This window comes from Sarcophilus harrisii, chromosome 1 (assembly GCF_902635505.1).
Source record: "Sarcophilus harrisii chromosome 1, mSarHar1.11, whole genome shotgun sequence".
Taxonomy (NCBI): domain Eukaryota; kingdom Metazoa; phylum Chordata; class Mammalia; order Dasyuromorphia; family Dasyuridae; genus Sarcophilus; species Sarcophilus harrisii.
The window spans coordinates 89,486,428-89,598,929 of record NC_045426.1 but is presented as its reverse complement, the minus strand read 5'-3'; the positions used below and the strand labels follow the sequence as shown (position 1 = coordinate 89,598,929).

General features: G+C 43.3%; 4 protein-coding genes across 4 annotated transcripts; 2 read left to right on the top strand and 2 right to left on the bottom strand.

Annotated features, from left to right (window-relative positions):
• Positions 1–25,109: 25,109 nt before the first annotated feature.
• Positions 25,110–35,854, top strand: LOC105749566 (putative serine protease 45). Its single transcript, XM_031960502.1, has 6 exons — positions 25,110–25,419; positions 28,168–28,191; positions 30,167–30,326; positions 31,332–31,615; positions 32,994–33,157; positions 34,921–35,854. The coding sequence occupies exons 1-6, from the start codon at positions 25,368–25,370 to the stop codon at positions 35,143–35,145; spliced, it is 909 nt and encodes a 302-aa protein (XP_031816362.1). The 5' UTR covers positions 25,110–25,367; the 3' UTR covers positions 35,146–35,854.
• A 10,533-nt stretch (positions 35,855–46,387) lies between these two features.
• On the top strand, positions 46,388–58,034 carry LOC100933984 (putative serine protease 45). The gene is made up of 6 exons (XM_012543438.3): positions 46,388–46,574; positions 46,688–46,729; positions 48,504–48,666; positions 50,905–51,200; positions 51,956–52,116; positions 57,196–58,034. The coding sequence occupies exons 1-6, from the start codon at positions 46,442–46,444 to the stop codon at positions 57,439–57,441; spliced, it is 1,041 nt and encodes a 346-aa protein (XP_012398892.1). The 5' UTR covers positions 46,388–46,441; the 3' UTR covers positions 57,442–58,034.
• Positions 58,035–68,978: 10,944 nt separating this feature from the next.
• Positions 68,979–72,050, bottom strand: LOC116423346 (basic proline-rich protein-like). Its single transcript, XM_031966758.1, has 2 exons — positions 71,889–72,050; positions 68,979–71,045 (listed from the first exon to the last, which is right to left on the bottom strand). Exons 1-2 carry the CDS (start codon positions 72,048–72,050, stop codon positions 68,979–68,981), a joined length of 2,229 nt encoding a protein of 742 aa, XP_031822618.1.
• A 1,236-nt stretch (positions 72,051–73,286) lies between these two features.
• TMIE (transmembrane inner ear) lies at positions 73,287–109,288 on the bottom strand. Its single transcript, XM_031960473.1, has 4 exons — positions 105,540–109,288; positions 87,837–87,954; positions 77,427–77,576; positions 73,287–74,368 (listed from the first exon to the last, which is right to left on the bottom strand). The coding sequence occupies exons 1-4, from the start codon at positions 105,654–105,656 to the stop codon at positions 74,283–74,285; spliced, it is 471 nt and encodes a 156-aa protein (XP_031816333.1). The 5' UTR covers positions 105,657–109,288; the 3' UTR covers positions 73,287–74,282.
• Between the last annotated feature and the right edge of the window lie 3,214 nt (positions 109,289–112,502).

Here is a 112,502-nt window from a genome sequence, read left to right as displayed (position 1 = left end):
TTATGTAATAGTCTGGTACCTTTAATGGAGACCTGTTGTAAAATTTGGGAGCATGGCTAATAAAATTTCCACTCTGATGGTCTACACACATTAATTTGTGTATTAGTATAAAAGGTGTGCATCTTGTCAGGACTTGTCCCAGATAATTGTACTGCTCGCTTAATGGCCTTTAATATAATTCTAGCCACAAGCACTGGGTAAGGAGTAAGGCTTTGTTCTGGTTGTGCTGCGAGGTTCACCCACTCTATCACACTGTCTCCTTGATGAAGGACTGCTGTGGGTGCCTCTTGTGTAGCAAAACCTGATATTTCCAAGGGTTTTTGAGTGACTCTTTCAACTACATTGGACAAAGCCAGTTCAACTTCTCTCAAAGCCTTTTGAGCTTCTTTTGTAAGCTGACGTGGTGAATTTAAAGCACTGTCTCCCCTTAAAATGTCATATAATGGTTGCAATTGATAAGTAGTCAAGCCTAACACTGGTCGCATCCATTAGATATCTCCTATCAATTTCTGAAAATCATTTAATGTGTTTAGCTTCTTTGTTCTTAAGGACAGCTTTTGTACTGTAAGCACCTTAGGGTATACTTCATATCCTAAATATGGAAAAGGAGCATGTCTTTGAATTTTTTCTGGAGCTATGTGAAATTTGTAGTACCTTAGGGTTTCCATGGTCTTTTGTAGACATGCTTCTAACACTTGTTCCTCAGGTGCACATCCCAATATATCATCCATATAATGTAATAACATTAGTTTTGGAAATGCTTTCTTACTAGATTAAGAGCAGCAGCAACATACATTTGACACATAGTAGGGCTATTTTTCATTCCCTGTGGCAAAACTGTCCATTCATATCTTTTATAAGGCTCAACTAAATTAACGCTGAGCACTGAAAAGGCAAATCTTTTTGTATCCTCCTTATCCAGAGGGATAGAATAGAAACAATCCTTAATGTTTATAACCCAAAGAGGCCATTCTCTATGCAACTGAGTAGGAGATGGAAGTCCAGACTAAAGAGTTCCCATCATTTCCATCTGTTCATTTACCTTTCTTAAATCAGTCAACATCTTCCATTTTCCAGATTTTTTTTTTACAACAAATACTGGGGAATTCCAAGGACTGGTTGTAAGTGAGAAAGGTGTAAGTGTCCTTGGTCAAGTTGCTCCTGTATTATATCTAATGAGGCCTGAATTTTATCACTACCTAAGGGCCACTGTTCTATCCACACTGGTGTACCAGTTTTCCATTAGATAGGAACAGGTGAGAGTGTTGGCAGGCCTTCAACAGCAGTCCTGCCTAAAAAACCAAAGTACTCATTTTTAACCCTAATTGTTGTAAAATGTCTCTTCCCCACAGATTGATGGGGATTTTTTCAACTATAAAAGGAGTAAAAACTCCTATTTTACCTTCAAAAGTTCATCTCATAGGGGCAGCACTAACTTCAGCTGCTATTGATCCTCCTACACCAGACATGTAGGTGTCTGGTTTAATCTTTGGCCAGTGACTGGGCCAGTTGGCACCTCTAATCACTGTACGATCTGTACCAATGTCTACCAATCCTTCCAATGGTATGCCATTTATATAGATAATGAGCATAGGTAGGTCACCTGTCACAGCTGCTGTCCAGTATATTCCTGTATTTTGTTGCTCAGAGTCAGAATCTGGGCGACTATCACCAGATTTCTTATTAGGAGTCTGTATCAGTAATCCTGATGCTACTACTTCTCCTGGGTGATAAGTCACATATTGTCTACCTGTGTTAGTGACTAGGATATTATCTACACATTCCCCAGTTTCCCACATCAGTGTGTGGATGGACACTGTTTTGTATGTACTCTCAGGAAGTGAAATGGTCAAGCCTACTGTGCCTGGAGGCAAGGAATCCATAGGCTGGAAGAGGAACAGATTTCACTTCTTCAGGGGGTATCTCAGTTGTCCCAGCTGCATATAACTCTATTCTCCCCATTTATAAAACCTTTTGCTTCCTGGATGATTGATTGTGTATTTCCTTTCTCCCATCAGATGGCTTCCTGGCTGATTGATCATGTCTGCACTCTCTGGGTGCATAATCGGCTGCCATCACGTCCCAAGTGTTTTTTGCCTGGGGTCCTGGAGCTCAGCTCCTCATCCCGTTTCCCTGAATCAGTCTATATTCTGAGGCCCAATGGAAGCCTCTGTTGCATTTTGGACATGGGGTATTGGGTGTTGTTCTCCCACCCTATTTTTTGATTCTGTCTCTATACCAACATTGAGCTTTCAGATGCCCTACTTTTAACACACTGAAAGCATTGATGAGTATCCCTGGAAATCCCTTGCCAAAAGGGACCCTGTCTTCCCATGTTGGTATCTTGGGAAGTCTGCATCATAGCCTGGCATTTGTGCCCACTGAGCACAGCATCTTATGATCTCCTCTAAAGGAGCATCCTTGTGCAGTCCTATTATAATTCTTCTACAAACCTCATTAGCATTTTCCTTAGCAAGTTGCCTTATCAAAATGTCTGTTACTGCATTTTCACCATTAGTTCTTGTGATAGCAGTCTGCAAACATCCCACAAAATCAGCAAAGGGTTCATTTGGCCCATGTGCTAGTTTTGTGAAGGCTTCACCCTTGTCGTTTTTATTGGAGAGGAAGGCCCACGCTTTGATAGCAGCAGCAGCAATTTGCTCATATGCTGCTATGGAATAATTAATCTGTACTGCAGTGTCTGCATAAGAACCTATACCTGTTAGTAGGTCACAGGTGATGGTAGTATGAACTCCACTTTGACTATTTTGTTGGGCTTGTATCCTGCAGAGCTCACTATATTCAGAAAGCCACAACAAATTTTGTCCGAGTTCTAAGCATACCCTTGCTATAGCTTTCCAGTCATTAGGGGTTAAGATTTCATAAGCCAAATTCTGTAATAACATCTTAACATAAGCCAATGTAGCCCCATAAAGAGTGCAAGCCTTTTTCAGGTCTTTGAGGATTTCTTTATCAAAAGGAGCGTATTTCCTACTTTCTTGACCTGAAGAGTTAAACTGTTGAATCACAGGAAAAATTTGTAGTCTTAACTCATTTACATCTTTCACTTCCTCCATGGCTTTAAGTACTGCCTTTTGCAATCTACTCATAGGAGTGGTTGGATGCTGGGGGGAAGGGTGCTGGTGGTGTCACTAACCCTGCCACTACTCCTCCTGCCTCCATCCTGGAAGGTGGAGTTGATGGAGGAGAGTCAATTTTCTGCTCCATAGGCTGTATTGAAGCTGCCTTCTGGAATGGAAAGTCACCACACCCTTGAGCCTCACTTAAATCTCCATGCCCTGTAGGGATATGGTCATTAATCTGTTCATTGTCTCCCTCATTTTCCTCACACTTCCTAATCTGCTATTCCTAGAACTTTTTTTTTCTATAACTTGCAGGATTCTTTAAGGCCAATTGTATTACGTTGTATACATAGAATGCTTTGATGGAAATTGAAAGAGGACCTTTTTCATTGTAATATTCACAGAGTTGTTGTCCTATTAATCTTCAATTGTCTGGAGAGATTTGTTCTTCCTCTAAGAACCAAGGGGAGATGTGTTTTAATGTACCTAGAAGTCTAGCTATCTGTTCCCAAGTTATAATTAAGCCTTGTCCCTCAATCAACTTAAGCATGCTTTCAATAGTGCCCCTTCGGGGCAGGGGTGGGGGTGGGGATGGAAGAGAATCTTTTCCTAACATCTGCCCCATTTCAGCCAGAAGGGTTACTATTTTAACCTTTAACAAAGTAAGTTCCCTGTTTGTCTTTTAAAATACTCACCTAATTTCCTGGTCACCAGAGACTTCTTCAGTGAAAGTAGGGTCTTTGGTTCCATGATGGGCACCAAATATGATGACCAAGTATTTTAAAATCAGCCGGAGTCAAGAAGTTGGTATAAGGGAAAATACTTGATCTTTATTCTTTGCCAGGGTGAAGGGGAATGGCTATACCAAGTGAGAGCAATCACAATACCAATGCAGCCAGCAGTGCCTCTGGCTCTCACACTCCACCCACCAAATCCTCTATGCAATCTCCTATACAACACATCAAACTTGCACAGGGAGTGGGGGGGGGGCATTCTTTCTCCAAGCACATATTAATACAGTATTGTCCAATTGCTAATTAGCCTCAAGTGCTCCAGACCTCAGTGCTAGGACTCAAGAGCTTCAGCCCATTACACAGAGGCAAGAGGATAAACCATGAAAAGGTCAGAAGTTGAGAGGATCTGTATTAACAAAAATGACTTCTATCCCTACCCTTTATGAATGGGTCTCATTCACTGATCAATAGAGCTTGAGTTCCTCGAATGCCAAACCCTCTAAGGGCAGGTGCTGGTAGACTTATAGCCTTTTAACATTTTTTGGACCTTAGATTGGCTCAGTGATAGGGGGCTCTCAGACAACTCAACATTCCTGAGCCATTTGAAACTATTCTTCTCTTGGGCCCAGCACCTTCTACTACAGACTCAAACACATATTCACCAGCCAGTCCTTGCCCCTGTGTCTTATACTGTTCCCAAAGTTCCCTGTTGTAATGGGCTCTCAATATCTGCAAGGTTCCTGATGTTTCTAGGAGACCTCCTTCATTTTGAATCATTTTATTCAGCCCTACATGTGGCAGCCTTTCTGTGCCCCATAATTATACCATCGCCATGGCAGACTTCTGCCCTTGATGATGATTCCTGATCCAGGTCACAAGCCATCCAAAAAATTCCATGGGACATTCACTCCTATCACCTCATGAGGCATCCATGCTTTTCTAGAGAAACACAACTATACCATCATCCTAGACCCTTCCGCCCCCGATGGGGACCCCTGAAACTGATGCCAGACCTTATGCATCAGTTGAAACAGGTTCTGGCTTTCACTAGGCTGCATTTGGAAGAATAATGCAATCAAATATGAATTAGGCAAGAGAAAAAATAGGGGAAATGCATTTCAGATGTGGTCCGGGAAATGTGACTGCCTTGTGATGCCATTTGGATTTTGGATTGCAGCTGCCTTCTTTCAGTGATTCACAAATGCCTTTATTGAAACCTAACAGATGATGGTCTAATTGTGTCCCTAACACCCTGATAACCTGTTCTCCCATTAATGGTCACCTATTAACACAGGAAAGTTGTTGTGACTCATCCTGGCACAAATCTGTTAATGTTTCTTGGTTATGAAATTTGAAATGTGAGCACTTAGCTATGAAGAGATTAAATTATTGGGGGCACATTGCAGGTAGCTAAGTGGCATACTAGAGAAAATGCCAGATCTGGGGTCAGAGAAACACATCTTCCTCTGTTTCCCCTTTTTAATAAGATATCTTCTTCTAGAGTTACAGTGCAGTCATGTCTCCCATTCTACCAAGAATATCCACAAGATCAGCTTTTCCTGTTTGTATTAGTACCTCTAATCTTCTTAACCACATTTTATATATTTTTGTAGAGACATAGGAGACAGTAGCTTTAATTGATGACTCTTTTCTTAGATTTTGTACTTTTTAAGACATTGCTACTATGAATTTTTATATTATAGCTACTTTCTATGCCATATTTAGTTACTATATATATGTGTGTATGTGTGTGTGTGTATATATATATATATATATATATATATATATATATATATATAGAGAGAGAGAGAGAGAGAGAGAGAGAGAGAGAGGGAGGGAGGGGCAGTTTTTTCTCTTGTTCCCTTTTCAATTTAAAGGTTTTTATTAAAAAATCAGAATAAGATTCCAAACAAATAAATTTGGAGATTTAGTCTTCCAAAACCTACTCTTCAAGTATGTGTCACTGTTTTGTGGTTCTTTTTCAATTACCTGCTCAAATTTTTCATTTTTTCAGTTATAATTAAAATTATTTTTAAATTTTAAAATTTAAAATTAAAATTATAAATATTTAAAATGTTTAGAAAGCTTCTTATGTAACCATACTTATCCTGTTAGACACATCTCCTTTCCTTTTTTCATTAGAATTAATTATGCTTGTTGTCTTCCAAATTCCAAAAAGAATCTCCCTTTTAGCTCCCCTTTTAGAGTTTTAGGTAATGACATTCTCCCTATATTTTTTATTGAACTAAAAAAAAACCCAAACAAAAAACCCCAAAAACTGTTCTCCTGTTCTAAAGTCTAGGATAAATTTCTCACCATATCAATGACTCTCCTTAACAATCAGTAGGTCTAAGATCACATGTTCACTTCTTTATACGTTCCTGTCGCTTCTACTTTCCCAGAACAGACACTCCTTGTTGATTTGAAGGAAGTGCTTCATATTTGGGATGTTTGATATGGAAACAGACAAGGAGATAAATGATGGTGTCAGTGAACCACTAGGGCAAGCCAAACATGGGGATGTGAGGAAATTTGCAAGGGTAAAGGAAATTGTCCCTGGGGAGTTAATTAGTTAATCAACAATCATTTATTACATGTTTACACAGTGCCAGGCATTGTGTTAATTACTAGGATACAAATAAAATAGAGGAAAACACCCCCTTCTCCACTCCCTGGTCTCAAAGAGCTCATGGTCTAATGGAAGAGTGTAAATGTTTCTCTTGACACATAAAGGTATGTCTGGCAAGAATATGATGGAGGGTTGGACAGTAAATGTTCATTTCCTTCCCAGCTGAAATCATAAAAAATTTCTTCCAGATCCTATCCACCTTCTGAGAGTTGTTCACTGAGGTTTGCTATGTCTTAACTGGTCACCCACCATAGTTCCCACTTACAATTCTTCTCTCTTTCTCCAGAAAGATTCTGGGAGTTCCCTTGTCGGGAATTTCAAGAGACACGAAATCCAGGTAGACATGGTGACCATTTAAAGAGACTCTGGAAGGAACAAGCATTCACCATTTTTGCTTGAGGTGCTCAGTTCCGTGACTGGATCAGTTAGGGCCTTCAGTTTCTACCACATCACCACCTCTGGAAGGCCCATACTCTTCTCTGTGCTGCTGCTCCTGTTTCACCTGATCAACATAAAGTCTTCTTACCTCCCTCATTTTCTGCTCAGCCTCTACTATCTCTAGAAACCTTTAGCCCTTTGCAAGCTCTCCCTTAACTTCTGCAGTTTCTCCAAGGCCTTGGCTTCCTCCTTAGATCTCATAACATCTCAGGTAGCTAAACTCTGGAAGATGAGCATCTGGGGGCAGGGAGTAGGCAATAGGTGCTGAGTGCTAAGGTACTGAATAAGGGAACAGACTCTGGGGTCTATACAAAAATATAGGGCTGCAAGATCATTTGTTCTCTGTGGGGCAAGGTGGAATGGGGCAAGGGGCATAACCTATGGCCATGAGATCAGAGGTTTATGGGGCCATTTCTGGGTTTTTTTTAATAGCTTTTTATTTTCAAAATATATGCATGGATAATTTTTGACATTCACCCCTACAAAATCCTGGGTTCTAATTTTTTCCCTCCCTTTCCCCTCCTCTTCCAGTCAGCAAGTGATCCAATATATGTTAAACAAGTGATCCAATAAAGGTTGGACATTTCTCTATACACATTTCCACAAATATCATGCTGCACAAAAAAATCAGATCATAAGGGAAAAGATGCATATCTGGGTTTTATGGATTATCATTCTACCCTTTCAGGAAAGGGAAAAGACCCTAGTAACCCTGGTTGTAATAGGAAAGCTTTGGAAAAAAGAATTAGACATGAGGCTCTGAGCATTGGAATCAAAATGGCAGCAATTAGATTTGGCCAGTCAGTTTGCCCCGGCTCCCCTTAGGATTGAGTTGGCAATCTCCAATCCATTGGCCATTTATTAAGTATCTGTCATGTGCCAAACACTGGGCTAAGTACGTGTTGCTGATACAAAAAAGGCAAAAACAGTCCCAGCTCCCCAAGAATTCAGAACCTAATGGAGGAGGCATTGTGCAGACAATTCTGTACACAGATACTGACGGGTTAAATTCTAAGTAATCAATCCTGGAAAGTACCAATATCCAGGGGGATTGTAAGAAGGCAGGACTTTGAGACTTAAAAAAAGATAAGAAAGTCCACCAGAGATGAGGAGGGAGGGCATTCTGGACACGGAAGAGAGGCAGTAAAAACACTATCAGGAGATAATGGTTATGTTTGGGGACCATTGTATCTCAAAATACACAGATAGGGCAAAATGCAAGAAAACTGGGAATACAGGATGGAGGAGGTTAGGAAGGTTTGAGAAGTTCAGCAGAGCTTATATTTGATCTTGGAGCAACAGGAATCCCTGGAGGCCAAATGAATGGGGTGGGGAGGGGATCAGATCTGGTCTTTAGGAAAATAATTTTGAGAGCTGAGAAGAGAATGCACTGAAGTGGGGAGAGACTTACTTCAAATGTCCCCTCAGGATAAACCTCCCTGTCAAGGGCTTAACTCTAAAGTGTGATGTTCAACCCCACAAGCTAATGCAAACCAAGGCAGATAGGCAGGGATGAACTGGGGTGTGGGGACAAGGGGAGAAGGAGAGGACTTTAGTCTTCCCAGATCCCTTAGGAATATCTCTCATTCTTGGCTCAGGTCTTCTTTTCTAGAAAAACTTAAGATCCTTGCTTCTCTCCTCTTCCCTAGGTAGCCTCCTGCTCTGCTTTTCAATGCACCTTTTGCCACCTTTAGTGACATGTAGAATATAGTATATATTTGTCAATAAGATATACATATATATAACTTTATAACATTCTTCAGTCATTAATGCTATGGGTGAACAAAAATTGAGAAAAGCATCCAGCAGACAAAGAAAAAAAAGGAATTTCAATGGAAGTCTATTGGACTCTCTCCTTGCAGCGCTGGGCAATTCCATTCTTCCAGTCTGAGCTACCATGCAAGTTTCTGGTTGAGATCCAGACCTGCCCTATGACTGGTGTACAGTGGTAGGCAATTGTGTGCTTTAGATTGAGCTATGGTGGTCTCTAAGGTAGTTTGCAAGTCCCTCCGGGTAATATTCAACTCCTCTTGCCTGCCAGACCTTGAGAAATGGGCAGAACCAAGGGTGAAGCTTCTTTGGGGCTGGAAAAAAAAATAACCCATCCATCCAGTGTGTTCTGAGCATAACTGCAACTGTTAAAGTAGAGTTTAGCAGAAGCAAGTAACTCAAGCCAATTACTCTGGTGCTAATTAATGAAGCACATGCAGAGTTGCTCTGATGAAGGTCTAGAACACTTTGAGAGTAGCAGCACTTGCATTTTTCTTCAGCCAGGAGGCCCACACATATGGCAGCCTATGTGTAGTAGGAGTCCAACACTGATGGATTCCTCATCCATAAATTGGGTTGCGTCCTGCCACCAGGGTGGTCAGTTCAGTCTGGGTGAAATCAACAACAAGCATACAACTAGAGAAATATAAACTGCAAACAAATTAAATACAAAGTAATTTTGAGCCAAAAGCCTTGACAATTAGTATAATTAGGAAATAACTTAATGGGGTATGCTGGAGTCACATCTAATCTTCAGGCACCCATTGTTAAAATTTCAAAGTGAATGTTTACACCTCAGAATCAGCAATCCACAAATCAGGGCTTGATTGATTTGTTCATTGTCTGGATATAAGAAAATATTAGGAATGCACATTATCTTTAAAGTTTATATACATTATATACATTTTCCCTTCTAGAAAACCTGAATTTGTTAACCATTCACTAGTAGATATTACTACATGTAAAAAGCAACACATGAGTTGTGACTATGAAGAGTTTTTTTTTTCTTTTGGAAAAATATTTAGATTTTTATTAATATCTTTTGTCCTTGTATCACTTAATTTCTAAATATATCCTCTTCGGTGAATATATTCCTCTACTTAGTGAGCTAACCTTTGTAACCAAAACACAAAAACAAATTTTTTTGATGATGAAATTGGGGTTAAGTACTTGCCCTGTGCCATACAGCTAGGCAGTGTTAAATATCTGAGGCTGAATTTGAACTCAGGTCCTCCTGACTTTAGGGTCGATGCTTTATTTGCTGTGCCATCTAGATGCCCCACAAACAAAATTTTAATGGAAAGAAAGGAGAAAAACAGTTCACCAAAGCTAATAAAGAGATCAAATCTGATAGTGTCCTGCCTCTACAAATAATGGAGTAAGATAAATTGTTTCATTTTTTTTCTTGTGACAAGTTTGGTCATTATATTTGCACGCATTCAAAATGGTGGTTACTGTTTTTTCCATTTCCATTGGGAATATATTGTTGGGTATATCATTTAATTGGTTCTGCCTACTTCACTCTACATCAGTATATAGATAGATAGATAGATATAGATATAGATATAGATATGTCTTTTCATATAAGATTCTCTGTATTCTTTCTACTTATTTCTTAGGATGCAGTAATATTCCATTACCTTCATGTACCATAATTTGTCTAACTATTCCTTAGCTGATGGAAATCTACTTTATTTCCAGTTCTTTGCTGCCATAAAAAGTATTATGAATATTTTGATGTATATGGGACTCTCTTGGATCTCTGGGCCAAAAAGTGTCACTTTCTTAGGAACAAAACTCTAAATTGCCTCACAGAATGGTTGTACCAATTCGCAGGAAAAACTAACTTTTTGAGAAGTGGAAATGATAGAAGGAAACATTTTAGGCATGAGAAACAGACTTTGGCAGGATACTGACACTGAAAATGGAATGTGGGGGGGGGGCAGAAGAAGAAAATAAGAGAAGTCTGGGCAGAGACTTGGGAGACATCCACAGGGAGTAGGTTTGATCTAAATGACAATCCGACTAAAGAGACTGAGAAAGAATTTGTCAGACAGGAAGAGAACAAGGAGAGAGCAGAGTTAAGAAAATCTAGAAAGGAGAAAGAAAGAAGGACAGGGCTATAAGTAGTATCTAATACTGCTCAAAGAGGAAAGATCAAACAAATTGTGGTTTAATGTGATGGGATATTATTATGATACAAGAAATAACAAGCAAGATGCTTTCAGAAAAACCTGGGAAGATTTACATGAAGTAATACAAAATGAAATGAGCAGAATCAGAAAAACATTGTATACAGGAACAGTAATATTGTAAGGATGACCCACTGTGAATGATTTAGCTATTTTTAGCAATATAATGATTCAAGTAAATTCTGAAGGACAAATGGTAAAAAATATTATTCACCTCCAGAGAAAGTATATAGAAAAAGAGAGAAAAGTCAAGTAGATAGAATACATAGGCCAGGAGTCAGAAAAACTCTTCTTCCTGAGTTCAAATATGGTCTCAGACACTTACTAGTTGTGTGACTCTGGTCAAGTCACTTAAACCTGTTTACTTCAGTTCTTCATTAATGATAAGAGGAAAAGGGATTAAAATATAGAGGATAGTATAGAGTCAAAGTGATTTACCAACGGATTAAAAAAGAAGGAGGGAAGATAATGTACAGAGTAATGAAATGATGTGGTCTGGGGAAAATAGAAGGGTTAGAAGTCATGGCAAAAATAAAGAAAAAGAACAAGATTAGGGGATGTGTTCCGGGGAAAAAATGAGGTGAAGGGTTAGAAGTCATGGCAAAAATAAAGAAAAAGAACAAGATGTAAGGGGATGTAAGGACATCGGAAAGATTAAACGATGAAATATTTTGATCAAACAAAGGAATTAGGGAGATTCATAAACCAAGTGGGGCCGATGGGTGAAGACATCAGAAGTATGATTATGTCTGCATGCTGCTAAGGTGGCATGGGATGGTAAGTCATAGGAAGATAAAAATGCTTGAGGAACTATCATGAAGTTTTTAATATGGGGTTAAGTGGGGGAGAAAATGACTGAATCAGCATTAAGGAAGTAAGCAGAATGTCCTAAGGGTCCACAGATGATATCCACCAAGATCTAGATTGAACAATAAATATATTTATATAGCATGGATCTCAAAGGAAGAGATGTAGAATGATAGAATTTGAAAGCAGCAATGAGGAGAAGGAAGTATTCCAGCTCCTTCATCAGGACCATTCAGGGGCTATGATGGACGGGCCACCAGGTCTGGAATAAGTGGCCAGGGATGCATTGCCATTAGCAGAAAACCAGATCTTAGTAATGGAGTGAGACTGATCAAGATCCTCCCTCAAAAGCCAACCTTTCATTTTACAAATGAGGAAGATGAAGCTCACAGTGATAAAGGCACTTATGGAAGGAACTATGGCATAATAGAAAGAGTGGTGGCTTTAAGAAGAGCTGGGTTTTAAAAATCTGATATTTTGCCTTAATAGCTGCATTATGTGGAAAAATAATTTTATTTCTTGGAGAATCCATTTCTTCGTCTGTAAATGAGAATATCATCAAAAAGGATGCAAATACTAATCAAATATCAGCTATTACTATTGCTATTGTTATTGCTCAAGGTATCACATGGATAGAAAGGAAAAGAAACAGGATTTCAGCCTAAAGCCTCTGATGCCATATTCAAGTGCCTTTAAAGTCTACAGTTCTAGGGGGCTCTAGAGGTAGCTCCTATTTCCTCCCTCTTCCTCCCTCTCTGTCCTCACTTCTCTCTCCTTTCCTCTCTCTCTTCCTTTCTTTCTCTCTCTTCTTCCTCCCTCTCTCCTTGCCTCTCTTTCTCTTTCTCCTCCTCCTCCTCCTCTCTCTCTCTCTTCTTTTCTTCCTTCCTTACAGATGAGAAAACTGAGGCTGACAGAGATTAAATTATTTGCCCTAGTAAGTGTGGAGTCAGACTTCCAACTCAGATAGGGCTTCTTGCCTCCTGGTGATCCCCCTTCACAAACACCCAGGTATAGAACCAGAGAGCCCCTCTCCCCAAAAAGGCAGGATGGGATCATAAGTCCCCAGAGCACCAGATCTAGCCCAAGTTCCTTTGAAGTGAAACAACCCTGCAATAACAAAGCAGGAAGAGAACCAGTTGGACTTTTCAGCTCAAAGAAATTCCATGTGCTAGATTCTGTGGCTTCAGTTTTATGACTGTGGGATAGCAGTTAATTTGCAGAAAGCACTAGCATTCTGTGTTATGGTAGATTGCTTCCAGCCTTCTGATAACTGGGTCCTGGAGCCTCAGGGCATCCCTGAGCTAAAACCAGTCCTAAGGATAGGATCTTTGGAGGTTACTCTGAGGGAGCCACCCAAGGGAAACTTTTGGTATATTCCCAGCCTAAAAGATCAATCATCAATCATCAGCAAGCACTATTGGAGCAACTCGCATCTTGGGGAAAGGCCAGACTGGGAATTGGATTTCAGAAAAGATATTGTCTCACCGCACTCTTCTACCTTTAGCAGAGAACTAAGCAATGAAGGCAGGGAGAGAACAGGAGAGCCATATTCTGTCTTCATGAAAGTCTTTATCTAAAAGCACAGTACAGAATCTTGCCCTATAAGAGTACCTTAGAGGGTAAGGATTATTTCATTTTTGTTTTTGTATTCCCAGAGCCTAGCAGGATGAGGCACACTGTAAGGACTTAATAAATGCAGGTTGATTAATGGTGTCATTTTGAACAAGATAAAGAGCCTCTAGAAGTTTACATCTTTTGGGGGAGACCTACACATACATTACATACATACATGTGTGAGACAGTGACCCTTATCCAAATTAAGATCAGAGACTCTCAAGGCTAAAAAAAGAGAAAAAAAGGATTTATTACAATTTCAGAAAAAAAAGTTGACTCCCAACAGACAAGATGTCAGTAGAGGAATACAAAGCACAAACTGCAAAAGCAAGATTAGATAAAAGCCCCCCACCACACACACACACCTTTTCTCCCATTGTCTGGGGGAGTCCAGACTTACATTCTAAATACTAAATCTATCCCAGAAAAAAAGAATATTAATACAAAACAAACTCTTAATTTAAATTTCTCTAGCAAACAGCGACACACGCAGATATTCTTGGATGAGAGAACTGTTACCTGAATTCCCAAAGTAAAGGCATTGCCTTTAAAAGAAGTACTTAGGGGTAGCTAAGTGGTACAGTGGATAGAGCACCAGCTCTAAAGTCAGGAGGACCTGAGTTCAAATCTGTCCTCAGACACTTAACACTTCCTGGCTGTGTGACCTTGGGCAAGTCACTTAAACCCCAATTTCCTGAGCAAGAAGAAAAAGAAAAGAAAAAATGTGTTTAAATGCTAATTAAGAGGTGATGGGAAACAGGAGGGGAAATGTTCATTCAAGACAATAGAACATCTGCAGCTTTTTAGCTACAATTCAACTTGTAACTTCAAATCCTCCAGTCACGATTAGAGCATAGTTCAACGACATGTTCCCATGACAAGTATTCACTCAGTTTATCCCATTTATAAGTAATGTTTCAGAAAATATAAGATAATTGGCGGGAATTGGGGGCTAAGGGGCTACTAGAATCTAGGGTGGTATGGAATCAGAAAGGCCTATATAGGAGATAATGCGTTCCATGTGATGTAATATAGATTCTAGGGAAGACAGCAATGATTTTGAGGTCTCTTCAGGGGGCTTCTGTTCTAACAATAAGTCAGTGATTTTAAGTCCTCTGGCTTTGGAATCTGGCCCTGGGAAATCCCACACCTGTGAAGACTGAGTTAGCACCCTGGATACCAGCTGGAGTCAGGATAAGCAAAAGTCCTTGGTCTGTATTCTTGGTCTTTAGGGGTAGAAGTGAAGGGGATGGACACAGGACCTTGCTTCTCTTCCTCTACCGCCAAAGTGACCCTGGCTTGTCTTACTCCACCCCCTAATCCTTCCTACAATTATCTGTATACAACAAAAGATTGAGCCAGCACAGAATAGTGGGAAGGGCCACTTTCCAAGCATATGCTAATAGAGAATTGTCCAATCGGTAGTTAGCCTTAAGTGCTTGGCTGTCCAACCTCAGTGCATCAACTCAGAGTTTCAGCCCTTTACACACACCCAATCTATTCAAAAGTCTTCTGGCCTCAGGATAGTCCCACAAATCAAACTCCTGAGACAATAGTGAATAGAACACTCCTCATTTCATTGCTGAGTGTCACATGGATAATCTGTGGATCAGTGATAGCCAAATTCCAGAAACCACTCCTTGGTTCTACCTCTGGGCCATAAAATTAGCACATCTATAACACGGAAAACTAGATAAATGTGTTTCCTTGCTTTGTTCCTTTACTAAATTCTCTTGGAATTAAGACCGCTTATAACGACATTAAAATTACAATAAACTTTGCCACTTGACCAGGAAATGGATCAAGCCTGCAAATTCTTTTGAGACACCTCGAGATGCTGGTCTGTGAACCCCAACCTTTTGGGGTTCCTTTCCCAACCTCAATATTTGGTGGCCCATACAGGGAGAGTCGGGCCTTCCCTGACTTGATTCCTTCCTTGTTAAGGTAGGTTCCCCATTTTTTTCTCCCACAATCCTATAATGGGACACCCCAAGCCACTGAAAAAAGGCTTGTCTGGATCCTCTTGAGGTCCACACTCAGCAAGTTTTCTTTGACTGGGCACATCCAGATTGGGAAATTCCTTCAATTTTTGGCAAAGTTAACCCTTGTACTCTTTTTCTCTGGGATGCCAGAGAAGACAAAGTGCTATAGGATGGCTTTTGGCAAAGATGGGACAGTCCCCTTTAATGTCACTTTGTCTGCATCTCTGTGCAGACAGTCTGTGTCATGTTTGTTCTATAAGCTAGATTTTGTTACCTGGAAAGATTTAAAATGCAACCAGAAAGGAAAAAAACCCTGTATGCTATAGTTGAAATGCTAGAAAAATTTCTTTAAAAACCAAACTTTTTCTTGTGGACTTCAGCTTTGACCAAGCTGGGGGGTACACAAAAAAGTTAACTAAAATTAGAATTACAGCAGATTCTAAACATTTTGAAAGCAATGATTAGAAAGTTTGGCAATTAGTCATTTTAAGATTGTAAGAAAAATTCCTGAAACACTGGGGATAATTCCAGGAATTTACCCTATTGTGAAAGAAAAGGAAAAGGAAGAGCAAACCAGGTAAGTAGTAACATTTTGCTAATCCTTCCTTGACTCCTATCTTGTCCAGAGTCTCTTTTGATCTTTTGGGAAAGCACCTCGGAAAGTATTAATGGACCCTCTTCACTCCACTCCTTGGAGTGGTCCTGAGTGTATCTCAGTTGTAGGGATTACTAACAAGATCGATATAGCCCAAGTCCCTCTGTTTGCTAACTCTCTCTTCTCAGATCAAATTAAAACTCCAATTTTGCCTCAGCTGTACAAAGCGGGGAAGCAGCCATGGGGACCCACACAACCTTTCCCCAAATACAGTTTTGGGGAGTGGGTAAGGCTCAATGGTCAGATTTCCTGAGCCCTGGAACCTAACACTACCACTGATGGCTATCCTGGCCCACATCACCCCAGCTTTCAGCAGGTTCTGTCCAGGAAGAATTCTGTCACAGCATGGTAGTGTGAGATGAGAAAGTCAGTCAGTCTCTGTATTTTGTAAGACCACCATTCTCTGTTTTAATTGTGGATATGTATTAGCTATGTAATTTATGGAAATTTGTTTTCTCTCCACCTAGTTTTCTGATTTAAAGAGAAATAATAATTGTGTGGAAACCGTAATTGTAAAAGAGCTCAGCATAAAACATACTATATGAATGTTAACCACTTTATTGATATAATTCCTTCATATTTGATAACTTTGTGGTTTTCTAGAGTGACCAACAGATAAATGATTTCTATTTGTGTGTAAAGTAATTTGGAAATTTGTCTGGAAAATGATAGTAAAAGCAATTTTAAAGGAACTCTAATTAAAGCCCACTAAAGAGATATGTAACCTATTTTTACTGATAGTGATAACAGAAGAGTTTGGGAAATTTAGGAAAACAGAAAAGCAGATTGCCACCACTTAAAAAAAAACCTTTAGTTATCCTGAGTCAGACTTCTGAGGGCCCTGTCAGTAAAACTGGCACCTTAAGCCTTTTCCTGGCTCACAAATGAGAAATGATTTGCATGGATTGGAAAATAACCAAATTGCATTCAGAATCTAGGGAATCTCATTAAATAAAGGTAAGTCCATTTTAAAATCTGTTCTATCTCAATTTTAATGATTGTCTTGTTTTCTCCCTAAAACAAAAGGAAACTTATTTAAGGAAATAGAAACTACAACTAAGATTGTTTGGTTATTAGGAAAATTCTAAAATTGTTAAGTATTTGCAGCTATTGTCATCATGGTAAAACTAAAATTGATAATTACTGTGTGGGGGACAAGAGGTTTGAAGTGAAAGCCTCATCTCCATATATGAGATGTGCAACACCATTTCCCCCCTTGGTATCAAATAGCACTGCCACAAAAACACTAAGAATTGTTGGGTGGCAACAGCAAGCTCAGCCCTTCCTTGGGATCTCTGTCAATTCCTTTAATTTATAAACTTGCCTGTTTTATTGAAACCATCAGGGCAAGCAAGGTCATCAGTCCTGAGAAATGAGCCTGTTTAGGATTTATAGTTTATAAGAATATTAAGGCTGTATAATGATTGATTCTTTGCACAGAATAAGTTTAAACATAAAGAACATGTTAAACAAAAATCTCATGTGTGTAAATCCTGGTAAACTTTTAAAATAATGTATCTAAACCTAAGATGCAATTAGTAGAATTTGCAATTAGAGATAAAATCTCTTGGGACTGTAGTTGAATTCTTTTGAGTTTTGAATTTGATTGCCTGATCATTAAATCAGTAACCCATCATTCTAGAGGAATGCCTTCCTGAACTGTCACAGGTAGATTTCTTATCTGGGCAAGAGTTGGGAGGACAACCTCAGCCTCTGCTTATGTGGGGATCCTTCTGATTCAGTTTTCCAGTTCTGGTTTCTTGTTTCCCACCTGATTATTCCTGAGTCTGACTATAAGATGGAATTATTACTGCATGACTGCCTGTCAAAGAGATCTAAGGATGCTCTGTCTTGTCATGTATGTGCTCTCTGGCTGAAACCTGAAGGACTGTTTTGATGCTCTTATAATCATGTCCCTGCTTTTTCCTCTTGTACTAAATGTCTATAATCAGAGCAAATGGTCAGTGGAAGCCATGAGCCCAATACAAGTATCCCAGGGGACAAAATGTTTTTCTACCTTGGATCTTAAAAATGCTTTCCTTTGCATACCATTGCCTAAAGATTCACAATTTCCTTTTGCCCTTGAAGAGGCAAATCCAGGGGAATGTATTACCAACTAACATAAGCACTCACGTCCATAACATGGAGGTAGCTCAGGGCTTCCATGACAACCCCCACATATTTGGACAGGCCCTGGCTGTCCAGTATGGAGATGATATCTTAATCTGCAGCCCACCAGAGAGAGTTCTCTGACTGCAGTCATAAAAACCCTTTACTTCCAGACACCACCACCCGCCAGGGCTATGAAGTTTTTGTCTAAAGACCCACATTATCTATCAGTCTATTAAGTTCTTGGTCCATGAATTAACTCCCATCTCTCTTTTGCTCACAGTAGAGAGGAAGCAGTCTCATCACCCCCTATTCTAAAGTCTTCTGGTCTTAGGACAGTCCCACAAATCAAACTTCTGAGGCAACAGTGAATAGAACAAGCTTCAGTGCATTGCTGACTGTCAGATGGATAATCTGTGGGTCAGTGATAGCCAAATTCCAGAGACCACTCCTTGGTCCTACCTCTGGGCCATAAAATTAGCACATCTATAACACAAAGAACTAGATAAATATGTCTCTTTCCTTCTGTTGCTTTGCTAAATTCTCTTCTAATCACCATTACCATTACAACAAATTTTCCCCTTGACTAGGAAATGGGTTCAAGCCTGCAAATTCTTTAGGGATACCTCAAGGTGCTGGTCTGTGAACCCCAACCTATTAAGGATTTCTTTCCCAACCTCAACACATGGATGGAGATAGAAGATTTGTCTTGTTGAAGAAAATCAGGAAAGCTAGTCTTCAGTGAGCTTGTGTTCTCTCAGGTAGGATGTGATTAGCCCAAAGATAGATATGCTACAAGAGAAAGTGGGACAGGAGTCAAGGTTAGAGCTTGCACTTAGAAGGCTTTCAAATGCACCAAGAATTTCCACAAGGTTTTGCAAGGGTCAATGTTGAAAAATTACCCATACATATGTTTTGTAAACAAAAAGCAATAATTAAAAAAAAAAGACTTTCCCCCACAATCGTCCCAAGAGATGGGTACCCCAAGCACTATACCCCTTTATAGATGAATAAACTGAGGCTTAGGGACTCACTTGTATTTGTATGGCTAGTATCAGGGTCATAGTGTGTAGGCAGCTCTCTTGACTCCCTATGTAGCCTCTTTCCCTTTTTCTGAACCCCAGCAATCTAGGGCCATTGTCAGCTACAGCACAGGATCTTTTGAAACAGAAGCACCAGAGGGAAAAAATTGGCCATGGCACTTGTTTTTGTTGTTCAGCCATTTCAGTAAGGTCTAACTCTTTGGGAGCTCTTTTGGGTTTTCTTGGCAAAGATAGGGTAGTGGCTTGCCATCTCCTTCTCCAGTTTATTTTATGCACGAGGAAACTGAAGTAAATAGGACTAAGCAATTTGCCCAGTGATGTGCTGAGTCTGGGGATAGATTCAAACTCAGGAAGAGGAGTCTTCCAGATTCCAGGCCAGTACACTAGTCACTGCCCTACCTAGGTGCTGGCAGCATGGGATTCCAGGTTAAAAACCAGCTCTTGTGAGGCTCTCTCACCGCCGCCTCCTGCCATCCTGGGGTGAGTTGGCCCATTCCTGGCTACACTAATGAGTGGGAGAAGACGAGTGGGGAATCCATCATCACTCAATACTACAGAATGAGTATCCTTGGAGATGGGTCCTGCACTAGGGACGCCAGAGAAATGAAAATGCCATATCCTTGTGTGCACCTGGAAGGAAGCTGCCCAGCAACGCCCCCACACATGCATTCATGTAAGTTTTTGTTGGTCTTCTTCTTGAGGCAATTGGGGTTAAGTGACTTGCCCAGGATAACATAGCTGGGAAGTGTTGTGTCCGAGACCAGATTTGAACTTGGGTTCTCCTGACTTCAAGGCTGATGTTCTATCCACTGAGCCACCTAATTGCCCATACATACTCATTTCATAAATACTTTGGGCTCACTTTCCATAGGCAGGATGCTATGGGAGAATCCTATTTTCAGAGAGCTTGGAGCAAAAATGGGGAGTTAGGACACACAGAGATACATGGGAGGCTATAAAACAAGTATTCAAGATGGAGGACAGATAGTTTGGGTTATAAGACTAGGGATAGAAAGCAAACGATGGAGCTGGAATGGTCTGCAAAGTGTTTTGGAAGAGGAAGCAGAGAAAAGAAAGGGAAGATATTGCCATCACCAGGGGTAGGGAAAGGAAGAGGTGGATGGAAAGTAGGAATGGAAGGAAAGATACAATGTGTGGCATCTATACATTTGAGGATGATAATCATAATCATTTATATGACACCTTAAGGTTTTCAAATATAATTTCATATGATAACAACAAACCTTATGGGCCAGATGGTATTATTTTAACAGAGGAGAAAACCGAGTCAGAGAAAGGCTGAGTGACTTTCTCAGTCAAACAAGCACTAAGTATCTAAGACAGGAAGCAAGTTCAGGTGTTCCTGACTCCAAGAAGGGTGTTCTTGTCATGCTGTGAGGAATATTTGGCAGTATGGCAAAGAGTTAGGTGCCAGGTGGCCTCGAATGCCTAGGAGAAGAATTTAGACTCAGTGTTTTGATCTATTTGGAAGGAATAGTGTGATGTTGCTGCTGTTGGATTTTTGGGGGTAGAGTGTATGAGTATGTATACATATCTTATATATATATATATATATATATATATATATATATACACATATGTGGGTATATATACATACATGTAAAATGTACAAATATATACATATATTGCTACACAGAGGGATTTTCAAATTGCAGAATTACCACCCCCCCAGCATTAAAATGCTTCTTTTCACTTGTGATACATTTTATAGTATTCAGAATCAAGAACAAAATTCCACATTCAATATTCAGCAAGTTTTTACAGTTCAGGTAACAGTCTGATTTGTTAAAATGAGAAATCAATAGTAATTTCATTTTTGTCATACCCTAGAGAATCATTTTCCTAAAACCAATGAATTTCCTTTTCAGCTTGCCTCCAAGGAATTTGATTTTCACCTAGTCAAAGGTGATCTCTTTACTCAAGGAGGAATTTTGCCTGAGCTGATTAGTCTCTTTCCCTTTAGATACTGGTTAGGTCATCAATGAGAATGATTTTGTTGAGGTCTACATTTGGGGTACCTAAATGAAATTAGGGTTTAGTTAAGGTCTAGTGGCAGGTTTGGGGTACAGAGAGTCAAACAGAGCTCTCCTGCAACCCCCTTGGATTCGGCACAAGGATATGGCGATAAATGAGGTCTAGTAGCAGCACGAAATTCCCAATAAAAGCATTTATTGGCCCGGAGAGCTAGATTGATAAAAGAGGTTTATTATTGAGTTTGGAAGTAGGAGATAGGTGAAGGTAGAGATAAGGAGGGCACTGGACAGAGGGTCCAGTGGACAGAGGGTCCTCACATGGCTACCATGTTTGGAATCTCTGCAAAGAGGGATTCCCAGTGTGGTCCTTTTAAGTCGAAGACTTAGCTCGAGGGGTTTTGGGGTGTAGCCCCAAAGTTGGCTCAGATCCAGGTGGGGCTGGGACAGGTCCAGATCTTCTATTGGAATTCAAAGGGACCAGGATTTGTGAGTCAAAGGGTAATTTACATTAACTAGGGGGGGTTGGGAATCAAAGATTGGAATCTTTCGAGCATCAATTTTAAAAATCCAGCAGAAAGAGAAAGAAAAAGAAACCCCATTCAAAATAACTTTAAAATATGTAAATTATCTGGGAATCACCTACCAAATGACTGATGTTTACTGCTTTGTGATGCAATTTGAGATCTAATATTGCAATGCCCCTTTTATTTATAATTTTTTTATTTCTCTTTAGATTTTAAACCTATTCCTCCTGTTATTGTACTGTATACTTGTATTAAAGTATCCCCTAATTAGCTGGTAACTACAGCACTAAGTCAATAATTGAATTTAAATGATTTTAAACGACCTCAGCACAGGACATTATTTTAGAATGGATCATTAAAGATAAAAGTTTCCCATTCCGATTAGATTACACCACATTAATTTACTTTCTTAGTGACAGTTTGTAATATTAGCCTAAAAACATAAAGGATGGCAGCCACTATCCCTCCATGAGAAATCAGGGCATATCTTGAAGAGAACAACCAAAGGGAGAGGGACTAGAAAATTACAAGAATTGGTGGAAGGATTTAGCCAGCAAATACAAAAGAAACCTAAAAGAATTATAATTAACTGTCTTTGAATATTGATTTAAAGGGCTGTCAGTTGGCTCCCAGACTTAATGAGAACAATGGACAAGATAGACAGTTGGTTTTGTTCAAGAAAAACTTTCTAATAAAGATAAAACAGTCAACCTTGGTAGGTAGTGAGTATGACTAGAGGCCTTTCAGTTGAGGCTGGATGACTACTTGCCATGATCAAATCTAATTAAATTATATTCCCAAAACAATTTGAAAATAACCTAAATTATATACTTCATATCAAGTTACTTTACAAAAGTGAAAAGAAAATCTTTTAAGGCTTAGGAATCATGACAAAAATTATGAGAGGAATGTGAAGCTGATTGAGGGTTATCAATGTTATAAAACATAATAGACATTTCTATGGAAAATATACCATAGCTTCTTCCTACTTCAAAAATACTCATCACAAATTCAAGAAAATCCTTGTGGAGATATAGGGTTGGATTGCATGATGGGTGAGGTTCTTTCTGACTCTGTGATTATGTGGGTTTAGTACCACTGACATGTTGGATCCCAGATGAAGTCAGGCAGAAGCCTGATCTATCTCTCTCCATTCCCTGAGGAGTAAAAGTCCCCATAGAAAGAATAAAATTAGGTAGCTGATTTCCTTACTAGTACTACTTAACCATAGCTTTGATGGTGCAGAAACAGTGGGATAATGGGCAAAGATTTTATCCCTTTTCTCTTGGAAAAACAGGATTCTTTTCTATCTGGGTTCTTGCTCTCCACCTATAATAATGAAAAGAGCCCAGAATTTGGAAGAACAAATGAATGAACCAGGGTTCATTCTACACGCGTGATTTAGGCAGAATTTAGAATAGAATTTGAACTACTGGAAGGCTTTCTATACACAGAATCTAGAATGGTGAGTGGTACATAGTGTGGGTGCTTTTTAAATGTTTGTTCAATAACACTGAATAAATATTGTTGAATAAATGAATAATATCGTGTTCCTTCTCTGGACCTCATTTTCCTCCTCTCTGTTGAAACATTTTGGAAAGTACTTTGAAATATACCTCACAAAGTCACCAAGCTGATTGAGTAAACCTTCACAAACTAACATATATCCCAAGGAAGGCAAAGGCAAAGGAAAAGAGTTCACATCACAAAAAATATTTATAGTTGTCCTTTCTGTAGTAGCATAAAACTAGGAATAAAGGAAACCATCAATTGGGAAATAATTGAACAAATTTTGGTATATCATTGTATCCCAGAAACGATGAATATGCTGTATTCAGGAAACCTGGGACTGACTTGTTTGAACTTATGCAGAGTGAAATGAGTAGAACCAGCAGAACAATCTGCATAATGACTCCAATATTGTAAAGGATAAGGGCTTTGGAAGACATCACAATTCTAATAATAACTAATCATGACATTCAAAAATAGTGGATTCTTCCTGCTTCTTGGTGGAGAAGTGGTGGATTAGGTGTATCTTACAGAATGAGATATGTACCTTTTCATACATAAGCAAGTTATTGATTTGTTTTGCTTGATTCTACACATTTATTACAAAAGAGGGCTTCTTTTGGGAGAAAAAAGTATGCAGTTAGGAGCTGGTGATAGAGATGCAAAAGAAAATTTCAAAAAGAAAGGGGCTTTAATATAAAACATTTAAAATATACAGAAGAAAAAAGTTCAGAATGGGAAATAAGGGCAATTTTGTTTTGTTTTTCTTGAGTCATTTCAGTCATGTCCGACTCCTCATGGTGCCATTTGGGTTTTTCTTGGCAAAAATACTAAAGGGGTTTGCCATCTCCTTCTCCAACTCATTTTACAGACGAGGAACGTAGGCAAATTTGCTTAAAATCACCTGGATTTGAATTCATGAAGCTGAGTCCCCCAATCCCAAGCACAGTGCTCTACCCACTGTTACCTTGTTAAATTTAATATACACTTTAAAAAACTAAACTGAATTTAATAGAAGCTCACAACTCCATATATAATGCTCGTTTTGAGCTCTTCTTTAATAACAACAACTGGCATTGCTACCTGACTTTTAAGATTTGTCATGCAGTTTCCATATTATTTTATGAGATCCTCCACAATAACCCTGTGAAAAATTATTCCTCTTTTACAGACAGAGCTGAAAAAGGAGAAGGGGGCAGGCAGGCTGCTTGTTTAGGGTCACCCATCCCAGTAAGGGTCTGAGGAAAGATCAGAATTCAAGTTTCCCTGAGTTTGAGAAGGGCTCACTTTCCTGAGTGGGAGTCACCCATATTAGAGACGTACCTAATATTAAAAAATGCTCACGCAGACTGTTTATAATGTTAAAAACTTAACTACGCCTGGAATCAAGGATCACTCCGGACCCGCCGAGATCAGAATCTGAGAATGGTGCGAGCTGCCTAGAGAATGGCACCGCTCGCCTCCTCCGCCATCCTCGCAGGACCCAGGTAAGACAAACCTGCCTCCGTTCTAAGCGACTTTCCCCCATCCCTGCGAGGAGGCCCGGGATCAGCAGCCGGAGACAACGAGAGCATGCAGTAGCTGCTCAGGGGCCTTGGGACCTCCGCTCAGGTTCCCTGCTGCTCTGACTGTGAGGCGCTTGCTGCGCTATTTCAAAAGCTCCCCCCTTTCATCCGGGTCTCCGCCCCTTCCTGTCGGCCAAAATAACCCCGGGGAGGCAGAGTTCTCCAGGCGCCAGGGGCTTGCCCCAGGGGCAGACGTTCGCGGCAGCTTCCGGGGGAGCCAGGGCCGGGGAAGGGCAGCCGAGGACTGAAGGCGAGGGAGCAGGGCTGCTCTGTGAGGAATGAGGAACGGCCGTGGGCAGAAAACCCCGGCAAGATTTACTCGAACAGATGCTGAGAGAAACCGGCAGAACCGGAATCCACTGGGCGCCCGGGAAGAGCAAGAACCTATCAGCATTAAGTAAACTAATCGGAAGGATGATAGCGCGGCGGTCCGCAGCGGCGCCCGCCTTCCGAGCCCGGCGCGCCGCCTGGCGCCTTGTGCCTACAAAGGGCAACGTCCGGTCAGCGGGGGGTTATTTTTCCCAACAGGACCGCCCCCGCCTTGCCTGGCGCCCCCTATCGGCTCCCCCAGTCCCACAGCGAGGAGGCGGAAGTGCGGAGGCTTGCGGCCTCACGGGCAGGGAGAGCCCGGGCAGGAGCTCCCGGAAGGCGGGGGCTCAGGAGCTCGGCTGAGCCCCGGGAGCCCGCCCGGCCCAGGGCTTGCTGTCCCGCCAGGCGCAATGCTGTGCCTCCTGCTGCTGCTGCTGCCGCCGCCGCCGCCGCCGGCTGGGGGTGCGCTCCCTGCCTGGCTCCCTCGCCTCTCCCCGCGGCCTCACCCTTCTGTACCTCCCCTCCTCCTGGTCACCCCCTGGCGTCTGCGGCCCCGGCCCCCCCTCCGCCGGCCTGCATCTCCCCGCTGCTCTTTCCCTTCCTCCTCCTCCCCCCCAGCCCTCTCTTGCAGTTTTTCCCTCCTCCCTTCCCCTCATCTCGCCTTCCTGTTGCCGCCCTTGTGTCAGTGCCCGCAATCCCTCCTTCCGGTTATCCCGCAATCCCTCCTTCCGGTTATCCCGCTTTCCCTCCTTCCGGTTATCCCGCAATCCCTCCTTCCGGTTATCCCGCAATCCCTCCTTCCGGTTATCCCGCAATCCCTCCTTCCGGTTATCCCGCAATCCCTCCTTCCGCTTATCCCGCAATCCCTCCGTCCGGTTATCCCGCAATCCCTCCGTCCGGTTATCCCGCAATCCCTCCGTCCGGTTATCCCGCAATCCCTCCGTCCGGTTATCCCGCTTTCCCTCCTTCCGGTTATCCCGCAATCCCTCCGTCCGGTTATCCCGCAATCCCTCCTTCCGGTTATCCCGCAATCCCTCCTTCCGGTTATCCCGCTTTCCCTCCTTCCGGTTATCCCGCAATCCCTCCTTCTGGTTATCCCGCAATCCCTCCTTCCGGTTATCCCGCTTTCCCTCCTTCCGGTTATCCCGCAATCCCCTCCTGGTTATCCCGCAATCCCTCCTTCCGCTTATCCCGCAATCCCTCCTTCCGGTTATCCCGCTTTCCCTCCTTCCAGTTATCCCGCAATCCCTCCTTCCGGTTATCCCGCAATCCCTCATTCCGGTTATCCCGCTTTCCCTCCTTCCGGTTATCCCGCAATCCCCTCCTTCTGGTTATCCCGCTTTCCCTCCTTCCGGTTATCCCGCTTTCCCTCCTTCCGGTTATCCCGCTTTCCCTCCTTCCGGTTATCCCGCAATCCCCTCCTTCCGGTTATCCCGCAATCCCTCTGTCCGGTTATCCCGCTTTCCCTCCTTCCGGTTATCCCGCTTTCCCTCCTTCCGGTTATCCCGCAATCCCTCCTTCCGGTTATCCCGCAATCCCTCCTTCCGGTTATCCCGCTTTCCCTCCGCTCCTGTCCCTCCCGCCCTGTTCTCTCGGCACCTCCGGGCCCTTCATCTCTCCTTTTTCTGTACCGTGCACTTATCCAACCTCTCTCTGATGTCACTCACCGCCTCTCTTCCCTTACCCTTTCCCTGACCTAGCTCACCTTTCCCAACGAACCCATGCTGGTTTGTAAGGCGTCATACTTGTTATCTCCACTTTACTGTCATCCCTCCTTCTGTTATTCTCTGCTGCTTTTCTGTTATTTCCCTATTATGTGAACTAGAATTTTCTTATCGTGTAATACATGTTACATGATATATGTATCCATAAAATCAGGGTTTATAGACTAAATTTCCTTCTTAATATTATGTAATACACACAGTATATTATTATTTTATATATAGTATATAATTCATGTATATATTATATTTTATGTACTATTATATAATATACAAGTATTTTTTGTATGTACTAGTATATAATATACGCAAGTATGTTATATATTTGTATTTATATGTATATAAACATATAATATATATATGTATGAAATATGTACCCAAGTATATATTATATATGGGTTATATCTCACCCTTCCTATAATCTTACCCTTTCTGTTATTTCTTTCCTTGGACATCTCATTCTCCAGTGAGGTCTCACCTGGCTAGCTTCCCTCTCTGCTCCATATTATTTCAAATTCTATGTGATCTCCCTTCCTCTTGTCTCCTTCTGAGTTATTTCACCTGCTCATTATCTCTGCTCTTCATTCCTCCCTTTTATTGGATCCTTTCTTAATTTCTATTCCCTCCTTTTAACTTCCTTTCTGTTATTCCTGAAATATTATCTTATGCCTTCCCAGTAATTTCACATCCATTCAGTGGTAGCCTTCCTTTCTTATTTTCTCTTGGTTTCTTATTATCTTACACTTTCTTATCTCCTTCATTTCCACATAGCATATCATATTCTTACTGCAGGAATTCTGCCCAAAAGAATATAAAAATCTTTTTTCTTGATGATGAAACTTTGCAAGATATATCTAGATTTATAGCATAAATTTCCTTAAGGATCATGTGTTAAATCCCAGACACTCTGGCTCTCACTGATTAAGAGCTGGGATCAGGCCAAGCTCCACTTGGTTGTTTGGACCTATTGGCTCAGGTGAATGTAAATAGCACTTGTTCCATTTGCCCAGAAACCCTGAGGTCTATCCACTCCAGAATGGAGGGTTTTGACTAGGTATAACAGGCCACTTCTGCCTCATTTCTTACCTACCATTAATCACTGATTGAGCAGTTCCCTCTGTCTCACTGAGACCTGTTGAAGACCTTAGCTTAACAAGCCCGAGGTCTCCCACTGCATCCAGGGCCATCTCCAGTTGTCCTGTGGCTTCTGGCTCCTGATGGTTCTGGAGGGAAAAGTGAAATAGGTGACCTTGCCCAGCTCCTCCTCAAGTTACTTAACTGCAAGTTACTTGCATATCATGGTGTAACCTCCCTGATGTCATGGTCAAATCCATGGTCAAATGGATGAAGGACAGAACAAATCCCTTTGGTTGCTCTATTTTCTTTCTTTTTATCTCAACCCTACTTCTATCTCACCCCATGCTGGTCATTTCACTTCTTCCAGTTGCCTCACCTCTCATCTTTGTTTTTCTTTGTCCCTACCCTGCAGGTTCCTTGGCTATTCAAAGACCAGGTAAGTAGGAAATTACCTGTCTGGAATTGCAATTCAGATGTCCAGGCTCAAGAATATGTGTTTCTATTTCTGGGAGGGGTCTGGGATTTGGGAGAGCCAAGTTGTCCTATTGGGGTGGTAGGGCAGGGACTCCATTGGGGCTGCACTTAGAAAATACAAGGAAAATGTGAGTCTGGGGGTAATGGATCTCAGAGACGCTCAAACTGTGAAATCTGCCTTAACTATGGAGGATATAGAAGTCTAGCATTTGTGTAGCCCAAATAGGAGAAGATTGAGGACAAGAAATCTAGCACCTAGAACAATAATAACAAAAGTAGATTACCAGCCAAATGTTAAAAGCATGCTCTCAGAACCCCATTATACAGCGTCAAAGGCTAAGACGGCGGAAAGGAGAAGAGAGAAGAAGGAAGGAAAGGAAGAGAAAAAGGAAGGGAGGGAGGAAGAAAAGAGGAGAAGAAAGAAGAAAGAAGGAGGAAGGAAGGAAGAAAAAAAACTATTTTGGTTAAATCATAAAAATGAAGTAAAAAGGAGTAATATACAATAAGGATGGAAAGGTAGCTTAGAGGCAGGTAATGGAGGACTTCAAAAACAAGATAGGAGTCTATATTTGGTCCTAGAAATAATAGGTAGCCACTAGAGTTTATTGAATAATGGAATAACATAGTCAGACCTGCCCTTGATGGAGATAGCTTTGGTAGCTGTACAGATTGGAGAAAAGAAAGATTTGAGGTAGAGAGACCAATTAGGAAACTATTACAATAGTCCAAGGGAGAAGGAAATGAGGGAAGAGGCATTTATTAAGTGTCATCCGTGTGCTAAGCACTGTGCTGAGCACTTTACAAATATTTCATTTGATAGGGAAAATAGTAAGGAACCAAGAAAAGGACAGCTAAAAGAGCTGTTGTAGGATTTGACAATGGATATATGAGCGGAGCTGGAGGGGGGGGGGGGGGGAGTCAAGGATTCAAGCCTGGGCAACTCGTTAGCGGCAGTCCCCTTGTATCCCACTGGCCCCCCCTTCCTGGACTGAATTAGGAAAGCTCAGGCCATTCTTAATTCAGCCAAAGCGGGCTCTTCTTGCTGGTGGTCTCTATGACGGGCTAAGGGTGGGGTGGGGGACACCAGGACACAGATTCCCTCACATGGCCCAAGGTGCGGCAGGGGCCTGCTGAGCTCACCCTTGCCCAAGGTTCCCTGTCTCCCAAGTGCGTCCAGAGCCCTTCCTTCCACTCTGTTCCTCCACACACACTTCTTGAGCTCCTCATAGACTCATCCACACCAGGTCACAAACTGCCCTGGCACAGTTTGGCACTCTTGCTCCACAACTGATTCAGCCCTTTGATCACAACTGCCAGCCCCTCAGACAATGGTCCTTCTTTTACTGCATTTGAAGATTGACACTTCCCAAAGTCCCTTCTGGTACCCTGAAAGTAACCTAGAAATAACAAGTAGCCCCTTTAGCCTTAAGGACTATATTCTGGGGTCCTCAAACTCTGACATTTTCTCTCTGATGCTGTCTCTCTTCCTCTCTCTTTTTTTTCTCTCTTCCTCTCTCACTAATTCTTTTTTTGTCTCTTTCATCTTTTTCTCATCTTTTTACCCCTCCTTTTTTTCTCTTTCTTCCTCTCACTAATTTTCTTCCCTTCTTTATCTCCTTTCATCTCTTTTCCACTTTTTCCTTTCCTTCCTCTCTTCTCTCTTCCTTCCTTCTGCCCTTCTCTCTTTTCTTCCCCTTCCTCTTCCTCTTTGCTTTTCCCTTCCCCTTTCTCTTCTCCTTTTTCTTTTTCTTTCCCTCCCCCTTTTCCTTCCACTCCTCCTCCCCTCCCCCTTCCCTTTCCTCTTTGCCTTCTCCTTCCCTTTCCTCTTTGCCTTCTCCTTCCCTTTCCTCTTTTCCTTCTCCTCCTTCCCTTTCCTCTTTTCCTTTCCCTTTCCCTTTCCTTTTCCTTTTTCCCTTCCCTTTCCCCTTCTCCCTTAGATTGTGACCGTCCTGACCGGTTGAACACTACAAATATGCAAGATTCTATGGAGTATAAATGGCCATGGCAAGTAAGCCTGCAACAGAATCAACACCATGTGTGTGGAGGGGTCCTCCTGGCCAAAGAATGGGTAGTGACAGCTGCCAGCTGCATTAATAGGTGAGTCACCTGATGAGCATTGTAATTGATATCAGGCAATCAGGGCTTTGCTCCAGGGCACAATCCTTCAAAGGGGTAGAAATAATAAAATTGAATATGAACTTTGCTAGAATAATGTGTTAAAACTGGAAGCTACCCGAAAATTATCAATTCTCTTATTCTGTCTCTGTCTCTCTATCTCTATCTGTGTCTCTCTCTGTGTGTCTTTCTTTGTCTCTGTCTCTATCTTTTTCTCTTTGTCCCTTTCTCTGTCTCTTCCCCCCCCCCCTTTGTTTGTTTCTGTCTCTCTCTCTGTCTCCTTTTCTCTCTGTCTCTCTCTGTCCCTGTCTCTCTCCCTTCTTTCCCAGTGGCAGCCCTGTGCTGTTGCCCAAACACTCTCATTACCCCCATCCCCACCTGCTTTGCTCAGCTGAGAGTAAGTTATCCTAGATGCAAAAATTCCTAGTTAAAGCTCTGTGCCGGATCCTCAGGCTGGGAAAATACCTAAGTTGTTGATGGAAGACCTTAGACATGCAGTCATTCACACAATAGATGGGACTTCCATAAATCCTGAATCGTGCCTGTTCTTTGGGAGAAAAAGATCTGGTCCTGACTTATAGGGGGATTTCATTCCAATTGTGGCTAAGCAAAATGCATGTAATAACTGAGCACTGACCTTGCTGAGTAGAAAAGGACCGGGTATCATGGGAGAAGATACTTTATCCCTTATTGCTATGAGACAATGTAAGGAGTAACTCGATTACCTCTGGGAAAGCGTCCTGCCAGAACTGAGGCTGCAATATGGGGACTGCAAGGAGAGGGGGAAGCTGAGAGCACCCACAAGACGCGGGGTGGGGGGGGGAGGAGGCATTTTAGTCAGCCCGGCCCCTCTTGTCCATTCTCACTGCTACCTCCGTCTCCCTCCTGCAGTTTGTTTCCTACTCCCACCTGGCACAGTGAGTGGGCACCCCACATATTTGGCCAGTCCCAGGGTCAGGGTACGTTTCCCTGTCTTTTTTCTTACAGCAATTTGGAATACTCCGTTATGATGGGGGACATGAATCTCTATCCTAATAACTCCAACACTTCCCAAGTAATCCCTGTCCTGGACATCCTCCTTCATCCAAAGTACAGGAGCTGGATCTTGATAATCAGTGACATTGCCCTCCTCCGGCTGAGTTTCCCTGTGACCTTCACCAGATCCATCCAGCCTGTCTGTCTACTTCCCCCTCTGTATGACTTGAAGATTGGGACCCAGTGCTGGGTGACTGGATGGGGTAAAATGAGAAATACAGTGAAAGGTGATGAAGGTGGGTAGAGATCTATGAATTGGGGAATTAGGGATACCTGGGTTTGAGTTCTGCCTCAGACACTTATTTGTGTAGTCTTGAGCAAGTCAATGAAATTTTTTTTTGGGGGGGGGGGGTCTATTTATTTATTTATTTGTTTATCTATTTGTTTTTATTTACCTTTTATAAAGAGAGAGGGTTATCCATTGGATGAGAGCCTTTAGGCTCTGTTGCCATCCACATAGTTTCAAGAGAACTAGAGAAAACCTTCCTCCATCCCTCCCCCAACATCGTGAGTAGACTATTCCTTCCTGCTGCCCCCTTGGAGGATTTAGGAGAGGATATTGCCCAGAATGAAAGGACATTCTAGGTTAGGATCTGTAGCCATTGGAGGGAGTTCCATCATCAGTGAGATTATGGATACCTCCAAGCATTGAAGACTTGTTCTTACATTATCCACCTTAGGGGATGGAGGCAGAAAAAGCATTTTGTAAACAGTGATAAATAGAAGAAATGTGAACTTTTATTTTTAACTCCTATACTTTTAAAAGAAGGAATTTCATCTCAGGCTGGGGCAGGGTCCTAGTCATTCATAGGAGCCCCCTTTCCCTCTTCTACTTCACATCTGAGCCATCAGTCTAGAATGTTTGATTTGTAGAAAGATCTTTGCCTACCTCCCCTTCAGCCCTTTTTGGGTGGGAGACCTGACAGCTCCTTCCCTAGACACTAACTTGCTTTGTGTGTTTTAGAATGAAATTAGGCCAAAGCTTCAGCCACTTTTCATCTGTCCCCATATATCACTTTAGTTTCATTATCTTTTTATTTTCCTTTTTAAAAAAATTAAATTTCATTTTAAATAATTCCCATACCATCTCCCTTGGGATAGTAGGGAAGAAAAGAAAAAGCCTTGTAACAATTATACATAATCAAACAAAATGAATTTTTCCAATGTCATTTTTTTCCAAGAGAAAACCTTCCTCAAAGTACAAAAGTTAGAGGAATTCTCAATCACCCCCTCTCACATCATCAGTCCCTGCTTAGTTTCCCATTTGCCTGTCAGTTCAGCACAAAATCATAGAAGACAGATGCTAGAAAATGGAACTACCGTAGAGATCACCCAATCAATTAATTTTCTCATTTTACGTGTAGGGAAACTGAAGCCCAGAGAGGAGTCAGTCATATAGTTAATTGGTGCTGTATTGGGTCTTAAATTCAAATTGCCTGAACTCCTGAGGGATCAGGAAATGGGAAAGATGCAGTCAAAAAATTTATCAAATATCAGTGGCTGCTCTGCAAATATTTACTTAATGAAAGAATGAATGCAAAGGAATCCCTAAAGGCTGATAGGGGGCAGGAAGAGGAAAGCGTTAACCTTCTCACCATTACACTGTCTTCCCAGGTCAGCCGTTACCATCCCCTTTGCAGGAGACAAAGGTCTTCATTGTTGACCTCCACAAGTGTGACCGGTTTTACCACATTACTCCCCCTTTTCTCCGATACTTGACTTTTGCCAAGGGATCTGTGGTATGTGCTACAGGCCAAAAAAATGAAACTCTGTGTCAGGTGAGTTCCCTGTAGGTTCTGAAGTCAAAGGTCAGAGTCCCTGCCCTCAGGGCTCCCTTAGACAGTATATTGATAATCCCATTGCCCCCCAGACAGATTATGGAAGTCATTATTAAATGGATGAACACTGAAGGAGAAATCTTAATCCCTAGGACCTAGTGTGGTTAAGAAAAATTATGCTAGACTAACTTCATTCAGCTTCATCAGCACCTTGCATTTGATTATGCTGTTAGAATATAGTTGGATTGCAGGGAAGCATTCTCCAACAACTCTTGAGAATTTTTTTCTGTCTGGGTATATAAAATGGAGAGAAGAGGGCTAGATGAATTTTTAGTTAAATGGATTTAGAATCATTTGAATGGAAGGATCCAAAGAGAAGCAATTAATGGATTGATGTCAAACAAGAGGGAAGCCAGAGCTCTATCCTAGGCACTATTTTCTTGAATAATTTTATCAAAGACTTGATTAGTGTGATAAAATAAAACTCATCAACCTTGCAGGTTACACAAAGCTGGGAGAAATAACTAACATGTAGGATAACAGTCAAAAGGTCCTGTATTAGGGTTCAACAAATTAATAGCACAAATAGTTGTGACCAGGAAAATAGATCTTGGAAGTCCTTGTGGTTTACAGACTGGAACAGATCAGTGGTGGGGTATGGAAGCCAAAAATGCTAGTGTGATCTTAGGGTGCATTAATAGGAACCCAGGGTCCAAAACAAGGGCAGAGTCCCACTATCCTTTGCTCTGTTCAGAACATGTTTAAAATGGAGGCTGATTAGCTAGACAAAATGCAGAAAGAACGGGGCCAGGCTATTGAGAGGGAAAGTGAAGATATGTGATATTAAGAACTAGTGAGGGAACTAGGGATATTTATTTAACTTCAAGAAGAGAAGACCTGGAGAGGACCATCATTATTGTCTTAAAATATGTGAAGACCTCACATATGAAAGAGATCTTAGATTCATTTTGTGGACTTCCAGAAGGCAGGATTAAGACCTGTGGATAGACATATAAGGAAGAATATCATAGACTTATTCAGAAATAGGATGACATATCTTTGGAGATACTAAGTTCTTTGTCAATTAGTAATGTACTAGGTGACCACTCAGGACTTTTCATCCCTCAGAATCTATGATTCTACCTTCCTGTTCATATCTCATTGCTCCAGATAGAGTGTTTCTATGATACAAGGTCCAACTCAGTTGAAGTACAATGGAAAGTGTTGATTTTGGAGTAAGGAGACTTGGGTTCCAATATTGGCTCTGTCATTGATTTTCTGTGTTGGCCACTTTGGATCTTGACTTCCTCATCTGCAATATGGAAGAATGGAATTAGAACACTTCCAAGGTCCCTCCCAGTTTTAAATCCATGATGTTAACGTTTAAATCTCATCTCTGCCATTTGCTTGGGTCCAATGGCAGAGTTTTCTCAACTATAATATAATTTAACATTATAATATAACGTAATGTAATATAATGTAACATAACATATCTAATGTAACATAACATAATATAATAAAAAGATTGTACTAGAGGACTTCCAAGGTCTTTAGTTCCTTCAGCAGTTATATACTGCCTTGAACGGATAACTGACAAATGAGAGTAGTTACCCAAGCCAAGTCCCCTAAGCATCTCTCCTTGTGGAGGCCCTATCTTCTTGTTACCCTGGCCCTAATGGTGATGTTGTGATCCCATTGTTCTGGATGTAGGGTCCAGCTATCTCTGGAATATCCCCCTGCTTAATTCTTCTCTCTTTCCCAAGGGTGATCCCGGGGCACCCCTTGTCTGTAAAGCTGAGAAGACCTGGATGCTGGCAGGGGTGATGACCTGGGTGAAAACCTGTACCCAACCCAAGATGCCAAGTGTCTATGTCAGCATCAGCAAGTTCTCTAAGTGGATTACAAGCCACATGAAGTCCTCAGCCTCCCCTCTCCTGGACTTCTCCTGGATCACTCTCCATTTGGGACTGTTGCCCTATCTTTTCTGAAAGACCCTCTCCTCATTTTTCTCTCGACCTTCTCTCAGTCTCATGCTAAATTGGGAAGTACTCCTTTCTCCAACTTCTTGTCCCATCTTGACTCCTGCTGCTTCTGAGAGGACTTTCCTCCTTCTCCACAGACTTCATAGCTAGGGCCCAAGAAGGGAAGTAGTTACTAGAGATAGAAGGAAGTGAATGCTCTGGGGAGTGGGCAAGCCAGGGGTTCGCATTAGAAGACATTCATCCAGGGTCTGTGGAACAGGAGGCAAGGCTCCAAGAAGGGCGCTGGAGGAGGGATCAGGGGTCAGAGTACCATCTTATCAAGAGAGAGAAGGTCCCCTGGATCTATTGGTTACCTTGGGGAAACTTCTAAAGAAGAGGCGAATGGAAAGTGTGGCTCTAGAGTGGAGAGGAAGACAGCCATGATTAAACTTGGAGAGAATAACAGAGTCTTCTGCCTCTTCATTTCCTGAAATGGGGAGGATGGGGTAAGGAAGCAAAGAACTGGGAGAAAAGACCTCAGGTTTAATCCAGAAGGAAGGAATGATCTGGAGTCCCTCTGTGTGACTGGCTTTCGGATAGGTAAAAAGGCTGGAGACCATTAAATTTGGGATGAAAAGAGGTAGCTGGAACAAAGGTTAAGTCTTACAATTTTCTTTCTTTTTTTAATGTTAAACATGTGCAATTCCATATGTATTTCTACAATCATCGTGCTAAATGAGAAAAATCAAATCAAAAAGGAAAAAATGAGAAAAAAAAAAGTAAGCAAATAACAAAAAGAGTGAAAATGCTATGTTGTGATCCACACTCAGTTCACACAGTTCTCTCTCTGGGTGCAGATGGCTCTCTTAATCACAAGACCATTGGAACTGGCCTGAATCATCTCATTGCTGATTGTCCATCAGAATCAGTCATCATATAATCTTGTTGTTGCCATGCAAAATGACCTGGTTTTGCTCATTTCACTTAGCATCACTTCATGTAAGTCCCTCCAGGCCTCTCTGAAATCATCCTGCAGATAGTTTCTTATAGAACAATAATATTACATAGCATTCATATACCAAAACGTATTCAGCCATTCAGCCATTCTCCAACTGATGGGCATCCACTCAGTTTTCAGTTTTTGCCACTACAAAGAGGGCTCGCCACAAGCATTTTTGCACATGTGGATCCTTTTCCCTCCTTTAAGTAATCTCTTTGGGAAATAGGCCCAGTAGAAATACTGCTGGGTCAAAGGGTATGTACAGTTTGATAACTTTGGGCATAGTTCTTTTTTTAAAATAACTTTTATTAACAGTACATATGCATGGGTAATTTTTTACATTATCCCCTGCACTCACTTCTGTTCCAATTTTTTCTTTCCCTCCCTCCACTCCCTCCCCTAGATGGCAGGCAGTCTTATACATGTTAAATATGTAATAGTATATCCTAGATACAATATATATGTGCAGATGTAGAGGGCTGAAACTATTGAGTCGATGCACTGAGATCAGGATTGCCAAGCACTTGAGGCTAACTACTGATTGGACAATACTCTATGGGTATATGTTTGGAAAATGGTCCTTTCCACTATCTGTGCTAGCTCAATGATTGGTGTATACCTAGGATTGTTGGAGGGACTAGGGGGTGGAGTAAGACTAGCTAGGGTCACACTTTGGCAGTAGATGAGGGAGAAGGCAAAGATTCTATCCTGTTCAATTCTGCGTCTAAGACCAACAATAAAGACTGAGGACTTTTGCTTATCCTGACTCCGGCTGATTCTGGGTTGTCCTGGGCATGGTTGTCACATTCAGAACCGAACAGTTCTCTTGTTGTACAGGAAGAATTGGATTCAGAGGGTAAAAATAACCTGAGAAGAAAATCCAAAATGCATCTAGTTCACACTCATTTCCCAGTGTTCCTTCTCTGGGTGTAGCTGGTTCTGTCCATCATTGATCAATTGGAACTGAATTAGATCTTCTCTTTCTTAAAGATATCCACTTCCATCAGAATACATTCTCATACAGTATTGTTGTCGAAGTGTATAATGATCTCCTGGTTCTGATCATTTCACTCGGCATCAGTTCATGTAAGTCTTTCCAAGTCTCTCTTTATTCATCCTGCTGGTCATTTCTTACGGAACAATAATATTCCATAACATTCATATGCCACAATTTACCCAACCATTGTCCAACTGATGGGCATCCATTCATTTTCCAGTTTCTAGCCACCACAAAAAGGGCTGCCACAAACATTTTGGCACATGCAGGTCCCTTTCCCTTCTTTAGTATCTCTTTGGGATATAAGCCCAGTAGTAACACTGCTGGATCAAAGGGTATGCACAGATTGATAACTTTTTGGGCATAATTCCAGATTGCTCTCCAGAATGGTTGGATTCAGTCACAACTCCACCAACTCCATCAGTGTCCCAGTTTTCCCACATCCCCTCCAACATTCATCATTATTTTTTCCTGTCATCTTAGCCAATCTGACAGGTATGTAGTGGTATCTCAGGGTTTTAATTTGCATTTCTCTGATTAATAATGATTTGGAACACTTTCATATGAGTGGAAAGTTTCAATGTCATCATCTGAAAATTGTCTGTTCATATCCTTTGACCATTTATCAATTGGAGAATGGCTTGATTTCTTATAAATTAGAGTCAATTCTCTATATATTTTGGAAATGAGGCCTTTATCAGAATCTTTAACTGTAAAAATGTTTTTCCAATTTGTTGCTTTCCTTCTAATCTTGTTTGCATTAGTTTTGTTTGTACAAAGGCTTTTTAATTTAATATAATCAAAAATTTCTGTTTTGTGATCAATAATGATCTCTAGTTCATCTTTGGTCACAAATTCCTTCCTCCTCCATAGGTCTGAGAGGTAAACTATCCTATGTTCCTCTAATTTATTTATAATCTCGTTCTTTATGCCTAAACCATGGATCCATTTTGATCTCATTTTGGTGTACAGTGTTAAGTGTGAGTCCATGCCTAATTTCTGCCATACTAATTTCCAGTTTTTCCAGCAGTTTATGTCAAATAATGAATTCTTATCCCAAAAGTTGGGAGCTTTGGGTTTGTCAAACACTAGATTGCTATATAGAGTTGTTGACTATTTTGTCTTGTGAACCTAACCTATTCCATCTGATCAACTAATCTATTTCTTAGCCAATGCCAAATGGTTTTGGTGACTGCTGCTTTATAATATAGTTTTAGATCCAGGTCAGCAAAACCTTCATTTGATTTTTTTTTTCATTAATTCCCCGGATTCTCAACCTTTTTTATTCCATATGAATTTTTTTTTATTTTTCTAGATCATTAAAATTTTTCTTGGAAGTCGTTGGTATATTAAATAAATAAATTAGTTTAAATATTTATCTTTATTATATTCCTTGACCTATCAAAACCTTAATATTTTGCAATTTTTAATTCTGACTTTTATTTGTGTCAAAGTTTTTTTAATATTCTCATTAATTCCCTATTTCCTTTGGTAGATGATTCCCAAATATTTTATGTGTCGACAGTTATTTTGAATGGAATTTCTCTTTGTATTCTTCTTTGGATTTTGTTGGTGATGTATAAAAATGCTGAGGTTTATAGATTTTTTTACACCCTAACTTTGCTAAAGTTTGAATTTTTCTAATAGCTTTTAGTAGAATCTCTGGGTTTCTCTAAATACCATCTATTATCTGCAAAAGTGGTATTTGATTTCCTCATTACCCTCTAATTCCTTTTTCTCTTTCTCAACTCTTATTGGAATCTGCGTTTCTAATACAATATTGAATAATAATGGTGATAGTGGGCAACCTTGTTTCACTTCTGATCTTACTGGGAATGGTTCCTGTTTATCTCCCATATACTTATGACAGTTTTGAATATATATGCTCCTGACATTTTGGAAAGATCCATTTATTCCTATTCTCAAGTGTTTTTTTGGAATGGTGTTGGATTTTATCAAATGCTTTTTTCATCTATTGAGATGATCTTATTTTTTTTGGTTTGGTTATTGATTAGTCAATTATCTAATAGTTTTCTAATATTAACCAGCCCTGCATTTCTGGTAAATCCTACTTGGTCATAAATTATATTATCCTGGGTTATTTATTGTAATCTTTTTACTAACATTTTATTTAAAATTTTAGCATCAAATTCATTAGGGAGATTGGTCTATAATTTTCTTTCTCTTTTTCAATCTACCTGGTTTAGTTATCAGTGTCTGTGTCATAAAAGAATTTGGTGAACTCCTTCAATGCCTATTTTTTCAAATACTTTATATAGCATTGGAGTTAATTGTTCTTTAAATGTTTGGTAGAATTCCAATGAAATCCATCTGGTGCTGGTTTTTTCTTAGGGAGTTGATTAATAGCTTGTTCTATTTCTTTTCCAAGATGGACTTTTAAAACAATTTACTTCTTCTTTTTTGTTAATCTGGGCAAGCTATATTTTGAAGGTATTCTTCCATTTCTTTTAAGTTATCAAATTTATTGGCATAAAGCTGGCAAAGTAACTCCTAATTATTGCTTTAATTTCCTCTTCATTAGTGGGAATTCTCCCTTTTCATTTTAAGACTAACAATTTGATTTTCCTCTTTCCTTTTTAAAATCAATTTATTAAGGGTTTATCTATTTTGTTGGTTTTCATGAACCAACTCTCAGTTTATTAATTAATTAATGGTTTTTTTACTTTCAATTTTATTAATCTCTCCTTTTATTTTAAATTTCAAGTTTAGTGTTTGGGGGTTTTAATTTGTTCCTTTTCTAGTATTTTTAGTTGCAAGCCAATTCCTGACCTTCTTTTTATCTATTTTATGCAAGTAGGACTCTAGAATGGAAATTTCCCTTTATTACTGCTTTGGGATTGGTATGGCATCTCTTGTCCATTTCTTTAATTATTAATTATGTCTATGATTTTTATTTCACCCAATCATTCTTTAATGAAGTTATTTGGTTTCAATTATTTTTTTGGTCTATTTTCCCTTTTTTTTAGTGTAATTTTCATTGAATCATGGTCTGAAAGGATGCTTTATTTTCTCCTTATTGCATTTGAGTTTGAGGGTTTTTATGTCCTAATATATGGTCAATTTTGTATAGGTTCCAAACTGCTGAGAAGAAAGTGTACTCCTTTCTGTCTCCATTTAGTTTTCTCCAAAGATCTATCATATATAACTTTTCTAGTATTCTATTTATCTCTTTGACTTCTTTCTTATTTATTTTGTGGTTTTATTTATGTAATTCTGAGGGTGCAAGGTTGAGCTCTCCCACTATTATAGTTTTGCTATCTATTTCTTCTTGCAGCTCTCATTTTCTCTTTTAAGAATTTAGATGCTACCCCACTTGGTGCATATATGTTTAATATTGATATTGCTTCATTATCTATGCTACCCTTTAGAAAGATATAGTTATCTCTTTTAATTAGAACAATTTTTACTTTTGCTTGATCTGAGATCAGGATGGCTTTTTTTTTTTTACTGCTTTTTTGACTGGCATAGTTCTAAATTGTTCTCCAGTATGATTGGATCAGTTTGCAACTCCACCAAAAATGTGTTAGTGTCCCAGTTTTCTCACATCCCCTCCAACCATTTATCATTTTCCTGTCATTTTGGCCAATCTGAGAAGTATGTAGTGGTACCTCAGAGTTGTCTTAACTTGCATTTCTCTAATCAATAGTGATTTAGACTATTTTTTCATATGACTAGAAATGGTTTAATTTCTTCATCTGAAAATTGTTCATATCCTTTGACCATTTATCAAATGGAGAATAGATTATATTCTTAAAAATTTGAGTCAGTTCTCTATATTTTAGAAATGAGGCCTTTATCAGAATCCCTGGATGTAAATTTTTTCCCTAGTTTTCTGCTTTCCTTCTAATCTTGACTATATTTACTTTGTTCAAAAACTTAATTTAAAATAATTATTTAATTTAATTATATATATTTAATTTTGCATTTCATAATGTTCTCTAGTTCTTCTTTGACCATAAATTTCTTCCTTCTCCACAGATCTGAGAGGTAGTCTATCCCTTGTTCTCCTAATTTGCTTATATCACCCTTCATGTCTAAATCATGAACCCATTTTGATTTTATCTTGATATAGGGTGTTAGGTATTGGTCATTGCCTAGTTTTTCCCATACTATTTTCCAATTTTCCCAGCAATTTTTGTCCTGGAGACTTTGGGTTTATCAGTCACTAGATTGTTACAGTCATTGACTATTATAATGATTTTGTGAATCTAACCTATTGCATTTATCCATTACTCTTATTTCTTAGCCAATACCAAATGGTTTTGATGACTGCTGCTTTATAATATAGTTTTATTAGATCTAATGCAACTAGGCCACCTTTATTTGCATTTTTTTCATTAGTTCCCTTGAAATTCTTGACCTTTCGTTCTTCCAGATGAAATTTGTTATTGTTTAAGCTTTAATACTTTTCAAAACTCAACTTCACAATACAAGATGGAGGAGGCATAGTTAGATGGCTGGTCATCTGGAAAAGATGTAGGAACTTTAAGGGGTGTGAACTCCACAAGAACCAACAGTGTGATCTGACAGCCAAGACAACTAAGATGATGTTAGTCTGTATAGGGAAATGGCTTCCCAGACCATGATGGTGATGCTTTGTCCCGGTCAGACCATATTGGGAGGAGCATATTCAGTTCTGGGTGCCAGACTCAGTAATGAGCATCCAGAGTGTCTGGGGTGGGATTAGGGATCATGTCATTCTAATTTCAAGTCCTACACTTGGTATACTGTACTACCTACCTGCTTAAAATCCTGTTTCTAATTACACAGGTCCTGAGGTATACTCCTAAATATTTAATAATCAGTTCTCCAAAAAGCACATACAACTTTTGAGTTTTAAAATTAATACATTATATAGAACCGCTTGCCATCTTGGGGAGGGGATGGAGGGAGGGAGGGAGGGGAAAAATCGGAACAGAAGTGAGTGCAAGGGATAATTTTGTAAACAGTTACCCTGGCATGGGTTCTGTCAATAAAAAGTTATTTTTAAAAATAAATAAATATTGCACACAGTAGAATTGGGATAGGGGAGCCTCAAAAATATCTAGTAGTTTTCCACTATTTCTAGGATAAAATATAAATACATAACCCAGCAGTTAAAAAGCTCTTCCATAATCTGAATCCCACCTACCTTGACAGCTTGATTTCACTGCATAGAAGTAGAATTTAAATCTGATTTAACTCTGTGATTTCAGGCATGTCATTTAACTGCTATCTGCTCAGTTTCCTCATCTATAAAATGGGTATAATACTGGTAAAATGGGTATAATACTAGAATATATATATATATATAGAATATATATATATATAATATATATATAAATATATAAAATGGGTATAATACTAGAAATAGACTAGTTGATCAATGGAATAGGTTAGGTTCAAAGGACAAAACAGCCAATAACTTTAATTATCTAGTGTTTGACAAACCCAAAGACCCCAGTTTTGGGGATAAGAATGCATTATTTGACAAAAATTGCTGGGAAAATTGGAAATTAGTATGGCAGAAACTAGGCATTGACCCACACTTAACACCATACACCAAGATAAGGTCAAAATGGGTTCATGATCTAGGCATAAAGAATGAGATCATAAATAAATTGGAAGAGCATAGGATAGTTTACCTCTCAGACCTGTGGAAGAGGAAGGAATTTATGACCAAAGAAGAACTAGAGATCACTATTGACTACAAAATAGAAAATTTTGATTATATCAAATTGAAAAGTTTTTGTACAAACAAAACTAATGCAGGCAAGATTAGAAGGGAAACAATAAACTGGGAAAACATTTTTACAGTCAAAGGTTCTGATAAAGGACTCATTTCCAAAATATATAGAGAATTGACTCTAATTTATAAGAAATCAAGCCATTCCCCAATTGATAAATGGTCAAAGGATATGAACAGACAATTTTCAGATGATGAAATTGAAACTATTACCACTCATGTGAAAGAGTATTCCAAATCACTATTGATCAGAGAAATGCAAATTAAGACAACTCTGAGATACCACTACACACCTGTCAGATTGGCCAGAATGACAGGGAAAGATAACACAGAATGTTGGAGGGGATATGGGAAAACAGGGACATTGATACATTGTTGGTGGAGTTGTGACCGAATCCAACCATTCTGGAGAGCAATCTGGAATTATGCCCAAAAAGTTATCAAACTATGCATACCCTTTGATCCAGAAGTGTTACTACTGGGCTTATATCCCAAAGAGATACTAAAGAAGGGAAAGGGACCTGCATGTGCCAAAATGTTTGTGGTAGCCCTGTTTGTAGTGGCCAGAAGCTGGAAAATGAATGGATGCCCATCAGTTGGAGAATGGTTGAGTAAATTGTGGTTATATGGATGTTATGGAATATTATTGTTCTGTAAGAAATGACCAGCAGGACGAATACAGAGAGGATTGGCGAGACTTACATGAACTGATGCTGAGTGAAATGAGCAGAACCGGGAGATCATTATATACGTCAACAACGATACTGTATGAGGATGTATTCTGATGGAAGTGGATTTCTTCAACAAAGAGAAGATCTAACTTAGTTTCAATTGATCAAGGATGGACAGAAGCAGCTACACCCAAAGAAAGAACACTAGGAAATGAATGTAAACCGCTTGCATTTTTGTTCTTCTTCCCAAGTTATTTATACCTTCTAAATCCTATTCTCCCTGAGCAACAAGAGAACTGTTCGGTTCTGCACACATATATTGTATCCAAGATCTACTGTAACCTATTTAACATGTATAGAACTGCTTGCCATCTGGGGGAGAAGGTGGAGGGAGGGAGGGGAAAAATCGGAACAGAAGTGAGTGCAAGGGATAATGTTGTAAAAAATTACCCTGGCATGGGTTCTGTCAATAAAAAGTTATTTTTTAAAAAATGGGTATAATAATACCTGCCTCCCAGATGAGAATCAAATATCATGAGGGTCCAATGTGCTTACTTACCTGTTTCCCAGGTTTTTTGGAATGATCAAATCAGATATTTGTAAAGTGCTTAGCACAGTATTTGAACACAAATAGGCATTTAATAAAATGTTTCCTCCCTTCAATGAACTAATGCAGATCATCCCTCATGCCTGAAAGAACCCTTTCCATATCTCTACTTCTACTACTACTATTACTACTACCACTATTATTATTATTGCTACTCTTACTACCACTCCTACTACCACTATTACTACTACCATTACTGCTACTATTTTTTTTCTGAGGCAATTGGAGTTAAGTGACTTGCCCAGGATCACACAGCTAGGAAGTATTAAGTGTCTGAGATCAGATTTTTTTTCTGGCTGAGGTAATTGGGGTTAAGTGACTTGCCCAGGGTCACACAGCTAGGAAGTGTTGTGTCTGAGATCAAATTTGAACTCAGGTCCTCCTGACTTCAGGGCTGGTGCTCTCTCCACTGCACCCACTACTATCACTATTAGTACCACTTCTACCAGTATTACTTCTATGACTGTCACTATTATTACTACCATTCTACTCCCACTACTATTACTATCGCTATTACTACTACTTCTACCACTATTACTACTACTACTATCACTATTACCATTATTACTACCACTCCTACTACCAGTATTATTACTACCACTCCTACTACTATCATTATTACTCCTACTACTAGTGTACTACCCCTATACTACTACTACCACTACTATCATTATTACTACCACTACCACATATCCTACCACTACTACTATGGTGGCATATGTGTGTGTATGTGTAGTAGGCACTATATAAATGTGCCTACTACATGCCAGAATCTATACTAAGCATCTTCCAAATATATTTGATTCTCCTTTTGGATGTAAGTGCTATTACTGAGTGAAGTTAAAAGCCTTGTCCAGCATCACACAGCCAGTAAATATCTAAGGCTATATATTTGAATTCCTTTTCCTTCGAAATTCAAACCACTTCCTCCATGAAGCCTTTCAACTAAAAGTAATTCTCTTTTCCAGTTTTCCTTGAGTACTTTTGCTCCCTCATGAGCACTTTTTGCAGTCTCTTTTCAATCAATCAATCAGAATCAATCAAGTGCATTTATTAAGCACCATCTATATATTGGCCACTATTCTCCAAAGTACTGGATGTAAATACAATGAATGAAACATGTCTGACTGATTAGGAGTCCTGAGAGAAAATAAGTCCATATACATATAGAATAAATACAAAGAGAAATACAAGGTGATGGAAGAGGCAGGATACCATGATCTAATGCCATGATTTCTGCTTTTCTAGCTCATTGGATGCCCCCTTCAACTTGGATTGCCAGTTTCAAATTTGATGTCACTTAACTCTCTCCCTTGGTGCCTTTGCCCACCTACTTCCTCTTAACTGGAACTATTGGGAGGTGTGGGACTGTATTGTGCTACCGGGAGCTGTTGGAATACATGGGAGCCACCTGACAGTGACTGCTGGAGATCCAACCTGCAGAATGGATCTCCTCTTGTGAGAGGATGATAGGAGGAGAGTGGGATGCAGTTGAGTTGTCTGACTTCTCTCCTCTTCCCTCTGCCTCCAGTTTATCTCATTCCCAGTCCACAACACCTGTGTCAGCAACGGCTGCCCTGCAACTCCTTCAGATGCTGTGATCCACAGCTGTGGAGGCTCTAGGAGAATTGACTTGTAGCTTAACAGGGGGGAATAAAGAGCCAGCAATTGAGGGGGTGGGTGTCAGAGGAAGGTAGATACAACTCACTTAATCCAGGGAACAGAAAGATTTTATGAGAACCTGGGAAGGACAGTGCCCCTGAGAATCCAGGAAAAGGCTTATGGGAACCAAAGGTATAGATTTTTATGGGGACTCCCCCCAAAAGTCAGAGCTTGCCAGAGCCAGAGAGGGAGAGGATGTCGCTTAAGGAAGAGCCCCCACATTCTATTTCATCTCTTCTGGATCATTCAGATCCTTGAGGGTCCAGGTCCTAAGGAAGAGCCTGTCTGCAGCCTTCCTGGGAGAAGGACAGGTAGGGAATTTAGGGTTGGACGAGGGAAGCAAAGAAGGGGAAGTCTTCAGCCACAGGGTCAAAAAGAGCCAGACACCCTGGGTCACAGCTCTCCATGGGCAAGCCTCTCAGCCGAAGCAGGAGGAGGGATAACGAGGGAATCCTGAGAACTTCAGCACCCCTGGCGTTCTGTATAGAGGGGCCAGCGAGGGTACCCTGCCGGGTACTCCCACCAGGGGGCTCTGCAGGGAGGGCGCTGCCGGGTACTCCCAGCAGGGGGCTCTGCAGGGAGCGCACTCCCGGATGCCCCCAGTAGGAGGCTCTGCAGAGTCGCAGCTCTGGAGGGTTCAATGATGAGGATGGCTCCAGAGCCGCAGCCGTGGGGCAGCTGCTGGGCGATAAGGGCTGTTGGGGTCCTGTGGGGACCCTCCTCAGGGGGCAGAGCTGGGAGGATGTTGGGCGCGCTGCTGATGCTGCTCGTGGGTGAGGGCACTGCCGGGAGGGGGCTGGGGAGGGAACGGAGTGGGGGACGGGAGAGGGCGTGCCCCTGCGCCCCTAACTAGGGGTCCCCACCCCCTCCTCTCCTCTCCTCACAGGCTACACTGTTCAAGATCCGCCCACCCCGGAGGATGCATCAGGTGAATTATTTCTGGGCGGCCGGGAGAAGGGGTGCCCGTGGCGCATTCCCCCACCCCCTCCTGCCTTCCCCGCCCTCCGGGACAGCCCCAACCGCCACCGCCCCGCCCCCACCCTCCCTGCCCGCCCGCCCCTAACCCACTGATTCTCAGGCCTGGCGGGATGGGCTTGGGCTGGCCAGAGCTCGGGCCCCTCTCCGTCCCTGGACACCGTGTCCTCCTGACACCCTTTGTTCCAAGAGCCTTCCACCTCTGAATTTCTCTGTTCTAGACTTCCACATACTGTGTTCTGAGATACCTCCCACCTCTGACATTCTCTGTTCCAAGATCCTTCCACCTCTGAATTTCTGTGTTGTAGACTTCCACATACTGTGTTCTGAGATACCTCCCAGTTCTGGAATTCTCCCTGTGGGTTTGACCCCTAGGGTCAAAGGTACTTCAGCCATAACCCTGAAACGGGATGGGCCAACTAAGCCACTTCCCTCAGTGTGCAGATGAGTAAACTGGGATCTAGAAAGGTCACCACACCCAGGGAGTCAGTGGTAAGGCTTTTCATCTAGCATAAAATACAAGGTATAGAGGAGTTAACTACAAGGTTCAAGGTCACATGGGTGTTAAATGGAAGAACAGGGATTTAACAGCCGTATACGACTCCATTCCAGGTCTCTCCACAGTCCCTCTATGTAAATGGAAATAAAGTGATTGTTAAATTAATAACATTGAGGTGGTCCCATGGATAGAGGGCTGGGCTTGGAGTCTGGCAGATTGAAGTTAAAAATCCAGCCTCAGAAACTTCCTAGCTGTGTGACCTTGGGCAAGCGGTCTGTTTGCTACTGGAGAAGAAAATAGCAAATCGCTCCAGTGTCTTTGTCAAGGAAACTTCATGGGCAAAGGTCCCCATAGGGTCACAAAGAGCCAAACATGACCAAGACACTTGAACAAGATTTGTTTAATTGCTTCACTCCTTAGGACACAGAGTGTCCATAATGGTTCAGGTTGTGAAGTCTTTTACATGTTCTCATTGACCTCCACACAGTCCTGAGAGGTAAGTAACATTGCTATCCCTATTTTACAAGTGAGGAAACTGAGTCTGAGAGAAGTTACACGACTTGTCCACAGTCACACAGGAAGTGTCTGAGGCAGGGTTTGAAATGCTCTGGGAACTTCATCACCTACTTGCCTGCTGAATAAAATTCAGTTGACAGGAAGTCAAATGATCTTGTGAAATGGAAACAGAAACTGACCAGGCTGAAGTCCAAAGACATGATCTCTGGGTTTCCCCAGCCATGGAGTGGTGACCCCTTAGTAGTCACTACTAAGAGCTAAGGAGACCAGCAACAATAATGAGAACATTAGTTATGTCTCCTGCATGTGGATTTAGGAAGTCTATGAGGTAGGTAGTCTATGAGGTTAGGACGTCTATGAGGCAGGTATTATCATTTTGCAAATGGGGAAACTGGAACTCGGATGATTTGCTTAGTCACATATTAAGTATCAGAATCGGGATTCATACCTAAGTCATTTTATCTCAAATCCAGAATTTTTTTTTAACAGCCTTATAAGATGGTTGTTTTTGAACTGGTGACTTAAATAGAATTTAAAGGTTGTGGCTTCAATGGAAGGCTCCTGACTGGGATTCTGGGTGTTCTCTTTCTCTCTGTCTCTGTCTGTGTCTGTCTGTCAGTCTCTCTCTCTCTTTCCCTCCCCCTTGCCCTCCTCTTCCTGTTTTTCTACCATATTTCTCTCTTACCCTTGATTTCTCTTCCTCTTTCCCCAGGCTGTGGTCGTTCTTATCTCCTTGACAGAGTTATAGCCGGAGACGATGCAATGGCTAGGAAATGGCCATGGCAAGTGAGCATTCAACAAGGCAAAGAACACCGGTGTGGTGGGTCCCTAATTGCCCCCAAGTGGGTGCTGACGGCTGCTAATTGTGTGAAAAAGTGAGTTGGACCATTTCCAAGACCCTTAGTGAGCCAACCACTCATTCAATAGGTCTGCATAAATAAACGCCCTACCCGGGTGTTACAGTGTTGTGGGGAAAATACTTTGTAAACTGTCCTGTGATTCCAAGCCCAGGGCTTTCCCCCTCTTCGGCAGGATAGTTTGATTAGCTGGGGAGATTCTTGCAAGGAGGATGGCCTGGAAAACAAAAAAGAACCCAGAGAGGTGAGATTGGCCACTGTGTCATAGTTCTGGCAGGGCTGGTAGAAATCAGAGGAGGAGCTGGTCTTTTTTCAATACAATTGTAGGGTACGTGTTTAATTTAGTTAAAAGGATCATTTGAGAGGCTCCAACCTTACTTTCAAACAATGTAGAATCTCAGCAGAAGAGACTTTAATAAAATCCCTACAAAATCTCTAACAACTGGTTGTCTAGCACCTGCACAAATGAAGAATGAAAACAACCCAACCCTACCTCCCACGTCAGTTTATCTACTTTTTTATTACTCTAATTTTTTGAATATTGTTTCGACTGTTGCTTAAACTCGGTCATCCAAGCAGTCAACAAACATTAGCTGTTTCTTTTGTGCCAGGCACTGCAAGCACCAGGGAAACAAAGAAAGGGGAAGAATAAGTAAATAAAAGAATGAATGAGTCAATAGATGAATTAATGAATGAATAAGCGAGCTTATGAATAAATAAAATAAAATTCATTAAAATTAAACACTATCCTTCAAGAGAAGTACAATGGGAAAATGTTAGATTTAGAATGAGATAACTTGGATTTAAGTGACACTTTCCCTGAACCTAAATTTTTTTCCTCAAAAAAAGGGGGAAAAAATCTGCAAGTTCAATATAAAAATGATAGGGCAACCCCAAATGCTAATCTGATCTTTAATTTGCTTTGAGAAGCAAAGTGTACAGGACTTTTAGGAAATGGCCCTGTTGTCCCTCTACCTTGCTCAGCCTACATCTGAATGTTTAGTTCTGAGGGCCATATTTTGGGGAGGATATTGACTAGCTTGAACAGCATCCAGAAAAGGACCAGGTTGGTCAAAGTCCTGATCTATGAAGACTAGCCAAAGAAAATGGGAATATTTATCGTAGGAAAACCTTGGGAGATGTTCCCCCATAGCCATCTCCAAATATTTGAAGGATTATAATGAAGATGAAATTAGATTTGTTCTACTTTGTCCTAAGAGCAATGAATGGAAGTTGCAAAGAGGCACATTGGTGCTGATACAAAGAGAACTTTCTAGTCATTAGAGTGATCCCAAAGTAGAATGAGTTTTCTCAGAAAGCAGTGGTTTCTTGCTCCCTCTGAATTCTTGGAACAGAGGTTAGGTGATTGTTAGCTGGGTTAGATTATAATCTAAGGTTATAAAAAAGGCTTCTGTTCAGGCCCAAGTTGATTATTTTTGGGGGCAGCAATTGGGGATAAGTGTCTTGCCCAGGCTCACACAGCTAGTAAGTGCCCTGAGCCTATTTTGAACTCGAGTCCTCCTGACTCCAGAGCCCATGCTCTATCCACTACACCACCTAGCTGCCCCCATGTTTATTTTATAGCCTCTGAGGTACCTTCCAGCTCTGAGATTCTCTGATTCTATGTCATCTGTAAGTCTGATAAAGTCTGATAAAGCTGACATCTACATCTATCCGAGTCATCGTCGAACACATTGAACAGCATAGGGCCTCAAGCAGATTCCCAAAGCTTCTCTATCAAAGGCCTCCCTTTTGGTGGGCACTATTCACTGAATCTTGCTTCTGCTTGATGGCAGCAGTCATTACCAAGTATGGTAATTGGGGGGAAAAGAATACATATTTTGACTGTAAAATTTTTCTAATAATCTATACTCTATAATACTAGTACTTTCTTGGTTACTGGTGGTGTTCAACCATGGTTTGGGTGACCACAGGCCAGGGAGCAGGCAGAGGAATTCCTGGTACTTAAGATTCTGTGACTCTGAAATCTCACCCTATACAACACTCCAAAAGCCATGGTGTTGTTCCCTTCACTCATGTCACAGATCTTACAGAGTGAATTGTCTAGTCCAACCCCTCTCATTTTGCAGATGCATAAACTGTGGTCCAAGAGATTCAGGAGCTCACTCAGGGTCCCCCGTTCCAGCCAGGACCCACGGTCATGTTTTCTGACGGAGCCCTTTTGCCCCCAAGTCCAATGCTCTTTCCACTTGGATGTGATGATGACAACGTTAATGTCTTCCCTCTCTCCAACAGAAATGATACTTTAAATGTCCTATTGGGGACCACAATACTCACTGAAGAAACTAATTATTCGGCGAGGGTCTTGGTCCAGGAAGTGGTGATCCATCCCAACTACCAGCAGAACAGATACTGGTCATGGATCGGCAGGGAGAACAACCTAGCCCTTCTCAAGCTCTCCGACAAGGTGAATTACACCAAGCAAATGTCTCCTGTCTGCATCGCCTCCTCCGCCATAGATTTGAGAGTGGGTTCCTTCTGCTGGATAACGGGCTGGGGCCAGACCAAAGTGGGCGACCCGGATGAAAGCGGTGAGAAAATGGGCCCTGGGAGCAAGTCCAGCCTTGTTTTCCTCCTCCCGTGTTCTTCACTGGTCTTGGGCTCTTCCTCCTTAGCTCTTGTAGGTCACGACCCTCACTGGACCCCCTTCAGTTTCTATTTACATTTCCATCTGCCTGCTTCCTGACTAATTTAATTTGGGTTATTATTCATTAATCCGGCCTGTTTCCTGACTGGCCTACTAGCTGCCCAGAGCAAATCACGGCAGCCCCCATTTCCTCCCTGTTTCATTTGCAGTATCTCAGTCTGCTGACGGCTAACTGTGGTCCCCGTGTCCCATCCCGTCCGCGCCTCTCTGTGGGCCCTGGTCGGCGCGAGTGCCCCAGACCTTTCTCCCACACGTGCCCTGGCAGCAGAAGGAGGCGGCCCCCGATTGGAGGCCCCTTCTCCATTTAGGAGTCCGGCTCCCGGCTCCCCAGGAAAGCTTGCGCGGGGCGGAAGGCCCTAAGCCGATCTTCCACCCCAAGAGCTTTTGTATTTGAACAAAAGGCCCCAGCGAGACGTGATCTAACGAAAGAAGCCTCGGTCTCATGATGGAATTTCCAGCATCAGACCTTTTCTTTTTGAAATGGGAGAGTATATTGTTGGTGTGTGTGTGTGTTGTGTGTGTGTGTGTGTGTGTGTGTGTGTGTGTGTGTGTGTTGTGTGGTGTTGTGTGTGTTGGGGGGGGGGGCTTTTCCAATCTGCAGTAGGGATGGGCAGGACTCTAACCCCCCTCCCCCCACAGTGCCGCTGTCGCCGATCCTCCAGGAAGCCGAGATCTCCATCATGCACAACGATGACTGCGACACTCTGTATCACGACGTGTCCGAGGTGCCCAGCATCGTCCGCATCATCTCCTCCAGCATGCTGTGCAGCGATTACTCCCGAGGAAGGGACTTCTGCTATGTGAGTTCTGCGGGGGAGCCCGGAGAGAAACTTCCCCGGGCCCTGCCCCCTCATCGTTGTCCGAGAAGGCAACGACCTCGGGAGCAGACCTCCCAATGACAGGCAGCTCTCCTAGCGCCAGGGCTCGGCCCTCTGAGCCCCCGGTCCCGCCAGCCTCAGACCCTTCCTAGCTGGGCCACTCGGGCAAGTCACTCTAACCTCTGCCTGCCTCAATTTCCTGCTCTGTAAAATGGGGATAATAATAGCACCTCCTTGCCAGAGTTGAGATCATGTTCATGAAGCAATCACTAAACCTTAGGGCACTATATCATTGGTACTATTATTATTAATCGTCAGCATGATTCTATAAGAATACTGATGATTATTGCATTGTTATATATTATTATGATATTATTACATTGTTATAACTTACATTGTTAATAATAATCATAACTAGCTTTATATAGTGCCTATTATATGCCATGCACTCTGCTCAGTGTTTTATAAATATTATATCATTTGATTTTCATAACCCTGGGAAGTGGGTGCTATTATTACACTTATTTTACCTTATTATTGTTATTTAGCTATTATTAGTTACTTAACTAATAACAGAGCTGGATTAATTATCCAGCGTCTTCCCTTGAAGGTCTTCATTATAGTGGGGAACACAAGCTCAGTGTCCCCCAAAGCAGCAAGCTCCTTTTTCTTTGGGATAGCTTTAGTTGTTAGGAAGCTTTTCCTCAGATTGTACTAAAATCTGCATTTCTTGCAAGTTTGCTAATTACTCAGTTCATTCCTTCCCCAGACATTTATTAAATGTCAGTTATATGACAAGATCTGATGTTAAGCCCTGGAGAGAAAAACAGTAGCTACCACAGACCACTTTCAATCAGCCCTGGAGAGAAAAACAGTAGCTACCACAGACCACTTTCAATCAGTTTTCTTTTCTTTTTATTAAAAACATCGAATATTTTATTTCCCCCCAAGTACATGTAAAAACAATTTTAATGTTCTTTTTTTAAGTTTTGAGTTCCAAATTCTCCCTCTCTTTTCTTCCTACCCATTGAGAAGGCGAGTAGTTTTACATAGTTTATACATGTATATTCATACAAAATATATTCCCATATAAGTCATGCTATGAAAAAAAGAAACAGACAAAAAGAAGAAAAATAAAGTAAAGAAAAAGTATGCTTTGATCTGCATTCAGACTCCTTCAGTTCTTTCTCTACAAATAGATATCCTTTTTCATCATGTCTTTCTTTCATAGTTGTCTTAGATCAATGCATTACTGAGAATAGTTAAGTTATTCATAGTTCATTATCATATAGTATTGCTGTTCCTATATACAATGTTCTCCTGGCTCTACTCATTTTACCTTGCATCAGTTCATATAAGTCTTTCCAAGTTTTTCTGAGTGCACCCTGCTTGTCATATCTTATAATAGTAGTATTTTATCACAATCATATACAAGTTGTTCAGCCATTCTTTGATGGATATCTTCTTAATTTCCAATTCTTTGCCACCACTAAAAGAACTTCTATAAATATTTTTGTACATAGAGATTCTTTCCTTTTTTTATCTTTTTGGGATACAGACCTAGTAGAAGTATTCCTTAGTCAAAGGATATACATGGTTTCATAGCCCTTTAGGCATAGTTCCAAATTTCTTTCCAGAATGGTTGAATCAGTATACAACTTCACCAGTAATGCATCATAGTCTTAATTTTCCCACATCCCCTCTGACACCTGTCATTTTTCTTTTTGTAATAGATTGGCATATTAGCCAGTCTAATAGGTAGGAGATGGTAGCTAGGTTGTTTTAATTTACATTTCTCCAATCAGTAGTAATTTGGAGCATTTTCAAAATGATTATAAATAACTTTGGTTACTTTGTCTGAAAACTTCCTGTTCCTATCTATCATTTGACAGTTATCAATGGAGGAATGGCTTTTATTTCTAAAAATTTGGCTCCGTGGTATATATATTTGGTAAATATATATACCAAAATATAATAATATAGTATATATTATTAGAGTTCTCTATATTTGAGAAATGAAGTCTTCCTCAGAGAAACTTGCTGTAAATTATTTTTCATGGTAATGATTACTATGTATTTCCCTCCATCTGATTTGCCTCCTGTTTATCCTTATCTTTCATCCTGTCCATTCTTGAAAGTGTTTTGCTTCCCTCGATCTGCCTTCCCTATTAGTCTCTTTTGATATCCCCTTCCCTTGGAATCTATATATAATTCCTTCTTTGAGCCAATTCCAATGAGAGTAAGATTCATGTGTTCTCCTCCACTTTTTCCTTTTTTGCTTCCACTGTAAAATAAAATCTCTGCCTCTCATGTCAGACAATTTAACCCATTTTACCTTTACCTTTCCCCTTTTCAGTGTTCATTCTTCTTTCTCACCCCTTAATATTCTTTTATTTTTTAATCATCCCATCATATTCAGCTCACACCTATGTTCTCCTTTTAACTGTCCTAATTTTTTCATTATTATTATGATTTCTCTTTCCCATTAACTTTTTAATGCTTATGTAGTGTCTTGTATTTGAAAGTTAGATTTTCTATTTAGCTCTGATCTTTTCCTCATCAATGCTTGAAAGTTTTGTATTTAACTGAATATACATTTTTTACCTTGAAGAATTATACTCAGTTTTGCTAGATAGGTGATTCTTGGTTATATTCTTAACTCTTTCGCCCTCCAAAATATCATATTCCAAGCTCTCTGATCCTTTAGTATAGAAATTTCTCAATCGTATGTTATTCTTTTTATGGCTCCATAATATTTCTTGCAATGTTTTCCTCTACATCTGGGGTCTCTGGAAAGCTGTTATATTCCTGAGAATTTTCATTTTGGGGTCTCAGAAGGTGATTGGTGAATTCTTTCAATGTCTATTTTATTCTCTGATTCTAAGATATCAGGACAATTTTCCTTAATAATATCTTGAAAGATGATGTCTAGGCTCCTTTTTTTTTTTTTAATCAGGACTTTCAGGTAGTCCAATAATTCTTAACTTATCCCTCTTCAATCTATTTTTCAAGTCAGTTGTTTTGTCAATGAGATATTTCACATTTTCTTCTATTTTTAAAATTCTTTTTCTTTTTATTGTTTCTTGATGTCTCATAAAATCATCAACTTCCACTTACCCAAATCTGATTTTTATGGAAATATTTTCTTCATGGAGCTTTTGTAATTCTTTTTCCCTTTGGCCAGTTCTGCTTTTCAAGTTATGCTTCCCTTCACTGAATTTTTGTGCTTCTTTTACTATTTGATCTATTCTGTTTTTTTAAGGTGTCCTTTTCTTCACTAATTTTTTTGTACTTCCTTTACCAAGTTGTCAATTCTTTTTTTTTTTTTCATGCTTTTCTTGTATCACTCTTATTTCTCTTCCCAATTTGCCCTCTACCTCTTTCACTGGATTTTTTAAAATCCTTTTTTGATCTCTTCCATGAGCTGAGGCCAATTCTCATTTTTCTTTGAAGCTTTGATATATTAGGGTGTTTTTTTTTCACTTTCCTAGATCTTAATGATAGAAGAGAGAATTTGAGATCTTTTACAGTTTGGACTGGAAGATTTTCATTTTCCTTGACATTTTAATATGTAAACACATTCAAATAAAAACTTCACCTTCATTATCAAACAATTTAGATTTAGTAATATATTCATAAAATGGTTTTCTTCCATCTGATTTTTTCTTTTTTTAATTTTACTGTTTTTATTGAGGATTTTTATTTTCAAAACATATGCAAACAAAACATATACAAACATAACAAAACATATATTTCAAAACATATGGATAATTTTTCAACATGTCCCTTGAAAAAACCTTGTGTTCCAATTTTTCTCTCCCTTTCCCCCCACTCCCTCCTCTAGATGGCAAGTAATCCAGTATATGTTAAACATAGTAAAAATATGTTAAGTCCATTATGTGTATACATATTTATATACAATTATCTTGCTGCACAAGAAAAATCAGCTCAAAAAGGAAAAAAATGAGAAAGAAAACAAAACTCAAATAAACCACAACAAAAAGAGTGAAAATGCTATTTTGTGATCTTCACTCAGTTCCCACAGTCCTCTCTCTGGGTATAGATGGCTCTCTTCATCACAAGTTCATTGGAACTGGGCTCAATCGTCTCATTATTGAGAAGAATCAGGTCTGATGTAGCTGTTTTGATAGACTTAGGAGTGGGAGATCGAAGAGCAGGGTGTGCTGTGGTCCATGGGGTCATGAAGAGTTGGACACAACTGAACAGCAGCAACATGCACCTATATGTATATATACGTATGTGTGTGTTACACATGTGTCTCTAATATATGTATACATGTCTGTGTGTGGATGCATATGTATCTTTCAGCCCTCCTTTTCCAGTAGAAAGAGCTCGGTAAGGTTTATAACACTCCAAGAAAAAATGTTCTTCCTGGTTCTCATTTGGCACATCCCACCCGTACCTGTCCTGTCTCTCATTGCCTAGTTCAGTTATTCAGATTTCATCCCTGTTTTATTGTCCAGCTGTTCATTTTCCAAATCTGCCTTTTTCCTTCTGGAGCTCTTGCCTGCAACTGACAGAAGGGATGAAGACATCATCTGTGCTCCTGAAACGATTCAGTTCTTGCCCACAACTTTATCTCCCATAGCAATGCCTTCCGACGTCTTCTGGCAACATCATTCATCCCTGTAATGAATTACCAGTAAGGATCACTGGCTTACAGATTGGCGTCAGGCCCTAAATACATGCCACAGGAACTTCCCAAATCATCTTGTTAAAATGGCGGTGATGATAGCTAACATAGAGAGAGTGTTATTATGTGCCAGAGACTGTGTCATTTGACTTACCTCCCCGACCTCAATTCTGCTAGGTAGGCTACCCCCATTTTACAGGTAAGGAGACTGAGTCAGGATTCAGTGACTTGTCAAGGGTCACCCAGCTGGCATCTGAGGCTAGGTTTGAATGCTGTCCCTGTGCCCTGCCCGGCTCCGATGCTCCCTGGACATCGGCCTGCACTGTGGCTCCCCAGAGCCCGGCAGACCTCTCTGCCCCTGGCCCTTCCCCGCCTCCCTAATAAGTGTCCTTCGCCTCTCTCTGCAGGGGGATGATGGGAGCCCACTCGTCTGTGAAATTGACCACACGTGGTTCCAAGTAGGGGTAGTAAGCTGGACCTTGGGCTGCGCTCATCTGGAAACCCCAGGAGTCTATTCTCGGATCAGCGAGTACTCAAAATGGATAGAGCGGGAGATAGCAGAGCTGAACTCTGCAACCGCCATCCTCCGGGTCTCCTCCGGGATCGTGCCCAGCCTCCTGCTGGGGCCCCTTTGTGTCGTGATGGCCCTGTGAACTCCTCTCCTCAGTTGCTCTGAATTCTTCCTCCCCTCCCCACCCCCTCCACTCCCCTCTGTCTCTGGAAGCTTTCCTACGCTTCCTCCTCGCATCTCCTGGATTCCTGCTGCTTTCCTGAGGATTTCAATCCCCTCCTTAACCTCTCAGGGAGCTGAGGCTCCGGAGGCTGAGTGGCTGAGGTTGGAGGATTGATTTCCAAGGCTGAGTGGGCAGATCAGGGAACTCTCTGAAGATATCTTTGACAAATTGGGTAGGAGTTGGGGCCAGAGGGAGAAGACAGGCTCCGTGGGCCAGGATAGGGCTATCGAAGGTTAGGATATCTGGGTCTTAGAGGCCTCATGGGGAAAGAGGGAAGAACCCTGAGGCCTTTAGAGAACTCTACAGAAGAGGATAATCAAAAAGAGTGGTTCTAAAAATTGATAGAAAGATGGTAGCCATTCAGCTCAAGCAGAGGGAGCCAAAGTATCTGGGGGAGAGGGTCTGGTGCTCATTCATGCTAAACAGAGAGAAATTAACACAGTTCTGTATCTTACATATAGCAGGAACTCAATAAATTCATGTTGATTGATGGATCAGTTGATTCTCTGTTCTTCAAACATACACTGAGCTATGAGGAGGTGCCCTTTCTTAAGCCCACTGGACCTTTCTCTTCTGGGACTGATTATGATGTCTGTCTTATTTATGTGAAATTATAGAAATGTCAGAGCTGAGACAGTCCTTAGAATATAAAACAAAAAGATAAAAGTTGGAATGGATCATAGAGATCACCTAGTCCTATTGCTTCATTTCACAGATGAAAAAATTAAGACCCAGAACAATGTCTTGCCCAAAGTTTATGAAGTGAATTAGTGGCGTTGCTGAGGTTAGAACCTAGGAGTCCTGATTCAAGGCATCATGAAATCTTAAGACTGCTTCCCACCCAGAACTCAGAGAGGAAAATGTCTTCTATCACGGGACACAGTACTAAATCCCCATCTTTTCTTGCTGAATTTTCTTCTAAACATTTCCCCCAGCCTCCTTGGGACCAATCCTGTACATACCCAGTTCAGATGCACTATTAATATTTACTGCAATATGAGAAGATCTTTTGGGGGCTAGGGGAGTGGTGACTAGATACAATTGAAGTCGCACATATAGTTTTCTATCCCTCTCTTGGTCTGACTCATATCCAGATGTTAATCATCTTTTCCAAAGCATCTCTGGCCAGCATCTATTGTTCATCAGGGATTTCTTCTTCAGACCCCCCACCCTTAGAGTTATGGTTTAACTGAGTAATTCCACTTCAAAAAAGGATTAGAGATTCTCCCTCCAGAATGAAAGTTTAATGAAATAGTTGCAAATGATTCTGATGAGAAAGAATGAGTAGGCATCTAAAGAGACCAAACAGAGCTGCCCAGAAATTTTTCAAATGAACTCTGAGCCCAGCAGAACAGATGGAAGAAGAGGGACATAATAATCAAAGGTGAAGACCAGTAGATGAGAGGGGCTGTAGGACAGGACCTAGGACAGAAGAAAGGCCTGAGGAAAGTAAGAAAGGGGAAAAAAGAGATTTGGGTGAATTTGGGGGGGAAAAGGGGCAAGAAGATAATAAACTGGTCTCTTGGGGGAAGAAAACAGCAGTTTAGTTTCTATGGAATGAATGTATGAAAAAAAGGCTGAATGAATGAAAAAGCATTTATTAAGCACATATATGCAAAATACTAGAGATCCATTAGAAAAATCTGAGGTTGCCCCTGCTCCCAAGAAGCTTACAAGAAGGAGGCAGACATCACATAGGACGTTTTCACTATAAATCAGATGACAAGGCCCCATCATCAGTCATTTTTTTCATGTAATTTCCACTGATAAAAGTCATATCTACTTCTGACACTGAGCCATTTCCATGATGCCAAGGGCTATGGTGGTGAGAACTTTCTGTAACTGTGGTTGCTAAGGAGGCAGGGGTTGCAGCGCCTACAGAGGCCTTTGCCAGGTCCCGTCACCAAAGGGCGGCTGGAATGGGGATCAGCCAGCGGTCCACTGGCTGGTCAGTGGCTATGGCCATACCAGTGGTGATAAGGGGGTCGAGTCCCCTGTCTGTCTGGATTGTCCCTTCAAAGATGTCAATGGAGCTGGGACAGAAATAGCTATCTTTGGGGCTCTTGGACTGAGAGCCTGTAGTGCAGTCAAGGGGTGGCTGATAATAATCATAATGACTAACATTTATACAATACTTTATGATTTCCAAAGCACTTTACTAATATTATTTCATAATAATCTAGCATATATCTAATATCTAACAAATATCTAACACATATAGCTCTGTGTGCCAGACATTGTGCTAAGTACTTTATAATTATGTCATTTGATTTTCACAACAATTCTGGGAGATGGAAGGGATTATTATTCCCATTTGACAGACAAGGAAACTGAGGTAAATGAGTTAAGTTACTTGTTCATATGCTTATATCTACCTAAAGAAGCAAGTCCTATCATTTTCCCCATTTAACTGATAAGGGAATTGAGCAGGCATTTCAGTGCTTGTTTTGCCCAAGGTCACATAGCTAGTCAGTGATTCTGAGCTCATCTTCCTGAATCCAGAGCCAGTGCTCTAACCCACTTTGGCTGGCCAGTGATGCTCAGAGCGGTCGGTGTTCTGCCATTCCCTCGGAGGGTACCAGTTTTGAGCTCCTTCCCATCCGTGACAGCAGGATGTCCTAGCACAAACTCAAGATCAGAACAAGAGGGAAAATAAACATAGTTTAGAACAAAAGTTCATCACCTGATTTCCAAAGACACCTTGGAAATTTGTGGATGGATTTCTGGGGATCCATGAATGTGTGTGTGTGTGTGTGTGTGTATCTGGCTGTACATCTGTCTGTGTTTAAATATAATTGCCATCCCTTGTATATCTATGGATTTTATATATTTTGAAATATTAATCTGGGAAGGGATCTATTGATTTTACCAGTATAGAAGGAATAGAAGCGCCTACAGTGAAAATTTCTGTAGTGCTTACTATGTGCCACTTGCTGTGATAACTATTGCCCCATTCACTCCTCCCACAAACAGTGGGAAGTATGTGCTATTTATCCCTATTTTACAGATGGGGAAACTGAGGGAAACGGGTTAGTGACTCACTTGCCCAGGACCACAACTATCTGAACTTGCTAATAACTATTTGAAGCCAGATTTGAACTCATGAAGATGAATTTTCTGATTTCAGACTCTATCCCCAAGCACAAGGCTGGCAGTCCAGCGATCTGGGCTACAATTCAGGTACTGCAATTTTTTTATATACCTGGGGGACTGTGGGCAAGTTAGAGCATCCTAGAAGCTCAAGGCTGAAAGGGGCCTTAGAGGACACTTAGTGAGAGCAGGACTCCTGCACACAGCCCCACATGCAGCCATGCAGGTGACAGAGAGCTCACTGCCTCCTGGAAGCAGCCCTTTCCACACCTGGATAGCCCTAATCATTTGATCTTTGGACAAGCTGAAATCTGCCTCCCTGAGACTTTCAACCTTTGCTTTGGTCTTCCAGAGCCAAGATCAGGTCTAATTATGGAGAGAAATATGAGTAGAGTTGGGAAGGATTTTACAGACAAGGAAACTGAGATTCACTTGAAGAGCTGGCATTTGAATTAAGGTTCCATAACTCACAATGCTGCTCTCTTTCCCAGATGCCAGGCCACTTAAAGATAATGATCATCCCCTAGGACACCAAGTCACCTCTATTCTCAAGGGTAAATGGGCCCTCTTCCTTCAAGTAATCCTCATGGGATGTGGTTTTCAGACTCCTCACCACCTAGATCAGGCTCCCCTGCATTTGCCTGTTTCATCTACTGTTGGGGGCCACTTGGTGGGGCAGTGAACGGAGCACTGGGCCTGGGGTCAAGAGGACCAGAGTTCAAATGTGGCCTCAGATGCTCACTAGCTGTGTGACTCTGGGCAAGTCATTTAACCCTGTCCACCTCAGTTTCCTTCTCTGTAAAATGAGCTGGAGAAGGAAATGGCAAATGATTCCAGTATCTCAACCAAGAAAACCCCAAAAGGGGTCATGAGGAGTTGGATGTGACCAAAATGATCTTACAACAAAAATATTTACTCTCAGAACCTCAGTTTATTTATCTGAAAAGTGGGGCTAGAATTCCTTGGCTCTGGCCATCTCATGGAGCTCTTTAAAAAGCAATTGATAAATCAGAAAATTCTCTATTATAATAGGAACCAAATCGGGTCTTGTCTCTTACTGCAGAGACTATAGGAAGTCCCTGAGAATGTGATTGCCACCTGCCACAGCAATCTTGTTTAATGGGGAGAAACTGTGTCAAATGGGAAAGATGTGGCAGGTGTGGAAAAGGGCAAACATTCTCCTGGTTTTCAAAAAAGAAAGTGAATTCCAGAAAGTATAGGTTAGTGAACTTGACCTTGATCATCAGCGACATTTTAAAAGGGATTATTGACAAAGGGAGAGATTCTCAGGTCTCCCCCCAGCACACAGGACTGGGTGAGGCAGGGAGGAAGGAGGCTGCCAATGTTTATTGCCTGGATTAATGAATGAAGGAATGAGGTTAGAACTCAGTCTGGGACGGGGAGGAAGGCTGGGTCTTGAAATAACCACTGAGCTAACCGCTTCATGGAGAGGAGTTCAGAATAGTCACACACACACACACACTCACACCAGGAACCATCTCTGGTTCCCAATCTCTTGCCTCCTAAAAGAGGGGAATCTCCGTGATCTTAGAACCTGCCTTCTCCGGCCCTCCTCCCTTGGGGCCCATGTACCACTTACTAGCTCCCCTTGGCCCAGATCCACCCAGAGCATACCCTGTGAAACACCCTGTCTCGTGGCCCTCTACCCTCCTGTCCCCTTTTTCCCCTTTGCTTCCTTTTCTCCCCATCTCTCCACCCTCACAGGCCTGTCGGGGATCATTTATCTCCCATTTCTGCAGACACACTTCCACCATGGAAGGGGACATAGTCCCATTCCCCACAGCCTCTTGTGGTCAATTGACCTTAAAACTGAACTCCATATAGAGATCACCCGAACTTTCCAGCCATAAAGGAGGGAGCCAGGAAATCATGGAAGCACATTGGGGTGGGAGCCAGGTTCTAGTCTCAGTTGTTCCAGTCACTGTGTGACCTTAAGAAAATCACTGTCCTCCTCAGGCCTCAGTTTCCCCCTCTGTCAAATAAGCCTCGAGTCAAGATCTCTTCCAAATCTAAGACGTGACTAATCTTGGACTTTTACCCCTTTCTATGGGAAGCCTCATTATGCCTCAGAAGCCAAGTACCCACGTAGCAGTAGTGAATTTATATGACTGTTTACTTTGATTTCCTCATCTGTAAAATGGGGATAGCAACATTAACCACATCTCAGGGTTTGGGGGAATAATTATGATATTTGTAAAAAATATTTAACACAGTACCTGGCATATGATAGTTTCTACATAAATATAAATATATAATTTTTTCCTCCCTCAGGACATGTAGCTTTTTCATTCATCTGTATTTTGGGAGTGATACAGAGAGAGATCTTGATAGAATACAATGAGGTTTATGGTCTTAGAGGAAGGAAACCTGTCTTCTTTCTGACCCTTCCTATCTGTGTGCCTTAGATAAGGCATTTTGCTCCTAAGAGCCTCCATTTTCTTCTCTGTAAAAAGGAAGATTAATAACCTTGGGCTTTCAGTTACAAATGTACAGGAAGACAAAGACCTGAGTGGAAAACTATGGACAAATGGGTTACAATTTGCCTTATTGGAAGAACCAACCAAATCTCTGAGATTACAGACTTATTGGGATTATCCTTGTATTGTCCAATTCACTATAAAATATTGGCTGTTATTAATATATCATGGACTCAAAGGTTACTGATATTAGAAAGATGGCCCTTTATTTCAGGGAGAAGCTAAAAAAAGCACTAGACCATTTTTCAAGGGTGGTCTTGCCCATTTTCTTCTCTTCAATTTTATGGTAATGTTACATGACTATAAACTATAAAACATTAAAGAGGATATTAGGAGAACTCACAGAAAATCCCCAAATATATGATGAGCCCTATCTGCTGAATCTATGGGAACATATGAACAAGAACAAAGCAGGATAGGCAAACATGGATGGATCACAGCCCATGTCAGTGTGGGAGAGGGGGAATGGGAAGAAAAAATACATTTAGTTAGCACCTACTGTGTGCCAGGTACTGTGCTATGTAGAGGTAGGTAGTATTATTATCCCTATTTTACAATTGAGGAATCTAAGGTAAAGTGTTCAGGGTTACACAGCTAGTATATATCTGAGACTGAATTTAAACTTACATTTTCACATGGAAACCATTGGATTGGATCAGAGATTCATTAGAATGACCTTGATACCTCTAAAAGTAGTTGTTGGGCACAGTGTGTTGGGGTCTTGGCTGTGATGTTAAGCTCTCCCTTTTTCTTTACCTTGGTTTTAACTAGGATTGCCTGCACAATATGAGCTGTGACTGCCCAGCCTTGGGTTACGGGGCCTTGGGTGATAATGTTCATGTACCATTTTCACAACTCGACCTCCCCCAATTCTGAGATGTCTCTCCAGGACTGCCTCACTCTTGTGAGTTTGCCCCAGGGACCATAATTCCTCCTGTTTCTCCCCCTGCCCCATCCTTCTTAGCACCCATTTTAAGCCATAAAGTGGAGTTTTTGCTCACGAAGGAAAGAGGATTCATGAAAATAACAATAATAAGCTCAAAGGCTCCAAAGGGCAGCAAAAGGAATTCTCAGCATGCAATGAGCCATTTTTAAGTTTGTGTATCCATATCTTATTTCCCTTCTACATTGTTATTATATGATAATTTGAGGAGAATCTTATATTTAGAGCTGGAAGGGACCCCAGAGGCCCTCTCAACCAACTCCCACTGTCAAGTAGGCAGGAAGGCAGCCAACAAGCATTTATTCAAAGTCCCCAGCACTGTGCTAAGCTTGAGGGTCAAGAAGGGCAAAAGCTGCCTCTGGCCTTGAGGTGCACACAGCATGTAATAACTAAATACAGAAAAGATAGAGGTGTTTCAAAGGTCTTAGGTTACTTTAAACTAATAATGCTGTTGGAACATCCTGAATCTATGTAGAGTTGATAGAAAGCAATCCAAGAAGGGAAGACCCTCACTTCACAGACAGAGCCGCCAAGGCTCGGGGAAGTTTCCCAGGCTCACACAAGTGGTCAGCATCAGAAGTGAGACTTGAACACTGGTTCTCCAATCCCAGGAACTCTTTCTACTACATCACAATTCCTCAGGCATCCTATTGCTAGCAGAGGCACACAAATGCTGCCCCAACTTTTTTTTTTATTAGAAGAAAAAAGATGAACTCTGTAAAGTTCAAAGTGGAATGAATTGCCTTGTGAGGTAGTGAGCTCCCTATCACTGAAGGCCTTAAAGTCAAAACTGGACCAAGCTGGGTCGCTGATTTTATAAAGAGGATTATATTTTGCTCACCTAGGGGACTGGGTTAAATGCCCTCAGGATTCCTTTCAACACTGAATTCCCTCTCTTGGCATATTGCTCTACCTCAAAAAGAAAATATCAGGTTTTTCCCTAGAACTCCATTGTCCCATCCTGCTACAAATTTGATTTTAGTGACTCTTTTCAACGATGAAGTGATTCAGGCCGATTCCAATGGTCTTATGATGGAGAGAGCCATCTACATCCAAAGAGAGGAGTATGGGGACTAAATGTGGTTCACAACATAGTATTTTCATCTTTTTTGTTGTTGGCTGCTTGCTTTTTGTTTTCTTTCTCATTTTTTTCCTTTTTTGATCTGATTTTTCTTGTGCAGCAAAACAATTGTGGAAATATATATATAGAAGAATTGTGCATGTTTAACCTATACTGGATTACCTGCTGTCTAGGGGAGGAAGGGAGGGAGAAAAAATTTGGAACACAAAGATTTTGCAAGAATGAATGTTGAAAACTATTGTTGCATATATTTTGAAAATAAAAAGCTAAAAAAAATGAAAGAATTGCACATTAAAAAGAATTTGAATTTGGTACTACCAAGTCCTTCCTTCTCAGTGTATTCCAAGATTCAATTTAAATTTTTAGATTTAGTTTAAAGAGCATACACCCAGGTAGCTGGAGATCTTCTTATGAATGTTTTTAATGCCTTGGGCTTACCAGTATATTCTTTGATTTACCCATCTCTAATCCTTCATTTTCATAACATGATTTGTCTGCTTCACTTCCTCAGAGGTCTGAGTCTTTTTGTTCAGAATTTCATTCAATTCTATGTGAGCCCTTTGGAGTTTTTTTGGCAAAGACATTGGAGTGATTTTCCATTTCCTTCTTTCTCCAATTTCCATTTTACAGATGAGTAAGTAAACAGGGGTTAAGTGACTGGCTACTGCTAAGTGTCTGAGGACAGATTTCCACTCAGATTGTCCTAAATCGAGGGAATGTGCTCAATCTGCTGCACCATCTCACTACTTACTCGCATACAAGTCTTGGTGGCTCATCTACTACATCCTATTTATACTCACTGAACTTCTTCCCATCCCTACTTGGAGATGCTATGCAAGGGGAGGGGGCTGACCCCTAGGAAGGCCCATCTCCAGGCCTGGGCATTCTATACTTTCAGGTGATACACCCCCAGAGAGAGATGGGGAAATGGAACCCTTCAGGCTGGGGAAAGCAGGAGGGTTCCTTCCCTGCCAAAGGGAACTCTTATTCCAAGATCCTGGGCATCTTTTCTTTCCATAGAAGATTCATCCTTTCAAGCACTCAAGCTTTTCTGTTTGGAGACTAGACATGTAGATGAGCTTAAGCTTAAAGTATACTTTCTTCAATGACCAGCAGGATGAATACAAAGAGGCTTGGAAAGACTTACATGAACTGATGCTAAGTGAAATGAGCAGAACCAGGAGATCATTATACACGGCAACAACAATATCATATGATGATCAATTCTGATGGATGTGGCTCTCTTCAACAATGAGGGGATCCAAATCAGTTCCAACTGATCAGTAATGAACAGAACCAGCTACACCCAGTAAAAGAACTCTGGGAAATGAGTGTGAACCACAACATAGCATTTCTACTCTTTCTGTTATTGTTTGCTTGCATTTTTGTTTTTCTTCTCAAGTTATTTTAACCTTTTCTAAATCCGATTCTTCTTGTGCGGCAAAATAACTGTATAAATATGTATGCATATATTGTATTTAACATATACTTTTAACATATTTAACATGTATGGCACTGCCTGCCATCTAGGGGAGGTAGTAGAGGGAAGGAGGGGAAAAGTTGGAACAGAAGTTTTTGCAAGTGTCAATGTTGAAAAATTATCCATGCATATGTTTTGTCAATAAAAAGTTATAATAAAAAAGTATACTTTCTTCTTATTCAGTTACTCATTGTAAACCATGGAGGGTGAGGGGACCCCAGAGGGGATGTCCTAAAAAGAGCTCTATCTGCATCCCCCCAGGGAAGGCTGTATTTTCCCAACTTGTCTAAAAGGCATCCAGACACAGGCCATGTCCTAATCCCTCCTTTGACACCAAGTGTAAAAGGCAGAGATAGGATAAGATGGTCCTCTTTAGCTCTCAGTCTGACTATAAGACTTGGATTTTATTTGATGGCTCAGTTTAGCCTCTGTTTCAATAAGAAGGACATGGGTTGACTGAGCTTCCCCTCTCCAGGACCTCACTTTTTTCCTCTGTAAAGGAAGAGACGTCCCCCAAAAGTCCTTCCAGCTCTAATATGACGCTTTTGGGGTTTGGCTCTGGCAGTGCTCTGACAGTCATTCCCCCAAAGCCTCTGCTTGCTGCAGAGGTTAGCATTTCCCATCCCTCCCACCCTCAGACTTTGCAACCTGTAATCAAACTTCTCAAGCTTCTTGGAAGTTGAGTGAGGAAACAAAAAAGTAAACTAGAAAGTTATCACAGGCTTGCTTCCTCTTGGGAGAGGAGGGGGTCAGCATCCTGGATAGCTTCCTCAGGAGCAGCCTTTATCTCCCCTCAAGGGGCAGTTTCCGGCCCCCTCTACCAATTGAGGTTTTATACCCAGAAAGCTCTACATGTTTGTTCTCTGGGCTTCTAAAAAGCTGACAATGCACATGTTACACCACTAAAAATGGAGGGGAGGGAGGAGGGACACCCCAGGAGATGTTTGTTCAGAAAAGCGTTGTGGTCTTAGGGAGTGAGAAGAAACCCTAAGTCCCCAGCAGGAATTGGCCCCGGGGTGTGGGGAGAGTTGAGAGGAGGGCTAGCCACAGAAAGCTGTCCCTGCAATAAAAGCAGCTGAGCAAAGGTCTGTTGAAAGGAGTGAGTCTGTGTATGGACATGTATACATATACTGTATATGTTAGATATATTTAACATGTATTGGTCAACCTGCCACCTGGAGGAGGGGATAGGGCCAAGAAGGGGAGAAGTTGGAACAAAAAGTTTTGCAAGGGTCAGTGCTCAAAAATTATTCATGCATATATCTTGTAAATAAAAGGTAATAAATTAAAAAAAAAAAGAAATAAAGGAGTGAGTCTAAGAGTTTCCATTTCTTCAGCTAGACCCCCAAGAATACCAGATTAGTGTCCTTGGATGCCCCAAACAAACTGACAATTCTCTTTGACTGAGCTGATTTGTTATTTATGGAACTTTTGTTCCCAAATGAACCTAGCTCATGCTCTTAAGTGAATTTCATCTCCTCTATGAGTCTGGACATTCTCCTCTATTATTTGTAACTTCCAGCTTGACATTCTAAGTCCCCATTCTTTTTTTTTTTCTTAAAGATTTTTACTGGGGCAGCTAGGTGATAGACAGCTAGGATAGAGCACCAGCCCTGAAGTTAAGAGGACCTGAGTTCAAATTTAGCCTCAGACACTTAACACTTCCTAGCTGTGTGACCCTTGGCAAGTCAAAAAAAAAAAAAAAAGCTTTTTATTTTCAAAACATATTCATGGATAATTTTTCAACATTGATGCCTGCAAAACCTTGTGTTCCAAATTTTCCTCTCCTTCCCTCCACCCCCTCCCCTGGATGGCAAGTAATCCAATATATGGTAAACATGGTAAATATGTGTTAGATCCAATATATGTCTACATATTTGTACAATTATCTTGCTGCACAAGAAAAATCATATCAAAATGGAAAACATTTGAAAAAGAAAAAAAATGCAAGCAAACAACAAAAAGAGTGAGAATGTTACGTTGTGATCGGTTCCCAGTGCTCATTGTTAAAGAGAGTCACATCCATTAGAATTGATCATCATAGAATTGTTGCCGAGTATAACTTCATTTCACTGAGTCCTCTAGTCTAAGATCTTCCCCAATTCTGATATTTTATTCTCAATGAGGGAATGGAAAAGCATTTTTTAAAAGCACTTAATAAGTCCTCGGGATACAGATAGGAAAAGCAAGACAGCCTCTGCTCACACTCTCATGGGGGCAACAGAGGAGGGGTTAGGGAGACACAGGGGGAAACATATATAGGAGGTTTTAGCTGCAAAATGAAAAGGCCCGTGGTCTTTGGGGGAAGGGCAGGGACAAAGCATCTGTTCTAATGTCACATCTTCTAATCTCCCCGCTAAGGTTTCATTTTCTAATGTCACTCATAAGACCAGATCTGCTTCTGGTGTTGGAGCATGTGCCCTCGCCAAAGGCCTTCGCAATGAGAGGGTCCTCCTCGGAGGAGGCCGGGCCGGCCCGGGGCAGATTCTCCCTGTGACAGCCGCGGGGGCCGGGCCGGGGCAGATTCTCCCCGTGACAGCCGCGGGGGCCGGGCCAGGGCAGATTCTCTCTGGGACAGCCGCGGGGGCCGGGCCGGGGCAGATTCTCTCTGGGACAGCACGGGGGCCGCGAGGGCCGGGCTGGAGCAGATTCTCTCTGGGACAGCCGCGGGGGCTGGGCCAGGGCAGATTCTCCCCGTGACAGCCGCGGGGGCCAGCGGGCGGGCCGGGCAGACTCCTGGGACAACCTGGGGCCGGGCCAGGGCAGATTCCCTCTGGGACAGCCTGAGGCGGGCCGGGCAGATTCCCCTCTGGGACAGCCGGGGGCCGGGCGGGCAGATCTCCTCTGGGACAGCGCGGGGCCGCGAGGGCCGGGCTGGGGCAGATCTCTCTGGGACAACGCCGGGGCGGGCCGGGCAGATTCTCTCTGGGACAGCCGGGGAGCGCTGGGCCGGGCCGGGGCAGATTCTCTCTGGGACAGCCGCGGGGGCCGGGCCAGGGCAGATTCTCCCCGTGACAGCCGCGGGGGCCGGGCCAGGGCAGATTCTCTCTGGGACAGCCGCGGGGGCCGGGCCGGGGCAGATTCTCTCTGGGACAGCACGGGGGCCGCGAGGGCCGGGCTGGAGCAGATTCTCTGGGACAGCCAGGGGCTGGGCCAGGGGCAGACTCCACTGACAGCCTGCGGGGCCGCGGGGGCCGGGCCGGGGCAGATTCTCTCTGGGACAACCGCGGGGGCCGGGCCAGGGCAGATTCCCTCTGGGACAGCCGCGGGGGCCGGGCCGGGGCAGATTCCCTCTGGGACAGCCGCGGGGGCCGGGCCGGGGCAGATTCCCTCTGGGACAGCCGCGGGGGCCGCGAGGGCCGGGCTGGGGCAGATTCTCTCTGGGACAACCGCGGGGGCCGGGCCGGGGCAGATTCTCTCTGGGACAGCCAGGGAGCCATGGGGGCGGGCCGGGCAGATCTCTCTGGGACAGCCAGGCGGGCCAGGCAGATTCTCCCCGTGACAGCCGCGGGGGCCGCGGGGGCCGGGCCGGGGCAGATTCCCTCTGGGACAGCCGCGGGGGCCGGGCCGGGGCAGATTCTCTCTGGGACAGCCGCGGGGGCCGGGCCGGGGCAGATTCCCTCTGGGACAGCCGCGGGGGCCGCGAGGGCCGGGCTGGGGCAGATTCTCTCTGGGACAACCGCGGGGGCCGGGCCAGGGCAGATTCTCCCTGTGACAGCCGGGGCTGGGCCAGGGGCAGATTCTCCCCGTGACAGCTGCGGGGCCAGGGCGGGCCGGGGCAGATTCTCTCTGGGACAACGCGGGGGCGGCCAGGGCAGATTCTTCTGGGACACACTGGGGCGGGCTGGGCAGATTCTCTGGGACAGCCGGGGTCGGGCGGGCAGATTCCTCTGGGACAGCGGGGCGCGAGGGCCGGGCTGGGGCAGATTCTCTCTGGGACAACCTGGGGGCGGGCCAGGGCAGATTCTCCCTTGACAGCTGCGGGGCCGGGCAGGGCAGATCTCCCGTGACAGCTGCGGGGGCCAGGGCGGGCGGGCAGATTCTCTGGGACACATGGGGCCGGGCCAGGGCAGATTCTCTCTGGGACAGCCGCGGGGGCCGGGCCGGGGCAGATTCCCTCTGGGACAGCCGCGGGGGCCGGGCCGGGGCAGATTCCCTCTGGGACAGCCGCGGGGGCCGGGCGGGCAGATTCCTCTGGGACAACCCTTGGGGGCCGCGAGGGCCGGCTGGGGCAGATTCTCTCTGGGACAACCGCGGGGGCCGGGCCAGGGCAGATTCTCCCTGTGACAGCCGCGGGGGCCGGGCCAGGGCAGATTCCCTCTGGGACAGCCGCGGGGGCCGCGAGGGCCGGGCCGAGGCAGATTCTCTCTGGGACAGCTGCGGGGGCCGGCCGGAAGCAGGGCCAGTGAGGGCGGGAGCAGGAGGATGCTGCTACTCCCGGAGCTCCTGGGGGTCAGAGCCCTGGGGTATCTGCCTCCAGATCGGGAAGCGGTGAGGGATTGTCCCGGCACAGGCCGCCGCCTCCCCCTCTCTCAGGGGGCTTTGGTGCTTGGATTCCCAACTCCGGGTGGCGGCCGGTGGGCGCGGCTGATTTGTTATGCTCAAGGGTTGCTGATGCTCAGGATTATGTCTATGGGAGCTGGGCTGGAGGCAGGGCTCATTGGGGGGGGGGGGGGGGGGGCTGCACTTTCTGGGGTAAGAGCTTAAAATGTGACCTGCTCATTAATGGCGATTGCTCAGTGGGTGGTGCTGGCGGTATGGAGGACAGCGGTCCGGGCCCCTGAGGATGGCCCTTCTCGGGGATGATGGAGAAGCAGGACCGGGGTTCTGGAGGGGGTACAGGAAGGAGGGGGAGAGGAGGGGGAGGTGGCTGCTATTCTCGGGGCGCCTGGGCTGATTCCGAGGGTAGGTGGCGGTTGAGGCCGTGGCAATGGATTTACCTGGTAAGTGAAACACTTCAGGGGGTTTTGTGGTTGTCCTCAAGTTATTTTTAGCTCCAGCATTTTATGCTTTATAAATCGCCCCCATCTCGAACATTTTCTGTTTTCTGCTTTAAGGCCCAAGGGAGCCGCGGCGTCCCGTGACCCCCGGCTCCTTCTGGGTTTGATCTAAGGCCCCTCACAGTCCCAGCAGATCCTGGTACTGTGCGGGTCTCTCCAGGTGCCCGCAGCGTCGGGCTCACAGAGACGGCACCGCCGGTATCCAGGATCCCGGGCCCCAGAGGCTCCTTGTACGGGGCGCTCCGGGAAGATAAGGGAGACGTGGGACCCTTACACGGGTCACGAGAACTCGGTGGTGCTTTTCTCCCCCAACGCTCGGAGGTCGGAAATCCTTCCGCGCCGGGAAAGTCGGGGGCGGTGCCGGGGCGGGCGAACCTCGTCCGGAAGGTTCCCAGGGCGGCAGGACCAGCCACTGCCCGGGCAGCTCTGCCGCCATCTTGGGGGGAAAGCGAAGTCCCTGTATTAGGGGATGAGCCTTCCCCCCCTCGTGTCCCCCCCGGCCCTCGGCATGCGCCGAGTCCCCATCAGCCAGCGTCGGGTCCGAGATAAGGACAGTAATACACACGCATCCGGGTATACAGGTGGGGAGAGAGGCGAGGAGATGGGGAGGGGGGCCGTCCGCAGTCAGAATAACGCGGGATTTATCGGCTCCCGGTTAATGTGCTATCCTTACAAGAAACCCAGGGGTCCGAGCCAGGCGTGCAGGGACAGACGCCCGAATTCTCACTGGATGCAAGATCGGTCACGCACGGAACAAAGTCTCTGTCTTCTGGAAACCAAGGGCCCGTGAAAGGGGACTAGCCATCCTATACCAGCACCGCCAGGAGACGGGAGGGAACAGAGCATTGATTGATATCTCTGTAAGTCTTGTTTTAAACGTGTGGGATGTTTAAAAGATTCACCCCTATAAACATCCTGGTAAAAATCCAGACCTACAAGTGGCTAAATCCCACCTGTGTCCAAACCTCAAATGGATACGGCTCACGTATGTCCACACTGTGGGTGGACGAGGCTGCATCAACCAGTTCACTCTGTGTTAGCCATGCCCATTGGCCGGCTGATTCTGGCCCTTGCTTCCCTTACACTAGACTTCTAATGACTGATTACATCACATTGAGCAAGGTCCAAACTTCTCAATTCACCCTCTGTACTCTGTCCCCAATCTAAATTTCTAGTTTAATTTCCTACTTCTGTTCCTCACAGACCCTTTCCTTTCCTTTCCTTTTCCTTTTCCTTTTCCTTTTCCTGTCCTGTCCTTTCCTGCCCTGGACTTAACTTTTCTTTCCTTTCCTTTCTTTTTCTTTTCTTTCCTTCCTTCTTTCTTTCTCTTTCTTTCTTTCTTTCTTTCTTTTTTTTTTTTCTCTTTTTCTCTTTCCTTCCTTTCTTCCTTCCTTCTTCCCTCTCTCCCTCTTTTCCTCCTTCTTTCTTTCCTGACTTCAGGACTGGTGCTCTATCCACTGCACCATCTGGCTGCCCCCTCACAGACTCTGTTCTCCAAAGAGATCTTCTCCTCTCTCCCTGGGATGGAATAATTTCTGTTTTGATGGTAACACTCTTTCCATTTGGAATATGCCCCCTATTCTATTCTATAAAAATCCCTTTCATCATTCATCCATTCAAAAGATTTTTATTAAATGCATCCTGCACGCTAGGTGTATTGAGGGAGATAAGATGAATATACCATCTTCGTGATGTCTACAGTTTAGTAGAAGAGAAGACATTTATTTCAATAACATTTACTAAGCACTTACTCTGACGAAAGCTTTGCACTTGGTGCTGGATGAAATACAAAACTTAAAAATCTGTGCCCTGACCTTGCAGAGACAGCAGTTAGGGCAACAAGACACCAACACAAGGAACCACAATACACAGTATTATGTAGTGAGTGCACAAGCGAGGTACAAAGCCGTTGCCCTGGGAGGTCCAAGGGGAAAGGTCTTTGTCACTGAGGCAAGGGTGCGGGCATCAGGAAGGGCTTCTGGGACCCAGCGCCTCGAGATTTAGCTTTAGACTTTTCACAGAGCCTGCCACTGACGCCATCACCTCTCGGCCTTCCCGCATCTACCCTAATTCCTGTAAACTTTTCACCACAAGGCTTGCTCTCCATCCCTTCATCATATCTGGTCTGACTTGCCCTTGGTCATGCAGTACTTTTCAGAAGGATTTTAAACTAAGTCTTCACGTCCCCCATTATCCCCACTGTCCCTCAGATAGCAAGACCAGCAATCTCCCTGGTAGGGTTGTGACAAAAAGCACTTTGTCCTTCCAAGAGAAGTCTGGAAATGGCAGCTGTTCTGATGCACTTTGTTGGGAAGCCCCCCGCCCTCATGGAGATCAGAGCAGGCCCTGGATGGGTAAGGTCTGCGAGTAGGGGGAGATGGAATGAAGAGGGACCCTCAGGGTGTCAGGCCCACATGGTGACTTTGCTTGGGCCATCGGACTGTGGAAGGGGCAGGAGTCTGGGAAGGAAAAGAGAGCTCTGGAAATGGCCCTTGGCCAGAGCCTGGGAGGGCTGGGTCCTAGGCTTGTCCCCGCCGGTGGCTTGCCGTGTGATTGTGGGCAAGTCCTTTCTCCTCCTCCATCAAATGAGGGCTTTGGACCCATGGTTCCTAGAGCCCCTTCGGACATTCTCTGAGTCTGCGAGGTACACAGGGGTCAGGGAGGCCCTTCATTTCTTGCCCTCTTTCTTCTCATCCTCCTCCACCTTGATGGCTACTGTGTCCACGGTGTCCTTCTTCTTCTTCTTTTTGTCACCTGTTGGGTAGAGAAAGGTAACAGAAGGGAGAAAAGATGGGGAAGAGGAGGAAGGTCACCCTCAGAGCCCTTTGGGCATAGACTTTTATGAGCCCTCTCAAGAATCTCTGTCTCTCCAATTCAGTTTCAATTGATCAATGATGGACAGAAGCAGCTACACCCAAAGAAAAAACACTGGGAAATGAATGTAAACTGTTTGCATTTTTGTTTTTCTTCCCGGGTTATTTATACCTTCTGAATCCAATTCTCCCTGTGCAACAAGAAAACTGTTTGGATCTGCACACATACATTGTATCTAGGATATACTAGGACATATTCAACATATATAGGACTGCTTGCCATCTAGAGGAGGGGGTGGAGGGTGGGAGGGAAAAATCGGAACAGAAGTGAGTGCAAGGGATAATGTTGTAAAAAAATTACCCTGGCATGGGTTCTGTCAATAAAAAAAAAGTTACTATAATAAAAAAAAAAAGAATCTCTGTCTCTGTCTCTGTCTCTGACTCTCCTTCTCTCTCTGTCTATCTGTCTCTCTCTGTCTCTCTCCCTGTCTCTGTCTCTCTTTGTCTCTATCTCCATCTCTCTGTCTCTTTCTCTCTCTCTCCCCCTCCTCCCTTTCTTTTTCTCTCTCTGTCTCTGTCTCTTCCCCATCTCTATGTCTCTGTGTATCTCTTGCCCCCCGCCTCTGTCTCTGGATGTCGGTGTTTTTCTCTCTCTCTCATCTCTTTCTCTTTTTTCTCCATGCCTTTACACTTTCCAAAGCACTTTCCCACATATATTCTCATGGGAGCCTCACAATCCCCCCCAGGAGACACAGGGCAGATAACACTGTCCATATTTTTCAGAGAAGGAAACGGAATGAGAGAGAAAAAGTCGCAGGAACATATTTGGAAGGGGCCTTGGAGGCTGTAGGGTTCAATCCTTTCATCTCACAGATAAAAATTAACGGTTACAGAGTGCTCACCATATGCCAGACGCTGTGCTAAGCAGCTGACAATCATGACCTCATTTGACCCTTACAACAGCCTTGGGAGATAAGTGCTGTGACTATCCCCATTTCACAGATGAGGAAACTGAGGCAAACTTGCCCAGGATCCCACAGCCAATAGGCGTCTGAGGTCACATTTGGATGGAGACCTTCTGACTCTAGCCCTGGCTCTTTATTAACCCAGAATCTTGCTGCCCCTCGAGTAAACTGAGGCCCAAAGAGATGACATCACCCCGGTGAGTACTCCAATTCCAATCAATGGCACGAAAGGAAGTAGGAGTGAGGGTCCAGGTCTTCTGACACCTCCCTCTGTCCCCGACTCTTAGCCCCTTCTCTCCCCTGCCTGCCAAAGCTCCCTGAAGGTAAAGCGCCCCAAGGACAGATGTCCCTAAGGGCTGGGGCTCTCCCAGTCACCGCCTTCCTATGAAGGTCCCCATCGAGTGCGTCCTTCTTTGAGTCTGACCGCAACAGGTTCTGCTTTCTTCACAGAGTCTGACAAGGTTCCCCTCATCTCCTCCCCAAGTCCTGCTCCCCATCCTGAGATCTACGTTCCATCCCTTCGTTCGTGTCTGCTGCTCTTCTCCAGCTCGTCTCCTACTTTTCTGTGCCTTTTTTAAAGGATTGTGACATACATGAGACACAAAATTACAGAGCCATTATTATCATTACTGGAGGTCATCTGGTCCAAGTCTTTTGCCTCTGACTAAGCCAATATGGCAAGTCTCTGTCTCTCCTCCCCTTCTCTCCTCTCCTCTCCTGGGTTTTCCTAGACCTCTGACTCCCAACCCCCTCAATTCCCCAGAAATTAGGAAGTTCTCTCTGGGACTCAGTTTCTTAATCTGTAAAAATAAAAGGTTAAAGTAGCATACACATATGTAGATACACATATATATAATGAATGTAGACTTTATAATAGATTATAACATATAATCTAATATATAATATAATCTAATAATAATAGACTATAATTTATAATCTAATATACAACACTTATCTAATATATTTAGAATTCCTTCCTTCCAGCTCCAAAATTCCTTGTTCTATATTCTTAGACTCCTTCTAACTCTAAAGATTTGCCCCCATGGCCCACAGAACCCTCGACCTCAGAGACAATCTGATCTAAACTGATGAGTACCTGAATAGCTGTCACTCTACAACATTCCCACCAATGCGGTTCTCTGTTCTCTCCTTGAACCCCCTTAGCTCATTTTGTTTCTGGAGCTCTGGGATTTGATTCATCTCCATTGTCCGACTCCATCCTGCGTGTTTGGTCGGTCTCTGGGGGGTCTCATTCTCTCCCTTCCCCCCAACTCCCTTCACCAACTTCTCCTCTCCCCCATGTCCTGCCCTGACTTGTACCCAATAGGATGCCTTAATCTTGGCAGCTCCGTCTGGTGCTGGTTTGCTGGTTCAGGAAAAATCCTACTTCAGGGTCTCAGAGTCGGTCACCCATCCAGCCCCCCCAATACTGACATGGAATTCGGGGTCCTGTGGCCCGCTCTCCCCCGCTCACAATACACCCTGTTGTGGAGTCCAGACTTGGACACACTCTAGCAGTGGGATCGTGAGACAGGCCTCCTCCTCGGTAGAAGGGGGAGATGGAGCAGGGCCTCCCATCTCTGGTTCCGAAGCCAGGATCGGCCTTGAGCAGCCACTCTGGACCTTGCCTCCAGCCTCCCAGCCACATTTGGCCATTCTGGGCCTGCTCTTTGGGGAGACTCCTCTGGCTCCCGAGGTCCCTCTCCCCGCCTTGGAACCTCCCCCCCGGCTTCCCTCACTCAGCTACCACTCTACAGGTGACAAAAAAACTCAGGGCCCAACGTTCTCCAGACCCACCCACAATCCCCAGGGTCAAGAGCACGACTGTGGACAGCTGTGCAAACTCTGTGAAGGTCTCCCTCTCCCCGGGTCCTCAGCCCTGATGCATTAGTCAGGAAGGGGTTTGCTGTAATTCAGTGGGATGCAGAACCTTGGAGTGAAGGCATCTGGGACAGAGAAGTTTGGGGTGGAGGGACCTGGGGAAGGAACACGGGACGGGGAGTTTGGATGGGGGGCAAAGAAGGAAGCCCTCACCTCCAGGAACTTCAGTGAGCTCCGTCAGGGGGGGCACGGTCTCTAGTTTGTCCGTGTACATCTTAGCCGCCCTCCTCTGCAGGTAACGGGCCTCGATCTCCTTCCGGGTCCGGGGCACGCGGCAGTTGAAGACACAGCACAGAGTGATGACTGTAAGAAGGGGAACAGAGGCAGAGATGGGGCAGCTGGGCCAGGGACCGCAAGCCCAGACCCAGAGAAAGAATCCGTTTTCCCCTCACCTGTACTTGGCAATCCATCCCAGACCCAGGTAAGGGAAATGGCTGAGGTTCTGGGAGACTAGAATCCAAGCCAGAGCTCGGGCTTGTGGCTAGGTTAGCCCACTTCAAGCTCCCACCTGAGTCCCCTTGTTTCTTCAGGAGGCAAGTTAGATTTTCACTTGGGCCTTATGACATTGTTTTTCTCAGTGTCCAGTTTTCCCTTTGGTCCAAAGGGTTCCTGAGAGCAGAGGTCAACTGTCCCTCAGCTAGAAGCTATCTGAAGGCAGCCCCTTAGGCTAGGGACTCCCTGAAATTGTATTTATGCCTCGCTTGTTATTTCTCTGGTCCAGGCTTTGCCTTCAAAGGTAGCTCAGCCTGGTCACTCTACTGAGGGCCGCATCAGGTCCGCCTGTTTCTTTGCACGGCTGCTGGACATTTGTGATTTTATTGGGGCCCCAGTCTCTCTCCCTCACCTGTTTTCTCAGCTGTGACTGTCCGCCCCCAAAACCCACAGGCTCAAATAGGGCCGAAATGTGTTGTCCTTAATCTGGTTCAGGCTGTCTAGGCCCAGTCCCAGGCCACAGAACCAGCCCTTGGGAGTGGAGGGAATTGGGAGAGTCAGATCTTATTAAAAACCAGATATTGAAACCTAAACTTCCAAGGCAAAAACCACTGGAGGTGTGGGCTCAGGGTGTGGGTGGAGATATTTTGGGGAATCAGCAACAGAATTAAGAATTTTCTCATTCCTCAAAGAATTATAAAATTTAGAATTGGAAGGGCTTGAAGCTTATCTAGTCTAGTAGTTTTCAGACTTTTTGATCTCAAGATCCCTCAGCATTCTGAAAAATGATAGAGAATTCTTTGATATCCTTAAAATTTATTGAGATCTCCAAAGAGCTTTTGTTTGGATTATACCTATTAATATTTACAATATTAGAAATCAAAACTGATAAAGTTTTAGCCCATTACACATTAACATAAATAAAATATTTTATGAAAATTAAACTTATTTTTCAAAAGAAAAATAGTGAGAAAGACAAGTCATTGTTTACATATTTTTACAAATCTCTTTAATGTCTGTCTTAATAGAAAGCAGATGGATTCTCCTATCTGTTTCTGCATTCAATCTGTTGCAAAATGTTGTTTTGGTTGAATTATATAAAGAAAATTTGGCCTCACAAAGATATATAGTTGGAAGGGTATTTTACTAGGTCAATAATGTCATAGTATTATTGTGAAAATAGCTTTGACCCATGGATTCTGAAAGGGATCCCTAGAGAATATTTTGAGAAATGTTAAGCTCATTACAAAGCCCTGGGACTTTAAAAAAGAAGAAACTCAGGATTAAATAATTTTCCAAGAACAGAAGTGAGTGCAAGGGACAATGTTGTAAAAATTACTCATGCATATGTTCTATCAATAAAAAGCTATAATTTAGAAAAAAGACTGCAACACACAAATTAATGACTATAGTCAGTCAGTCATGGTGTTAAATACCTACTATGTACCAGTCACTATACTTAAATACTTTATAGTTCTTTAAGGTTTATAAAATAATTTCTTTTCAACCCATAAAATAAATGTGAATGCCTATATTCAAAAAAAATTTTTCCAAGGGTATCCAAGCTAATAAGTAGGAGAGCTGAGATAGGGGTTCAGATCTTTCATCTCTTGAGCGAGGCTACATTTCCCTATACTACCTGGAGGCTGACAACAGTTTAAGGAGATGGATTCATGGTTGGGGCTTAATCAGGTGGACCAGGCCCTTTCTCTGGAAGAGGAGGCCCCAATCTCTTCTCCTCCACAGGCTCCAAACCTCTGCTTTCTTGATGTATCAGCAATGTGCAGATCACAGATCCAACTACATCTAAGGGCATTGTCTCAATTCGGGCGCCATTACTCAGATACAGAAGGAAGAACAATTATACAGAAAGAATATTTTTAAGGATAGTTTGTCTCTTCCAGAGAGACACCTGTGTTTGGATTACAAGGGCCTTTTCCTCACTGTAAAAGTAAATGAAAGTGTGTTTATATTTTCACAAGTATGATTAACCCCATGATTATCTACTGTTCTGCCCCCTGGCTCTAATGTTCTATTTTCAAAAGATCTGTGTTCTTCCTGCCCTAGAACAACTCTTTTGATATGTAGACAAACTTTTCTAGAGGATAATGGAACTAACACAAAACATTGTAGGCCTAAAAGCAGCTTCTAGTGTGCTCATTGGCAGGGTCAACTTGGGAGAGTGACTGTTGGAGGTGGTGAAAGTTGGTGAAAAACTGGTCACTTTGGTTAAAACAGGTACATCTAAAACAGGTGTTTATAAGTGTAGATACAACTATATAAGTTGCCATCATTAGCATTATGAATTCATGACTCAAGTAACAGAATAAATAAAAACTAGTAAACTCCTGGAGTTCCTGGGGAAGGGGGGAGGAAGAGAAATATATAGAGGAAGTTGGGTACTATGTCCTAGCCCCAAAGTGGTGTATAATATGACCTGAATTCTTTGATTTCTTTGGGGTTTGATTTTTGTCACCTCTAAAATGGGGACATCAGGACTTCTAAATCTTGAGACTTCTCTCCCAGTAGCCTAGCCAAGGGCTCCATGCTCCAGAATGCAGGCTTCTTCCCCAGCCACCACAGTAGGAAAAGGTCCAACAGACTGGATTTCTCCCATTCTCATTTTCTCTCCATACCCATTCTCCTTCACTGGGAGGCTCCCAGTGAGTTTCCCATGCTTGGGAATCCTATGAAAATCTCTCCTAGCCCTTGGGAAAATCAGCCAGCCAGGAAAATCTGAGCCCTAACCCCTTATTATCTGGGTGACCCTGAGCAAATCCCTTTTCCTTTGTGAGTCTGAGTTTTTTCACCTTTAAAACAGAGATGGTAATCATAATCACAGGCATATTAAAGGTAAGATATTTTGCAAACTTGAAAACCCTAAAGAAGAGGCCATTGTTGTTACTCATTTAATAAACATTTAATGAAGTATAAATAGGAGTTATTATTAACCAGCACTGACCATCATCATTATTACTGTCGAGCTAAAAGCACGGCCGGCTTCTCCATCTCAGGACCACCCCCATTCCTCCAGTGCTAGGGGGGAAGGCGGGAGCCAGCAGCCCCTGCACACTGAGCCTGGGGAGCTACAAGCTTCAAAGAGCCTTGCAGATGTTGGCCTGCATCTCCTGCAGATGTTACCAGGCTGGGGAGGACATGCAAACCTCCCCTGCTTCTTCCCTCACAGACATTTGTTTGGGATGGGCCTGAATTAGCTTTTAGAATAATAAAGGCAGGGTTTTCCCCCTGGGGAGCTAGTTCTGGGCTGATAATATCAAGGCTAGCGGCAGCCTTTGGCACGAGGGCCTTTGCCCTCGTGTATCCCTTTTCTCCAACCCAGGATGCAGAAAGGTCCTCCCTGTGGGCCAGTGGTACAGCTTGAGGAGGAAGGCAAAACCTCGGACTCTATTTACCTCCCTCGAATATGGGATGTCTCAGTGGACTGAAAAGGATCCCAGAAGAGCAGGGCTGGGAGGGACCCTGCACCATAGGAGGTCAGAGCCAGAGAGGATGCTCGAACACAGAGTTCTGAGCTGAAAGGTGTTTTAGAGATTATCTATTCTGTCTTCCCTGAGATCCCCAGAGAGGAAAGTCACAGGCTAGGAAGGGACAGCCAAATTCCAACTCAGTGCAAGTCAGCCCTTTGTCTCCTCCTAAACACGCAGGCCCCTTGTTTCCCATTGTTAGTTCTAAATAATAGTTAAGCTAACCCTGTCATTTTTCCCCCAAAGGCTGTGTCAGTCCCAGTCCCAGGGCCCCATCGCACAACTCTATAACTTTTTCGGCCGAGGGACTCTGGAGAATGAAAACTGGAGCTACAATAAAAATGACCAAGGCAGACTCTGAGCCGGCGGTGTTTTATCAAAAGGGCCATGGTCCCAGCTAATGAAGTGGATCTCAGATCTTCCTCGTGGTCCGAGATGCTCCCTTGTTTTTATAGGGTTTTATACCCCGATATGTAAGAGAGTATGGAGAAATACAGAACATCATTGGTTGATAGACCGTACCCGTGAGAGTCAAAAATACCATTGCAGCAGGATCGGGGGGGGGGGGGCATCCCAAGGCAACTGGTTACATACTCATAAAATGGTCCCCTGCTCATGTCGGACAAGAGAGAATGGTCCGGAAATACAGAGATAAATTGGGGGACTTTCTAAAGCATCAAGGCATCCCCCTCATGTTGGGTCTGGGCATGAAATTTAAGCAAAACACCTTAGAGATGTCTGTCGGCATCTTATGGTTGCACACGTGAGCCTTCTAACCTGATGAACAAGTCCTGACCATTACAGTCTGAGGTCCACATAAGAACCTTGCTATCCCTATATGATTTATGTAGAATATCCCACTGATCAGTACTGCTTGCAATAGAGAGGGGAGTCAAAATAGATTGTTTCTCACAGTATCGTTCCACTATTGTCTCCTCCCTATTAGAACGTGAGCTCCCTGAGGGCAGGGACTGGTTTCACTTTTATGTTTCTATCTCCAGTGGAGCTTGACTTAGAAATAAGCACTTTAGAAATGCTTCTTCATTTATTTATATAATGACAATGGGTCCCCTGGTGACGAAGATGCACAAACACATAACTCAGCATTATTGGAAGGAGACCCGTCCTTAGCAGTTGGAGGGAACTTGGGTTTGAATAGTCTTGACATTCTGAGATACTACCCAAAGATCACAGGGTTGTACCCTGGGCATCGTGATGAAAGGATGATACGGAGTTGGGGGCATGGCAAGGTGGGCACGGGGCCCCACAGTGTGCCCGACACTGTGCTAGGCCCTTCACAGCTCTCTGGCTGGATCCTCACACAGCCCTGGGAGAGCTTATATTGTAATATATATCATATATAATAATGCTATTATTATCCATATTTAACACTTAGGGAAACCGAGGCATAGAGAAAAAAGATTTTTTCAGTGATTTGGACTCAGATCTCCCTAACTCTAGGCCCAGGGCCCTCTCCACTAAGTCACCCAAGCTATCCAGGGTACCCAAAGTCACCTTGTTGGGGGTGGCCTTTAGCTCTGAACTCTTTAGTCTATGAACATCTCCCTCAGAGCTTGGGGAAATCACTTACCTTAGGAGACCAAGGAAAGCTGGAAGCCAGATTAGATTTCTTGTGTCTTCTGTCCCCAGAGGACAGAACCAGAAGCAGTGGGTGGAAGTACAAAGAGGAAACTCTAGGTTTGATATCGAGAAAAACTCCTTAATAACAAGAACTGATCCAAAGTGGAGTAGAACGGACTGCTTTGATAAGGAATGGCTCCCCGTCCTTGGAGGCCTTCGAGAAGTAGTTGGATAACAATGCGTTAATAATGGGGATTTCCTCATGTAAGGGTTGTCCTGGGGGGCTTCTGGGGCCCCTTCCAAGTCTCCAGTTCCATGAATTCTAGGAGGGCTGGTGAGGGTCCTAGGTTTGAATGCCAGCTCTGACCTTGCCTGATGGAGGCAGGTGGCAGCCTCTGGTCTCCAGTTTCATCACTGATAAAAGGAGAATAATAACAGTTTCCCTCCTCTCCTCCGGGGGCCTCCTTAGGAAAGCATTGTGTAAGCCTTTAAGTACTCTAAAAAGTAAGCTATTATTATCATTACCATGGAGGCAGTAGCTATTAGGAAGCCGAGTTGTCTCAGGAGAAGAGCCTTTGAGCATGGACAGGAGAGCAGAGATCTGATTCTCTTTCTCCTTCTTTGGGGTCCATTGAGGGCAACTCGGGCTCCTGAAAGGGGTGGTCAGGGGAGAAAGACTCTAGTAAGGCGATGTCGTGAAGCACGTTTGACCGAAGGCCATCCTCTTCAGGGAGGAATGAAAAAGCCATCCAGGATTGCCTTCCTGCCTGCCGGCTCTACTCTCTTCCCATGGAGGAAAGGGGTTATGTGGAGAAGAGGGTCTATAAGAGGCTCCAGCCAGGGTTAGCGCAAAGGTACCATAAGAGGGAAGAGCTAAGGAGCTCCTGCCAAGAGGGGACACATGGGAAGCAGATGGAAATGTGGGCCTGGCTCCCTTCCCTGCCTCGCACATCTGGAGGGGGCTGGCCCCCTCCCCAAGAGGACGCACCCAGTGACTTCATCCTCCCAGCACCCCAGGATTTCTGCCACCCAGATTTCTTTAGCTCAGATGACAGAGGAGTCACTCACACTCCCCTCCCTGCAACTTGCCTGCTCCTCTCTTGGGTCCTTACTCTCTGGGTCTCCAGGGTTTGATTGTGGTCTTGGAAGACCCCAACGTACCTCTCCCCAGACCCAGTCCCCCATTTCTCTCCCCAGACTAGTCCCCCACTTCTCTCCCCATACCCGTCCCCCACTCCCAGGAGATGGTAGAGCAGACCAAAAAACTCCTGAAATAAGAAGCCACACCCCTGACACCAAATAGCGGGGTGCCTCTTAATTTCCATGAGCCCTGGTTTCCTCAGCTGTAAGATGAGGAAGTTTCATTCTGCCCCACTTAAATCCAATTCATACTCTTGCCAAGACGTCAACCGGTGACCTCACTGGTCCTCTCCAGCAACAAGAAGGGGCTACCAGGTGCTGGGCCCCAAGCTGGGAGCTAGAAATACAAACAGAAATAAGACAAGTCCCTTCCCTGCAAATTTGTGTCCCATCAGGAGAGACCCGTGCAAATAAAAAATATGGATTTCCTTGGTGTGAGGAATCCTGATAAGGAGAGTCCATCCACCAAAAGAGAGTGCAAGCACTGGGCAATGTCTAGTCTTATTGGGCTGTAGGAACACAAGTCCCCGCAGCAGGACCTCAGGCTGGGACTGGGGGTTCAATGATTAGCCTAGGGTCACCCAGGCAAGCTTTGAACCAGGGCTTCCTGACTTCAAGGTCTGTTCCACAGCCTCTATAGCATTCTGTTGCCTTTCTGTAATAGATGCAAAAACTGAGATTCAGAACAAAGAAGTGATTTGGCCAGAGCTAGGGATACCTCTTAAGAGGTAGGGGGCTTGAATTGAAGTTTTCCTGATTCTGAGGCCATTTTCCCACACACTTTACCCCAAGGCCTCCCATGTATGATAGATAAAACATAGCACAGTGATGGGAAGCGGGGGTTCGGGTTCAGAAAAGTTCTCAATAGAAGGCAGAAGCTGAGTTAAATGTCTGAATGAGGGGACATTGACCCTGAACAAAGATGGACCAAGGACAAACGGGTGGGAGCCAGCCCAGCACGGCGTTCCCCACCAAAGCTGTGAGTGGGACCTGTGGCACTCTGCCTGCCGACTCCCTGCTCTGCAGGGCCATTTCTTGGTGGACAACCTTGTCCCCAGATGCTGGGTTATTGTGAATCAGGAACACTTTGGATGCCAGAGGAAGGCCCTGACTTTTTCAACCTATGAGCATAAAAACCTGCTCCCTCCCTTTCTCCCGTTTCTCCATGCATCCTGCGCCTCTCATCCCCATCTCTGCCTTCTCTTAGATTCGGGGTCCCATTTTCCCTGAGTTATGGGGACTTTCTCAATGGAAGTTTTCAAGAGACAAAAAAGGTTGGAAGATGAGCATTCAATTTCCAGGCCTGCCACTGATTCACTGTATGCTCTTGGATGTCACCTCATTTCTCTAGGTCCCCATTTCTTCACCTGATAATGGGGGAATTTCATTAGATGAACCTTTAAAACCCTCCTTTTCTAACACTCCACATCCCAATAAGTTTGTGAGGGCCTTCCGGGCCCAGCACAGCGGATGGAGAGCCAGACCTAAGACCAGCTCCATCCTCCCATGCTTAGTGGACACAAGACCTTGGGCAAGACAGTGTCCTAGGCAAGCCAAAAAACTTCATAAATTGCAGAAAAAGAGCTTTGTCCTAATGATATACCACATCTACTTCTTATATCTATGGTCTGTTGATAGTATGAGATGGGAAAGACTGGGAGGGAGAGGGAATGGACTGTGATTAAAGCAGACAGTGCTGGGGTCAAGTCAAATCTTAGCTCTTTTGCTGTGTCCCTCTGAACAACTCACTCCCCTCCGTGGACCTCAAAAGCTGCAAAATATTTTAATAAAATATTTTAAGTAATTATATATAATTATATTAATAATATAAATATATTGTTTAATAATAAATATATAATAGTAAAAATAAAAAAAATATTTGCACTACTTTTAACAGAACTATTTAGAGATAAAAGGCATGAAAGTACTTGTTTTGTTTTGGGGTTTTAAAAAAACTATTAGAATGTTTATTTGTGTGAGTTATTAGCATCGTCAAAGCAGCTTTCTCAACTGGCCCTCGCCCCACAGCAGACCGGCAGCTGGGACGTTCTCCCTCCGCCCCACACCATGGACACCCTGCCTCGGACAAGCCAGATTCACTTTCCCATGAGCCCTAGCCAGGCGGAATCAGAAAGAGAGTCCCAGGCCAATCCCAAGAGAACACGGCCTTCCAAAAGCCAAAAGAAACCACGGTGACAGAGTCCCCTGTGGTACTGTGGAAGGAATGAAGGCAGAGCTGGAAATCAGGAGACCTGGGCTCTGTTCACAGCTGTGTCATCCACTGGGTGACTTTACCTAGTCATTTCGTGCTTCAGGACTCAGTTTCTTCATCTGTAAAATGGGACTGATAACTAGACCTTCTAGTCATTTAGTTAGTTACATAAGGACTTTCATGGGGAGACCAGTTTATAAGCAGCAAAACTCCACGGTAACAAGGATGGAAATTTTGACACAGAGCTTAGGGGTCATAAAGCCCAGGGTGATGGGATTATCTGGGCCACTGGGGATGATCTATACAGTCCTCTTGATCCAGGAGGCTCAGGAGCTGAAAAGGAGGTAGCTTGGAGCTGCCTAATTTTACTCAGAACTCAATGTGAGTCACGGAGAATATGGCACTGGATAAAATAAAATGTTGTGAGACTTGGGGGCCACAGTTATGGTTGGTGTTACCGCAGGGGGATTTCCATCTTGACCCCACCCAAATTGCCCTCCTTTCCTTATCTGGGTGGTGGCCCTTTAAATTTTGGGGGGAAGAGAATCATCAACTGGGCATTCTGGGGACAGAATGTCAGGAATCCCTTCCCAACACCAGGCCCCATAATTATAGTAATTACCCTGAGGCAACCTTCCCTGGCAAAGAGGGCTCTAGTCACTGGGTAGAATCCCTCCCACCACCCCCATTGCCAGTTTCCTCCATCCCGCAGACCCCAAACAGGGACATTTTGAGCACCATAAGGTGCCAGAAACAACTAGGGGCCTCCTGTGGTTAGTCAACTAGCATTTACCAGAATTCCTCCCTCGCATGGTCTGGGACCAGCATGGGCCATGACTTTTCAGCCTGGTCTGTGTGCCTTCCACAGGTTGCCTTCCTGCTTGTTGGCCCCCGGGGACGCCCAACAACGCAAAGTCCCTTAGGTCTCTGTACCTCCCCTCAAGCCCCCTGCCCTGGATTTAGTCTGGCTCCTTCATTTTCTAGGACTGATGACATCACCACAGGATGATGTCTTGACTACCCTTCAAACTAAACTGAAGAGGATAGGACCAGAGATTTGGAGTCTGTAGGAAATTTCTGGAGTCTCTCTAAGCCCAACTCTCTCTTTTTAAAAATGAAAGCTTTTTAATTTCAAAATAAACACATGGATAATTTTCAACATTCACCCTTACCAATCATTGTGTTCTAATTTTTTCCCTCCCTTTCCTTCATCTCCTCCCTTAGACAGCAAGTGATCTAATATATGTTAAACATGTGCAATTCTTCTATAAATATTTCCATACTGCACAAGAAAAATCAGATCAAAAAGGGGGGAAATGAAGGGAAAAAAACCAAGCAAACAACAAAAAGAGTGAAAATTCCATGTGGTCCTCCACACTCGGTTCCATAGTTCTCTCTCAGGGCACAATTGGCTCCCTCCATCACAGGCCTGATGATCATCCCTCTCATTTTTATAAATGAGGGAACTAAGGCCAAGAACTTAAGTCAAATATTCGGGTCTTAGAGCCCAGGTTCTCACAGACCAAGTTCAATCATCCATCCTCTCCATACAAGCTGCTTTGTAGGAAGGGAATATGGAGTTGGGATGGGGAGAGACGGGAAAGAAACAAGGTGGGGAAGCTGGGGTGGGGAGAATCAGGGGAAATGGGGTAAGAAAGGGTGGGGCAGATTAGGGGACAGGCCGGGGAGTGGCGGGAGGGGGGCACTACTTACTGATGGACAGGACAAAGAGGGAAAATATCCCAACCACGTGCCACAGACGCATGTCCCAGAAGACGACGGTCTCCTTGGTGAGTGGAGGCGGTTTGGGTTTTGGGGGTGCCGTGCTGGGCTGCAAGAGACGAGAGAAAGGAGATTGGTACCATAGAGGAGACGGAGGAGGGACAGTAAGGAGCCCCCTGTCCGTTAATCCCAGAAATGTGACTCTCCGGCACCCATCCACCACGTAGCCCCGTTCCCCCTCTGTGCCCCCGCTTACATGAGCTCAGCTGTTGAGATGATGACGCCAAGAGCCATAACTGCCCATCTGCTGATGGCCCCGGTAGTCCTTAAATGATCTTTTGATAACGAATTACCATTACTGTAAACTCACTTTTAACTCTGAAATTCTATGTTCCGAGCTCCAAGGTTAGGTCCGGTTTTGACGCTGTGTTCTAAGTCCCTTACCCCTGAAATTTCAGCATCCTAAATGGGGTGGGAGGCGGTTCTGGGGCTGTGAATAGTGTCTGGCCATATTTCCTAAAACTCTGTCTCACCCACTTCAGCACATCCCATGGACGAACACACAAAAACCTTCCTTAGAGTCTCCTGTTATTCTGCTGCCAAGGTCGAAGTAGCTTGGGCAAGTTGAAGACCTTTGTCGGGAGTTTTTATAACCGCCTCCTCCAAACCGAACTTGTGCTCTGGAAAGACCAATGAGGTCAGTCACTCCTATGCCCTTGAGCTACCCCCTCCTCATAGAGGGACATCTGGAGGTAAGGGACGGTCCCTCTGCCTCTTGGAAAGTCCGTAAAATAAAAGAGCGGTCCAGACCGACCCGCTTTGGCAGTCTGGTTTCTTAGAACCGTGTTTTTAGATGAATAAAGTAAAATCCATCTGATTACAAGAATAATAACATGGAAATTAAATTATCAGCATATTATGTTTTTTTTCCTCAATAGTATTTTATTTTTCCAAATACTTATAAAGAAAACGTTCGTTTTTGTTTGTATTGCACATTTTTTCTCCTTCCCTCTCTTCTCTTCCCCCTCCCCAAGATAGCAAGTAAATATGACTTTTTGAAAGTTTCCAGACCCCCAGGTTAAAAACCCCTGTACCCTATGATCTCTGAACACTTTGATCTGTAAATGAAGTGAGTTCTCATTCGCTACTTATAACCTGTATGGCCTTGGGGGATAGATCTTCTAAACTCTCAGGGCTTTAGTTACTTTGTTTGCAAAATCTAAGTCTCCAAGATCCCCCCAAGATCGTCCCGTCTAGGAGCAGTTCTTTCAGACCAAGGAATCCCTGAAGATGGGACAAATCTTCCTTTCTCATGCTTATAATTTTCTCGAAGACACCTGAGCCTTCAGCATCTTGAGAAAGATGGCTTGGGGGAAGGGGGAGGCAGCAGAATTAGGAAAAGGCAGAAAAAGGGAGAGTTTGGGCTGTCTGATTTCTCTTTCAGTCCACTGGCTGTTTCCCTGAGGCACTGGATACATAGAGAACGCTTGGTACAGATTCATACCTTTGCCATCTTCCTTATTTTCCACCTCTAAAATATAGGATCAGTGTCCCCTAAGAAAAGACCAGCCAGAAGCCACTGATGAGAAACAAAAGAATATCCTTTGCATTTTAGTGGCATTGTCTCGTCAAACTGAGACATGTTTAAGACCTGAGCTTATAAAGACCAAGGTCTCTCACTGGGAGACCAGTCTGGATCCAGATGGCTCTGGAGGGGAAACCGAGGCAGGTGCCCTTCCTCAGTTCTCCCTCACTCAAATCCATTTCTCTTGTACATCATGACATTCTTTCCCTGATGTCATGGTCCTGGAAATGAGGGACAAACATCAATAACAATAATTGGGAGAAGAATTAACTCCGGAGGATGGGGGCTGGTCAAGGTCTGGATGATTCTGCAACACTATATGAGGAGGGGACCCTTCAGCAAGAAGAACAGACCACCCACAAAGTAGGCTGGAAAGGACACTGGATCAGTGGGTTTGGCTTGGAATTATGGTCCTAACAATAGCAACAGTAATAATAAAAATAATAGTAATTATTATCATTATAATCATAGCTCCCAGTCTTAATTTCTCTCCCTTAATGATAGTTTGTTCACATTTATATGGTGCTTTAAGGAAGGGAAACAAAGAGCTTTCCTCACACCTTTCCTGGGAGGCAAACAAGGCAGGTATTATTATCATGCCCATTTTATAGAAGGGGTAAATGAGGTTCAGAAATTAGAAGAAATTTGTCTACAGCCTGTAATTATCTAGTAGGTGCAAGAAGCCGGGCATTTTTCAGCTCTCCTGGCTCAGTGTTCAGGTGCAATACTGGCTGAATTCTCACAAGAGCTAATTGCCCTCCTCCAGAGAAGAAAGAATTAGAAAAATTATCTCTCCATATGTTCACAACTATGGTCCACACCTGCCCTCTAGTGGTCAAATAAGTTAATGTCAAGGTTCTTCAATGTTTTCTGAAAAACAAATACATTGTCCTCCAAAGAGCCTGGACCAGGGACGTCCTGGAATTTAGAACTGCTGGGAATCTCTAGGACCACCTAGTCCAACTCACTCATTTTAGAGAAAAAAGAAAAGAAATTCTAGTATAAGAAAAGTGACTTCCCTAAAGAACGTAAGCTCCTTTGGGAAGAATAATTAATAATAAATATATATTAATAATAATAACTAACATTTATATGTTTTATAGTTTGCAAAGAGCTATATAATGTACATTATGTATAATGTATATGTATGAAATGTATGTTTATATATAATGTATTTTACATATGTATGTGTAAATTATATATATTAGCTGTCTGTATTATTATATTCCATAGTATATTATTAACTGTGTATAACATATATATTACTGTATTTGTGACATATATGTGTTTACGTGTTTTATGTATTACTGTTATATGTATGTATAATATATAAATTGTATTTAAATATCATTGTTATATGATATATACGATATGTAAACTGTGTTTATATATTAATTGTGTTTTATATATATTACTGTCATGACTATATATGATATATAATATATAAACTATTTATATATATTACTGTTATGACACATATATGATGTATATAATATATTACTGTTATATTATATATATATAATATATTAACTGTGTTTATATATATTACTCTTATAAGATATATAACATATTTATTGTTTTATACATATTATTGTTATTACACATATAGATATATATAAGTATTACTGTTATATGGATATATATTATGTGTATTTCTGTCATATGATATATAATATATTGTGGTTTTTATAAATTACTGTTATGACATATATATGATATATAAGATATAAATTGTTTTATTTATATTACTGTTATATGATATATAATATATACTTACTGTGTTTATATACATTACTCTTATATGGCATGTATAACATATTAATTGTGTTTTATATATTATTATACATATTATGTATATATATATATATAAACTCACATGATCCTTATAGCAACCTTGGGAGGTAAGTACTGTAATTATCCTCATTTTGCAGATGAAGAAACTGAGACAGACAGGGGTCAATTAACTTACCCAGGGTCCCACAAGTATGAAGTGTCTGAGGCTGGATTTGAACTCAGCTCTTCCTGACTCCCTATCTAGTTCTCCATCTACTGCACCACCTAGCTGCTTGACTGTCTTTCCTATGTTGTGTCCCCAGTACCAAACACAGTACCTTGCATATAGCCAGTACTTAATTATTGCTTGCTAAATGGGATTTGCAACAGAGAACTCAGCCGGCTACAGCTGCCTTCCAAGGAGCTGCTTATCCAAAAAGGGCTGTGCACATTCTGACTTGGGCCGGCTCGTTAAATTCAACCACTTGGGTTGTCGGGGGTCCTCAAACTTTTTAAAGAGGGGGCCAGTTCACTGTCCCTCAGACTGTTGGAGGGCCGGACTATAGCAAAAAAACAAAAACTTTGTTTTGTGGGCCTTTAAATAAAGAAAATTCATAGCCCTGGATGAGGGGGATAATCATCCTCAGCTGCTGCATCTGGCCCGCGGGTCGTAGTTTGAGGACCCCTGCAGTAACTTGACTCTAACATCACGGGATCATCTTGGTCCTCTTCGAGAGGGGAGGATAGTAGCCAGCCAGCCAACTCTAAAGAGATATTTGGCCAAGCTTCTTCTGATTGTGTCTCCCTCTCATTGCAGCTGAGAAGAGTCTACTCTTTCTAAGATGAAAAAGGGGTGCTAAGAATTTTCTTTGGTTCCATTTCAACCTCAGACTCAGGTCCCAAGGGGTTCAGGTTTCTGGGAGAGGTGATGAACAGATCTGGGAGATAGAGACCAGGAGCTATCTGAAGGATAAGGGGTGTCCCTGGGCGGCAAGGACTTCCAAAGGGGGTTGGGGGAGGGAATGATGCCTCAGCAAGAGCAGAAATAAAATAAACAAATAAAAATCATCTCCTAGAATGCTATCTCTAGGGGATAAAAACTCACAATCATATGGAGATGTAATTCTGGTAACTAAAATCAGTTTGTTGACCATTGTGGAACATCCACGTGCTTTGGTGCTGTCTGCCATGGAGATAATCTCTGAATATAATTCTCCATCTGTGAATATCTTAAATGTTGAAATAAAAATGAGAAATGTAAAAAGAAAAAAAAAAATCTCCTACCAATGTACACAATGTCCCTAAGGGGAAACGGACTGTCTTAGAGAAATCTAACAAGGAGGGAAACCTTTTTCCCCATGACAACTTACACTTCTGGATAACAGGTCTTGATGTCCTTAGTTATCAAATAAGAAACTTCTTGATCAAATTAGATATTATTTGTAAAGGAGTTTGAATAGACAATGGCATATAGTAGACATTTAATAAAGAAACTTAAAAAACAATAAACTTATTTAAATTTACATTTATTAAAATAAATAAATTTAATAAGTAGTTACTTCCTTCCCTTCCCCTTAAAGAACAGTCTGCATGCACATTTGCTTTCTGCTGCCCTCCTGGTCTTCCACTTCCCTGTTCCTCTGCAGCCTCTGAAGGGTCAAGCTCTGTTAGGATATCTGATCATACCATGATTTATTCTACCTCTTAGCCCCTTATCATAGCCTAATTCGATCCCATTTATTTGTGCACAGGGAGGATTTCTTTCCATTCAAGTCAATAAACATTTATTAAGCACCTGTGAGGGCAGGGAGGTTCCCCTGGGAGTTTCTGGTACAAAGAGCAGGTCCCTGACCTCAGCGCCTCTAGGTTCGGTATAAATTGGTCCCGGCCTTGGGGAGCTTAAAAACGGAAAGCTGTCCCAGATAACCCAGGGAGGGAAGGGTCGGAGTTTGGTGTAGCCCGCGCATCTCCCCCAGGACCGTTCCCCGAACGGCAGGAGGTGCGTAATTACTCGCCGCCTTTCGCCCCGAGTTTCCCATCCCCGAAGTTCCCACAGCAGAAAGCCCCGGCCCTGTCCAGCGCGCGGGAGCTGCCAACAATAATCACCGTCCCACCCATTGATAGGGGCCGCTTTACTAAGCTCGTTATCACGTCCCCGTGGAGGCTCCTCCGAGCTGCCGCCCCCGGCCCCGGGGGCTTGGGGAGGCGAGCGGGAGGACAGCCCGCCGCGGGCTTCAGGAGCGCTGTCCGGTAGGCGCTTGGGGAGCAGCGCGCTCGGGCGCACGGCCCCCGGAGAGCGCAGCGCTGCCGGGCGGTGGGTGCTCGGCCCTGGGCAGTGGGAGCAGACGAGTCGGACCGAAAGGCTGCCGGAGGTCTCGGGGCTGGCCCCTGGGCCAGAGGGCCCAGCCTAAGTGAAACCCAGCGTTGTCTCTGCCCAGAAGGAGCCAAGAGCGAACCTTCGCGGTCCCAGGGAACGGATTTAACGGGAGCCGGGCGCGGAACTCAGAATAAGAACCTCCCTGCCTTGGAGGAGCTTGCCTTGTACTGAAACAAAGCATGTGAACAAAGAAATGAGCAGTAGAAGTGGAAAGTCCCTGGGAAGGGGAAGCCGGCCGGGCTTGTGTGAAAGGAGAGGATGGAGGGAAGAAGTGTAGTGAAAGAATGTGGCTACTCTAGGACGCGGGCCTGGCTCTTGATGACCGCGACTGGAGTTCTGGACGCAACTCCAGAACTCACCAGAATCTAAAGCAGTTAAGAGGGGTCTGATACAACACAGCGTTTCACTCTCTAAAAAACAAACAACAACAAAAAAAAGAATACCCAATCTTCCAAGTACATCAAGAGGCTATCATGATTCACCCTTGGTTTATGAGAGATGAAACAACCATCCTTTTATTAATTATTTCCTAGCCGTGATTCATAAAATAATTGGTTACCCAGAAATGATGTCTCTGGAACTTTTTATGTCACAATCCTAATCACTTTGTTTGCCTTTCACACTAAAATTCAACAACTCAGTTGATAATTCAGTAAAGTTTTATTAAGTTCTTCCTAAAAAAAAAGTCTGATATTAGGAGTGACTGAGATAATGTAAAAGGGAACTGTGTACACATGTGTGTACACATCTTTTATGCATGTGTATATGCATGTTTGTATATTGTCTGTGTCCCTACACAGGATATTCCAAAGTTCTTAGTGTAATTGTAAGACTTTCAGATATATTGTATATGTGTGCATGTGTGTATGTGTATGTCTGTGCATACATGTGTGTTTGCATTTGAATGTACATTTAAATAGGCAGCACTGAGTGACCCTGAACAAGTCATATAAGTGACTCACTTAAGTTTGCCTCAGTTTCCCCATCTGTAAAATGAGCTAGAGAAGGAAATCATAAACCACTTCAGTATCTTTGCCAAGAAAACATCAAATGGGGTCATGAATAGTCAGACCCTACTGAAACAACTGAATAATTATGTATGTGGACGTACACATATATATAATTTTAATATATGTGTATGCATATAGATATATGTGGGTATATACATATACAGAGAGGAGGGAAAAAAGGAGGAGGAGGAAAGAAAGGAAGAAGGAGAGGAAGAAGAAGAAGAAGAAGAAAAGAAGAAGAAGAAGAAGAAGAAGAAGAAGAAGAAGAAGAAGAAGAAGAGGAGGAGAAGAAGGGAGAAGAAGAAGGGAGAAGGGAGAAGAAGAAGGGAGAAGAGGGAGAAGAGAAGAAGAAGAAGAAGGAGAAGAAGAAGGGAGAAGAGGGAGAAGAAGAAGAAGAAGAAGAAGAAGAAGGAGGAGAAGGAGGAGAAGGAGGAGAAGGAGGAGAAGAAGGAGAAGAAGAAGAAGAAGAAGAAGAAGAAGAAGAAGAAGAAGAAGAAGAAGAAGAAGAAGAAGAAGAAGAAGAAGAAGAAGAAGAAGAAGAAGAAGAAGAAGAAGAAACAGCACAGCTTAGTGGTACAGTAACCCCACCTATGGTCACAAAGAGTCAGACATGACTGAAAATGACTGAACGACAACATTTTTAAGTGTCCCTAGACAAAGCTATGAAGTCTCATGATTACCTCTTTCCTCTTCCACTTGGTCATCTTTCTTCCCTTCTAGAAGCCCTCCCCCAGTCAAAACATCCCATTTAAGCCTGTATTTTCCTGCTTCTCCCCTAACCTCTTCATAATCAAAATTTCCATTCTCTCACTGTCTTACTCTTAGCAAACTGACAAATGAATTCACCACATTATTCATTGATAACATTATCCTACCTCTCCCAGGGGCACTTGACCCCGGCAAACAGAGAGGGCAATGCCTAATGGATCTCTAATGGCAGAATTTCCTGTACTGGTAAGTGGATTATGAGCATATTTAGGGGCAGAGGGGCCTTCTTGGTACATGATGAGAACATCATAGCTTTCTGATTATCTGACTTTTCCATTTCCAAATTTTCCCATTATCATGTAGATTGTCATCCTTGCCTCCTAATTGAGATTCAAGGGGTCCCGCCTAAATTTTGTGTTTCCAGACCGATGATGTGTCTCAAAAAAATTTGAAAGTTCAGACCCATTTATCTCCAAGTCAAGGGGAAAAGTTTATTACAATTGTAATGCCAATTAAAGAAAGTTAAATTCCAAATTCCTAAAAGAGCAAGGAGCCAGCAAGTAAATTTATTGAGAAAAGTGAGAGAAACCAGGTGCTTCACATCATTGATAAGTTAATTTTACGATTTAGAGATGGAGTTGAGGAAGGGTCAGGTTCTTACGTTGTGCACAGGTGCCCTACCCATAGTTCCCTGAGCAGAGCTCCCAGGAGATGTGTTTTTAGACCTGAAACATCACTGGGTCAAGTAGTGGACATCCAAGTTTGTACTGCACCTGTCCTTACTTTAGGCACCTCATTATTACAATCGCTGGCTTTAAGCATCCTGTTATTGCAGGCCAGTGGCTGTTACTTGTCAGCCCACAATCTTTTAGATTCAGTATCCTGGTCATAAAAGGTAAACTAAGGCAAGAAAGCCTAAGGGAAGAAATACAACATTCCTAACCACCTCATTTTGAAAGCCAGGTAGCCTTGGAATGATTATTCCACACATCCAATCCATTGACAAATCTTGTCATTTCTATCTTTATAACACTTTTTGTATGTGTATCCCCTTTTTCTCCTCCAGCCAGCACCCCAATCCTCAGGTCCCTGTCACCTCTCAACTGGAATACTGAAATAACCTTCTAATAATCCCCCTTGTCTCATGTCTGTCCCTACTCAATCAGTAATAAACATTTATTAAATACAGCAGGAATTGTGCTAAATACTGGAAATAAAAAGAAAGGGTGAAAAGAAGTCTGTCCTCAAGAAGCATGAATTATAACAGAAGAGATGATTAGGGTTCATCGAAAATTAATCCTGATTAGAAAAAAAGTCACTTGACAGTAGAAGGCATTATTAGCAAGTGGGGAGACTGAAATGGGATCCTATAAAAAGTGAGACATAAGCTGTGCTTTGACCAAGAGGTAAGGGTGAGGGGGCAAAGCCTTCCAACTCATCCTCCACTCAGTGGCCAATGGGATTTTGTTTCCGAGTTACCCCCACTTTTCAGTAAACTATGGTGACTCCCTATTAGCTTCAGAACCAAATCTAATGATCTCTCATTGCCATTTGAAGCTATTCACAAATCAGTCCTTTCCTGGAACCTACATGTCTTTCTTTTCATCCCTTTCCCTCCACACACTCCATGATCCGGCTGCTCTGATTCCTTGGACAGGAGAGGTCTCCCCCTCATGCCCAGAAGGCTTTCTACTATTAGTTTCCTTGTATTTCCTCCAAGATGTCTCTACTCCAGAGATCTGAAGAGAAAATGCATCATTCACCTTCTGCCAGAAATGTGATGAACTTAAAATACATAGAAAAAGCAACATTTTGGACATGGCCAATGCAGGAATTTGTTTGACTGGATTAGATATGATTTGGGTGAGGGTTTTGTTTTTCAGATTGGAGGGTGGGTATTTAATAAGAGGAGAGGCAATAGGAGGAATAGGTTATGAATGCAAGTAAAAATAAATAAATAAATTCAGGGGGAAAATGACATTTCAAAGCCTGTTCTGCTTAGGGCCTTTTCCAGTGTCTCAGCTGCTCATAATAACTGTCCATTTCAGATTCCCTTCATCTATTTTTCATCCATCTTCTATGTATCTATTTATCTATATGTTGTCTTTTCTATTAGAATGCATGCTTCTTTTTTTCTTCCCAATATAATTCATAAATGTGTATTTATGTGTACATTAATGTGTAATTATGTGTACTAAAAATAAATAAAATTACAATAGAAACATTTTTTAAAAGACTGGATGTTTCTTGAAGGCAAAAGTTTTTAATTTTATTTCTACTTTTGGCATTCTTGATTGGAGCATATAATGCATGGAAGTAAAGAGATATAAGTCTGGAAAGGTAGGTTACTGCTAGCTTCTAGAGGGCCTTAAATGCCAAGATAAGGAATCTAAGCTTTAATTAGACTCCAGTGCTTGGTGTAGTGCCTGGTACCTAGTAGGTACTTCATAAATGTCTATTGACTATTGACTAACAATGGATATAGCATTATGCTTAAAGTCAGGTAGAGCTGATTTCAAATACAATCTCAGACAGTTTTTGAGCTATATGACCCTGAGCAAGTTAATTAAGCACTGTTTATCTCAATTTCCTAACTATATATCTCATGCTGCTTCCTCTCCACCACGACCCCTTTTGACAGGAGAGACTGGGTGAGATTGTGACCTTGAGCCCCTTGGAGTAGGAGAAAGGGGAAATTAATCAAAAGGAGATGAAAATATGGAAAAAAGGCACAGAAAGAGTTAATTTTGCTGAGGGTTGACTCTAAGTAGGATTGCAGAAGAAGAGATTGGGTCCTTACAAATCCATTTTCAGTTGACACAGTTTACCTATTTTAAAAGAACAAGGTGGCCCAGTGGATGAAGCACCAGCCCTGGAGTCAGGAGGACCTGAATTCAAATCCAGACTCAGACGATTAATACCTATGTGACTCTAGGCAAGTCACTTAAGGCAAGTTGCCTCAGAGGGGGAAAAGAAGCTCATGAGAGGCTTGTTTTACTTTCAGGTGATGCAGGACCATGAATCTCAGAGCTGGAGAAGCCTCTGAGGGCATCTAAGTTTAAACGGACCTGAGCAGGAATCCCTGTCCAGTGTTCCCAACAAAGATCATCTGGCCACTGCTTGAAAACCTCTGTTGTTGGAGACCTCACTCTCTTTCCAAGCTGTTTGTTCCATTTTTGTGCAGCACTAATTTTTAGGAAAATTTTCCTTATATTTATATAAAATCTAACTTCCACCCATTGTTCTGCCTTCTGGGTCCCAGAAAAGCATGTTTGATCCTTCTACCTGACAGCCACCCAAATGCTTAAAACAGCTAATCTGTCCTCTCTTCTGTTACACATACCACCAGTCACCTTACAGTACGGTCCCCTTTCCATCCTTCCCTCCCTTGGCTGCACTCTAGCTTGTTAATATCTTTCCTAAGGGAAAAAAGGTGCATTTGGGTGAGCATCTCCACCTGGCGCTTTCTGCACACTGGCCATCAGCCTCAGTCTGTGCCCCCAGAACTTTGGATCCTCCTGTCCCTGGATGCCCAGCTCTGACAGATGAGTTTTGGTCTCATCTTTCCCTCCGCACCACTCCTCCCAACTTCCCGTCTCCTCACCAGTCCCCCTCCTCTTTCATTTCCTCTTTTGGATGTTATATTGCTCCACTAGAATGTAAACTCTTGAGAGCAGGGCCTGTCTTATTTGCATTTGTATCTCGCATTTAGCCCGGTCCTGGGCACCTAGTCAATACTTAATAAATGCTCTATCATCCATCCATCTATCCATCTTTCTCTTTGTCTAAATATCCATCTCTCTCTCCTTACCCATCCACCCATCCATCCACCCATCCATCCATCCATCCATTCATCCATCCACCCACCCATCCATCCATCCATCCATCCATCTATACATCCATCTATCCATCTCTCTTCCTATCCATTTGTCTATCATCCATCTCCCTAATCATCCATCTAGCCATCTATCTATCTATACATGTATCTATCTATTCATACATGCTGGACCATAGAGGTATATATGGTATTATTTCTACCCATATAAATAATCAGGTAAATAGAAAGAGGCTTGCACAGTGATGGATGCAGTACTGGGTTCTGAATATATTGCTGAACTGAATTGTGTGTACGTACAGGGGGGGAATGGGGAGACACTGGCCCACTCGACACAGGATAAGCTATTATACCTAGATCCAGGAAAGGCAAGTGAGATTTCTGGATGGGGAAGGAGTCTCCCCTCTGCCTGAAGGATTTGGTCAAGGCTCCATCCCTGCCTTTGGGCAATGGAGTCAGCCCTCCTTTGCCCAGTGAGGTACTCCCTGCCCTGGGGACTATGGACCAGACTCTTAGATAGACTGAGCTGAACATAAGGCCAAATGGACGGGCTCAAATTTCAGGCTTCAGATGAGCTGTTCCTCCTCCCCTCATTAGAGTGTGCAGATCTAATTACAGGGACATTCAACCCCAGCACTCAGCTCCAGGGTCTGGTTCTAGAATCAGGCAGTTAAGACTGGGAGGTTGGGGGTGGGATGGGGAGAAGGCTGGTTGACTCCTGAAGCCCCCCCACACTGCATCCCCTCGTCTCCACCCAGCCTGGCCCATCCCCACCTCTCCTTTTCTCCTCCTTTGCTCCTTCCTCCTCAGCCCCATTCTGACCCTGGTCTTGGTTGGTGTCTCCCTCTGTTTACCTCTGTCTTTATCTTTGCTCATCTCCTCTCCCTCTTTGTCACTTTGCTTGTGTCTGTCTCAATCTATGCCTTCTCACTCCTGTCCATCTTACCCTTTATCTCTTGGTCTCTCTAGAGCGCTCTCTGGCTCTATATTTTTCTCTCTCTCTCTCGATTGCCAATTTTTTCCTCAGTTTCTCACCCCCCCCCTCCAAACTGTGGTTCTCATTCCTCCTGTCCCTGATTGTATGTTTCTGTTTCTACTTGTACCTCAATGTCTTTAGTTTTTCTGTATTTCTGTCCCTCTGTGTCCATCTTTCCCTTCAATTTCTCTTGCTCTCCCGCTCCGTCTCTCCTGTCTCTGTCTCTTTTCTTCCATCTCCTTCTGCTTTAGCTGAACCTTATACCTGCTTTCTTACACACTGGCTCTGATCTGCTACTTTCGCCCTCCCCAAATTTCCCATGCACTTCTTCTGACTGGTTCCCCCTTCCTCAGCCATTCTCCCTGACGTATAGTCCTGTCTAGAATTGCTGAGCGGAATCACATCTCACCCTTCCTCCATCCCTAAAACTGGGATGTCCCCCAGGGTCTGAGATGGAGCCCCTGTCCTTAGGGCCCCCTATGCAGGAGAGATCTATAAGGGGTACATTGGGGTCCATGGCCCAGCCCCCTCGATGGAATCCCAACTAGGTAACTGGGATCCTCCCCCTCCACTCCCAAAACCACTCTCAGATTTTGTGTTGGTGAATGAACTGGAGGCAGGTGGGGTAGAGAGGTCTGACCTAGCCAGAGAGGAATACTAGTGTCCTGCAAAGGAGATGAATCCCTGTACTTCCAACAGGGTGATATGGAACAAGTGACTCTCCCAGTCTCTTGGTTTCTCCATCTGGAATCATATCATTTGCATTGCCTGAGTTCTGGAGTAGAGAAAGCTCTTTGCATGCTATTACTCTGACAATCTTCCCCAGGCTGAGATGGAGGGGGAGCGGGCTGAGTGTGGGGGTCTCAGTGGAGGTCTGTAAAGTCAGAGGGCTGCTCCATAGGGTATCCAAGGGTTTGACTCTAAACCCTATGAATCTCGAGCCACACACCGCTGCCCTAATGCTTCTGGCATAATCTCGGGATGTCCGGCCAAGGCGGACAGTTCAGTGGGTCTCCTGTGGGCCTGTCATCAGATGGCCAGCCTAAGTTCAGAGAAGCTCACCCCCCTCACCACCGGCACCTGGCCACTGGGGTATTTTGGCTACCACAACTCATGAAGAACCATCTAAAGCATGGAAGGCCACTGGCTTCCATCATGGAGTCAGGAAGACCTGAGCTGAAATGTGACCTCATACACTTGATACTCATTCCCTGTGTGACTTTGGGCAAGTCACTTAACCCAGATTACCTCAACAAAAATAAAATCATCTCACCTCACTGGACCTTGGTTTCCTCCTCTGTAAAAGGAGGAGTCTGGGGCAAGTGGTCACTGAGGTCCCTTCAGTTCCTTAAGAAAGCCTTCCCTGAACACAGCAGCCCACACAGACCTACTTCATGGGATTTTAGGGAAGAAAATACCTTATAGACTTTAATATACTATAACAGTGGGTTCTCAAACTTTATGGTCTCAGGACTACTTTATACTTTTAAAAATAATTGAGCATCCTTCCCCCTGCAAGAGTTTTTGTTTATATGTATAATATATATCATATTATTTCTTAACAATTTTAAAATAATAATTAAAATATATTGTATATAATTAAAAATTTTATATGCAATATTTATTAATATTTACTATATTAGAAATTAAAGCATCTTAGTATTATAATTATCCCTTCCACATCACAACTTTCCCCATCATGGTTTCACTATATCTCAGGTGAGCATAAGAAACTAAAGGCTAATTGGGGGGAGTTTTGTGGAAGCTACAGATGACATATGAAGGGCAGCGGATGACACAGAGCCTATGACCAAAGACTTAACCCAAATTTTAAAATATAGTACTGTAAATACCCCACAAAAGAGACAGGAAAAAGTCAGTCTTCTTCTCTGGCACAAAAGGAAAGCTGATAATTTTTATATAGATTTTCCAGATCACAGGGGTAATGACCTCTGCAATGTGGAAGGGATAAACCTGTGTTATGAAAATGGTTATTACCTTTAGAAGTTCCTGAAATGTCCTGAGGAACCTTCAGGGGTCCACAGATCAGACTCTGAGAACCACCTCACTATGGGAATAAAAGTTATATTAACAATAGTGATGTCCATCTCCCCAAATAGATTGACTGACTAACGATGAAGATGCCAAGATCCTTTCTATCTGTACATCTAGGGTCTATTTCTCATTTACCTCTTTATTTCATATAGAACCTACCGAGTAGGTTTTAGTTAATGCCCGCTGATTGACTGATAAATTCTGTCCCTTATTTCCTTCCCTATGGTATATGTCATTTCTAGGTTTTACTGGCCCAGTGATCAACACATGAAAAGGCTGCCTCGTGTCCCTCTCCCAGGAAGGAAATACGGTGGATGACTGCTTTGGTAACATTCTTAGACCTGGACATCTAGATGATTGACCTACAGTTAGCTTCAGCTATGGGGTGGTATTGATGGCAAACTCCTAGCTCCTTGCCCCACATTCTTCTACCTCCTTTCCTGATAAATACAGAAGCAGATTGTTCAAAGTGAAACCGTCTTAGAATTATGTGGGGAAAGGCACTAAGTTATTTGTAGCCTTTGACCTAGCTGTCTCACAAACAGCCATAAACTCCCGACAAGGTCTGGACAAAAAAGGGAGATTGTAGATAATACTCAAATACTTATAGCAGCAGTTTTTATGGCAACCAAAAACTAGAACAAGGTGGGGAAAAGACTGAACAGAATGTGGCCTCTGAATATAATGTGTCATCGAAAATGACAAACGTGAGGACTTCAGAGAATTATGGGGAGATGTGTTTCTATGGACACAGTGAGGAAGGGAGCTTTCCTTCACTGGAAGGGAAAGGCAAGAGCTGTGTCTAGGAATAACCGGTATAAAAACAAAGTTCATCGGTTATTTGTACACAAGTGTAGTCTCTGTACCCTGGACCCCAAAGAGCAAGAGGAAAACCAAAAAGGCAGCCCCCATTTCCTAGAGATCATAAAGGGGAGGCTGGATGGCGTGGCCACTTGTCAGAGTAGTGCTAGAAGGGATTCCATTTCACAGGGAGGATGGACTGAATTCTTTCCAACTCTTGAGATTTTGAATCTATGAATTAAGGGAAGAGATGGTAGAGTTCCAGGGCTACTAAAAATTTATTGATACTGAGTTTTTGAGGCTAGGCCGGGGTGATGAAGAATCTGCCTGAGGAGTTAGACTAGACCCCCACTTTCTTTTTTTAATGTAATTTATTTATTTCATTGCATTTTAAGTTCTGAACTGTCTTCCTCATTGGAGAAGACTACCATTTGCCACAGAATTTTAAATATATGTAAAATCATACATATATGCATAATTCTACTAATCACTACTTTCTCTGGAGGCAGATAGCATCTCTTTTCATAGTCCTCTGTAATTGATCTGAGTCTTGATAATACTCAGAATAACTTGGTTGTTCACAATTATCCTTTGAACAACATTGCTGTTACTGTATATAATGGTCTTATGGTTCTGGTCATTTCACTTTTTATTATTTCATGTAAATCTTTCCATGGTTTTCTAAAACCAACCACCTCATCTGCTGCCCCTTATAGTGCATCAGTATTTCATCACAATCATGTACCACAGCTTATTTAGCCATTTCTCAATTGAAGGGTATCCCCTTGGCCACTACTTTCTCAGAAATTTAATGTGAAGTAAGGAAGATGGACAGGAAACACTAATGTCCTAGGAGTATCCAAATATATCTATATATCACTTAATTCACTTAATTTTGGGAAGACAGGCTTAAATTCTTTTTTACCGGTTTGACTGACTAGATCATTATGCAAAAGGTATAAGGTTTAATCTTTACTTTTTGGTCACTTAAGTAAGAATCTTTCAAATTTCTCTTGTGGATATATACTGATAGATAGATAGATAGATGGATGGATAGATAGAAGGATAGATAGATAGATGATAGATAGATAGATAGGAAACTTGTTTAGAATTTGGGAGCAATATAAAGGCCTCTAAATTGGAGGCAGACCTAAATGAGATGTCCTATGGGCTGGACCCAATTATTCTTTTTTACTCTAAAATAGAGAAACCCAATGAAAATATGCAAAAGAGCTCAGGAAGGTGGAATGGATTCAGGGGGAATGGAGGAATGTTTATTCCTTATTTGAGTAGACTTATTCCTTTCTTACTTCTTATGCAATAGGACCTCCCAAAGAAGCATGTAGTCTTGCTCTTAAACTGGACCTATGTCAGTCTCTCTCTCTCTATATATATATATATTTTAAAGAGGAAAGATCAACAGTATATTAAAATGGAAAAAGAACAGAACTGAAGGATTTTTGCAGTATAAGGAAACATTTTATTTAGTCCAACTCCTTTCTTTTACTTGTGAGAAAGCTGTGACCCCTCTGGATTCAATAATTTGTGTAAATGGTGGGTGTGAGATACAAACCCACATCCTGATTACACATCCAGTTCTCTTCTCACTAAACCACCTTGCTGCCCTCTTGCCTTGAGTCCAGTTCTAAACTGATAAGCCATGTGATGCTGGCTACGTGATTTTCCTTTCTGAGCCTCAATTGCCCCATCCTTAACTTAGGGCGATGAACCTCAGCTCATGCTCATCAATTCCAGCACTGACAAGCAGCATGAGCCAAGAGTTCCTTCCAATTCTGCCACTCATCATGGTGCCTAGGCCAGAGCACTGGGCTTGGAGACTGGAGGACTGCGTGCAAATTCTGCATCTGCCTCCCCTTGCCAGCCATGTGACCTTGGGCAAATGTGCTGCCCAGCTCGCCTAACTCACCGGTAGCCGGCCCCAGACCATGTTTCACATCCATGTCTGTCGTGAACCCCCATTTGCCCAACTACTTTCCATCTCTTGCCCTAGGACTGGTAATTGAATCTCGGCAACGGCTGCTTCCCAAAGGGCGTGCTCCAGCCACTTTCCTGTGCCTCCCCAGACCAAAGCCCCCTCCATAGCCACCACTGCCTGCAGATGTTGCCTCCCCAGGTAGGTAAGCTCCCCGAGGGCAGGGACCATCTCCCTTTGATGTTTGCACCCCCTAGAACACAGCAGGTATTTAAAACCTTGTTCATCCATCCATTCATCCATCCATCTCTGGATCTCTTTTTCACCCAATACAAAAAAACAAGCAGAATAAAACGAGCATTTCCTTCCTTACACTGCTGCCTTAGAGTGCCTCAGAAATGGGAAGTCTCCCTGTGACTGACTAGTCGGAATACGAGGGGCTCTCCTTCCCAGCCTCCCTCAGTTTGGGGCTCCAGCTTTTCTCTAAACTCCAAGCTGGGACAGCAACAGGCACCAAGCACCCCAGCCTCCGGCCCTGCCCATCTTGGCCTCCTCCGAGGTGGACATACCGGTCCCAGACCCTTTCCCGCTGTCTCCCTCCTCCCCTTCCTCTTTCTGGGCCTTCCCTCCATCTGTCTTACCTCCACCAGCTGGCTCCCTGCCAAGGCAAAAGCCAGGGAGAGGACCCCAAAGCCCAGCGCTGAAAAGGGGCTTGAGAAAGGCAGACGCCCCATGCTCTCCTTGCCTTGCTCCCACATCCTGGCTCTCTGCGGCTGGCCCGCTCTCCGATGCTCTCCAGCTCACCTCACCCCCCACCCGAGCCCGGGCCTGCCCTGTGATGAATGGCCCTGGGGGAAGGTTGGCGGCTTCCCAGACTCTGGATGTCTCCCCCACCTCACTCCCCCCCACCCCACCAGCCTTCTCTGCAGCCGCCTGCCGCCTGCCGCCTGTCCAGTGGCTCAGGCCCAGTGGGGGTGGGGAGAATCATTTATTCATCAGGGAGGTGGAAGGGTATCCTGTTCCCCAGGAAGGTGGGAAGGGGGGCTGCGAAGAGGAGGGGAGACTGATGGATGCTAGAAGATGGATGTTTGCTGTTTGGGAGCCCTTAAGGCAAGACAAGATAAGGGCAGCATGAAGTTCAAATCCTGGCTGCGACATTAACTCATTCCTAATATTCCTTCTTCTGAGCCTCGGTTCCCACATCCACTAGAAATTTTCCCAAATTAGAAATTTTGTCTTCTATTAAGCTGAGTCTCTCAAGGACTGATATCCTACGTTCTCTGTTCAGTCTTGATATTCTATAGTCTAAACTCCAAGTTTCTTCCAGATCAGACTTTTGATGTTCTATTTTCTAAGATGATTTTCAGCTCTACATTTTTTTCTCTCTAAGGCCCGGCTCACCTCTCACATGCTATGATTTTTGCCTTATGGGGATAAAACACCCTAGTCCAAGCTGACGTTCCATTCCTAGGAATCCAAGGGTCCATGGGCTGGGGGGTTTTAGGAAGCCCCTCTGCACAAAGGAAGATCTCCAGGGGCTCAGGCCCCCAAAAGCTTGACTGTGCTGGTGAAATGTGGTTATCTGTAGCCCCCTGCGAGAGGAGGGCAGTCCCAGGGGCTGTCTATACCTCACCAGGGGGAGAGGTTGAGGCGGGAGCATTACTGTCCATTTCACAGCCCATGTTTCTTTGCTCCTGAGCGATGTGGGGAGGAGCTTGTGAGTGGTAGTCATGGCAATCAGCATCATGCACTGAGCTCTCCTTGGCTGTCCAGCCGTAGCTTTGGTCACCCTGGAACCCGGCCAGGATTCTGGAGGGGAGGGAGGGAAACGGGTGCAGCAAGAGCTCTGGTAGCTTGGGGGAGGGGGAGGGTGGAGAGAACTTTCCTGAAGGATCCAGCAATGTCTACACAGACTGTGGAGGAGAAGTTTCCAGACAAGATTTGCCTCCGGGCCAGTTGGCTTTACAGAGATTAACTCTAAGCCCCCACCACTCACTGAACCGTAACCCTAGTCATAGACTGGTCCATGAACTTGGAACGCTGGAAAGCAACTCTGTAAACATAACAAATGTGGTTAAGTGCTGAGCCTTCAGTGACACTTCATCAGTCATTTAACAGGAGAGAACTCACCCAAGAGAGAAACCCAAAGAACCACTTCTCTAACTCAGGGTAACAGTCTTTTTGAATGACAAATCTGTATTAAAATGTGCCCGGCAATATAATGCAGACAAAATAAACACACATAATATGGCCCTTTTAAGAGGCAAGGGAGCATAGCGAGCTACCATATAAAAGCTTGTTCTCCGCTTTTCCAAGTCCCTTGGGGTTTTTTGGCATATTTTTTTTTTAAATCTGAAAATTTGGTTACTATTGTTTTAATTCAGTGACACAGCTGTGCAACAATAAATTATATTTTAAAATGCGGCGTATAATAGCATTTAAAAAAAAAAAAAGACTAAAAAAAACTGATCCAGGGATAGTTAGGAGGCTATTGAAATAATCCAGGTGACAGGTCAGAGGAACCAAATCTCAGCTGGTGTTTAAGGGAGCGAAGAGAGATGAGATATGGAAGTAGAATGGGTGACACTGGGCATATTCTAATTCGAATTATATTGATTTGGACCCAAGCTTTATCTTCCTCAATTCAGCTTGTTCCCCTTCAGTGCCACAAATAAGCATAAGCGTCTTCTGTGGGTAGGCAGGACCCGTGTGTTGTGTTGGGGTTACAAAAATGAAAAGCAACAGGACTCTTCCCTCAAGAAGTTTGAAAGTGGAAGAGGGAAGGGTAGGAATGCTCTGGGAAATTTGGGTGAGGTTAAAAATACAAGAAAAGGGGTCAACTAGAAGGCGAAGAGAACAGAGCACTAGCCCTGGCTCGGTTCAGATCCAGCTCCAGATACTTGACGCTAAACGTGTCAGGGCGGGGCTAAGTCACTGAACCCCCGACTGCCTCAGGAAAAAAAAGGGCTCGCCGGCGCAGGTCACAATGCGACCCCTCTCCTAGAGGAAATGAGGGGAGCTCCGGAGCGGCCCTTCCCAAGGCTCTCCGCAGGCAGCGGGTCATTGCAGCTCCACAAGCCGGGGACAAGAAAACGGAAGACGTGAAGCGACAGCCTTGGGTCCCATGACTAATTAATGACTCGTTCGGGAAAGGATTTGAACTCGCGGTGCACTGTGGGACCAATACTATCTGCGGCGCCACCTAGCGGCTGCAGCGTGTTTATCGCGAGGATCCTAAGGGTCCGTGCCCAGGACGCCGGAAGCCGAAGCTCTCTTCTTGGGGAGTCCTCAAGTGTTTCACAACACTTTCCATCTTTGTCACGGGCCCTTTGCAGGATTCTTCCCGAAGGTGGCAGGGGCTGAGCACCCGCGCGCTCTCCTCGCAGACGTTACAGCGCCTTCTTTTGTGGTGGAGCGCGGGCGCCCCCTGGCGGCGAGAGCGGGCGCTGTTGCTGTTGCCGCTGCCGCTGCCTGGCTGTAGTTCTACCCAGAGGACTCCGCTTGGGAACTGGGAGGGGGGGAAGGGAGGATGGAGGGATAGAGAACTCAGGAAGCTTGAGATTTTCCACAAGGGAGAAGAAACAACAAACCCGTCACGTGACACGGCGTGCTGTACGCTGCGTTGGTGGAGTGGTCGCTGTGTCGTCACATGACATCATCTGTCGCTCACATGACATTGCTGACGTTGCCATGTGTCTTGCTGTGTTTGTCAGATGATGCGACAGTCGGCATGCTCATCAAGGGAGGGGTCGTGATGGCTGCTGCATGTGCATTTGTCAGTTGATGTAGTCTGTGCCATGTGTTGTTACATAGTGCCCCGTGCCATAGACAAGTACGGCATAGAATCACACGTGTGCATCATGTGACTTCCCTGTCACGTGACATCGTGTTCCTGTCACGCGGCATCGGTGTGCTCATTGCATCACAAGATGAAGCGTGCCCTCCCACGCTGTGGTATCTGGTCACATGATGAGACATGCCCATGACGTCATAACACGGACTCTGATTTTGTGAAATTGAAAGGTGGGGTGAGGTATACAGGGTGGAACCTGGGAAGTACACAATTGGGAGCCAGAGACCGGCTGGGGTTGGAACTCTGCAGGAGAAAAGTATTACGAGTTGAAAAGACGCTTTGCATGTGTTCTTCCTGGGGTCCGCATTCTTTCCCATGGTGCTTTGCATCTGTTCTTTGTGGGGTCCGCATTCTTTCCCATGGTGCTTTGCATGTGTTCTTCCTGGGGTCCGCATTCTTTCCCATGGTGCTTTGCATCTGTTCTTCCTGGGGTCCGCATTCTTTCCCATGGCGCTTTGCATCTGTTCTTTCTGGGGTCCGCATTCTTTCCCATGGTGCTTTGCATCTGTTCTTCGTGGGGTCCGCATTCTTTCCCATGGTGCTTTGCATTCTGTTCTTCGTGGGGATGGTGCTTTGCATCTGTTCTTCGTGGGGTCCGCTTTCTTTCCCATGGTGCTTTGCATCTGTTCTTTGTGGGGTCCGCATTCTTTCCCATGGTGCTTTGCATCTGTTCTTCGTGGGGTCCGCATTCTTTCCCATGGTGCTTTGCATGTGCTCTTCCTGGGGTCCGCATTCTTTCCCATGGTGCTTTGCATGTGTTCTTCCTGGGGTCCGCATTCTTTCCCATGGTGCTTTGCATCTGTTCTTTGTGGGGTCCGCATTCTTTCCCATGGTGCTTTGCATGTGTTCTTCCTGGGGTCCGCATTCTTTCCCATGGTGCTTTGCATCTGTTCTTCCTGGGGTCCGCATTCTTTCCCATGGCGCTTTGCATCTGTTCTTCGTGGGGTCCGCATTCTTTCCCATGGTGCTTTGCATCTGTTCTTCGTGGGGTCCGCATTCTTTCCCATGGTGCTTTGCATCTGTTCTTCGTGGGGATGGTGCTTTGCATCTGTTCTTTGTGGGGTCCGCATTCTTTCCCATGGTGCTTTGCATCTGTTCTTTGTGGGGTCCGCTTTCTTTCCCATGGTGCTTTGCATCTGTTCTTCGTGGGGTCCGCATTCTTTCCCATGGTGCTTTGCATGTGCTCTTCCTGGGGTCCGCATTCTTTCCCATGGCGAGCATCTCCCCACATTTCCTTCCCGGCAGCCAAGTGGGGCAGGGAGTAGGACACTAGATCCACAGTCAGGAAGGTCTGAGCCAGATGCCATCTCAGGCACTTTTTTTTCTTACCTCGGACCAAATGCTCACCTTCTCCCGGCGGGTAAAAATGGGGAGAATAATAGCCTCCCGCCAAGGTGGTTGTAAGGATAAATGAAGTGACTGATATTTGTAAAGTACCTTGCAGACCATTCGCAGGCCTAGCGATCGTCACCGCAGCAGCCACGCGTTCTCCACCTTGGTGCCTTTGCCAGTCTGGGTAGAAGTGACACGCCCTGAGCCCGAGGGGCCCGGTTCCCCAGGAGCATGCGCAGTGCACCGGCGGCAGGAGGCCAGGGGGAGAGGCTCTGCTGCCTGATCCCGGGCAAAGAGAGGGATGTGGTGGTGTCGGAGACAGACGCCCATGGGAGGGTGTGACAAATTTGACGCCTTCTCCCCACCCCCCCACCCCCGTGGGTTACCCCTTAGGGTAATGCTATCAGCGCGGGGCATGTGGGCCCCACTTTGGAGACCACAGGAATTGGAAAGCACTTGAGAAAGCCTCATTTTATGGATGAAGAAGTGGGAGGCAAGAGACACAAATGTGATGAAGGTCACCCTGACAGTGAACGTCAGAGCAGATTTAAAGCTAGCTCCTCTGACTCTGAATACGACTTTCTTTACACCAGAGCAGTTCTCCGGCCCTAAACTCCTAGACCATGAAGACTAAGGAGGCATGAAGGATAATGCCTTTGTCCTCCGCTGAGGCTTTGAGCTCTGACACTATGGAACCTTTACTTCTGGATAAATTCACCTGTTGTGGGAAAATGTCTCCATTACCCAATGCACTTTCCTCCAACCCTCTGAGGAGTTTTTCCATCTTCTTCAATGTTGGGTTTCCCCTTCTCGTTCTCTCCCTCCTCAATGCAACCTGGTTTTATTTATACATATATAAAATTTGGAATCTCATTTTGTCTTTTTCTCAATAGAATTTTATTTTCCGAATACATGTAAGATAGTTTTCAACATTCATTTTTGTAGTTCTTTGTGTTCCAAATTTTTCTCCATCCCTCCTTTACCTGCCTCTACCCAAGACAGCAAGCAATCTGATATAGGTACACATGTGCAATCCTTTTAAACATACTTCCCATACTTGTCATTTTCTGCAAATAAAATCAGAACAAAAGGGAAAGAAGCACAAGGAAGAAAAAGCAAACAAACAAATATAGTTGGAAATACAATGCTTCAGTCCACACACAGTCTCCATAATTCTCTTGATGGCATTTTCCATCCAAAATCTATTGGAATTATCTTGAATCATTATGTTGCTCAATCTTGTTCCTAATCTTCTTTGTGTCATGGATCGCACAGGCAAATCTGACAAGCCTATAGACTCCTCCTCAGAGGATGATAAAGGAGATCCAATAAATCTACATTTAAACCAAAAAGTTGATGGAATCCTAGTTAAGAACTTCTGCCTAAAGAAGCTGGGAACTGAGTGGATGCCCATCAGTTGGAGAATGGCTGAACAAGTTACAGTATATGAATGCTATGGAATATTATTGTTCTATAAGAAATGATTGGCAGGATGATTTCAGAGAGGCCTGTACATAAACTGAGGCCAAGTGAAATGAACAGAACCAGGAAATCATTATACCTGGCAACAACAAGATTATATGATGATCGATTTTGATGGACATGGTTCCTGTCAGCAATGAGGTGATTCAGGCCAGTTCCAATGGTCTTGTGATGAAGAGAGCCATCTACACCCAGAGGGAGGACAGTGGGAAATGAATTTGGTTCACAACATAGCATTTTCACTCTTTGTTGTTGTTTGCTTGCATTTGTTTTCTTTCTAATATTTTTTCCTTTTTGATCTGATTTTTCTTATGCAGTTTGATATTTGTGGAAATACATATAGAGTGATTGCACATGTTTAACATATATTGGATCACTTGCTGATGGGGGTGGGGGTAGGGAGGGAAGGGAGGGAAAAAATTAGAACACAGGGTTTTGTAGGAGTGAATGTCAAAAATTATTCATGTATATGTTTTGAAAATAAAACGCTATAATTAAAAAAAACAAAAAAAACAAAAACTCCCGTCTAGACTTTTTCCCTTATCATAATTCTCAGGTCAGACCCCTATCTGAGAATATTTTAGAAAGGACAATGACAGCTCTGGTCCAGAGGAGGAAGGTCAAAAAAGTAATGGAGCTGGAGAACAGATGTAAGAGGATCAATTCAAGAGACTGCCTCTAGAGCAGATTAAGAAGGGACATAATCACTACTTTCAATGTCATGGGAGCTACCATGTAGGAGACAAACTTGTTCTTCTGGATCCCTGGAAGCCAGAGAAAAGGTTGAGTTACAGGCTGGCAAATTTCAGCATAGAGTAAGGAAAACTTTCAATTGTAACTGTCATTTAAATGTAAAAATTTTCCTTTTTAATTATGAAATTCTCATGAATTCTTTGTCAGCTAAACTGTAAGTAAATTTACTATAAGTAGGTGCTGT

Coding starts and splice junctions, on each gene's coding strand:
- LOC105749566 (XM_031960502.1), top strand. CDS start 25,368: ATGCTGTGCCTCCTGCTGCTGCTGCTGCCGCCGCCGCCGCCGCCGGCT. Junction 25,420..28,167: donor GCCGCCGCCGCCGGCTGGGG/GTGCGCTCCCTG, acceptor CCTACCCTGCAG/GTTCCTTGGCTATTCAAAGA. Junction 33,158..34,920: donor AAAATGAAACTCTGTGTCAG/GTGAGTTCCCTG, acceptor CTCTTTCCCAAG/GGTGATCCCGGGGCACCCCT.
- LOC100933984 (XM_012543438.3), top strand. CDS start 46,442: ATGATGAGGATGGCTCCAGAGCCGCAGCCGTGGGGCAGCTGCTGGGCG. Junction 48,667..50,904: donor GCTGCTAATTGTGTGAAAAA/GTGAGTTGGACC, acceptor TCTCTCCAACAG/AAATGATACTTTAAATGTCC. Junction 52,117..57,195: donor GAGGAAGGGACTTCTGCTAT/GTGAGTTCTGCG, acceptor CTCTCTCTGCAG/GGGGATGATGGGAGCCCACT.
- LOC116423346 (XM_031966758.1), bottom strand. CDS start 72,050: ATGGCGGCAGAGCTGCCCGGGCAGTGGCTGGTCCTGCCGCCCTGGGAA. Junction 71,046..71,888: donor ACCGAGTTCTCGTGACCCGT/GTAAGGGTCCCA, acceptor CTCCGGGAGTAG/CAGCATCCTCCTGCTCCCGC.
- TMIE (XM_031960473.1), bottom strand. CDS start 105,656: ATGTGGGAGCAAGGCAAGGAGAGCATGGGGCGTCTGCCTTTCTCAAGC. Junction 77,577..87,836: donor CCTCTTTGTCCTGTCCATCA/GTAAGTAGTGCC, acceptor CCCTTCTTACAG/TCATCACTCTGTGCTGTGTC. Junction 74,369..77,426: donor GCTCACTGAAGTTCCTGGAG/GTGAGGGCTTCC, acceptor TCTACCCAACAG/GTGACAAAAAGAAGAAGAAG.